At 37.3% G+C, this 126785-nt stretch overlaps 2 protein-coding genes and 1 pseudogene across 13 annotated transcripts; 2 read left to right on the top strand and 1 right to left on the bottom strand.

Moving 5' to 3' along the window:
- Positions 1-11052: 11052 nt before the first annotated feature.
- On the top strand, positions 11053-118643 carry RAD54B (RAD54 homolog B). 12 transcript variants are annotated; one of them, XM_065519449.1, is made up of 15 exons: positions 11053-11167; positions 18580-18730; positions 27731-27899; positions 71526-71720; positions 75114-75395; positions 78595-78757; positions 82690-82915; positions 83535-83742; positions 89543-89682; positions 91536-91826; positions 96103-96275; positions 102617-102878; positions 104389-104455; positions 104644-104841; positions 118377-118643. In XM_065519449.1, exons 2-15 carry the CDS (start codon positions 18596-18598, stop codon positions 118400-118402), a joined length of 2535 nt encoding a protein of 844 aa, XP_065375521.1. In that variant the 5' UTR covers positions 11053-11167; positions 18580-18595; the 3' UTR covers positions 118403-118643. The 12 variants fall into 12 exon arrangements, 10 of the variants coding, with proteins under 10 accessions (XP_065375521.1, XP_045254441.2, XP_005563768.3 ...); XM_045398506.2 differs by lacking the exon at positions 118377-118643 and adding an exon at positions 109970-110379 and having other exon boundaries at positions 96208-96275; XM_005563711.3 differs by lacking the exon at positions 118377-118643 and adding an exon at positions 109970-110379.
- FSBP (fibrinogen silencer binding protein) lies at positions 47975-57173 on the top strand. The gene is made up of 2 exons (XM_005563713.4): positions 47975-48424; positions 52249-57173. The coding sequence occupies exons 1-2, from the start codon at positions 48051-48053 to the stop codon at positions 52772-52774; spliced, it is 900 nt and encodes a 299-aa protein (XP_005563770.1). The 5' UTR covers positions 47975-48050; the 3' UTR covers positions 52775-57173.
- Positions 118644-119706: 1063 nt separating the features above from the next.
- On the bottom strand, positions 119707-120459 carry LOC102133872 (transcription initiation factor IIA subunit 2 pseudogene; annotated as a pseudogene).
- Between the last annotated feature and the right edge of the window lie 6326 nt (positions 120460-126785).

Here is a 126785-nt window from a genome sequence, read left to right as displayed (position 1 = left end):
ATGCACCTGTAATCCCAGCTACTCAGGAGGCTGAGTCAGGAGAATTGCTTGAACCCAGGAAGTGGAGGTTGCAGTGAGCAGAGATCGAGCCACTACACTCCAGCTTGGGGTACAGAGCAAGACTCTGTCTCAAAAAATGATAATAATAAATTAGCTAGGTGTGGTGGTGCATGCCTGTAGTGTCAGCTACTTGGGAGACTGAGGCAGGAGGATCACTTAAGCCCAGGAGGTCAAGGCTGCAGTGAGCCATGATTGCGCCACTGTACTCCAGTCTGAATGACAGGGTGGGAAAAAAAAAAATCAGATTGGAGCAGGGCACAGTAGTGGGGCACCTGTGATCCCAGCTACTCAGGAGGCTGAGGTGGGAGGATTGCTTAGGCCCAGGAGTTCAAGTCCATCCTGGGCAACAAGAGCAAGACCCCCATCTCTAAGAAATAATAACAAAATCAGGTTGGCTAGCTCCTAATTCCTTACCTCTCCATCTTGGAGAACAAGCTACTTTTCAGGTTAAGTGTGTTAGAGATCAAAATTAGTAATTCATCCTAAGGCAATGGAGTTTCAGAGACCCAACACTGTATTTTAGTTATTTCAGAAGTGAGCCTCAAACAAGACATTTCAGGGAAAGTGTTTGTTTGTTTGTTTGAGACAAAGTCTCACTCTGTCACCTAGGCTGGGGTGCAGTGGTGCTTTCCTGGCTCACTGCAACCTCTGCCTCCTGGGTTCACATGATTCTCCTGCCTCAGCCTCCCCAGTAGCTGGCATTACAGGCACCCACCACCATGCCCAGCTAATTTTTGTATTTTTAGTACAGACTGGGTTTCACCATGTTAGCCAGGCTGGTCTTGAACTCTTGACCTCAAGTGATCCACCTGCCTCTGCCTCCCAAAGTGCTGGGATTACAGGCATGAACCACTACATCCGGCCTATTTCAGGGAAAGTTTTGAGTGGCATTTAGAAATTAATGAAAGATGCAGAATTCCTTTGAGGACAAGTTTAATCTGTAGAAAAGGAGTTGATAGAATGATTTGTGTCTATTTCCTAAGAAGAAAAAAGAAATACTATGAAATATTGTTATCCTTTATTTAAAAAGAATGTTGCAGGTAGTATTCTGTGTGAAGGAGTAGTAGGCACAGTTAGATTAGCTTTATTGCTTTTTTAAAAAGTAATTGCAAAAACCTGCAGGATGAGAATGTAGGAACTAAAGTATGTCTCCTACGCATCTTCTGTGTTCCATATACCCTAGTACAGTGTGGGGAATATAAGGGTGACTAAGATGTATTTTTTGCCCTCAGGAAACTCACAATCTAATAAAGGAAACAATTATGTAAACATCTTTTTTTTTTTTTTTTTGAGACGGAGTCTCGCTCTCACCCAGGCTGGAGTGTAGCGGTGTGATCTCGGCTCACTGCAACCTTCACCTCCTGGGTTCAAGCGATTCTTCTGCCTCAGCCTCCTGAGTAGCTGGGACTACAGGTGGGTGCCACCGGGCCCGGCTAATTTTTTCTATTTTTAGTAGAGACGGGAGTTTCATCATGTTAGCCAGGATGGTCTCGATCTCCTGACCTTGTGATCTGCCCTCCTCAGCCTCTCAAAGTGCTGCGATTACAGGCATGAGCCACCATGCCTGGCCACATCATTTTTTAAAACAAAAGTTAATGAGATCTTAAGTGTATGCAGTGTATATGGAACAATTCATAATTCTTGAATAATCCAATCATTACATTTCCAACTGATTTTATTGTGGGTTTTTAAAAGTAACTATTTTTAAAATAGTATTTTAAGAAAAGGAAATCTTGGCATTACAATTGTATAAAATCTTTTTGGAATTGCTTTTGTATGAAGACTAGTTTTTGGGGGACTTTTTTTGTTTTGTTTTGTTTTTTTGAGATGGAATCTCACTCTGTCACCCAGGCTGGAGTGCAGTGGCCTGATCTCGGCTCACTGCAACCTCTGCCTTTCAGGTTCAAGTGATTCTTGTGCCTCAGCCTCCCAAGTAACTGGGACTATACTACAGGCACAAGCCACCATGACTGGCTAGTTTTTTGTATTTTTAGTAGAGACAAGGTTTTGCCATGTTGGCCAGGCTGGTTTCGAACTCTTGAGCTCAAGTGATCTGCCCTCCTCGGCCTCCTAAAGTGCTAGGATTTCAAGCGTGAGCCACTGTGCCTGGCCTAAAGACTAGTTAAGCAGAAAAGATTATCTATGCAATTTTAATTTTTATTATTTTAAATTCATAGGACAGTTAGGAGTTAATGAGTAGGATCTTTTAAGGGTCATATAACTTCATAATCTAGAGAAGGGGTTGCAAACTAAAGTACTAGCAATACACATTATTGTATTAACCAATCTCCAGAACTCATTTTTTTTTTTGAGACAGAGTCTTGCTCTGTTGTCCCGGCTGGAGTGCATGGGCATGATCTTGACTCACTGCAACCTCCACCTCCCGGGTTCAAGTGATTCTCCTTCCTCAGCCTCCTGAGTAGCTGCAATTACAGGAGCACGCCACCAGGCCCGGCTAAGTTTTGTATTTTTAGTAGAGATGAGTTTTCACCATGTTGACCAGGCTGGTCTCGAATTCCTGCTCAAACTCCTGACCTCAAGTGATCTACCACCTCGGCCTCCCACAGTGCTGGGATTACAGGCGTGAGCCACTGTGCCCGACCAGAACTTTTTCATCTTTCAAAACTGAAATTCTATACCCATTAAACAACTCTCACTTCCCTGTCCCCCCAGCCCCTGGCAACTGCCATTCTCCTTTTCTGTCTATAAATTTGAGTACTCTAAATACCACATGTAAGTAGAACCGTATAAATTTGTCTTTTGCGGCTGGCTTTTTTCACTCAGCATAATATCCTCAAGGTTTATTCATGTTGTAGCCTGTGTCAGAAATTTTTTAAAAGACTGAATAATATTCCATTACATGGATATGCCACATTTTGTTTATTCATCACTGGTTGATGGACATATGCGTTGCTTCCACATTTTGGCTACTGTGAATAATGCTGCTATGAACATGAGTGTACAAATATCTTTTCAAGACCCTACTTAGAATTTTGGGGGGTATATATCCAGAAGTGGAATTGCCTAATGATATGGTAATTCTGTTCTTTTTAATTTTTGAGGAACCATCATACTGCTTTCCACAGCAGCTGCACCATTTTATGTTCCCATCAGCAGTGCAAAGGGGTTCCAATTTCTCCACATCCTTGCCAATGCTTGTTATTTTCTGTTTTGTTTTGGTTTTCATAATAGCTCTCTTAATGGTTGTGCTTCTGACTTTTAGGGAGAAGCCAAAAATCTGGATTACTGTGTAATCAGTTTTCAAATATGCAATTAATTCAATTTAAAAATTAAAAACATTTTGTGAGCAAAACAAAAAATTATGCAGGACAAAATGTGCCCACAGAGTTTCAACCTGAAGAATTTGATGATAGCGTCTGTTTTAGAAATCACAATGGAATTTCTATAAAGAGTTATTTTTATTTGGGAAGGTGAAATTTACCAGGTATATTTGTGATAGGACATGATGTTGTGGAGAAGTTCTTTGTGACCAAAAAGCCTGGTTTTGAGAACCAGTTCTCTGCTCTACTAACTAGCTGTGCAACTTTCAATCACTCCTCTTATCCCAAATTTCTTTTCCTTTCTTTCTTTCTTTCTTTTTTTTTTTTTTTGAGACAGAGTATCGTTCTGTCACCCAGCCTGGAATGCATTGGCACAATCTTGGCTCACTGCAACCTCCCCCTCCTGGGTACAAATGATTCTCCTGCCTCAGCCTCCCGAGTAGCTGGGATTACAGGTGCTCACCACCATGCCCGGCTAAATTTTATATTTTTAGTAGAGACGGGGTTTCACCATGTTGGTCAGGCTGGTCTTGACCTCCTGACCTCAAGTGATCCATCCGCCTTGGCCTCCCGAAGTGCTGGGATTACAGGCATGAGCCACCGCTCCTGGCCTATCCTAAATTTCTTTATCTGCTCTCCCTACATCAGTAGGTTATGGGGATTAAATAAGATTTGTATTTGATTTTTTTTTTTACATGTAGAGCATTATTACTTTAAATTAGATCCTCCACTACCTACACAAAAATATACTTAATATGCCTTACTTGCTAAGTTATTTCTGAAGCCAGAAATTAGTGCCTGCTTGATAAATAAGTGGAAATTATGTAAGTAGAATTATACTAATGTTTAATAGCTCTACTGAACAATATTGATGTGGTTTTAGGGAGACTATTAGTTTGGGGACACTTTTACAATGGTTTTTTGGACATAGATTCTAAGTGAGGATAGTCCAGTTTCTGTCTAAGCAGAATTTCCAGGATACTCAGGGCATATGGTAATATTTTTTAAATGTAAGGAGGTGGTAATTACAGGGAACAGTGAGTAGTCTACTTTGGACAGTGTAGGAATGTAGGGACAGTGTAGAGGGGATGGAGGGGAAGGTATATTTGGAGACTGGGGTCAAATTATCAAAGGTCTTATTTGCTATGCTAAGCCTTAGGGAGTAACTGAACTTTTTAAATGTGAGTGGCATTTTCAGATTTGGTACACTTTTATGAGCTTCTATCAGTCAGTCACTATGAAAAATGTTTTCATGTAACTCCCAATCAGAAGTATTCTTTTAAAAAGGGAACTGGTAGGGGCACTGGCTGACGCCTGTAAATCCCACCACTTTGGGAGGCCGAGGCAGGAGGACCACTTGAGCCCAGGAGTCAGAGACCAGCCTGGGCAACATAGTGAGACCCCCATCTCTTCAAAAAAAAAAAGTAAAAATAGCCCAGGTGTGGTGGTGCACATCTGTAGTCCCAGCTACTCAGGAGGCTGCGGTGGGAGGGTTGCTTGGGCCTGGAAGGTCAAGGCTGCAGTAAACTGTGATTGTGCCACTCCACTCCAGCCTGGGTGACACAGCAAGACCTTGTATCAAAAACTAAATAAATAAAAATTGATAAAATACAAAGATTAAAAGATAATTACTTTGGTGCAGCAGAGAGGAAGGATTAGAGAGGGAAGAGCCTGAAGGCAGACCAATAAAGAAGTTACAGCAAAGTTCTTTATGAGCAATTCTCAAAGAGCAGTCCCTAGACCAGCAGCTCAGCATCACCTGCGGATTTGTTAGAAATGCATATTCCTCCAGCCTGGGCAACATAGCAAGATCCTGTCTTTACAAAATATATATTAAAAAATTAACCAGGTGTAGTGGCATGTGCCTGTAGTCCCAGCTACTGGAGAGGCTGAGGCAAGAGGAGTCCTTGAACTCAGTAAGCTATGATGATGTGACACTGCACTTGAACCTGGGCAACATAGGGAGACCTTGTCTCAAAAAAAAAAAAAGAGAATATTCTTAAACACGACCCCAGGTCCAAGAGGGGAGGGGCTGACAATGTGTGTGTGCTTTAACAAGTCCTGGAAACAATTCTGTTAAAGTTTGATGCACCCTAAGGTTTCAGAACCACTGATCTATATCAATGGTTTTCTTTTCTTTTTTCACTTTCTTTTTTTTTTTTTGTTGTTGTTGTTGTTGTTGAGACGGAGTCTCGCTGTGTCGCTAGGCTGGAATGCGGTGGCGTGATCTCGGCTCCCTGCAACTTCTGCCTCCCGAATTCAAGTGATTCTCCTGTCTCAGCCTCCTAAGTAGCTGGGACTACAGGCGCCTGCCAACATGCCCAGCTAATTTTTCTATTTTTAGTAGAGATGGGGTCTCACCGTGTTAGCCAGGAAGGTCTCAATCTCTTGACCTCGTGATCCGCCCGCCTCGGCCTCCCAAAGTGCTGTGATTACAAGTCAATGGTTTTAAAATTTAGGAATCATCTGGGGAGGTCTTTAAAAATGCAAGTTTTGGGGGCCTACAAATCTCTCTTTAAAAAGCTTCTCAGGAGATTCTAATAATTCTTCTAAGGAGATTCACTGTTTGGATACAGTGACCTAAATGAAAGTAATGTCCTTAGCTAGGATAGTGGTAATGGAAATGAAGGGATTACATAGAACAGATATTTGTCAGATACTGTAATACTGCTAGAATTATATTAGGCCATGATGGCATAAAACTCAATAAAGCAGTTACTGTTCTGAAAGAACTTTCTAGTGGGAGAAGAGAGGGGCAGGTGCTTGGGAGCAGAATGAGGAAAACGTAGGTAGCATTTTGGAACAGCAGAATTGAAGTTCAAACGTCTGGAGGTTTCCGGATGTGGTAAGTAGTGTCACAGGCTCCAAATGGATCACAGAGGGTGAAGATGAAGATGAAATGACAACTAGATTTGGCAGTTTGGAAGATTTTATAACCTTTGTGATGGCAACTTTATTGGAATGAGAATTTGAAGGTAAGGTAAGCAGAATCCGTAATGCTATTTGTTGGCATGACTGAGAAATGAAAGTATAGGTGATGGGTACTTTTTCAATTTGATGGCGAACTGAAGAGAGATTGCTAAAAACTATATGTATCAAAGCCATCTGCTCCTCAACTGTTTACATATAATGATTGACTTTGAATATGTGGCCTTAGACTGTATCTGCAGAGTCTAGTTATGTTTTTTGGGCTTCCACACTTTTGACTACAGACTTCTTTGAAATTCCATTTCTTATTATTGTGTTCTAAGTTCTTATGTCTAATTTCACATCTGAGATGTTCTGTCGCCAGGCTGGAGTGCAGTGGCACAACCTCGGCTCACTGCAACCTCTGCCTCCCGGGTTCAAGCGATTCTCCTGTCTCAGCCTCCTGAGTAGCTGGGATTACAGGTGCCCGCCACCATGTCTGGCTAATTTTTGTATTTTTAGTAGGGACGAAGTTTCACCATGTTGACCAGGCTGGTCTCAAACTCCTGACCTCAGATGATCCACATGCCTCGGCCTCCCAAAGTGCTGGGAGCCACTGCGCCCAGCCACATATTCTTGAGTTTAAAATGGAATAAGGTTTTGAGGTATTCATTTAAAAAAAAAAAAGCCGAATTACATGATTTTCATTTTAAAGCAATAGACAAAACAAAAATATTAGTTAAATAAAAATTCTTAAACTTTTTTTCAAGTTAATAAATCTCAACAAGTTATTTGAGTTGACAAACTGTGTAGTATTCCCCACGGAAAGTCTCTTGGTTTGCTAAGAGATACTTTGGACATATTTTGGTAAAGCTTTGGTCCTCTTTAAGTCTGCAGCTGCTTTCAGTTTCCTCTAGGAAGGATGCTTTTAGATGTTCTGGTAATCCTGGAATGGTAGAATTGCTACTTACTCTGATGAAACATTTCACCTGGCCCTTCCAGAACAAGTTAGGGTCCTCTGGAATCACTGTTCTCTTTAAGCTACATAAGGAATCAAAAATAATTCACCTGAAAGCCCAAGTCATATAAAATAAATATTATCCACAACTGCTCTATTACCATGTGAAACTTATTAATTTATTTTTTTACTGAAGCGAAGTCTCACTATGTTGCTCAGGCTGGTCCTGAACTCAAGCTATCCTACTGCCTCAGCCTGCCAAGTAGCTGGGATTACAGGCACGCACAAGCACACCCAGCTACCATGTGAAACTTTAAAAAACTGTTCAATAATTTTCCCTCCAAAACTTATTTGGATGAAAAAGTAAGAAATTAGTAACGAATAGAGCTAGGTACTAATCCTGCCTTTGCCATTCATTAACTTCTGTGTGATATGAACAAATCACTAGTGGGCATTATTTTCTCATATTCTGAAACATGAAATAGAAGTAGGAATGTGTGTAGTGGGGGAGGTGAATATGAATCAAAAGAGAAATTTACTATAGATACTTATTATAAAGTAAAAAATAACAGTCCAAAATTGATCAAGTGTAATGGCTAGGAGACAAGTGGGATCACAACTGAAAAAGAAGGGTAATCAGACTAAAAGGAGGTGTCCAAATTATTTTTCTCCTCCCCACTCCTCCCACCCCAGCTATAATGTTGATGCTGCTTAACCAATTAACTAACATTACCAATAAGTAATAACCAATTAATGTGTTAGTTCAACATTAAAAGTCTCTGTAACTAACACATTAATGTGTTATTACAACCAATAAGTAATAACCAATTAATGTGTTAGTTCAACATTAAAAGTCTCTGTAACTAACACATTAATGTGTTATTACAACCAATAAGTAATAACCAATTAATGTGTTAGTTACAGAGACTTTTACCTCCAATATTTGTTACTGTTAACCCCAAGGCACACTATAATGTCCTTATAAAAATGTTTAGGGTGATATACTTGGCATTTAATGATTGAAGAAGGAAATGAAATGAATACCAATATATTGGTGTATACCAATATATTCATTTCCAAAGATATATGTATCCACATAATTGGACAAAGACTGATTTTTTCTTTTGAGACAGGGTTTCATTCATGTTGCCCAGGCTGGTTTTGGACTCCTAGACTCAAGCATTTCTCCCCACTCGGCCTCCCAAAGTGCTAGCATTACAGGCATGAGCTGCCACACCTAGGCCTAAATTGCATTTTATTAGTTTCCTTTAGAGATAATCCAAAATCAGACTATACACTTCTGCAGAAAAGTACTTTTGAACTACACATTATGGTGTCCTTTGCATTACCAAGTACTTCATGTTTAGTATTTGTTGAATAACGGAAATCTTGTTTTTTAAACTTCTTTTTCTTTTTTTTTTTTGAGATGGAGTCTCGCTCTGTTGCCCAGGTTGGAGAGTGCAATGGCACGATCTTGCCTCACTGCAACCTCCGCCTCCTGGGTTCAAGCAATTCTTCTGCCTCAGCCTGCCCGGTATCTGGGATTACAGGCACCTACCACCATGCTCAGCTAATTTTTGTATTTTTAGTAGAGACAGGGTTTCACCATGTTCACCAGGCTAGTCTTGAACTCCTGACCTCAAGTGATCTGTCCGCCTTGGCCTCCCAAACTGCTGGGATTACAGGCGTGAGCCACCATGCCTGGTCTTTTTAAACTTTTTACTTGAACTAATGTTTGACTTGCAGAACACTTGCAAAAACAGAACAGAGAGTTCATGTGTACACTTCTTTCAGCTTTCTTTCTTTTCTTAAGAGGCAGTGTCTCACTATGTTGCCCAGGCTGGTCTTTTCTCAAACTCCTGGCCTCAAGCAATCCTCCTGCCTTGGCCTCCAAATAAATATAAACAAATATTTATTGAGTGCAGTCTGTAAGACTAGTACTGTTCTGGCTGGGCGCAGTGGCTCACGCCTGTAATCTCAGCACTTTGGGAGGCCGAGGTGGGTGGATCATGAGGTCAGGAGTTTGAGACCAGCCTGGCCAATATGGTGAAACCCCGTCTCTACCAAAAATACAAAAAAATTAGCCGGGCATGGAGGTTCATGCCTGTAGTCCCAGCTGCTTGGGAGGCTGAGGCAGAAGAATCACTTTAACCCAGGAGGCAGAGGTTGCAGTGAGTCAAGATCATGCCACTGCACTCCAGTTGGGTGACAGAGTGAGACTCCGTCTCAAAAAACAAAACAAAACAAAGCAAAAAAGACTAGTACTGTTCTAAACACATGGGTGCAGCAGAGAATAAAGCAAAGATCTTGCCCTCATGTAGCTTATATTCTGAGAGTAGTAGAAAAACAATAAACAAGTAAGTGTATGTTAGGGAATGGAAAGTGTGATGAAAATCTATAAAACAGGGTAAGGGAGATAGAAGATGAGACAAGAGAGTAACACACTGTCAGATAAGGCCCTTTGACTACTTGATATGTGAGTAATGATCTGAAGTGAACAAGCAAACCAGACGCAAATCTGCAAGAGGAATGTCCCGGCTACCTTTAGCCAATCTGTTTTAGATTTTCTGAACTTCCCAGATGATATTAAGGTAGGCTGCAGACACTACGAGAGCTAGCTTGTTTTCTGGTTACCCTTACTCTTTACGTGTCCCAGTCCAAAGACGAGGGGGATGCAGTTTACCAAGGTGCCCAACCTTGGTAGGTCCCCATTTCAAATTCTTGTAACCCTGGCTCCGGGAGCTGCCAAAAGCACAACTCAACCTATGAGGTGCTCTTTATGACTGGAAAAAGTCCCCAGGATAAAAGCTCCTTAAGGAGCACATTCTTCTTTTTTTTTGAAACAGGGTCTCTCTCTGCCACCCAGGCTGGAGTGCAGTGGCGCCATCTCAGTTCACTGCAGCCTCCACCTCCCAGGTTCAAGCGATTCTCCCGCTTTAGTCTGCTGAGTAGCTGGGACTACAGGCGCGCCCCACCAAAACCAGCTATATTTTTAGTAGAGACCGGGTTTCACCATGTTGGCCTGGCTAGTCTCGAACTCCTGACCTCAAGTGATCCGCCCCCCTCGGCCTCCCAAAATTCTGGGATTACAGGCTTGAGCCACCGCTCCCAGCCTCAAATTACTCTTTTAAATAGCTGTACCTATTTACACTCCTACCAGCAGCCCAAGAGTTCTCACTGTTTCACATCTTCATTTCACCCTTGATATTTTTTAGCTTTTACTTTTTGTCAAACTGTTGGATAAAACTCAGTAAACAACCTTTAGCCATTCTCTATCCTTTCAGATTAGCCTTTCTAATACCATTTTTCAGGGATAGCTGACTGTGTCATCGCCTAGCACTTAGAAGGTGCTAAGCAAATACTCATTGAATGATGTAACTTTCCTATTTAATATCCTTTAATGCTTTTCCAAGTCCGGGGGCGGCTTCCCTTTTCTGAGAGCCTAATAATCACGTATTCATTTCTATATTCCCAGAACCTAACAAAGTTTGAAAATTATCCTGCAGGCAACACTAGGTCAATGTTTTTTCGGATTAATTAATAACCAATAGGATATCGTATACCTCTGCGATGCACGCATTTCTATTATCGCACACACCGAATCATACCTTATTTATTACTTATCCACGCAGATGGTGAGATCTGTAGCCTCGGCATCTACACTGTGTCTGAAAGTAGGCACGAAACCGGTATTTTTTTAATTGAACCGTAAACTTGAATCAAACTTGGAAGCCTTTAAAGGGAAACGCAAAGGTACATGCGCAGTGATGCAATAGGGTCGTCCAATCAGAGTAGGGCAGGACTGGACAGTGCAGCGGCTAGGTAGTGCGCACGCGCACCGGGCTCGTCCGCGATTGGCTTCGCCGAGGCGGGAGCCTTGAGCTTCTCCGGTGGCGAGGGAACCGCTGGTTACCAGAAGTGCTTCTTTGCAGGGCCAGTGGTTTCTGTCAGATTTTCGCCGGTGCGTCCTGGAGGGGGAAGCTCGGGAGGCCGCGACAGCCTGTAGGCTCGTGCGGGACAAAGCAGGGAGTGGCGCCGGAGCAGGCCTCCGAGGGAGGAGGGAGGGAAGGAGGCAGGAGCGACCGAAGTGGCCTCCTGCGGGCCTGCAACTTTGGTCTGAAGTGCGAGGGACGCCCTGGCTGCTGGCCCCGGGGGGCTAGGAGCGAAGGGCGGGTGGTGGGGGTGTAGAGGTGTGCGTTTGTGTGCGAGGGATGGTTGTGGGCTGTGGCCCCTGGGGCCGCCCCTGCTGTCGCTTTGCTCAGGCTTCTGTGGCGTTTGGGTCTCTCCCTCACTCCTGCACTGGGAAGCCCCATCCCCAGCAACAGGGGGTGAAGGCTCCGCGAACGCCCTGGAGAGTGTCGGTACGCCTTCTTTAGGGACTTTTACCTCCTCGCTGGTCAGGTTTTTCTTGTATTTCCTTAAAGTCTTTTAATCGATTACCTTATGAAAGATTTTCTAGGTAGGTACAGATGCTTCTCGACTTACTACGGAGTTGAAAATATCCTAAGTCGAAAATGGATTTAAAACAGCTAACCTACTGAGTATTAAAGCTTGGCCTAGCCTAGTTTTGTTATCAAAAAAATTAATTTTCAGCGGTTTATTTTAGATTTGGGAGTACATGTGCAGGTTTGTTGCATCGGTATATTACGTGGTGCTGAGGTTTGGATACGATTGATCCTGTCACCCAGGTAGTGAGCATAGTACCCAATAGTTTTTGAACCCTTGCTCCTCCTTTCCTCCCCCTTCTAGTTGTCGCCACTGTCTATTATTGCCATCTTTATGTTCATGAATGCCCAGTGTTTAGCTCCCATTTATAAGTGAGAACATGCAATATTTGATTTTCTGTTTCTGCTTTAATTCGCTTTGGGTAATAGCCTCCAGCTGCACCCATGTTGCTGTAAAGGACATGATTTCATGCCTACCTTAAACAAACTCAGAACACTTACCTTAATCTACAGTTGGGCAAAATCATGACCACAGACAGTTATGTGGTTACTTGCACAGTTTCTACTAAATGCTTATGGCTTTCTTAAAAGTTGAAGAATTCTAAGTGAAACCGTCCTAAATTAGGAACCATCTGTATAGCCGGAGTCTCAAAGGAGCAACTTAAGGCATGAAGTGAGATAATTACTACTTAATGTAGTTGGAAGTCGAAAAGCAGAAACAGCAGGGAAAGACTGTTGCTGGTTCTTGGTAGAGTTGGTTTACTTACATTCTTGCATCCCAGACGTTTGATGGTTGCACATAACTCTCTTTAAAGCCCAGACGAACCCAAAGATTCTGGTCATTGTCCTGTATGTTGAACTACCCCTTTTCTATCTCCCTCACAGGACCTTCGTCATTTCTATTCTCCAATAATACTAATTATAGATAGTAATATTACAGATAACATTGAGTGCTTATGTGTCAAGTTTTGTTTTAAGTGCTTTACATATTTCATTTAATCCTCCCAACAGTCCGGTGTGTAAGTATGATTATGGTACCCCCTCTTAAAGATGAGGAAACTGAGACACATGGAGCCTAAGTAAACTGTGCAAGACCATTGGGAAGTGTCAGTATTTATATTCAGGCATTTGCTTTCAAAGTTGTGTTCTTATTTACCACAGTGTAGTGCCAAGTACTTGTGGCTATCTGGTGTATTGCAGTTGTCAGCCTGGCCTTACCATTTTACTTGGAAGGACTGAAGCTAACAGGTGTTACAGAAGTTGTAGCATCACATCAGGGCTACCAAATGGCTTTATTTCTAGGACCTGGGAAAAGGGCTCAGACAGCACTAATTAATTTATTAATTTATTATGGACAGGACAACATGAACATACAGAACTAGTTTAAAAAGCTATAAGCGGTACTCTTTTGGGGGGAAATGTACTGATCTCTGCATTTTACTTTGAAATGCATCAACAAATTAAATGTCTTGATGGGTGCCTAAGGTCATATGTAAATAGCACAGTTTGGATTCTAGCCAGGCAGCCTGGCTGGCTCCAGAGTCAGTCTGTTTTCTTAATCACTGCTCTGTGATGATGCTTGTATGCTTGCATTATCATTTTTATTAGTTTACAAAATAGGAAGGTTGAAAAATCAGAAATCATGTATTAGATGTAGAAGGGTTTAGGGTAGTAATTCTTCACATTTAGTGTTGAAAGAAATTTTAGCATCTAGTTCATTCTTTATTTTATAAATGAGAAAATTGGTGTCTAGAGAGTTAAATAGCTTCCCCAAAGTCAAGCATCCCTGAAATAGCAGAATCTGAACTACACTCTGGTTTCCTTCATTTCTACTGTTGATGTTTCTAACTACTGTATTTTTTTAAGTGTTCCTTTTGAAAAAGTGTCAGAATTTTCACAGTATTAAAGGGGAGTCTGATTAATGTAGAGAACAGAATGATGTGGACATCATATTTTTATTAATGCTATCTAGAATTTATTAGTTTAAGAAGGCTCATTATCTTATTTCAGTTGAACTATAGTCACTAAAATCTTTAGTTTTAAATTTCAGCTTCTAATGTTCTATTTCATTTGACCATTAAGTAACTGAGTCTAAATGCAAGGCCTAACATCCATGTCCTCTTGTGACAGTTGCCATTAATCAATTTCAAACTTGTGTCAATTATATATTTAGAGACCTGTAGTATTCTGCTTACCCATTATAAAAAGGAAATTAGTTTAATGAAGTTATTTTGGCATGACTTGTTTGGCCAGAATTTGTATTTACTTCTGGCATTGGCAAATACTGCTTCTAAAGCAGTCAAAAACCATCTGTTTCATAATTTGCTCTAAGATTAAAGATTATACTAATAGAGATCTATTTTGTTGTTGAATAAGAAATGGAAGAGAGTGACCTCTACTACTCATTCCTCAAACTATGTAAAGGCTGGTTATATATCAAATATTTACATGTTTCATCATTTTAACATTGATGAAATTAGGAAATGTCTAACCATCAATGATAGTGTATCATAGTTTAATTGGCTACACTTTTTTTCTTGGATACATAAAATAATGGTACATCTTACAACTAAAAAAATTTTTATTTTTAAAATATTTACTTTTAAACATTTCTTTTATATGGACTAACAACCAAGAGTATATCTTACAATTGATGGCATTTTAGATTTGATGAAATATGGTAATTTAAAAAATCTAATTCATGATACTTTTCCCTATTACAAAGGTAATATTTTCATTGTAAAAAATTTGAAATATACAGAAAATAACTCAGAATAGAATAAAAATTACTGGTTATTCTAACCAGACCTAGAAATAATTACGGTTAATATTGTGGCATGTGTTTTTCTAGTTTTTAAAAAACAATTGTATATTTTAATATATGACATATATATCTACTTTATAGCAGTATAATTTACAGTGTGCAGTTAGATGTGTACATTTTGATGTTTTGATATACAGATGTATATATACTCCTGTAACCACACTACAATCTTATATAGATTATTTCTGTCACTTCAAACAAGTTCTCTCATGCTCGTTTGCTTTCTAGTCTTTTAAATGTACATATACGCGTTATCCTTTTTCTTTTTCTTTTCTTTTTAAAAATTAGAATGAGACTGGACATGTTTTGTCACCATTTTTCCTTTGATTTATCAAAAAATATTTCTCATGTCATTAAACATTTTTTTAAAGTGTTGTTCCCTGCCCCCTCCCCGCCCCAATTAATGGTATCGTTCACATAACAAATACTGAACTCCTTCTGCGTATTTGGTACTGGCAATATAGTGATGAATTGTATGTAAGATTTCATGCCTGAGTTAATAGCTCAGGGGGAATGATAGGGCAAATTTCATTGCAGTATGAAAAGTGCTTGGGTAGTGCATATGCAGAAAGGTCCTCCAGTCCAGTCTTTGGGAGGAGATGAAGAGGGCTCATGGTTAAGACTTCTAGAGGATAAGGTAGAATTAATCAGGCAAAGAAAAGTCGGAAAAAGCATTCCCAACATTATATAAGAGAAAGTTTGTTCAAAGCCTAGAGAAAAAGAGAACATGGCTAGCTTGGGGAATAGTACTGACTCAATTTTGGTGGTATATGAAGACAGTGTGTTCTGTTGTGTGGGTGTACCATAATTTATCTTGTACTTCATTACAGACATTCTTTTTCCTTTTTCCCCCTACTGTAATTAATACTAGCAGGATTATTGTTTTTTCTTTCTTTGTTTTCTTTGAGACAGAGTCTCGCTCTGTCACCCAGGCTGGAGTACAGTGGTGCAGTCTCGGCTCACTGCAACCTCTGCCTCCCAGGTTCAAGCGATGCTCATGCTTCAGCCTTCTGAGTAGCTGAGATAACAGGCATGTACCACCACACTTGGCTAATTTTTTTTTTTAGACGAAGTTTCGCTCTAGTTGCCCAGGCTGGAGTGCAGTGGCGCTATCTCAGCTCACCACAACCTCTACCTCCTGGGTTCAAGTGATTCTCCTGCCTCAGCCTCCCGAGTAGCTGGGATTACAGGCACGCACCACCACGCCTGGCTAATTTTGTATTTTTAATAGAAACAGGGTTTCTCCATGTTGGTCAGTTGGTCTTGAACTCCTCACCTCACGTGATCTGCTCAGCTTAGCCTCCCAAAGTACTGGGATTACAGGTGTGAGCCACTGCACGCGGCCTCAAATTTTTATATTTTTAGTAGAGACGGGGTTTCGCCATGTTGGCCTGACTGGTCTCAAACTCCCGACCTCAGGTGATCCACCTGCCTTGGCCTCCTGAAGTGCTGGGATTACACTCGAGCCACTGTGTCCTGCCCAGCTGATTATTCTTATATATGGTTACTTAGTATTATCTCTGATAGTTCCTTAGGTTAAGTTGCCAGAATTGGAATTTCTGGGTGAAACAGATAACGTTGGTAGTCATGTTCATCCTTGCTGATGGCTTATGTTAAATAGTGTTTTGTGGTATTGTTTTGAATTGGAGTACTTGCTACTATCCATTGCAGAAACATGATGTATGTATGTAATGTCCTTGTTTTCTGTCTGTTCCCCTATCCAGTCCTCATAGAAATAAGATTGAGCAAAAGTTGGGAAACCTGGTTCTAGTCTCTTGATTTATATTTTTAAAAATTCCACTGTTTTCAAATGAAATAGGATAGTAAAAACAAATTGAATTATAAAAATATCTTTTAAATTATCAGATTTCATTCATTCAAAATATTTGTTAGTGATGGTAATGTATCTGTCACTGTTGCCAGACACATTATAGTGATTACTGGTGGAGAAAACAAGCATGAGATTGCTACCCTCATGTGGTTTATGGATTAGTGGAATAGAAAAAAAGCAACATGTTTGATATTTGTATGTGAATTGTATTTCCTTATATTTTGAAATTTTTATTTAAATTGCTTTAAAGAAGATACCATGATTATACTTAAATTTTTGATAAATTGACATATACTTAAATTTACACCATTTGTATTAGTCTGTTCTCACACTGCTAATAAAAACATACTTGAGACTGGGTAATTTAAGGAAAGAGGTTTAATGGACTCACAGTTCCACATGACTGGGGAGGCCTCACAATTATGGCAGAAGGCAAAGGAGAAGCAAGCCACATCTTACATGGGAGCAGGCAAGAGAGTCTGTGCAGGGGAACTCCCATTTATAAAATCATAGGATCCCGTGAGACTTACTCACTACCATGAGAATAGGCCCTGGCCTTGACGTGGGGATTATTACAGTTCAAGGTGAGATTGGGGTAGGGTTACAGCCAAACCATATCACCGTTCAATTTAAATCTTAAATTATTTTCTTTTTTTTTTTTTTTTTGAGACGGAGTCTTGCTCTGTGCCCCAGGCTGGAGTGCAGTGGCGCGATCTGGGCTCACTGCAAGCTCCGCCTCCCCGGGTTCACGCCATTCTCCTGCCTCAGCCTCCCGAGTAGCTGGGACTACAGGCGCCCACAACCGCGCCCGGCTAATTTTTTGTATTTTTAGTAGAGACGGGGTTTCACCGTGGTCTCGATCTCCTGACCTTGTGATCCGCCCGCCTCGGCCTCCCAAAGTGCTGGGATTACAGGCGTGAGCCACCGCGCCCGGCCTAAAATCTTAAATTATTTTCAATAGCCCTTGATGAAAACTAAAATCTTACTAGCTATTGAACTTGTTTTCTTTTTCTTTAGAACAAAAAAAAACAAGAGATGGGCTCTTTTGGGCTCAAGCGATCCTCCCACTTTGGCCTCCCAAGATGCTGGGATTAAGGATGTGGGCCACTTTGCCCAGCCTGAAGTTGTTTTCTCAGGCTTATTCTCTTATGTTTTATTTTTGTTTTTTTCAGTTGAAGTCTTGCCGCTATGTCGCCCAGACTGGTTTTGAACTCCTGACCTCAAGGGATCCCCTCACCTCAGCCTCCCGAGTAGCTGAGACTACAGGCATGCACCACCAAGCTCCTCTTATCTTTTTTCTTTTAATTTTTATTTTTAATAGAGACAAAGCTCCTAGGTTCAAGGGATCTTCCCGCCTCATCCTCCTGCCTCATCCTCCCAAAGTACTGGGATTACATGCATGAGACACCATGTCGGCCCCTTTTACCTTTTTACATATGTCATGGCTGTATTACCACACCAAACTTGAGTCTACCTGCCTGGCACAGCAAAGCTGTCTGCAGACATTGGGATTTGCAGCAAGAGAAAGTGAGACATTTATTGCAGGGTGCCAAGCAAGGAGAAGTGGGCAACTAATGGTTAAGACTCAAACTCTGTGATGGCTTACATGCAAGCATTTTTAAAGATGGAGAGGCAGAGGTTACAGGCAAAGTCATAAATCAGTGCATCATTGATTTGGCCTAAAAAGGCGAGACATCTTGAAGTGGGGGCTTACGAGTCATAGGTGTATTAAAAGATTCTCTGATTTGGGATTGGTTAAGGAAGTGAAGCTTTGTCTAAAAACTTGGGGTCAGCAGAAAGGAATGTTGAGCTCTGGCCTGTGGGTATGACTTCCTCCAGGCCTCTGAATAAGAAATTTAGAAAAAAGAATAGCAGAGTTCAGTCCTCTTTCCCCTAATGTGAGGTGTGTGTGTCAGTAGACACATTTGGTGGGGGTCTGGATTTCTGAAAAACAACTCAAGGACATATGTTAAGATGTTACCTTTAGTTTCTATAGGGAACCAAACATTTTGTTACTCTAACTTCCCTCACCATTATTTTAAGCTATTACCTTCTTGCTAATCATATTGCTCATATACTTCTCAGGGCTAGCTAGGTGCCTGGAATTTCCTTTGAAGGAACTGAAGATTTTCCTTTGTTTCTATGCTTGGGGGGCCAGGCATGCCCCTAAGAGGGGTTCCTGCTGCATCTCAGTTGTAGTTTTGAGCTATTTTTATATTTGGGGGTGATTGTAATTAGATTCATAGATAGTTACTGTTTTGGGTATTTTTCAGGTCACCACTGCTGAATATGAGACGATCTGCAGCGCCAAGTCAGTTGCAGGGAAATTCCTTCAAAAAACCAAAATTTATACCTCCAGGAAGAAGTAATCCAGGTCTGAATGAAGAGATTACAAAACTGAATCCAGATATAAAACTATTTGAGGTAAGACAAAACAGGGCTTATAATATAGATAATATAGAAAAGCATGTATGTTTAAGAAAATGCCATTTAAAGAGTTAACAGTATTTTCTGCCTGTTGGAATTTTCAGTATCTCTGAACACATCTTCTGAAAACCTTGGAAATGAAGATTACATAATTTTTTTTTAAAAGGAATAACAGGATGGGCACAGTGGCTCATGCCTGTAATCCCAGCACCTTGGGAGGCAGAGGCAGGAGGATCACTTGAGCTAAGGACGTCAAGACCTGCCTGGGTAACATAGTGAGACGCCGTCTCTACAAAAAATAAAAATTTAGCGGGGTGTGGTGGTGTGCACCTGGAGTATCAGCTACTCAGGAGGCTGAGGTGGAAGGATCACTTGAGCCTGGGAGGTCGAGGCTGCAGTGAGCTGTGATTGTGCCACTGCACTGCAGCCTGGGCAACACAGCAAGACCCTGTCTCATTCAATCAGTCAGTGGAATAACATGTACTTGGGTCTATAAAATAAACTTTTGGTGATGGTAAGTACCTCTCTGAGGGAAGGGGTGGAGATTCTAATCGGTGTTCTTTTTAAAGTTAGTACATAAGTAAGTGAAAACTTCTTTAAGGTGATTTAAAGAGAAAAGACACATAATGATTTGTATCACTATTCCAAACATTTGTTCTCATTTTTATCTATAAAAAGTGAATACTGGCTGGGTGCGGTGGCTCACGCCTGTAATCGCAGCACTTTGGGAGGCCAAGACAGGCAGATCATCTGAGGTCAGGAGTTTGAGACCAGCCTGGTTAACATGGTGAAACTCCGTCTCTACTAAAAATACAAAAACTAGCCGGGCATGGTGGTGCACGCCTGTAATCCCAGCTACTCCAGAGGCTGAGGCAGGAGAATTGCTGGAACCCAGGAGGTGGAGGTTACAGTGAGCTGAGATCATGCCACTGTACTCCAACCTGGGTGACAGAGCAAGATTCCATCCTCCCTTAAAAAAAAAAAAGAGTGAATACTGGAAGCAGTTTTAATGTGTCTCATTTACTATTAAGAAAAAGGATTGTTTTGGTCTTAGGTCTAAGATCAAAGGTGTTAGTATATATGAGAGGTATATAAAGTATAAAGAAGGCGTATAAAATGGAGAATTCACGCTACCTACTACTCTGCAATTCCCTGATCCTTTTATGCTATAGGGATTAAAGTCTATTAATTTTTTCCCTCTTCTTTTTTATTGTGGTTAAGCATATATAACGTAAAATTTGCTATCTTACCATTTTTAAGTGTACAATTAAGTGGCATTAATAACTTTCACACTGTTGTGTAACCATCACCACAATCTGTTTCCAAAACTTTTTCATTACCCCAAACAGAAACTCTGTACCCATTAAACATTAACTCCCTGTTCTCTCCACTCAGCTCCTGGTAGCCACTATTGTACTTTCTGTCTCTATAAATCTGACTGCCCTAGGTACCTCATGGAAGTGGAATCATACAATATTTGTCCTTTTGTGTCTGGCTTATTTCCATTAGCGTAATGTTTTTAAGGTTCATCCATGTTGTAGCGTGTATCAGAACTTAAATTTGTTTGTGTGGTTGAATAATCATTATGTGGTTTTACCACATTTTGTTTATCCATCCATTAATCTATCTGTTGCATGCTTGGGCAGTTTCTACCTTTTGGCTATGGTGAATAATGCTGCTGTGAACATTGGCATCCAAGTTTCTGTTTGTGTTCCTGTTTTAGTTCTTTTGGGTTATAACTAGAAATGAATTTGCTAGGTAATGTGGTAATTCTGTGTTTAGCTGTCTGATGTACCATCAAACAGTTTTTCATAGCTGTACCATTTTACATCTCCACCAGGAATGTGTGATGGTTGTAGTATCTACATCCCCAGGAGTACTTGTTATTTTCCATTTAAAAAATTGTTTTATTATTGGCATCTCAGTAGGTGCGAAGTGGTATTTCACTGTGGTTCTGATTTGTAATTCCTTAATTACTAGTGGTGCTGAGCATCTTTTCATGTGCTTATTGGCCATTTATATATCTTTGGAAAAATGTCTATTTAAGGCCTTTGCCTGGTTTTTAATGGTATCTTTTTTTGGTGAAAAAAACCTTCTAATTTTTGACTCTGCTTTTTTTGGTCTGTATGTGTTTGTTTCATCCTATATTTCTTTACCAAGTAGATTGTTTAGCACTTACCAATGTAAAAATTCTGGCACACTGTAAGGAGAAAACATAGGCTTTTTTTTTCTTAATAAGGTTTTTCTTTCTTTCCTTTTTAAAATACAGCTTTATTTAGGTATTGATAGAGTTTGGATATTTGTCCCTTCAGAATCTCATGTTGAAATATGACCTCCAGTGTTTGAGGTTGTCCTAATGGGAGATATTTGGGTCATACGGGATGGTTCCTTCATAAATGGCTTTGTGTTGTTTTCATGGTAATGAGTGAGTTCTCGCTGAGCTCACATGATACAAAAGAGTGTGGCATCTCCCCACTCCCTCTCTTGCTCTCCCTCTTGCCATTGAGACACAGGTTCCCCCCACTTTTTTTTTTTGAGACAGAGTCTCACGCTGTTGCCCAGGCTGGAGTGCAGTGGCCGGCCACCACGCCCGGCTAGTTTTTTGTATTTTTTAGTAGAGATGGGGTTTCACCGTGTTAGCCAGGATGGTCTCGATCTCCTGACCTCGTGATCCGCCCGTCTCGGCCTCTCAGAATGCTGGGATTACAGGCGTGAGCCACTGCGCCCGGCCTTCAGGTTCCCCCTTTACCTTCTACCCTGATTATAAGCTTCTGGAGGCCCTCATCAGAAGCAGAAGCTGGCACCATGCTTCCTGTACAGCCTGCAGAACTGTGAGCCAAAATAAACCTCTTTTCTTTATAAATTACCCAGCCTCAGATATTCCTTTATAGCAATGCAAACTGACTAATACAGATATAACTTAAATACCATACTTACTACAACTCAGTGGTTTCTAGTATATTCACAGAATTGTGCAACCATCTCCACAGTCAATTTTAGAACATTTTCATGACACCAAAAGAAACTTTTTATCAGTAATTTATTTCTTATTGCCGAAATATCAGTTTTCTCTTACCACTGAAACAAATTACCACAAATCTAATGGCTTAAAACAACACAAATGAATTATCTTATAGTTCTGTAGGTCAAAAGTTCAACACAGATCTAAGATCAAGGTGATGGCAAGGGGCCTACATTCATTTCTGGAGATTTTAGAGGAAATCTGTTCCCTAGCCTTTTCCAGCTTCTGCAGATCACCACATTCCTTGGCTCGTGGCGCCCTTCTTCCTTTTTCACAGTCAGGGAAGCATGTTTGAGTTCTCATGTTTTCTTCTCTTTGGTTTTCTGCAGCTGGAACTCATTTGATTAGGTTAGGCCCAACTGCGTAATCCAGGATCATCTCTCCATTTCAAGGTCCTGGTCCTTAATCACATCTGCAAAGTCCTTTTTACCACATAACAATACATTCACAGATTCTGGGGATTAGGGCGTGGACATCTTTGGGAGCCATTATTCTGCCTACCACACTGAATAATCTTGTTTTAATATACCACATTTTATTCATTCTTTAGTTAATGGTCATTTGGGTTGTTACCACTTTTTAGCAATTATGAATAATGCTCATGAACGTTTGTGTATAAATTTTTGTGTGGATATGTGTTTTCATTTCTCCCTCCTTTCCCCCTTCCCCCCTTCCCCCCTTCCTTCCTTCCTTCCTTCCTTCCTTCCTTCCTTCCTTCCTTCCTTCCTTCCTTCCTTCCCTCCTCTTCCTCTCCTCTCCCTCTCCTCTCCCTGTCCTTTCCCTGTCCTTTCCCTCTCCTCTCCCTGTCCTCTCCCCTCCTTTCTATAGGGTCTTGCCCTGTTGCCTAGGCTGGGGTGCGGTGGCACCATCATGGCTCACTGCAGCCTCCACCTACTAGGCTCAAGTGATCCTCCCACTTCTGTCTCCCTTAGTAGCTGGGACCATAGGCATGTGCCATCATACCTGGCTAATTTTCAATTTTTTTATAGAGATGGGTTCTGCCTTTGTTGCCCAGGCTGGTCTCTAAGTCCTGAACTCAAGCAGTCCTCTCCTCAGCCTCCCAAAGTGTTGGGATTACAGACGTGAGCCACCATACTTGGCCATGTTTTCATTTCTCTTGAGTGTACTCCTAGGAGTAGAATTGCTGGATCATATGATAATTCTATGTTTAACCTCTTAATGAATTGACAGACTCTTTTCCAAGCTGACTGCACCATTCATTCTTACCATCAGTATATGAAGGTTTTAATTTTTCCAAATCCCTACCAACACTTACTATCTTTTTGATGACGGCCATACTAGTGAGTGAAGTAGTACCTCACTGTGGTTTTGCTTTGCATTTCTCTGATAGCTGATATGGAGCACTTTTATGTGTGCTTATTACCCATTTGTGTATCTCTTTGGAGAACTCTCTTTTTTTTTTTTTTTAAGGCGAAGTCTCGCTCTCTCGCCCACACTAGAGCCCAGCCAATATTTATTTATTTATTCATTTATTATTTTTGAGATGGAGTCTTGCTCTGTCACTCAGGCTGGAGTGCAGTGGCACGATCCTGGCTCACTGCAACCTCTGCCTCCTGGGTTCAAGCGGTTCTCCTGTTTCGGCCTCTGGAGTAGCTGGGACTAAAGGCGCCCGCTGCCACACCTGTATCTACTGAAAATACAAAAATTGCCACACAATTTTTGTATTTTCAGTAGAGTTGGGGTTTCACTATGTTGGCCAGGCTGGTCATGAACTCCTGATCTCAGGTTATCCGCCTACCTTGGTGTCCCAAAGTGTTGGAATTCCAGGCGTGAGCCACCATGCCCAGCCAAGATTTGTTTTTTGATGTAGCGTCTGAGGACTAATTCCAGACAAAAACTCTGATTTACTATTTTTTCTTTTAATTCTATAAATAAATTAAACATTTTAATTTTTAAAACTGAAGTGGGCATTTTTGAAGTTATACAGCAATTTTAAGCAAGGTAACATGAGAAGCCTAAAAGTATTAGGCTTAGCAGTCAACTCTGCCATCTTTTTACTTTGTCTGTTACATTCTTAACTTTTTGTACTTAAATTATTTCTAATCTTAGATTGAATTAACCTATAGTGAGAAAGTATTGCTTTGGTGACTTCAGTGGTTTTTACTTGATTGGTCTGATAAATACAAAATCTGGGACAAATTGAACATCAAAGAAATATACTAATGGATTATAACCCATTGAATAATATAGGAGTTGGAATCCATACTAATATATGAAAATAAATGAATAAATAAATAAATGAAGAGTAAGCTCCTCCTTATAGTGGAATGCTGAAGCATAGAAATGGAAGTAATGATGGTGTTAGAGAGTCTCAGTGGATGCTGAAACTAGTGGGTAAATGTTCAATGAGGAAATAGGATATTTGAATATACTCAAGTATCTCCTCACAACATACTTTAAAAAATGACAAAGGGAAAAATACTTTGGCGGACACCACCTTAATCAGCGATCAAAGTTAATACCTCTAGTAATGGAACAAACTGATATTATGTGCCTCCTAATATGATGAACTATTGTATTCTTGCCCCAAATTCACCATCTGAAACTAATCATAGGGAAACATCAGAGAAATCCAGATTGAGGGATATTCAGCAAAATAACTGGCCTGTAATTTTGAAATTTCAAGACCAGAAACGATAAATAAAGTTAGAGATTAAAGGAAACTAAAGGAACGTAGTGACTAGATGTAATGTGTGATCTAGGATTGGATCCTGATTTGGGGAAAAATCTATAACAGACATTATTGGGATAAGTGACCAAATTTGAACATAGACTGCGGATTAGATACTAGTATTATACCAGTATTAAATGATCAATTTTGGTAATTTTTCTGTGATTATGGAAGAGAGTCTTTGGAAACACACCTTGAAGTATTTAGAGGCAAGGGAGCATAGTGTCTGCAGTTTACTCTCACGTGTGTGTGTACACATATACACAGAAAGAGCGAAGGGGGAGAGAGGGAAATGGAAGAAAATGTAAACAAGTGGTTAATGTGGGTAAAGGTGTATGGGAATACTATTTTTGGAATGTTTCCATGAATTTGAGATTATGTCAAAATAAAATGTTGCAAAAAAGAAAATTCATGACCTTCATTAGTTGACTTACTTTAAAATCTGATCAGATATAAAAAATAAAAAAAAGATTTTATCAGATAGGTTTTTTTTGGAATGTGTGTTTACTAGCCATGAAGTTTATTAAGATGAGTATTTATAATAACATGACAACTTTGCCTGTTGTGAGTTTCTATTATTTTTAAAAAATTCTGTCTACTGTGGTAGACAGAAAAAATGGCCCTTTAAACATGTTCATGTCCTAATCATTGGAATCTGTGTTACCTTACATGGCAAAAGAGACTTTGCTGATGTGATTAATGTTAAGGACCTTGAGATGGGGAGGTTACCCTGGATGATCTGAGTGGGCCCAATATAATCATAAGGGTCCTTGGAAGTGGAAGAGGGAGAGGGAAGAGGATCAGAGAAAGAGATGGTGATTAGGGAAGCAGGGGCAGAGAGATGTAACATAGCTGACTTTGAATATGGAGGAAGAGGGCTAAGTCAAAGAATTTGGGTGGCTTCTAGAATTTTAAAAGACAAGGAAATATATTCTCTTCTGGAGCCTCCAGAAAGGAATGCAGCCTTGGTGATAACTTTGATTTTAATGCAGTAAGACCTAAGCCTGAGTTCTAACTTACGAAACTATAAAATGATAAATTTGTGTTGTTCTGTGCCACCAAATTTTTGGTAATTTGAGACAGCAGCAATAGAAAACCCATACATATACAAAAAAAGAGAAAATAGCATATAATGAACTTCCTTGTCCATATTACCTGACTTCAACAATTGAAAATGCATGACTGATCTTTTTTTTTATTTTTATTTTTTGAGACAGGGTCTGGCTCTATTGCCCAGGCTAAAGTACAGTAGTGTGATCTCAGCTCGCTGCAACCTTGGCCTCCTGGCCTCAAGCCATCCTCCCACCTCAGCTTTCAAAGTAGCTGGGACTACAGGAACACCTCACCGTGCCTGGCTAATTGTTGTATTTTTTGTAGAGACTGAGTTTCACTATGTTGCCTAGGCTGGTCTCAAACTCCTGTGCTCAAGGAATCTGCTTGCCTTGGCCTCCCAAAGTGCTGGGATTACAGGTGTGAGCCACCACACTTGGCCGTGACTGATCTTGTTTCATCTTTTTTTTTTTTGTTGAGACAGAGTCTCGCTCTGTCGCCCAGACTGGAGTGCAGTGGCATGATCTCGGCTCACTGCAGGCTCCGCCTCCCGGGTTCACGCCATTCTCCTGCCTCAGCCTCTAGAGTAGCTGGGACTACAGGCACCCGCCATCACGCCCAGCTAATTTTTTGTATTTGTAGTAGAGATGGGGTTTCACCGTGTTAGCCAGGTTGGTCTCGATCTCCTGACCTCGTGATCCACCTGCCTCGGCCTCCCAAAGTGCTGGGATTACAGGCGTGAGCCACTGCGCCCGGCCTAATTTTTTATTTTTTTGAGACAGGGTCTTGTTCTGTCACCCAGGCTGGAGTACACTGGTGCATTCTTGGCTCACTGAAATCTCTGTCTCCTGGGTTCAAGTGATTCTCCTGCCTCAGCCTCCTGAGCAGCTGGGATTATAGGCGTGCACCACTGTGTCTGGCTAATTTTTGTATTTTTAGTAGAGATGGGGTTTCACCATGTTGGCCGGGCTGGTCTTGAACTCCCGACCTTAAGTGATCCGCCCACCTCGGCCTCCCAAAGTGTTGGGATTACAGGCGTGAGCCCCTGCGCCCGCCCGGCCTCTTGTTTCATCTTTATTTTTCCACTCCAGCTCGAGTCCCTCCCTACTTATTTTGATGCAAATTCCAGGAATATGTTTTCATTTGTAAATTTTTAGAATATGTCTCTAAAATATAAGAGCTTTTTAAGGCCGGCTGCAGTGTCTCACCCCTGTAATCTTAGCACTTTGGGAAGCCTAGGCAGGAAGATCGCTTAAGGCCAGGAGTTCAAGGCCAGCCTGGGCAACATAGTGAGACCCCATCTCTACAAAAAGTAAAAAACATTAGCTGGGTATGGTGGCACATGCTTGTAGTTCCGGCTACTAGGGAGGCTGAGGTGGAAGGGTCCCTTGGGCCCAGGAGTTGAGAAGGCTGCAATGATCTATGGTTGTGCCACTGCACTCTTCAGCCTGGGTACCAGACTGAGACCCCATCTCTTAAAAAAAGGGGTAGGGGCTCGTTAACAAAACCCAACATAGTGACATTACCATTATCTCACCTAAAAATATTTGAGTATTGATTTTAGTATTGAGAAATTTAACAAGAAAAAGAGTATTTTACTATGAGAATGGCATGTTACGATTTAGAAACATCTGATATGTTGTTTAAAATACACTATAAGCATAATTTTTCATTCTGTCATATCTTTCAGTTTTTAGTAGCGTAATTTAAAATAGTTCTAAAAACAAGCAATAAAAATTAGACTTTATAATTAATTAATTATTATTTTTTTTGAGATGGAGTCTTGCTCTGTCTCCCAGGCTAGAATGCAGTGGTACAATCTTGGCTCATTGCAACCTCCGCCTCCTGAGTTCAAGTGATTCTCCTGCCTCAATTTCCCGAGTAGCTGGGATAACAGGCACTTGCTATGACGCCAGGCTAATTTTTATGTTTTTAGTAGACAGTGTTTCACCATGTTGGCCAGGCTGATCTCAAACTCCTGACCTCAAGTGATTCACCCGCCTCGGCTTCCCAAAGTGCTGGGATTACAGGCGTGACCCACCATGTCCGGCAGATATTAATTTATTTTTAAATATCTAGTTCTAATTTTTTTAATATATATATATGTATGTATATATATGTATGTATGTAACTGGTAGCTCGTATTTTAAATTAGAATCTTTTATGTAAAAATACAGAAAATACAGAAAATTAGGTTTGATTTCTGATTTAAATATATATTTGTTTCTTTTAGGGTGCTGCAAATAATAACACCTTTCTCCCATCACAAAGGGATCCTAGAATATGCAGTTTAAATCTGCCTAATGAAGAAAGTACTAGAGAAATTAATTACACAGATAATTGCAGTGGAAAATACTGTTTTGAAGCACCTACACTGGCAACATTAGATCCACCTCATACAGGTAAGACTGCTTTTTATTGATAAGGTTTATGCTTAACCAATAGTATTATAGTATTCTTTAAATGATGATTTAAGAATGAATATGTTATATTAGAAAATTGTTGATGTCATACCACTAGATTGTTGGTAGTTCAGGTTTTTTGTTTTCATAATTTATCTTTAGTGATTGGATTAATAACTGTGTGATTGAAGTGGACTTTATAGTAGATGTATGCTTAAGACTGTTTATTATAAGCTTGGTCAAATGTGATCTTTTCCTCAGGCACCAAGATTGTGTTTAAAGATAGTATTAAAAAATTTTTTTTCTAAAAAACACGTTAATAGGACTAAAATTGGAGAGTTGAACTTGAAATTAGTTAATTGTTAACTCATTAGAGTCTGGAGTACTTCAAATAAGAGTTGAATTATTAACACACATACTTGCATGAAAAGCAAGCATTTAACAAATGCTCCATCCCTATATTGCTGAACTGAGTTAAAATAATGATTATGGTTCTTTTTGTATCTGTGAGAGATCACTATTTGTTAGATAACTAAAAAAAATAATAAAGATGGTTCATAGATGTTTATTTGGTCTTGTGAAAGCCATCATTGGACTGTGTTTTTCCAAATTACATTTTATTCATATTTTGGTTGAATGAACAGATTCAGCCAGCTGGCCCCATCTGTTGGGCTACAGAATAGTAACTGCCATCCTTTTGGTACCAGTGCAAATCAACAAAGTGCCCTAAGCACTTAACCATTTTGAAGGAAGTTCTTGGACTTTCTGATGATTAATGAATTTTACCGTGAATGAGTTTGTATCTTGTTGGGACAGAAAGGAATTCTGTATTTACCTAACTGACCACTATATTGGTGCCATTTATGTGCTCTTCATAACTTTTCAAAAGCTGTAACTAGTGTCAGAACAAGGTCGAGAAAGACTTAAGTTAAGAAATAGGGTCGAGAAAGCTGCTCCTAGGAAGATCCCTAGGAACAGCTCTGGGCATGGCAGTTTAGCTGCTGCTTTGTGTTACTGACTTGCTCTCCCTTCTTTCCTCCCTGTTTTCCCCACTTATTCTTTCCTTGCTTCTATCCTTGTTAGGTGGCTATTCTGTTTTCCCAGGTTTTCTTTTCTACTTTAAGCCCGAGGTAGATAATGATCCATGTATGCCCAGTTCTTTTCTAATTTCTTCATCAGAAAATGACATTTAGACTCTGGAATATAATACCTTTTATATTACTAATCTTGGGCTTTATTTGTGTTCTACTGTAGTTTCTCATTCTCTTCCCTGCTAAATTTGAGAAGGGAGTTAAGAGTTAAGATAAAATAAAGAGGGAGTTAATTTACTCGACTCCTAATCCCTTAATCCTTTCTCTGATTAGTACATTTAGTGAACTGGGGAACCTGTGCCAACTTCCTGATACCCTCCTGTTTCTTGTTCAGAGAGAGGTTAAATTGGGGAAAAGACATTGTTTGAAATGTTTTGTTCTCTATGGTGGATTGTTGGAGAGGGATGTAGTATATAGAAAAGCATAGAGATGAGAGACCTGTTTAGTATCTACTCACCCTTTCACATCTTTTTCATTCTAGATCTAATCCACCTTGAAATGAACTACAAATCTGTATGTCCCAGTTCAATAAAATGTCTTTTTCCCCATCACCTTTTTATTTTGAAATATGCCTACATACTCTCAAGTTGAAAGAATGATCCAATTAACATCCTAAACTCACCAGTTACTGACATTTTTCCTCATTTGTGTGCTTTCTTTCTCTCTGTGTAGATGCACTCCCCTCAACCTTTTGAAAATAAGTTGCATATATCATGCCACTTAACCTCTAGCCACTTAAGCATGTATTTCTTGAAATAAATGTTTTCTCCTGCATAACCACACATTGTTATTATACCAAACAGGATTAATAGTAATTCATAATATTTAGTTCATTGTTAATATCATTTTTGCTTAAGCTAGTTTGAGTTTGGTTTCTCTTTCAACTGAAAGAGCCCTGATAAATACATTTTCACTTTCTTGAATTCACTGGACACTTTGAGTCTCTTCATAATGCTATGTGTTTGCAGATAATATTCTTTGTGTGAAAATGAAGATGTAGGTCTACCACTAATGACTGCCCCCAAAGCTTAGGGAATGTGATTTCTTTGGGGTTTGTGGTAGAATGGCCATAGGGCCCACTTCTATCTTTTTTGATCCAAGCTCCACAGGTCTTTCTTTTCATGAACAATCTAGTTTTTGAGCCTGGGCTTTCAAAAACCAAATTCTGGGAGAGGGGAAATGTAGTGGCTTGAATTGTGTCTCCTAAAGATATATGTTAAAGTCCTAAGCCTTGGCACCTATGAATGTGACCTTTTTTGGAAATAGGGTCTTTGCAGATATAATCAGGATAAAGTCATACTGGGTTAAGGTAGATCCTAAATTTAATGACTGGTGTCCTCATGAAGAAAGAGATAGAAACACGGAGGGAAAAAGGCCATGTGATGATGGAGGCAGAGATTGGAATAACCACCCCTGATTGCTGGCAACCACCAGAGGCTAGAAAGAAGCAAAGAAATATTCTCTCTTAGAACTTTCAGAGAGAGCATGGCCCTGCTGACACCTTGATTTTGGACTTCTGGTTTCCAGACTGTGAGAAAATAAATTCTGTTGTTTAAAACCACCCAGTTTGTTACAGGAGTCTCTGAAATGAATACAGGAAGCCCCAGATCTCTTGGATATTCAGAGCTATATAGTTTCTTTAGAAGAAGAGAAAGTTTTTTTATTCTTTCTGATTCTTTCTCATTCTGAAGAACTATGAGAGGAGACTATGCCATCTTCTGTTACCTGTTTACCTGAATCTCCTTCACAAAACTGTGACATACAAAGGCAGGAATGTTCTTTTGTTAAGGTTTTAAATCAAACTGCATGGATTCAAAAACATTTTGTGACTGAATGAAGAGATCCTGAGAAACTTATAGTTTTCTGTAGTTGAGTCCCTTGGCTGTCTTTGGCTTCACAGTGCTTCAGGGAAGTCAAGTAGCCACAAAGAGGCTATTGGAACATTATAGTTTAATGTTCCAATACAATAAATAACATTTATGTTGTTTTATAACATAAAATTCACCATTTTAATCATTTTAAAGTATACAATTAAGTGGCATTTAGCATATTTACAGTGTTGTACAACTGTCAGTTCTATCTAGTTCCAGAACATTTTTCTCTAAAAAGAAACCCCAGATCAATTAAACAGTCACTCTCCTTTATTTGCTTTCTGTCTCTATGGATATACCTATTCTGGATATACTATGTAAAGAGAATCATACAAGGTGTAATCCATTGTGACTTTTTTTTTTTTAAAAAAGGTAATGCATGCACATGGTAAAAAAACTTAGAAGGCATTAAGAATATAGTAAAAAGTCAGCCGGGTGTGGTGGCTCACACCTGTAATCCCGGCACTTTGGGAGGCTGAGGCAGGAGGATGACCTGAGGTCAGGAGTTTGAGACCAGCCTGGCCAACATGGTGAAACCATACAAAATTAGCTAGGTGTGGTGGTGCAGGCCTGTAATCCCAGCTACTTGGGAGGCTGAGGCCGGAGAATTACTTGAACCCAGGAGACAGAGGTTGCAGTGAGCCGAGATTGCACCATTGCACTCCAGCCTGGGCAAAAAAGAGCAACACTCCATCTCAGACAAACAAACAAAAAAAGAATATAGTAAAAAGTCTCCCTTCTCTGTTACCTAGCTATCTACTTCCCTTCCCCAGAGGTAACCAGTTACTAGTTTTTTCTATGTCTTTTTTGAAGTATTCTACATATTTGGAAACATTGTGTATATATATATTTTTTTCTCCTCCTAAATAATTGTTCACTAGCTTCCTTGCTCTATACATTGTGTTTTTACTGCAACAGTATATCACTGAAATCTTTTTGTCAATACATTTAGAACTACCTTATTTATTTATTTGGGATGGAGTCTTGTTCTGTCACCCAGGCTGGAGTGCAGTGGCATGATCTCGGCTCACTGCAACCTCCACCTCCGGGTTCAAGTGATTCTTCTGCCTCGACCTCCTGAGTAGCTGGGATTACAGGTATCTGCCACCATACTTGGCTAATTTTTTTGTACTTTTAGTAGAGACAGGGGTTCACCATGTTGGCCAGGCTGGTTTTGAACTCCTGACCTCAAGTGATCTGCCCACCTCAGCCTCCCAAAATGCTAGGATTACAGGCGTGAGCCACTGCACCCGGCCAGAACTATCTTATTTTTAAAACTAATTCCATTGTGTGGATGTGCCAAATGTACTTAACCGATGTCTTAATAATGGATATTTAGTTTGTTTGGGATCTTTTGTTATTACGAACAAAGCTACAATAAATATCTATATAATATATACATATAGGAGACTATATTCATAAATACCTTGGAGTAGGATACTCATCACAAGGTATGTGCCTTTACCTTTTTGATGGATAATGATAAATTGCCTTCTACAGAGGTTAGTACAGGTTTATACTCTCATCAGCAATGCATGAGGAATGCATTTATTATGTATTGTGATGCTCAATCTATATGTAAGTATGTATTTATATTTTTGATATTTGACAATCTAAGTTAAACAATCTTATTTTGATGTGCTTTCAATTTAAACTTTTTGATGTTAAAGATTATTTAAAAATTACAGAAAAAATTAAGGTTAGTAGGCCGGGTGTCGTGGCTCACACCTGTAATCCCAGCATTTTGGGAGACCGAAGCGAGTGGATCATGAGGTCAGGTGTTTGAGACCATCCTGGCTAACATGGTGAAACCCCATCTCTACTAAAAATGCAAAAAATTAGCTGGGCATGGTGGCAGGTGCCTGTAGTCCCAACCACTCAGGAGGCTGAGGCAGGAGAATGGTGTGAACTCAGGAGGCAGAACTTGTGGTGAGCCGAGATCGTGCCATTGCACTCCAGCGTGGGTGACAGAGCGAGACTCAAAAAAAAAAAAAAAAAAAAAATACATAGCAAAAATTAAGGATAGTATAAAAAACTTCCACAAATTTAACATTTTTGTGTGTATTGTATGTATATGTATAATGTTTCAGAACTAGTTAAGAATAAGATGCTGTCATGATGCCCCATCACCTGAAATTTTTCAGTATGTATTTCCTAAACAAGGACAGGCTACTGTATAATAAAGTATAGAAGTACAACAGTCAAAATCAGGATATTAACACTGATACAATACTATGGTCTGAATGTTTCTGTTTCCCCAAAATTCGTATGTAGAAACCTAAGCACTAATGCGATGGTATTAATATTAGGAGGTGAGGGCTTTGGGAGGTGACAGGGCCAGGAGGGTGAAGCCCTCATGAATGAGATTAATTCCTCTGTGAAACAGGCCCCAGAGAGTTGCCTTTCCTCTTTCACCATGTGAGGATACAGGAGACAGTGCCATCTATGAACTAGAAAGGAGGCCCTTACCAAACACTGAATCTGCCAGGACCTTAATCTTGGACTTCCCAGCCTTTAGATCTGTGAGAAATACATTTCTATTGTTTATAAGCTACCCAGTTTATGGTATTTTGTTTTAGCGGCCTGAATGGACTAAGACAATATCCTTTATGGCAGAAACGAATTTAAAAATGAATAAACTTTTTTTTTCCTGCTAGACCAGGATATGTGTTGTATTCAGTCATCATGTCTTTTAGTTGCCTTCGATCTGGAACATTTTCTTAGTCTTTGCTTATATTTTGTGACTTTTTAAATTAAGGAGTTCAGGCCAGTCATTTGTTGAATGCTTATCAGTTTGGGTTTGTTTGATATTTCCTTTTAATTAGATTTAGTTTACACATTTTTGGCAGAAATATCACAGAAATAGTTCTTAGTATATCATCAGAAGGCACATGATGTCAGTTTATCTCATTACTGGTGATAATAAGTTTGATTATTTGGATAAATTGGTGGCAGCAGGGTTTCTTCACTGTAAAATTATTTTTACCTTTGAAATTAGTAAGTATCTATGGAGAGTTACTTTGAAACTGCTGATTCTTACCTGAAATTTAGTACTATAATTGTTGCCAAATGTTAGTTTTCTCATTCCATCTATATTTATTAGTTGGCATTCTGTTGCAAGGAAGAGCTTTCCCTTCTTCTCCATTTATTTGTTAATTAATTTTTATGGATTCATAGATGTCTGTTTTATTCAGGGGGTTATAATCTGTTATTTATTATGATGCTCAGATTGTCTCAGATTTGGCCAATGGAGTCCCTTTACCAGGGCTCCTGTGTCCTTTTGAGAATCCCCATCAATTTTTGAGCGTTTTTGTGCTTCTGGCACAATAAGATCTTTCCTGTCCCAGGTCTAGAAATCATTCAAGAGCCCTAGTTCTTTTTTGGTGGAGAAGTGTATTTAAAAACCAGGAACTGACCACTAGGTGTATTCACTGATACTGCAGTGTTGTTGCTTTTATCTCTTCTAGCAGTCAAAACTAGGAAATCTATATATGATTACATCTATATTTATCTATAAATATTAAAAACCACCAGCTCATACCAATACCTCCAATTCTGATATAGTACCACAGGATTCATTTTAGTTTGCAGCCCCTTCTTTCATAGTGAAAAATTTGGTTATTGTTATCTTAAATATATTTACCTATTAATTTCATTTCTGTTTAACCAGTCTTTCAAAAAGGGACCACATTTAATAGTAAATTTTTTTTTTTTTTTTTTTTGAGACAGTCTTATTCTGGATTCAAGCAATTCTTGTTCCTCAAGCTCCCATGTAGCTGAGACTACAGGCGTGCACCACTACACTCGGCTAATTTTTGTATTTTTACTAGAGATGGGGTTTCACCATGTTGACCAGGTTGGTCTCGAACTCCTGACTTCAAGTGATTTGCCCACCTTGGCCTCCGAAAGTGCTGGGATTATAGGCACGAGCCTGGCTGAGATTTTATATCCTTATTAAAAGTGCTTATTTGAATAAAAGTTATACTTTTTCTCACAGAAACTATGACATGATAAAACTTCTTTTGTTTATATCTGACTTCTTTAGCACCATCATAAATAGGGTTTTTGCAAAATATTTGTGGATTGCTTAACTTTTCCTAAGGACCTAAAATTCTTTGATATTCAAGTCAGTCTCTTTCCAAGTACCTATCATGTCAGCCTTTTGCAAAATTTGCTATTTCATTTTGTAGTTGATTGTCATGCAGTCTCAAAGAGACTTTGATATTATGGTTGAGGTTTAAGGGACATTTGAATAGAAACTGATTTTTAAAAACTTGTGACCAGTTGATTGGTGAATATGTTTTCTTTTCTAGTGACTCTTACTTCCTTATATAACAACCTAGACATAACTGCAAGGAATCAGATATTGAATATTCAGAGCCACTGTATCTTTTTCCCCACAGAAAATTTTCCACAGACAATTGAGTATTGAGAAGATCATCCTTTGTCCTTTAGGGCTCTTTTATGATGATTTGAGTTAGGGAATAAATAGGTTTTATGGCTTTTGAGTGTATGAGCATTGTTTCTGATCCACACTATTGGACAGTCAGTTAGCAGTCCAGTCTTCTGAAGAGGGGGAAACATGATAGGTGTATCTTTTTCCCTTTCAAAAATACACCATTGAAGATAATTCTCCCCTAACTAATTTGCCTTCTAGTTCTTATCCTAGTTGTCAGGATGAAGAAGGGCTTTTGAGGAAACCTATACACTGGGACTGTTCTTTTGAATTCCTGCCTTGGATGGAAGTGAATAAGAATCAGGCTACTAAAAAAAGGTCCTGGTCACTTGAATATTGATTCTCTCATATACATCCTTCCAAATTATCCTGAAGGATGTTTGAAACTATTGAGGTGTTACCAGGGCTATTTCTAGGAGGTTGGATTATCAAATTCTCTCCAGCGTATAGAGCGTTTCCTTTTTTTTTTGGAGACAGAGTCTCACTCTGTCACCTAGGCTGGAGTGAGTGATGCGATCCTGGCTCACTGCAACGTCTACCTCCTGGGTTCAAGCAATTCTCCTGCCTCAGGCTCCTGAGTAGCTGGGATTACAGGTGCCCGCCACCACGCCTGGCTAATTTTTGTGTTTTTTTTAGTAGAAACAGGGTTTCACCGTGTTGGCCAGTTGGTCTTGAACTCCCGAACTCAGGTGGTCCGCCCGTCTCTGCCTCCCAAAGTGCCGGGATTACAGGTGTGAGCCACTGCGCCTGGCCGCCAGAATATAGAGCATTTATTTTTTAGATGGATCACTCAAGGGAAGAGGCAACAACCTGATGATATGGATATTGAGCAGTAGTTAATCAACATGGGTTCTAGAGGGTTGTCTGTGTGGGGGGGGAGCGGGGGGGAAGGGTGTGGTATAAGACCTAATATTAAAGCTCAATTTAAAACATTTTAAAAATAAATTTTATTCTGCATAACTGAGGTTTACAACATGATGTTATGGGAGATATATATATATATGTGTCTGTGTGTGTATATGCATGTGCACACACATACATATATATAGAGACAGTAAAATGGTAATTGTAGTGAGGCAAATTAGTAGCCATCACATATACTGTTTTTTGTGTGTGACCAGAGTACCTAAAATCTACTTAACAAAATGCCTAATACAATTTTATTAACTATAGCCTTCATGTTGTACATTAGATCCCTAGACTTGTTCATCCTACATATCCACTACTTTGTATCCTCTGATGCATATCTCCCAATTTCCTCTCCCTCTTCCCCCACCACCCCACCTCTCTGTTCTGGTAACCACTGTTTTATTTTTTATCTCTATATGTTTGGCCTTTTTTTTTTTTTTTTTTTTAAATAACATTCCACATATAAGGTGAGATGCAGTATTTTTCTTTCTGTGTCTGGCTTAATTCATTTAGCATAATGTCATCCACATCCTTCCATGTTGTGGCAAATGACAGGGTCTCCTTTTTTAAGGCTGAATGATATTCTATTTTGTGTATGTGTACGTGTGTGTATATATATACACACACACACCATCTCACATTTTTTATTCCATTTATCTGCCAATGGATGCATTTATCTGGAGTGGACACTCCCATGATGCAGTGAACACAGGAGTGCAGATTTTTGAGATGGTGATTTCATCTCCTTTGGGTGTGTGCCCAGAAGAAGGATTGCTGGGTCATATGGTAGTTCTATTTTTAATTTCTTTAAGAACCTCCATAATGACTGCACCAATCTTCATTCCCACTAACAGTGTACAGGGTTCCCTGTTCTCCACACCCTTGCCAACATTTGTTATCTCCTGTTTCTTTTGGTGGGCGAGTGGGGCGGAGGAGACAGGATCTTGCTCTGTTACCCAGGCTGGAGTGCAGTGGTACAATCATAGCTCAATGGAAAGACAAAAAAAATAACCAAAACTGTAGAATAGTTGAAATAATAATGACATTCAGCCTCTACTTTTTGGAGAATAAACTGTCTTCCTATCTTGTCTTTCATTTGAATCCTCATTTAAAAACAAAATGTCAGAGAAGTGGTAATTTGAGCAAGGTAACATAGGCAAAGAAGAAAACACAAGGGAAAGAAAGAAAAAATAACCAAAAAGAATATATTTTTTTATATCAGCTAATATGCTTTTGGTTCAAGTATCAATAAAAATACTAGCTTATATAATTGAAGGTTTTTATTGGCATGTATAACTGGAAATTCCAGGCTTCAGGGCTGACTGGTCTAGCAGTTTAAAGGATATCATCATGAACCCAATTTCTTTCCATTTATTCCATCTGTCATCTGTAGGACTGGTTGCATTCTTAGACTGGCTCCACTCATGTTAAATGATGGATCCCAGCAACTACTGTGGCCACACACATTTTCTTTCTCATCCATCTGATGACAGGCAGATGGTTCCTACTCAGAATCACTACATAAGATTTCCTAACTTTGTGCTGTTACTGACCACTTTCCTGTGACCAGGGTTTTTTTCTAATCCCAGTCTTGGTTTGCCATCTTGAAGAGGAATCCTTACTAGTTTCTGAGAATCCTCAGTGTACCAAACAGTCACATACTTTTCATGTCCTTCCCTAGAAGTGAGAGTTGTTTCACCCAAATTTTCTGGCTGCTACACAATGAGTGAGCAGTGTAGTGAATATTGTGAGATGCCACCAGCAAACATAATGTTAACTATACTGATAAAATGATTAAGTGAAAGAATGGCTAAAATAAATAAGAGTAGCTTAGCAATGTTTTCAGTATACAAAATTCATCTAAAGGGCAGGCCAGCTTCTGAGACAGGGAGGCTCCTTTAGCTCAACATATTTTTACACCAAGGACAAGACTTGGCCAAACAGAGATCCTTAATAGACAGCTGGGAGCTATTTTGTGAAGATATATGTAAATTTAGATTATATAGAGTAGTTCTGTGATTCATATAGCATGGGTGGAGTAAATTTTATAATTTGACTCCTTTGGTTTTGTGAGGGTTTTCAAGGTTCTTAAATCCCAGGTTTTGATTGTCTTGACTGCTTAACATCACAGAATATCACCACCAAAGCACAGTGATGAAGTGTGAGATATTTAAATGCTGTAACTGAGAATAACTCTTAGGGGTTGGATTTACCCTAGTTTTTGCCCTATTTTTATGTGGCAGATTTTTTTTTTTTTGTCTTATCTTCCTCTCACGTTGCATTGTGATTATATCAAACATAATCTTATATGCCTCTTCAGAGTCCCTTGGCACCATCTGCCTCATAGAATTTTCTGCTGCCACTGGAGGCTAGCCAGTTGCTTCATCTGAGGAATGAGGGCCCTATGCCTTGGGGGCCACCATCTAGCTAAGTTTATGAACCATACGCTGGGAGGGTCTGGCTCCTGCCACTTCCAATCTTGGGTATAACACCACACCACATCCTTGTAGGTAGCACCCTAAGCATCTGTGAAGGCCAGATGACACAAAATGGAAGTGCAGTGTACTTCAGGGTGGACTTTGACCAGTGGGAAATAGGAGACAGGAGGGAACCTGCCAGACAAATTTCTTTTTCCACATGGACTACTCTGAGGTATGGTTTCTTTTTGTAGTCTGTCAGCAGACATTCCACAAAGAGTACTCCAAGTGGATGCATTTGTTAAGTGACCTACTATATATTTTTATAGCTTGTTGTAAAATGGTAGCCAGCACTTTCCCTTGCTTTATATATTTTCTTGCCTTAGTTTACCTTCTCTTCACCCTTGATGCCCTGTGTATGCACGTCTCAAGTGAAACATCAGCATTTTAATCAGGCTCTGTTTGCCAGAGAACTGGACGAAGACAAAGATTAATAAGGCATCTAATTCTTATCTGGACTTTTTTGGACCACCTCCCAAAATATAGAAAAAATTTTCTGTAATCACTGTACTTTTTGTGCCTTGAAAAAAGTTTGTGGAAAAACTACCCCACAATTATTCTTTACTATTACATCTAATTATCTAAGTTTTATTTTATAAATTTAACTTTGTTCAAACTTTGCACATTTTTGATGGCTAGAGTTTAAAATATACTACTTGCTGTGTTTTTAATGATAATTTTTGAACATTTTATTATGATACTTTAAAAAATCTTATATAGAAGTTGAAAGAATTTTTTATTGAACACCCATAAACCTACCATCTCAAGTCTACAATTAAAATTTTACTATATGTGCTTTATTATATATTTATCCATCAGTCTATATTAATTTTAAAAAAGGATTCTCAAGTTTCAGATATCAGTACGTTTTCCTCAAAATAATTCATGCAGTTCATTAAGATTAATGTACTGTGTGTACATTAAGATTAATGCCTATGTGTGGTGGCTCATGCCTGTGATCCCAGAGCTTTGGGAGGCTGAGGTGGGAGGATCGCTTGAGGCCAGGAGTTCAAGACCAGCCTGGGCAACATAATGAGGCCCTATCTCTTAAAAAAAAAAAATTAATGTACCTAAATACATTCTCTTCAGAAAAATATCTAAAATACTGCACATACAACTCAGCTGTTATTGTGGGTGCAATGCTTCAAATAAATGGTGTTATTCAGTATATACCTACAGCTTTATCTTTGACACTCGTGAATAAAAAAATCAAGACACATTAAAGTGGTAAAAACAAAATTTATTCAGTAACTACTGGCAATAGGGGAAAGAGCTGAGCTCCATGATTTGTGCAGTCGTGACTGGGCCTTTTAAAGGGAGAATGAGCGAGTATGGAAAGTGGAGCAACTGAGGGCTCAAGTAGAGTCAGGAAAGTGAAAATTACAAAGGGTTGGTGCTGTGGTTTGAATGTTTGTGTTTCCCCCACATTTATATGTTGAAATCCTAACCCCAAAGGTGGTGATATTAGGAGGTAGGGCCTTTTGGGAGGTAATTAGGTCATGAGAGTGGAGCCCTGATGAATGCGATTAGTACCCTTTAAAATAGGCCCAAGAGATCTCATTTGCTTCTTTTACCTTGTGATGACATACTGAGATGGCACCATCTGAGAACCAGGAAATGGGCCCTTACCAGACACCAAATCTGCTGGTGTTTTTATCTTGGGCTTCCTAGCTTCCAGAACCATGAGAAATAAACTTGTGTTGTTTATAAGCCACTCAGTTTATGATACTTTGTTATAGCAGCTCCAGGCTAAGATATTGGTCACTGTAAATGTGAGTGGGTCAGGTGTGCCTGCTACCTGACAGTTATTAAAATTAGGATTCTGTCCTCCCACAGAGAATGAGACACAGAGATCCAAACCTTCCTGATGATTACATTTCAAAGGAGTGGCTTTCTGGTTCTTGAGAAAGACACTGCTGAGTTGTAGGAGATTCATACACATCTCAAAGGGACAGAGGAAGAATTCCCAATTATAAACTCTTCTTAGTTAGTGCTCTAAGAAAGGAAAGTCAGGGGCCTATAGTCAGGTGTTGGCTAGAATAAACAGTAAACTTCTTTTGATAGCCCTGAACTTCTCCAGCTCAAAAGAAGACTGGAGCTCAAAAGAAGGCTGGGTATTCCAGGGCTGAGTGGAGGTGGGCTAGGCTACTAGAAGCCATGCTAGAGTTGGTCAAGGCTCTTAGAGCAAGAATTTGGATGGAGTTGTTGTTTGCCAAGAATTATTTACAGTTCTCATTAGTTTGCCTTGGATGTTTTTTGTTTTCATTTTAGAACCTTATTCTTTTTAATTGCTGCAAAGTATACAATGGTATGAATACATCATAGTTAATTTAGGTTGTTTTTAGTGTTCTTTTGACTATTAAAACCTCTGCAGTGAACGTCCTTGTGCATGTGGTCTTGTGAACATATGCATGTATTTCTCAGGAGTTGTCAGATCATAATGTGTTTGCATTACACTTTAATATGGTCTGCCAAGTTGCCTTCCAAAATGATTGCCATCATTAGTGTATGAGAGAATTTATTTTCCCAACTTCTTCAACCCATGTTACTAAACTTTTTTAACTTTTGCCAATTGAGTGAGGAAAACCTACTGTTATCTTTTAATTTGTGTTTCCCTGTTTACTTGTGAAGTTGAGTTCTTTGTATGTTGGACATTTATGTTTTATTCATTAAGTATTCTACATCCATTTTTCTATGGTATTTCATAAGCATAAAATTTATTTAATATACATTTTATATGATACAGGAGCCTTCATAAGTAAATGAAGACCCAAAAAATGGGTAAACTTTTTTTTTATTTTTATAGTTTATTTTTATTATTTATTAATGCATAATAGTTGTACATATTTTGGGGGTGCATGTGATATTTTGATATATGCATACAATGTGTAATGATCAAATCAGTGTGTATTAACCAAAAATGTGACTCAATCAGTAGAGGTTTATTAAGCCAAAGTTTAAGGATGCACCTGGGAAAAACACAAGTCACAGGAGCGTCTGTTAACCTGTGCTTTCCAAAAGAGGGTTTCTGGAACTCAGTATTGAAGAATAAAGAGCAAGCAGAAGGGACAAAGGAAGGTAAGAGAGGCAGTGAGACAAATGGTTACATTTTTGTGAGGCTCTCATTAGTGCTCAGTAAATCTGTGTTTTACACAAGGTAAGGTAAACATTTGAAAAGATGGAGTAAAGAGTCAGTTATGCATCCATCTCGGGGGAGCCAAAGGAGTGAATTTTTTTTTTTTAAATAATTTCATTTTATTCCCTTGGGTTATTACTATTATTATTTTTCTTAAACTTTTATTTCAAGTTCAGGGGTACACGTGCGGGATATGCAGGTTTGTTAACATAGGTAAACGTGTGCTCTGGTGGTTTGCTGCAGAGATCATCCCATCACCTAGGTATTAAGCCAACATCCATTAGTTATTCTTCCTGATGCTCTCCCGACCATCCCTATAGGCCCCAGTGTGTGTTGTTCCCCACAACGTGTCCATGCATTCTCATCATTCAGCTCCCACTTATTAGTGAGAACATGCGATATTTGGTCTTCTGTTCCTGAATTAGTTTGCTGAGGATAATGGCTTCCAACTCCATCCTTGTCCCTGCAAAAGACATGATCGAAGGAGTGATTTTTTGTCTTGTCTCTGTTCTGTACCTAAGAAGGTAAGCTTTTAATTGACATTGTCAGTGTGAGATTTAACAGAACTCAGTTTTACGAGTTAAACTTAGGTTGCACACCCAAGGTTACAATTGGCATGTGCTGGTTTTATAGGTGGATATGTACCCTGAAAGGTTTAGTGACTAGGAAGGGATTTTCTTGTGAGAAATTTGTGAGGGAGGTATATGTCCTTTTCCCGTTGTGGGACCCTGACTTAACATGTAATGCTGTGACACAGGGTTGTGAAATTATAGCTCTGGGGGGAAGAGGAGGAAGGAAACGCATTGCATGACTAATTTTCTAGGTTTAACTTTCTCTTTAGTATAATGAGTTTAGGGTCTTAAGATTTTGATTTTCTTTTACAAAAGTAGTTAGGACAGCCATCACCTCAAACATTTTTTATGTTAGGAACATCCCAATTCTTCTATTTTGAACTATACAGTAAATTGTTGTTAACTGTAGTCACCGTATTATATTATTGAACACTAGATCTTATTCTTTCTATTTAACTGTACTTTTTTTTTTTTGATACAGAGTCTTGCTCTGTTGCCCAGGCTGGAGTGTGGTGGTGCGATCTCGGCTCACTGCAAGCTCTGCCTCCCTGGTTCACACCATTCTCCTGCCTCAGCCTCCTGAGTAGTTGGGACTACAGGCGCCTGCCACCACGCCTGGCTAATTTTTTGTATTTTTAGTAGTAGAGACGGGGTTTCACCATGTTAGCCAGGATAGTCTTGATCTCCTGACCTCGTGATCTGCCCACCTTGGCCTCCCAAAGTGCTGGGATTACAGGCGTGAGCCACTGCGCCTGGCTTAACTGTACTCTTGTACCCATTAACCAACCTCTCTTAATCCCCACCTCTCCTTCTCAGCCTCTGGCCACCACTAATCAAGTCTCTACTTCATGAGATTCACCCTTTTAGCTCCCACATGTGAAAGAGAACATACGGTATTTGTCTTTCTGTGCTTGGCTTATTTCACTTAACATAATGTCCTCCAGTTCCATCCATGTTGCTGTAAATGACAGGATTTCATTTTTTATAACTAAATAATATTCCATTGTGTATATGCGTTGATGGACACTTAGGCTGATTTTTTTTTGCCTTTGTTTATTGACTGTTTTGTAAGCATTTTGTTTCACAAAAATCACCAACTGAAGTTAATAATATGTGATATTGTGGAATATATATTTGGCCTTTGACTCCATTTCCCTGGTATACAACTCCTAAAATCCTTAGGACCGCCAAAGTAATGTCTGTTTGTGTGCTAGTGATTGATTGATGGCTGACAGCCCCTAGGTAGTTTCAGGATGTGAGTTGGTTACCTGAAAGACCAAGGCACCATTAGAGAGGTGGAATGTTCAGCCTCATCCCTATCTCTGGGGAGAGGAGAGATACTGAGCGTTAAATTGATCACCAGTGGCCAATGATTTAACCACTCATGCCTATGTAATGAAGCTTTCATAAAAAGCCCAAAAGCCCTGTGTTTGTAGAGCTTCGAGATAGCTGAACAAGCGGAGGTTTCTGGGGGTTGTGCCTGGGGTGGGCATGGAAACTTTGTGTCCCTTCCACCATAACTCGCCCTGTGCATCTCTTATATCTGGCTGTTCATTTGTATCCTTTGTAATATCCTTTATATAAACTGGTAAGCATGTTTCTGGAGTTCTGTGACCACTCTAGCAAACTAATAGAACCCAGAGGGGATTGTGGGAACCCCAACTTGAAGCTTTTCGGTGAGATGTTCTGGAGGCCCAGACTTGTGACTGGTGGGGCCGTGGGGTTTGTGGTACTGAGCTCTTAATCTTTGAGATTTAACACTATCTCCTGGTAGATAGTGTTGGAGTTGAATTAGAGGACACCTGGCTACTCTCCACTGCAGAACTTATTTCTTGCTTGGTATGTGGGGAGAAACTCCCATACATTTGGTCACACAAGTCTTCCATGTTGATTGTTGTGGTGTAAGAGCAGAGGATAAACAGCTTGAGTTTTTTACTCTTAGCACAATGATTCTTTATAAAACTCTATGACTACACCAATGAGCATTGGCAAAGAACAAAGAAATTATTCAGTTTCTTTCACCAGTTCCATAAACTGGCAGTGATTCATAGCATTTACACACATATTCGTAATGTTTTTAACAACTATATCCATGTCACCTTTTCATAGTCTGCTTTAGAAAGTCCTGCACAGTATTTTCCACTCAATTCTGCATCAGTAGTATAGCTTCTTTTTAAATTAAAAACTTGTCCATTCTATTTTCAAACTGGAAGATAATTTTATTGTAATATGATCAAAACAGTAATAAATATTTCAGATTAATCATCAATTACAGTTTACATAGGTTATCACTAATTTGTGCTGTCTGCATTGAGGACTAAGCTCTGATTTTTTTTTTTTTTAAATCTTGCCCAAATTCCTATCTAAGGGGTCTGAGGAATCATGCTCTATAAACCATACATTCTCATCAGATGGGTTTTATTTAACCCTGTATATCATGACTTACTTTCCAGTCTGACTCTGGCGTAACATGGAAGAAAATAAAAATATTTTACCCCAAAACATGTTTCTCTGCCGTATCTTGAAATGGTCCTGCAAAGCCATACTTTGTGGGAAAAATCCACATTCTATAGATAATCTACTTTCCCCTTGTTTTCCTTCCTTCCTTTCTAGATCCAGGAGATAATCAGCTAAGAGCCAGGCACCCTTTTAGGTCTGATAATAAACAGTATAAAACCTGCTCTCTCTGAAGTCTGCTATCTGAGAGCGTCCTCTGCACAATAAAACTTGGTGCCTACAATCCTTTATCTTAACCTGAACATACATTTCCTTTCTATTGATCCCAGGTCTTCAGATAAACCAGAAAACGTTTGTAGCCTGGAACCCTACCCCACCCCCACCCCGCCTTGAGTTGTCCCGCTTTTCTGAACCAAACCAATGTATTTCTTAAATGTATTTGGTTGATGTCTCATGCCTCCCTAAAATATGTAAAACTAAGCTGTATCCCGACCACCTTGGCACATGTTCTCAGGGCCACCTGAGGGCTGTATCTTGGGCCATGGTCACTCATATTTGGCTCAGAATAAATCTCTAAACATATTTTATACAGAGTTTGACTCTTTTCGTTAATAGCATGATATATTCAAATACACTATGATCTGCTTCTTTCATTTTAATGCTGCCTGGAGTAGACCATGATATGGATGTATTGTATGCTTTTAACTCCAACTGATGTGCTTTTAGATTGCTTCCACTCTATGTAACTACATAGAATGCTTCATTGCTCTCGTGTGCATTTTGAGTATTTTTCTAAGGTAGATTCTGAGACATAAAATTACCACAATTTTAGAAGATTTCCTACTCATGTAAAATATTAGTAGATACTCCCAGATCACTATCCAAAATGTCATTTTACACTCCCTTCAGCGGTACAGAAGAGTACTCTTTCCCTTCTATCCTTATCCACTCCTGGAGTTTCCTTTTTTTATTTTTTTGAGGCAGGGTCTCGCTCTGTCACCCAGGCTAGAGTGCAGTGGCATGATCATGGCTTACTGCAGCCTTAACCTCTTGGGCTCAAGTGATCCTTCCGCCTCAGGTTCCCAAATAGCTGGAACTACAGGCACATGCCACCACACCTGGATGATTTTTGTATTTTTTGTAGTCACAGGGTTTCTCCATGTTGCCCAGTCTGGTCTTGAACTCCTGTGCTCAAGCGATCCTTGGCCTCTCAAAACTGTGGGATTACCCATGTGCCACTGAGCCCGGCCTCACTCTTGGCATTTTAAGTCTTAAAAAATGTTGCCAATCTATGAATGAAAATCATTTTTAGTATATATTTCCCTGATAACTAGTGAGATTGAACATTTTCTCATATTTTAGTAGTATTTTATTCTTAACATAATACCTGTATTTCTTCTGAAAATAACAAAAATAATTATCTGAAGTATATACCCTGTGTTCTGTAATACCTGTATTTCTTCTGAAAATAACAAAATAATTATCTAAATAAAGTATATACCCTGTGTTCTTTCTTTGGTTCTCTTTTAATATTCTAAAAGCTCAGAAAAGGCTAGAATGATTTTGAGTACCTGTGGTCCAGTCGTTGTTGGGGCAGGTCGATTTTCTTTTTGCATCTCTATGGACAAGAATCATTTGCATTACTGATTTCTACAATTTACAGAGCTGTAAAACTGCTCAAAGACAGTGAAAGGGTAGAACTATTATGGAATCAAATTACTCAGTAGGGTATACCAGACAACACCTAGCATTCCATAGAACATCCAGCAATCTTTCACTGTTTTCTGAAAGATAATACATTTAAAGCTTTTAACACATTGGCTCGCAACGAGAGCTCAGGAAATTTAATTTGCTTCTCCGTTGTTAAAAGAATGAAAAACAAGATAATTGAGAATTTATAGCATTTCTGTGGAAATACAGTTCCCTGGGTAGGTGCTATATTTAGATTCACTTTTGATTTCATTGGGTCTTGCACAGTGCCTGGGAGCATTTATATATGTGGTCAGTAATTAAAAAAAAATTATTTTTCCCACCTCTTAATACTTTGCAGTTGTTCAGTAATAGTTTGATTGGATAGAACTATGTTCAAGTATGTTCTGATTTATTCCCCTACCTGGAAAAACATGTATATTGTGAGAAAATAGGTTTGTCTTGCTTACATTATTATGTATCATATATTTTCATACTGGGGTTAACAAATATATTCTAAGTACTGAAACTGGTGGCCTTGAAAATGGCTATACTAGCTGTTTCCTTTCATAGTCCAAACTGTGTGAATATAGCTAAATAAAAAATCTGGCTGTATTATAATAGCAAATGCGATTTCGTGTGTGGAGTCTTAAGGCGTGATTATACTGTTTCTCACCATGAATAGTGATTTTTTACACATGATAAGGCAGGCTAGCATATTCACATACATTACGGCTAGAATAATCCATTGCTCTAAAAACATGATTTTTAGATTGAGTGTTCTATAAAAATTTTTTCTTAACTGAAAAAAATATGCAGAGGCTAATGTAGACTGTAAAATGAAGGAGAAGCTTAGCTTTACCGTGGAGTCTGGGTCTGGGTGTAACCTAACTAGCTAGGGGATATGCAATTCCTGATTGACAGCAGGTCCAGCATTATGCAGATTTTGTAAGGGAGAACACTCAGCTCAGAAACAGTGATGAGAGGCTCTGTTAGGAATTACTGCATTCACCACTCATATCTTTTAGTTTTCTGTCTACTGGATTTGCAAACAAATAGCACAAAACAGTTCCTCTTTTGTTTTTATTAAAGTGATACTGCAATGCAGTTCAGTCTGTCAGCTAGGCATACGTGTGAAATTTGATATTCTCACTAAATTAGCTAATTTTTAGCTGTGTTCCATGCTTATCTCTAGACCTTTGTGTATTAAATCCTGTCTCGAGCTGTTCCTTTTATACACAAGTGTGTTTTGCTTGTGCCTTCCTGTCTTCTTCAGTGAGAAGCTTTATGTAGGTCAGGCTTGGCTTAAGCAGATTTCCTGAACCTGCGTCAGCTTAAGCTGGAGGAATTTTAATAAACCCTCCCCTGTAGGCGTGGGCCTAAATGAGGCTAGCCTAGTTAAGCCTGATCTTTTTCTGTTTGTGAAAAGAGCTGAGCAGAGCTGAAGGCTGCATGGTGGTTTCAGAAACTGCCTACTTAATTTGAAAAGAACAATGGTAGGAAAGGCTAGATCTTCCAATTTTACCTTATCCGAAAAGCTTGATTTGCTAAAGCTTGTGAAGCCATATGTGAAAATTCTCGAAGAACACACTAATAAACATTCAGTAATAGTGGAAAAGAATAGATGTTGGGATATCATAGCAGTTAACTATAATGCAATTGGAGTAGACCGCCCTCCTCGAACAGCACAGGGCCTACGCACCCTTTACAAAAGGCTCAAAGAATATGCCAAACAGGAGCTATTGCAGCAAAAAGATACCCAATCAGATTTTAAAAGCAATATTTCTGAGCCAACCAAGAAAGTTATGGAGATGATTCCCCAGATTTCCAGTTTTTGCCTGGTAAGAGACAGGAACCACATACAAAGGTAAGCTTTATTTTGTTTTGTTATGGAAAATTATGGCGCCTCCTATCTATTGGGCTTTGGCTTAGTCGTGATAGAGATATGCATAGTAAGCATCCCCACAACGGGAGCAATGAATAGTGTCTTTGTTTTGCATTTTTTAAAAAGAGAAAAGTGAGGCTATGAGGAATTTTTCTGTTGCATTTAAGCTACTTTTTACTGTCTTCCCCTCCCCCTTCCCTCCTGTAGTTTCTAAAAGTAAAGGTTAGGGAGGAATAAGTGGGATGAAATTTGTGACATAACTTCATAAACTTTTGAAGCTTTAAAATTAAATTATTTTGTTTGCTTCTGAGAGATACTTTTTTTCTCTTTTAGTATTACATTTCACTGGAATTTTCAATTTTATATAAAATTTATATAAAGTTAGCAGTTTCTAGAGAAATGGAACCTTTGTTTTTTATGAATTGTCATTGTCTACACTTACTGAATATGTGTTAACTAACAAATATAACTTAAATCAATAAGTAAACTTGTTAATGGCATGATTGTGTATATGAAGACAGTTTAAATTATTTTTCTAACACATTTAAAATAAAGATGAACGCAACTAAAGGGAGTTAATGCCTAATTAGGGATTCAGTTTACTTAATACAATTAAAAGTTTTTTTTTTGTTTTTATTCCTTAATGGTCTAGTTTCACTTTGATCTTGGATCATATAGGAAAGAGTAAACTTTCTCTTACTGCTTTGCAAGGATATCAAATTATGAATTTTAAAATACCCCTAAGAGCAACTGGGTTATTTTAGAGTTAGAAGCAATTTTTTGGTTAAACTTGTGTTCTATGTAACTGTTTGCCTTGGAATTTTCAAAAGTATTATCTTGCCACTAATTCAGATTGTAACCTCTGGCAAAATATAAAGATGGCAGCTACATTCTTATTCTGAACCATTTAGATTAATTTAAACAAATTGTAAACTCCTTGTTAGTTTGAGGAGCCTTTCACACAAAGCTTTACACAATGTGCTTTTCTATTGGTGGAAGAGGCATTATATAAGCAAATTATTGATTACTGTGAAATCCCTTTGAAATTAGAAGAGAAACAGAAAAAAACCACTTTGTAGCCAAGTGCATATGTTATTTTGGTAATTTACTAGGAAAGTATTTTTGAGCCTAGCTTCTTACCAGATATTGCTTATTTCTACTTGATAGCACAGTAAAAAAATACCACCAGTGGGAATCCAGGACGTGAATGCACAGTGGATTAATTCTTGGGGCCACTGGTTAAAATGTTCACTGTGATGACAAAAGATGAAATCCCAATAGCTGGATATCCAGAAAACTACACAGTAAAATTGTTTTATACTATGCTACTTATGCAGAATTTTGTCCCCCTTGAACCCTGGAGAAAAATGCTTTTTGCATTGCAGGTATAAAACTGTACCCTGTGGTTAGTAGGTATAGGTTTTTATAATTTGAAAACTACATGTAGAAACTGTGATTTTAATTAGTTGCATATTTTAAAGATACAGTGAGTATAGAAGAGAAACAATATATAAATATACAAGTATCTGGTTATATTTTGACCATTTGTGTGTGTATGTTTACAATATTCACACACAAAAAAATCTTTTGGGATATCAACATTTCTCTGATAAAAATGAGTTGATTTGTGCGTTTCTATACCTATGACTTAAATAATATCAATTTGTTAGGTTTTAAAGGGAAGAATGTGAGAAACATCCCTCTTAAATTCTTGTGTTACTGTGTCTGCATTGACATTTTCTCTGTGTTAGCTTATTTCTTTAATCTATATATTTAATGTGCTTATATTTATTTGATTGACATCATCCTTGAATCTTAATAATCTCAGAAGTTTATAATTATTCTATAATCTTAACTATACTTCTACATAAATATGCCTGTTAATCTTACCAAACTCTTCCTTTTTAATAAGGAAAATACAAGTGTTTGCGTTGTTTAAAATACTTAAAAATATATACCTGTTTTGTAAGGCTATTTATTTCAGTAACTCACATTGACTTATGTCTTTATTTTTACCTCTTCCTAATATCAGTTTTTATTTTGTGTTTTTGTAAACTGATCTTCAAAGTTCTGATTCTCAAGTCCTTCTCTGTCATTTTTGTGACCTGCTCTAAAGCTTTTTTTCTCCCTTTTTACATTGTTATGCCTTAGTTGTAATGTTTTAGCTAAAATGGAATGGAATGTTCCAGATATAAGGCATATTTTTAATTTACTTGGGAGTATAATGTCTATGTTTATACTCTTATTTTACCTACTAATTTGAAATAGTAATTATGTGATTTTAAAAACTTAATTTTCATATGCAATTTTAACCTTTTCCCATTCCAGGTTTTAGCAGAGCTATTAATAGAAGCAGAGCTTGCACTTTGAATTAGATTTATAATTAATTGTTTTGTTTTTGGAAATCATAAAATGACACAAACAGAGACAAGAACAAAAATGAATTTATATAATCTACAAATAGTTTTTTTATTATATACTATGTATATGTTTCATTTTGTCTCTTAGATAAATATCTGATATTTCTGGCAATTTAGTGCCATTAATAAGTAATGTATGAGTAGTTTTAATCTTTTTCTATGCATTCTACTTGAACTTGTTCCAGCATTTTAATCATCCATGTAGAATGTATTCCTTTAATTATGTTTCTTATATGTAAAATCTTCTCTAAATAATATTAAATAAAGTATTTCCATTAATGTTCAATAATCTAATTTCCCTTTATAACTTTTATTTTTAAATTAGGCAGAAGCATAAATTAAAAAAAAAAACCTCAAGGAGCAGATATTCTTAATTCACAGCTTCACGTTATACATAAAATTATGTTTATAAAACATAATTTTAAGGTTTATTGCCTTAATAGTATCATAACTTGTCATATTAAAGTTTAAATTATGCTAAAGCTGTAGTTGTCTCCATTAGGAATGCATAGTTGGTGGAAATTATGTGTAAATTTAATAAACCTTTAATATATCTGTATAGGCCATTAAAAATGTTTCATTAAAAAATCATTTAGTTTGTTCTTTTCAGTCATTCAACACATAATGAGCACCTCCTAGGTTCTAATACAGTACCTACTAGGTACTGAGTATGCAGTTGTGGATTAAAACCGTTGCTCTTGTGAACTTTACCTGACCAGTGATTGAAAGACTTAAAGAGCAACTGAGTCATGCGGTTCAGGATAGGTAAAAGGGAAGTTTTTCCTATCAAATAAAAGCATCTGAAATAAGAAAGGATAACCTCCAGTAGTTGAGCATATCCCAAAGCCATATACAATCTTTATGTTTTATTTTTTGGGCAAATGCAGAAATAGTACCTCCCATAGTTGGCCTGTCACTGTCCTCTTAGAAGTTATGGGCCTTGGTGGTTTTAAGATCAGTCCAGGAGAGCAGAAGCAGGAAGTCTAGGGCTAAGGTATGGGGATAGTAAGACTGAGAATGCATTAAATGGCTCTTTACACCATTTGAAAACCTTAGGGTTGTGGGAAAGATTGTTGTCTGTTTGACAACATTAAAACTGACTTTTCTTTGTTATTTTCTTCATTGGCCTTCTATAATATTTGTAATTTCCTGCCCCTTAAAAGTACAATTTTAAAGTTAAGGATGGGGGAGATCTTTAAGTATATATTATTGAAATCCCAATCTTAGTCACTTTAATGTATTTCAAGTGTTAAGATTTTTTTTGTTTTGTAACTTTATAGTTTTAAAGCTTCATAATTTAATGTATATTAAATATAAAATTATGCTATAAATATACTCTTTTTTTCATTTGATTTACATATTATAATGCTTTTTTGTGTGCTATAGTGCAAACTTGGATGAGGAGGCACAGGCTGGTACCAGTTCACTACAGGTAATGTTGGATCACCATCCTGTTGCTATTACAGTGGAGGTGAAGCAAGAAGAAGACATTAAACCACCTCCTCCACTGGTTTTAAATTCTCAACAGAGTGATACTTTAGAGCAAAGAGAAGAACATGAATTAGTACATGTTATGGAAAGATCCTTGTCGCCTTCACTTTCCTCTGTTGATATGAGAATGACATCGTCTCCATCTTCTATTCCAAGGAGAGATGATTTTTTTCGGCATGAGAGTGGTGAACACTTTAGGTCACTATTAGGGTATGATCCTCAGATCCTGCAAATGTTGAAAGAGGAGCATCAGATAATTTTAGAAAATCAAAAAAATTTTGGATTGTATGTTCAGGAGAAGAGGGATGGATTGAAAAGAAGGCAGCAGCTAGAGGAAGAGCTACTAAGAGCAAAAATTGAAGTGGAGAAGCTGAAAGCAATTCGCTTACGGCATGATCTACCTGAATATAACAGTCTCTAAGTTTTTTTTTCAATCTTGCAATTTGATAATTTTGATTTTGGCCAAATTACTTTAATTTGGGAATATCCTGAAACAAAATACACGTTCTTGAAAAATGTTAATCTCTATTATGGAAAAACTTTTTTGATATAATTTTCTAATTATTTTCTTTTGAGATATTAAAATTTACTGGTTGGTTGGCATGGTTATAGTTTTTATTGTCTTCTTTTTTTTTTCCTGTAAGTTTAATTGTTGACCTTACAAAAGATGTTTTATTCTGATCACTAATATATACACAAATATATAAACAAACACATATTCTTTCAAAGTTCTGAGTCTTTTTTTTTTTTTTTTTTAACATTTTTAGTTAGAACTTTGAAAGCGGTAATTAGAGATTTTTAAGTCAGTCTAATTTAGGAGCTATACTAACCTAATACCAAGAAGCTTGTCTGTATGACATTGGTTTTTATGCTTTTATCTTTTGAAGGAGTAAATCCTAGGATTTTAGAGATGGAAGATATTTGGAGAACACTTTTTTCCATCTCTGCAGTTTAGGGGTAATGAAACAGGTCCAGGGAGAACTCAATGACTTACTTAGGGTAACAAAGCTATTTATGGCAGAGCAGAGACCAGCACTCAGTTTTTCTTTGTGTAATTTCCCTCCCTCTATTTGATAGAAGTAAATATCCACCAAAATATTCTCTAGATTTAAATATTAGAAGCATTTGTTTCATAAAATTGCCTTTAAAGATTGTTAGGTTGTGAAATCAGAATAATTATATAAATTACCCCATTCTCTCTCTCTTTTTGTTCCAGCAAAATAGATAAGGTATTCCATTGAAGCTATTATATATTTTGGCTGTGTGATTTAAAGACATCTCTTAATTCATTTTAAATGTCCTGTTCTGGAAAAAATTTCTTTCACAGTAAAAATCAGAATGAACAAAATTAAAATTTTATGTTTTTTATGAGTATTATTTTAGTATTCGTGGAAATAAAACCTCAATTCTTAAAGCATACATATTGAATTTATATTAAATCTCTAATATGTATGTTACTTAAGAATTTCTATTTTTGCTGGGGCTTTGTTGAGAAATGATTTTTAAGCCAAGGTTTAGAATGGAGTGGGTGGAATTTCAGCAGTGAAGGGGACCATGGATGTTTGAAGCCAGAGTGAGAAGCTGGAAAAAAGAGGGATGGGAAAAAGTGGATTGAATGTATAAACACAAATGCAGTGGTGAGCCAGTAATTTTAAGTGAATGTAGAGAGAGTCAGTTTGGGCTGTGGTATCCTGGACTAGGAAGGACATCTCCCTGGACTAGGTAGGGCAGCTGCTGTTTAGCTCCAGCAGAATTTTCACATGCGGGAATAAACCAGAAATCTGCATTTTTAATGCAGAATTTTCCAATTTAAAAATGTTTGCAAATAACACAAAATGCTTTTAAAACATTATACAGACAACATGTGAGTGGGCCTCATTGAGCCATTGGGCTTCCAGTTTGTGGCCTTTGGAGTAGAGCAATGGTTTTCCAAGTATGGGTCCTGACCTGCTGCATCAGCATCACTTGAGAGCTTGTTAGAAATGTAAATCCAATTTCAACTGAATTAGAAACCCTGGGGATGGGGTCAGCAATCTCTTTTAATAAACCCTCTAGAGATTCTGATGCATGCTAAAGTTTGAGAACCAGTGAAACAGAGTATTTTGGAACCTCGCTTGGTGCCCAAATCATGCTAGTCTCAAAATTTTTGTTAAAGAGTAGTTTAAAGTAAACTGAGGGATATAAATTTGGGTGATAGTTGGTACCAGATTATGAATTACATTAAATATAATTTTTTTTTTTTTTTTTTTTGAGATAGAGTCTTGCTTTGTCGCCTAGGTTGGAGTGCAGTGGCACGATCTTGGCTCACTGCAATCTCCGTCTCCCAGGTTCAAGCGATTCTCCTCCCTCAGCTTCCCAAGTAGCTGGGACTACAGGTGCCCCACTATGCCTGGCTAATTTTTTTGTGTTTTTAGTAGAGACAGGGTTTCACTGTGTCAGCCAGGATGTTCTGGATCTCCTGACCTCGTGATCTGCCCGCCTCCCAAAGTGCTGGGATTACAGGCGTGAGCCACCATGCCCAGCCTAAATACTATTTTTAATGAGTCAGACTTAATGTACAATGGGAAGCCATTGAATGCTTTGAATTAAGGGGGTAATTTCATTATAGTTGTGATTTAGGAGGAGTGGCATTTAGGGACAGGCATTGTATTGAGAAGAACTTAAATCAGAAATTTAAGTTATGGCTATAGAAATAGAAAAAAATGAACTCTTTAAGGTACTATTTTAGTATGTTGACTGCTTAATTTCATTGGTTGGATTAAAAAGAGTGTTTTATAGCTGGTAGAGTTAACTTTTTTAATTATAAAGATGCCCTGAATATATAATATATTATATCCTTTTGACAATGTTACCTTTTCTCTTTAATCTGTGCTATGACTTTTCTTTGAGTCTAATCAATCCTGTAATTCTTAATTTGAGGTAATGTTTCCCAGTATAATTCTACTAAATACATCTTGGCAGTAGTAAGCTTTATTTTTTAAAATTATTGAAAGCGCATATATGAGATGTAATTCACTTTACAGTTTCAGCATGCTACTAAGAATTGATAATGAATGTTCAATTTGAATGTTGGCTTTTACAGCAAATCAGAGTTTTCCCAAGTGTGTTCTGTGGAACGTTAATTCTGTGAGATGTTTCTAGAAAAGAGATCTGTGTTCAAAAAAGATTTTTTTTTGGTGGTTAGGTTCTAAAATAATTGTGGAAGGAAAAAATTATGTATATACAAGGTAGCCCTTGAAAATTCCTTTGCTGCCCATAAAATAGCATAAACATAGTCTGCTACAGTCGTATTTTTCTCCAGCATTGTTTAAGATTGCTTTTTCTTTAGTGTGTTAGGTGACACAATTCATTAGCATTTAGGGGCTGTATACAATAAGAAACTTATTTTAAGGTATTTTTAAACACCAGAATCACACTCTGAGTTTACTGCAGCAACTTTTCCAAGTCAATCTTGTTTTTCTCCAAGTCAATCTTGCTTTTAATTTGCAGAAGTTTAAATGCATATAATTCTGCTCATTGTCTACCTCCTCTTGTACAACCATGATTAACATAGTATAGTTTATGAGAATTCCTGAATAAAGAAAATTATTTATTTGACCATAGAATCCTTTTTGGAGGCTGTTTATTATCTTACAGAGTATCTTAGGGTAATTTGGAACCAAACCTTTTTTTTCTTCTTTTTTATATTGAGAGTTTTTTGAGTTTGGGGACTGCTTACCAACTAACATTAGCAGTTTTTGTTGAGGACAAGTTTCATTAAGGAGAATATATAGGGGCAGGTTTGCTAGTACAATGGAATATACACTTGGCTCCCTATCTGCAGGTTTCACATCTGCACATTGAACCACTGTGGATTGAAAATATTAGGCAAAAAAATAAATAACAATACAACAATAAAAGTAATACGAAATTTAAAAATACAGTATAACTGAGGTAGGAGTTGGGCTAAGCCCCAGTTTTGGGGCTCACTTGTCCTATATCCTAACAACTATTTACATAGTAGTTACATTTGTTTTAGGCATTGTAAGTAATCTAGAGATGATTTAAAGTATATGGAAGGATGTGTGTAAATTGTATGTGAATACAAACATTTTATATAAGGGACTTGAGTATCTGTGGATCTTGATGGGGTAGGGGGTGTCCTGAAACCATTCCCCCTTGGATACTGAGGGATGACTATACACTTAAGCCACCAAACATCCTGCATACCATAGACAATTGTTTGGGGGCCATGAGTTTTCATTACAAAATGTAATGCTGGGAGAACATAGAGAAGAGTGATTTTGTTTTTTAAATGTAGACTTGATTCTGTAGAAATATACTACATTTGAGAAATATACTAAGTAAATAGATTATTTCATCTAATACATTAGTAATTTAGATAGTGGATAGCCACTTTCCTATCTTTCTCTTATCCATATGAATGTAAATGGATATGTTGTTACAACTTATGATTTTCTAAACTAGCTGTGATTTATAATGACATCCTGAGAAAAGTCAATGAAACTCATTTCCAATGAATACCAGATTTCTTAAAATAGTCAAATATTTTTCTTTTTTGTATGATGAGATATCAACTTGGTGTTATTTCATTTTTTTTTTAAGGAGTCACTCTACCCTGTTCTATGTTTACTTATGTGAAAATGTTTAAAATACGAGTTTTTTTTTAATGTGCCTTCTTTTAGAGTAATGTCAACTTTTAAATACACATGTTTAAATAACTTAGAGTGTAATAAATTGTGTTTAATATATACTGTAGATAATGATGGTTAAATGCTTTGTTAACACATGTTCTTTTAAATACAAGATAATGCTTTGTACTGATTTGTGTACTTTTTTTGTGTGCCGTTAAGACAAATAATTCGGTACTGTAGAGGTAAAATTTTTCGATGAGGTATAATTGAAATACATTATTTAGATGATTATGTTGTAATAGATGGCCAATGTACCATATCTAAATACCACATTTCATTTTTTTTTCAAATGTTAAGAGCCACAACTTCTCAAAATCACATATTTGACAGTGAATTTGATTGTTAACACTTAAAAATAATTAGATGAAATATGGTTGCCTACTTAAACAAGAGTAAGTTCTTAGAATATGCTACCTAATTAAACATTAACAGTCAAGCAAAATCTTTGTATACGATTTTGAGAAATTGTTCAATATATTTTTATATATCTTTTATATTGATTAAAGCTAGTAGTTATAATTTGAACATATTATTTATTTTTAGTTTCCATTTGCTTTGTAATAGTGGAAAGCAAAATAAATGAGTAAATAAAAATAAAAATAAAAATATCGCTCATATCAGTCCAGACAACTTAAACTAAAAGGATATATCATTATAATTCCACTTTGCTAGCAGGTCTTTTTTGTTTTAAAATTTATGTGTGAATTCACCTCTGTTACAAATTTTTTTTTCCCCTAATATTTTATTAAGAAACCCTTTAGACATACAGAAAAATTTAAAAGATAGTTACAATAAGTATCCATATACCTACCACATAGATTCTGCAATGAATGTTTTGCTATACTTGCTTCATCACATATTTATCCATCAGTTCTTTTTTTTCTTTTTTTTTTTGAGACGGAGTCTCGCTCTGTCGCCCAGGCTGGAGTGCAGTGGGCGGATCTCAGCTCACTGCAAGCTCCGCCTCCCGGGTTTACGCCATTCTCCTGCCTCAGCCTCCTGAGTAGCTGGGACTACAGGCGCCCGCCACCTCGCCCGGCTAGTTTTTTGTATTTTTAGTAGAGATGGGGTTTCACCATGTTAGCCAGGATGGTCTCGATCTCCTGACCTTGTGATCCGCCCGTCTCGGCCTCCCAAAGTGCTGGGATTACAGGCTTAAGCCACTGCGCCCGGCCCATCAGTTCTTTTTTTTAAAGGAAAAATATGACTTCAAAACAAGTTGTAGAATTAGAATAATTTACCCTTAAGTACTTCAGCATGAGTATTACTAGAGTTCATTATTTATTTGGGCATGTGTGTTTTTTAGGTAAGATTTGCATACAGTGAAATGCACAAATTTAAAATACACCATTTGGTGAGTTTTGATCCACAACTGTGTAGCTCAAACCTCTGTCAAGATTTAGAACATTATCACCTCTGAAAGTTCTCTCTTGCCTGCTTCTAATCAGTCTTCTTGCACGTCAGGCAACCGTTGTCCTAATTTTAAAAAAATTATAGATTAAGTTTTGCCCATTCTAGAACTTCATATAATTAGAATCGTACAATATGCATACTTTGTTTCTGTTTTTTTCATCTATCTTAGTGTTTTTAATATTCATTCATGTTTATCCATCCTCCTATTTGTAGCGCATTGCTTTCTGTTGCTGAGCAGTATTCCATTATATACATATACCACACTTTGTTTATCTATTATCTTTTGATGGACTTCTTGGCAATTTCCATGTTTTTTGGCTATTATGTATAAAGATTCTATGAATATTCTTGTGCAAGTTTTTCATGGGCATAATACTAGATTAGGGAACCATACAGATTTAAGCTTTAAGAAATTGCCAGACATTTTCTAAAGTGATTATATCATTTTACACTTCCATCAACAGGGTATGAGGTTTTTTTTTTTTTTTTTTTTTTTTTTTTTTTGTAATCTTTGCAAAAGGCTAGGCATAGTGGCTCACACCTGTCATCCCAGCAATTTGGGAGGCTCCAGTAGGTGGATCGCTTGAGGTCAGGAGTTCGAAACCAGCCTGGCCACCATGGTGAAACCCTGTCTCTACTAAAAATACAAAAATCAGCTGGGTGTGGTGACAGGCGCCTGGAATCCCAGCTACTCAGGAGGCTGAGGCAGGAGAATTGCTTGAATCTGGGAGGCAGAGGTTGCAGTGAGCCCTGATCACACCACTGTACTCCAGCCTGGGCAACAGAGTAAGACCCTGTCTCAAAAACCAAACAAACAAAAAAAAACCCTTTGCATGTTCAGTGATTGGAATGTCAGAATTGAAATTGACAAATAATTTTTGTAATATTTAAGTGTATTCAAAATGCTGGGCAGGTAATTTAGATACCTGGGAATATTGTAGTTTATTGGTTTTTTGTTTTTTCATTTTAGTACTAGTTGCATATATGCTTTGACATGAGGTATTGAAGAAATACGAAATGTGTAGTCTCTGCTATGCTTATAAAACAATTCTGAAAATGATCTTTAATGCAAAGAAATATCTTCTAGGTTTACTTTATACTTAATTGATACTTACATTTAGTTACATTCAATCTCTTATTAGATAAAGAAAACTGAGTATCAGTTTGAAGGGATTTGTATATTAATGTTTGTATGCTTTTTAGTGTAATAAAAACTTTCAATCTTAAATTTATATTGAAGTTATATGTTAATGCATATTAAACATTGTGGTAGGTTTTGGTAATTTTAAAACTCAAAACATGAGCTGCAAGAGTATTTACATTCTTTATTGAATTTGATTATATGAGACATTTTAAATTTCATTTGTGCCATTGAAAACAATGTATTTAGAATTGTTAAACAAAAGAGTATTAGGCTGGATGCGGTGGCTCATGTCTGTATTTCTAACACTTTGTGAGGCTGAGGCAGGAGGATTGCTTGAGTCCAGGAGTTCGAGAGCAACCTGAAGACCTCATTTCAATTAAAAAAAAACAAAAAGAATATTAAAGGCTTAGGTTTATGAGATGTACAATTAAGTCATTCAACTCTAGAGTGGCTAAGCTTAGGAACTGTTCATTAAGATGATAATGCCCACTATTAATATTAAATGACATTATTTCCCTTGATCAAAACATGGTTTTAAGCATCCTGCCCTTATGATTTTTTTTTTTTTTTTTGAGATGGTGTCTCGCTGTGCCACCCAGGCTGGAGTACAGTAGCACAGTCACAGCTCACAGGAGCCTCAGCCTCCTGGGCTCAAGCAATCTACCTGCCTCAACTTCCTGAGTAGCTGGAACCACAGGTGTGCACCACCATGCCCAGCTAATTTTTGTATTTTTTATAGAGACAGAGTTTCGCCATGTTGTCCAGACTGGTCTTGAGCTCCTGGGCTTGAGTGATTCTCTCACCTTGGCCTCCCAAAGTGCTGGGATTATAGGTGTGAGCCACTGTGCCCAGCCGCCTTATGAATCTTGCAGATAGGCCTTCAAGTCTCTTGTTTATGCTGACCACTTTTTGGTATTGATTTGGCAAGCACATTACAGGGTCAAGGGGAAAATGGATCAGAACCCAGTTTACAGTTAAGAAATTACAGAGTGGGATTGTTAGGGGTGGTTATTCTGGGACATAGCAAATTAGTCAGTATTTTCTGTAATACAAGTTGTCTAGATATAGGAGGTTATGTTCTACTATTCCATGTTCCCAACCATCTCGTTTTTACCTTTTGGAATTATTCACCCTCTCTATTCCCTGCTGTATGGCCTACATAGTTTTAAAAATGGGAGTAATTGGGAAAGGGACAAGGGCAAACGTCGATGGTGTAAACATTAAGGGAGCACTTACTCTGTGGCAAATACTGTTGTAAGTGTTTTACATGTATTCACTAATCCTTGCTCACAGTAGGTTTGTGAGGTGTTAGTATTATATTCATTTGATAGATTTATAAACTGGCACAAAGGGGTTAAGTAACTTATCCAGGGTCACAGAGCTAGTAAGAGGCAGACTTAAGACTCTAACCCAGCCAGTCTGTGTCCATAGTTCATGCCCTTCTACTGTTCTGCAAAAGAAAAGTGTATATCTGAGAATCTTATGGTATTTCAAAGTTACTTGTAAGTAATTTCTGAATTATCAGAATTTAGTTATCTCATTCATCATTTTTTCTGGGAGCTGGTGGGATAGTGGCAGGGAGGGTCTTAGACATAACAGCTATTCTCTTAGACCCTGGGAATACAATACAGTATTTTACTCCAGGATGTTTTTCCCAGCCTTTTGATGAAGACATTCTTTTTACCCGCTCTTTAGGGCAAAAGGGGAAGTATGTTTTTCTCTTAGATAACCTAATTAAAAAACAGAGAAATTTTAACTGTGCAGAAATATTTTGTCAGTTTTTAATTCAATGCACAGTGACTGCTCCTGGTAGAAATAATGCAAAAAGAGAAGTAATTAAAATTGACTAAAATTGCACACAGCAAAATTTTTTAGAGTTCAAAAACTAATGGAAGCATTCTGTCTTTTGTTAATGCTAAAAACCTCAAAACTGTATCTGGGAAGATTGGGCTTGGTAAAACAACAAAGATTAACCCATGAAAGCTACAAATTTATCTAAAAACTGGTAAGTTTTCTTGACTAAAACTTGTTGGATTAATACGATCCTGATAATATTTAGCTGTGCAAAATTTGACTCAGTAAAACTGCATTTGGTAGAAATTATGGTTATAAAAGAACATGTTCATAAAAGTTTTCACTGATCAATGAAATAATATGGTACATAAACAAGTGACTGAAACTTTGTTATAAATTTACTTCAAAAATGATCCTGATGGTAACAAGTTTTTTTTTTTTTTGAGATGGAATCTGACTCTGTTGCCCAGTCTGGAGTGCAGTGGCACCATCTTGGCACACTGCAACTCTGCCTTCCGGGTTCAAGCAATTCTCCTGCCTCAGCCTCCTGAGTAGCTGGGACTACAGGCGCCCACCACCACGCCTGGCTAATTTTTTGTATTTTTAGTACAGATGGCGTTTCACCATGTTAGCCAGAATGGTCTTGATCTCCTGACCTCGTGATTAGCCCGCCTCAGCCTCTCAAAGTGTTGGGATTACAGGGGTGAGCCACTGTACCTGGCCGGTAATAAGTCTTTGTCAATGAAAATGAAAAATTAGGTAATAATGGAAATGAGGACAGAGTTACATTCTAACGCAACTCTTAATGAAAATGAATTTTAAGATAAATACATATATATGTATATTGATACATATTCTTTTTCCCAATTAGTCCCATTTTTAAAATTATGTAGGCCATAAAGCAGGGAATGGAGAGGGTGAATAACTCCAAAAGGTAAAAACAAGATCATTGGCAACATAGGATAGTGGAACATAGCCTCCTATATCTAGACTACTTGTATTATGAAAATATTGACTAATTTGCTATGTCCCAGAATAACCACCCCTAACAATTATATATATAAATTTTTTGTGTATGAGGGGGCTTTCTAGAAAATTCTGAAACTGGATTTAGAATTGGCGAAAACTGGAAAATTCTAAAAGAGCTATAACACTAAAAGATAATTATATACATATATATGTGTGTGTGTATATATATATGTATTTTTCTTTTTTTTTTTGAGACGAAGTCTCGCTCTGTTGCCCAGGCTGGAGTGCCAGTGGAACGTTCTTGGCTCACTGCAACCTCCGCCTCCCGGATTCAAGTGATTCTCGTGTCTCAGCTACCCAAGTAGCTGGCACTACAGGCATGTACCACCATGCCTGGCTAATTTTTGTATTTTTAGTAGAGACGGAGTTTCGCCACTTTGGCCAGGCTGGTCTCAAACTCCTGACCTCAGGTAATCCGCCTGCCTCAGCCTCCCAAAGTGCTGGGATTACAGGCGTGAACCAGTGCGCCCAGTTGATAATTGTATTTTAATTAGATGTTTTTATAAACATTTAGTCAAAATGTACCTAGAGTCAAAATAGCAGTTTTTGAAAAGTATCTTGTTCTGTGAGTATGGTGATGAACAAATCGAAACAGACTCTCAGGACTTTATAAATTACTGGGGAAGGCTGACATTAAATAATTTGTTACATAACTAATTATTGAGATAATGTTGAGGTAATAGGGTGGCTAGGTCTAATTTGGCAATTGGAAATTTAAGTTGTACAGAGAGTGGAAGTTAATTTAGATAAGGGCATTAGAAGAAGACAGGAAAAAGTCTCTATAGCTGGAAATAGCATACTTCCTTCAAGATTACTAAGACTCATAGATTTTAAGCAAGAGGGATACATTATCAGATTTACATTTAAAAATAGATAACTACAATTTGGAAAACGTCTTTAGAGAATAGAGGTGGCAAAAGAAGCTCTCAGTAGACTTGTTGGGAAGCCCCTGCCGTAATACCGAAATTCAGATCAGAGATGAGTTGAAAAAAGTGAAGGCAATGGAGAAGGATACAATACATAACTCTGAAAACCTGGTGGGGGGCAGAAATATCTGAATTTTGTGGTTGATTGTCTGTGGGACTGAAAAAGTAGAGAGTGTCAAGGATGATTTCCAGTTTTCTGGCTTGAATAAGGACGAGACATGGGGAAACCAAAGGAGGAACAATTTTTGGAGAAAAGATACGTGGACATGATGAGTTTGAGATGTTTATGAGATGTGTGGACATGTCTGGGAGGCAACTGGATATGCAGATCAAGAGTTGTAATCTGGGCTGGAGAAAAAAAAGGTTGTTAGTACCTAGGCGGCATTGAAGCCACTGAAGTGGATGGGCTACTTAAAGAGAAGAGGTGCACAGTGAGAGAACATGGCCTAGAAGCCAGTTCTGAAGAACTCCAATAAATAAAAGGTAGATGAAGTACGAACTGGCAAAGATGTCTAAGAAGAAGCAAGCAAAGAGGTAAGAGGAAAATTTGAAGGATGTTAGAGAAGCTACAAAAGTATAGTTCAGTATTTCTAGGAGGAAGTAGTCAATATTGTCTAATGCTTTTGAGAACTTTGATTAGGACTAAAAACAACCTGTGGGTTTATAGACGAAGAGCTGCTAGTAACCTTTAACAGGGCAGTTTCAGGGGAATGACGACTGGAAGCCAGATTGGAGCAGTTGAGGAATGATTGGGAATTTGAAGAAGCAGAGGCGGTGTGGGGGTGGGAGTGTTTGGATACTTGAAGTTGAAACAATGGGGTAGACAGCTTCTTATGGTATGAAAACATCTCTTGTTTTTTTGAGACCATGTCTCGCTTTATTGCCGAGGCTGGAGTGCAGTGGTGTGATCTCGGCTTACTGCAACCTCCGCCTCCAGGGTTCAGGTGATAGCTGGGATTACAGACACCCACTACCACGTCTGGCTAATTTTTGTATTTTTAGTAGAGGCGGGGTTTCATCATGTTGGCCAAGCTCGTCTCGAACTCCTGACCTCAGGTGATCTGCCCGCCTTAGCCTCCCAAAGTACTGGGATTACAGGCCTGAGCCACCGCGCACGGCCAAAAACTTCTCTTTTTATGTATGTGTTTCTTCCTGCAATACATGTTTCTCCCTGAAATATATCACATAATAATCTTGACCTTATTTTTCCATGCTATGTTTTTTTCCCATGATTTACTGTGGAGAAAGGAGTTTTATTAAGTAGGAAGTCAAAGAGTGACCCTGTTAAGAGCTCTTTGGGAGGCTGAGGCAGACCAGTCGCTAAGCTCATGAGTTTGACACCAGCCTGGGCAAAATGGTGAAACCCCGTCTCTACTGAAAATACGAAAAAAAAAACACAAACAAACAAACAAACAAACAAACAAACAAAAAACTAGCCGGGCTTGGTGGTGCACGCCTGTAGTCCCAGCTACTCAGGATGCTGAGGTGGGAGGATCGCTTGAGCCTGGGAAGTGGAAGTTGCTGTGAACCAAGATCACACCACTGCACTCCAACCCGGGTGACAGAGTAAAACTCTGTCTTTAAAAAAAAAAAAAAAAAATCAAGTTGTCTTTGGCCCTTTTACTACAGCATGTTGATATATTGATGTAGAGTACAGTCATCTTGCTTAATGACAGGGATATGTTCTGAGAAATGCATTGCTAGGTGATTTCGTTGTGCGAACATCGTGGAGTGTACTTCCTCAAACCTAGATGGTATAGCCTGCTACACACCTAGGCTATGTGGTATATAGCCTATGGTTCCTAGACTGTAAACCTGTACTGCATGTTGCTGTACTGAATACTGTAGACAATTGTAACACAGTGGTATTTGTATATCTAAACATATCTAGAAATAGAAAATATACAGTAAAAATATGGTATTAAAATCTTACAGGACCACCAACATATATGTGGTCTGTGGTTGATCAAAACCTTGTGTGGTACATGACTGTATAGTAAAGTGTTTAATAGTTTCTAGTAAGTGAGTGGGCTTATTTCAACCTCTTTTATTTCACTCTGTTAAATTGTTCATGTTGCTGTTGTTTTTTGTTTTTTGTTTTGGTGGGGGCCAGGCTGAGAGAGAAGAGGGAGGAGTTTTTAAATGAGGTGGGTTTATTTAAAATATTGTAACAGCCCCGTAATTTAGTCAATACCTCCTATTAAAGAAAATATTAAATGGATTCTTAATTCTTCCAGCACAGTCAACACTTATGTTCCATGTATTTTATTAGCATTTTACATATTAAAATTCAGTAGATTTATTTTTTGCTTTAATTTTATTTTTATTTATTTATTTTTTTGAGACGGAGTTTCGCTCTTGTTGCCCAGGCTAGAGTGCAGTGGCACGATCTTGGCTCACTGCAACCTCCGCCTTCCGGTTTTAAGCAATTCTCCTGCCTCAGCCTTCCGAGTAGCTGGTATTGCAGGCGCCTGCCACCACACCCGGCTAATGTTTATATTTTTAGTAGAGACAGGGTTTCACCATGTTGGTCAGGCTGGTCTCGAACTGCTGACCTTGTGATCTACCCGCCTTGGCCTCCGAAAGTGCTGGGATTACAGGCGTGAGCCACCATGCCCGACCTTTTTGCTTTAACAGTTCTTACTAATTGAAATTCTTTTATGCCTATTTTTTACTTAAATATTTTAATTAAAATTCAGGGTTTAGATTCTACATATTGGCAATATGTTGACTGAATGTTGAGGGTTTTCTGGTCAGATTAAAACTTTAAAGAGATGAGAATCTTTTCTTTTTTTCTCAGGTACCTTCTTTACGTGTAATGTGAAATTAGGAGCGTCTTGCAAAGAGGAAATGAAGATACATTTAAAAATGTCCTATCACTAATCAAATTCAAATTGCAGCATTAAGGAGATACCATTTCTACCAACTAAATTGATAAAGATGAATTCACAGAAAAAGTTCAAAGAAGCTTTATGATAGTCAAAGCTATCAAAATTAAGCTGAAAACTCAACTGTCTGTCACTATCCTATATAATAATAAGGAACAAATTGTTGATACAGGCAACAATTTGGGATGAATCCTAAAGATATGCTGAATGGGAGAAATCATTTTTGAAACGGTTGTATACTGTATGATTCCATTTATTTGACATTGTCAAAAAGAAAACAATATTCATGGAAAACATGTCAGTAATTGCAGGGGTTTTGGGTAGGGAGAGGGTGTGAGTATAAAAGAATAGCATGAGGAAGTCTTTTGGGATGATGGAACAATTCTATATCCTGATTGTGGTCATGGTGGTTCTGTGAATCTATACATGTGTTAAAATTTGTAGAGCTGTACACCAAAAGTCTATTTTACTGTATGAAAATTTAAAAAATAAAATAGTTAAAAATGGATAAAGGTGAAGTTTTGTGCTAACGCAGGTGTAATGAAGTGGACACCCTTGCTTGGTGGGAATATCACTGATACAACCTTTCATGGAGAAAAATTTGTCAGTCTAAATCAGGAATTGAAAATCTTTAAATTCATTGGACTGGTAATTTCATTTCTTGGACTTTGTCTTCTACAAATAACCAGAGATGCGCAGATTGAGTATAATAGAGCTTAAAAAAAAAAAAGCCCAGTAATAAGGGACTAATAATATGTAGAAATATATCCACAATAACATATGAAAAGAGGAGAGTAAAAACCTATCCACTACATTTTCTGGAACATTAGAAGCACATTTCCCCCAAAAAAGTATCTGAAAAATGACCTGTTACCCATACACCCTCATTAGGGAAGGAAAGTCAGAAAACTGGAGGAGCTGCACTTAAGTCTTTTGTCTTCTTGGTTCCTGCTCAGGGTTCTAGCAGTCTGAATCCTTTCAGGAACTGATCAGAGTTCATTGGGTCATGCCAGACAGAGATGACTCAAACTGGCTGTGAATCATTTGTTTTCTCAGAAAAAAACTTTGTTGGTTCTGAGTATAATTTACTGGTTGAAGATAGCCAAGATTCACTTTGTAAATCCATGAATGCCAGTAATGAAGGTACCATTTATCTGAATTCTAGTAGTGATAGATTTTTCAGGCTTTTGGCGGGTTGATTTACCTGGCTTGGAGATGTACAAATTTTTTTTTTCCAAGACATATGTCCTCTTTTTTCTTCTTCTTTCTTCTTCTTTTTTTTTTTTCTTTTTTTTTTTTTTGGTGAATACTCAGCAGTGTAAATGGCTGGTTATAGTAGGTGTATGTTTAACTTTTAAAGAGTCTGCCAAACCGTTTTCCAAACTGGTTGTACTGTTTGACATTCCTTCCAGCAGGATATGATATTTTCAGTTGCTCTATATCTTTACTAGCACTTACTGTGGTCAGTTTTTTTTTTTTTTTAAATTTTAGTCAATCTAATCAATGTGTGGTGTTACTTCATTGTGTGTGTATATTTTAAACAACTTTATTGAGATACAGCTAACATACCATATGATTCAGTCATGTAAAGTGTACAATTCATTGTTTTTTAATATAGTCCCATGTGCAACCATCAGAACAGCCAATTGCAGAATATTTTCAATACCTGAGAAAGAAACTTTGTACCTTTAGCTACCACCCTCTTGCTTCCTAACCCCATCCTTACCCTCCAGCCTAAGCAACCATTAATCTATTTTCTGTCTCTGTAAGATTTTGCTGTTCTATACATTTTATATGAATGGAATCCTAAAATATATAGCCTTTGTGACTGGCTTCTTTCACTTAGCATAAGTGTTTTCAGGGTTCATCCGTGTTTTAGCATGTATTAGTACTTTATTCTGTGATGGAATTATATTCCATTGTATGCATATGCCATATTTTGTTTAATCATTTGTCAGTTGCATGCACATTTGGTTTGTTTCTACCTGTCGGCTATTATTAATAATCCTAGCTATAAACATTCATATGCAAGTTTTTTTGTGGACATATGTTATTATTCTTTTGGGCATATACTTAGGAGTATAATTGCTGTGTCATTTGGTAACTTGTTTAATTGTTTGAGCAGCTGTCATGCTGGTTTCCAAAGTGCTGCACCATTTTATACTCCTGCCAGCAGAGTATGAGGGTTTTGATTTATCCACATCCTCATCACACTTGTTTATTATCTGACTTTGTGATCCCAGCCATCCTAATGGTTGTGAAGTGGTGTTTCAGGTTTTCAATATGTATTTTCTGGGTAACTAATGATGTTAAATATTGTTTTATGTGCTTATTGGTTGTTTGTATATATCATTTTCTGAATTGTCTAAGACTTTTGCCTATTTTCTGTTGATTTATTTGTTGTCTTATTTTGAAACTATAAGAATTACTAGGCCGGGCGCAGTGGCTCACGCCTGTAATCCCAGCACTTTGGGAGGCTGAGGTGGGTGGATCACTTGAGGTCAGGAATTCAAGACCCACCTGGCCAACCTGGTGAAACCCCATCTCTACTAAAAATACAAAAAGTAGCTGAGCGTGGTAGTGGGCACCTGTAATCCCAGCTACGCGGGACGCTGAGGCAGGAGAATAGCTTGAACCCAGGAGGCAGAGGTTGCAGTGAGCCGAGATCACACCACTGCATTGCAGCCTGGGCTACAGAACAAAACTCTGTCTCAAAAAAAAAGAAAAAAAAAATAATAATTATTCCAGACATAAGACTTTTGTCTTATTCATATGTTGTGAATATTGTACCCCAGCCATTGGCTTCCCTTTTGTTTTTTTAATGGCATCTTTCAAAAAGGAAAAGTTTTAAATTCTGATAAAAGTTGATTTATAATTTTTGATTTTTATATTTTTTGCTTTTGTATTCTAAGAAAGCTTTGTATATCCCGAGGTTACAAATATTTTATCCTGTGTTTTCTATTAGAGATTTTTTGTTTTAGGTTTTACATTTAGGTCTGTCATTCATTTTGAGTTGAATTTTGTATATGGGGTGACTTAATGGTTGATATTTATCTTTTCCAAATGTATATCCAGTCGGTTTAGCAATGTTTGTTGAAAATACTTTCTTTTCCTCATTGAATTTGCTTCCCCACCTTTGTTGAAAATAATTTCACTGTATATGTGTGAGCGGGTCTATTTCTTGCTACTCTTCCAATGCATTGGAATGTCTATATGTCTTTTTTGGAGAGCAGGGGCAGTACCAAACTATCTTGATTATTGTAGCATTATTGTAAACATCCAACTTTGTTCTTTTCAAAAATTGCTTTGGTTACTCTATGTTATTTTTCTTTTCATATGAATTTTTAAATCAGCTTGCCAATTTTACTAGAAGTGTCTTGGGATTTTGATTGGTATTGTGTTAAATATATTGATCATTTTGGGGAAAATTGCTGTCTTAACAAAATTGAATGTTCCAATACATGAAATAGGAGCTGTACTTATTTATAAGAGCTTTGTTAATTTTTTTTCAACAAAGCTTTTAAATTTTAATGTAGAGATCTGGGTTATCTTTTGTTAGATATTTTCCCAAGTATTTCATATGTCTGTTTTTTGGAGCTACTGTGAATGGAATTTAAAAAATTTTATTTTTGATTATTTCTTGCTAGTCTATAAGAATGCAGTTGATTTTTGCATATGAACCTTGATCTTGTGACTTTGCTAAATTTATTCTTCTTTATTTTTAGATTCTCTGGGGATTTCTATGTAAATAGTTACAACAACTGTAAATGCTCCCGTTTTCTTTCTTTCTTTCTGATCTTTATACTTTGTATGCTTTTACTGCCTTATTCCTATTTAAGTAAATAGGAAAACAGTAAAAAGGAAAAAAATTGCTTCGTTTTGTTTTTTGAATTTTATTGTTTTGACAGTTTCCATGGTTAAAGTGTATATGAGATAAAAGACATAGGGAAGAGCTCTTCAGTAATGGGGGGAATGAGATTTTGCTGTCTTCAGCTAAACCACCTTTTATCCAACCACTGAAAATCTAGTGTGTACAAGTTAGGTGTAAGAAGCAGGAGACAATAATTTTAATAATATTTATTCTCATTTCTACTTTGTTGTTTTGTACTTGTTCTTATTTGAAAAAGTAACATATCATATGATCCAACACTTTCACTTCTGGGTATATAGACAAAAAGAATCAAATTGGTATGTCAAAGAGCTATCTGCATTCCCATGTTCCTTGGAGTATTTTTCACAATAGCCAAGATGTGAAGTCAGCCTAAGTGTCCATCAATGGATGAATGGATTAAAAACTTCTTGGTATAGATACACAGTGGAACACTACTCAGCCTTAAAAAACGGCAATCCTGTCACTTGTGACAACATGGATAAACCTGGAGGACCTTATGCTGAGTGAAATAAGCCAGACACAGAAAGACAATTATTTTGTGATCTCACTTATATGTGGAATTCAAAAAAGTTAAACTCTTAGAACAGAAAGTAGAATGATGGTTACCTAGAGTTGGATAGAGGTGGAGCACTGGGGAGATGTTGGTCAAAGGATCCGAAATTTCAGTTAAGGAGGAGTAAGTTCAAGAAATCTATTGTATAACATGGTGACTATAGTTAATAACAATATATACTTGAAAAATGCTAAGAAAGTAGCATTTTAAAAAATGTTCTCACCACAGAAAATATGTGAGGTAATGGATAATATTAATTAGTTTGATTTAGCCATCCCACAGTGTATACATATATCAAAACAGAATGTTGTGCACCTACATATATATAATTTTTATTTATCAATTAAAATAAAAATTTCAGGTTTTACTTTCAGAGAACTCTGTAATCTTTGCCTTTCCTCAGCTTGTCATGTCAGTTAATTAAATCAGTTTTGTCAAAATTTGATTTTTAGATATTTTTCCATGCTATAGACATTGAAACAATATCTTAATTTTTAGAGTTTTAAAATGTTTACAGTGATTATTATGTTATTCTACTTCAATTGAGTTTATTTCATTTTGGAACAGTAAGATATTTACAGTCATTGTACTTGTGGTAATATTAACACCTGATATTTGGATTTCTTAGTTTATAAAATGCTAACATGAGTATGATTGAGTATTATCATACTATAGTATGATACATATACTATATATATAGTATATATTATACTATAGTATGAAGTAGTATGATTCATACTATTTCTTAATATAATCTAATTTTCTTGTGCTTTTTGTGTTTGAATGACCTTACTACTTAGACATTAAAGTCATTTTTAATAATTTTTTTTTAATTGTAGTTCATTTGACTCCTAAAGAAGTAGCAGTGTCCAAGGAACAAGAAGAGACATCTGATAGCCTAGTTAAATATTTCAGTGTTGTTTGGTGTAAGCCTTCAAAGAAAAAACATAAAAAATGGGAAGGTGATGCTGTTCTTATTGTAAAAGGAAAGTCATTTATACTAAAGAATTTGGAAGGCAAAGACATTGGAAGAGGTATTGTGATACTACCTAATGTTTACAATTTGGACCGAAATTAGTATGTATCTCTGGTTACCTAAATGAAATATAATTAGGTTTTATAAAGAGATGATGAGGTATTCTTTAATGGATGTTCATGCTTCAACTGTGTATAATACATAAAATAATCTCATAATGATTAGTGAGCCTGCTAATCTTATGGCATATGCTAGCTCAGTGAAGCATATCCTATCCTATGGTTTCATTTTCTCCAAAAATGGCCAGCCAGCTATATACAGTTATTTTAGTACTTTTCTGAGCTTAAACACTAAATTTGACTTGGTATACTTTCTCTCTCTCCCTCTTTTTTTTTTTTTTTTGAAGAATGCTAAGTGGTTAAAATTGAAAAATATGTTGATATTGAGTTGAATGATACGTAATTTCAGCACTACTCAATAATGTTTTGAAAAACAGAGCAAGGAGATAATGGTTAAGCCTGACCTAGATTAACATATGGAAATTGGAGGTTGCCATTGTTTCTGTTACAAAGTGTTGCCAGCATAATTTGTAGTAATACAAGTTAGGCTACAAATTAAGAATGGCTAACACCAACTACAGTGTCTTTGCATTGTCTGAGTTCAATTTTAAGTGTGACCTGTAACTATAAAATCTGTTCTATATGTTTATTTACTTAAAAATATATAGTTTTTAATAACTGTTATGTGCCAGGCAGTATGCTAGGAATACCAAAGATGATTATAATTTATAATTTAGTGGGAACAAAGCAAAGTAATTGATGATTAGGAAGCAATAATACAGTTGTTTCAATGAGAATTTTTACTAAATGCAGTGGGAGCATTAAAAAACCATTTAATCTGCCCAGGAGGCTAGGGGTAAGCTTGATAGGAGTTACCGTTTAAGGTACTATTTGAAGGATGAATAGTTTTGGAGGTTATAGGTAAGGGCCATGTGCAAGAGAGAATAGCACATATAAAGGCACAAAAGCAGGAGGGAATTCAAACTAGTTCAGTGTTTCAGGAATGTAGTGTATGAAAGGCTGTGACAGTGTTAAGAGTTGAAACAAACTAAATTATCTACAATAGAATGTTTTATTTATTATGAAAGTATGGAACAACTGTGTATAGTGATTAGAGGAAGTAAAAAGAAAAACATAGTACACATTCTATGTTGGTTAAGGTAGATTGGGGCTAGATTTTTGGAGAATTTGTTCATGCATTGGTATTGCTCTTTAGTGAAATTCTAAAGTCAATGAGAGACAAAAAATTATCACAATTACTTTGGAATATCTTTTACCCCTAAGGTATAGTATGCATGGTTTTGTATATGTGTAGTTTATAATAAAATGATCTTTCAGTTGCAAGTAACAAAAAATGAAAATTAGGCTTAAAACAGTGGGTTTTTACCCTGACTATGCCAGTAGAATCACCTGAGTTGCTTTTAAGGGTGTAGTGGCTTACGCCTGTAATCTCAGCACTTTGGGAGGCTGAGGGGGAAGGATTGCTTGAGGCTAAAAGTTCGAGACCAACCCGGGCAACTTAGCAAGACCTTGTCTATACAAAAAAATAAATTAACCAGGTGTGGTGGCATGCATCTGTAATTCTAACTACTTGGGAGACTGAGGTAGGAAGATTGCTTGAACCCAGGAGATCAAGGCTGCAGTGAGCCTTGATCATGCCACTGCACTCCAGCCTGGGCTGGAGAGACCCTGTCTCTTAAAAAAAAAAAAAAGAAAAAGAAAAAGAAAAAGAAATGCCGATGCCCAGACTCTGACCTTTCTTTGAGACTCTGATTTATTTGACCTGTATGGTAGGGAGAGGGACTGAAGATAGGTATATTTTAGTGTTTTCAAAATGAAAATATCCAAACATAGGACTTGGTTGCTTAATTATAACATTAATAAACGTATGAACCTGAAGTTAATTTTGCAAGTTACTGTCTATAAGCAGTTTTTCTTTTAAATAACTGGGATATACAATATGTAAATTTGTTAATGTAAAGATAGAGGTGCTAAGAAAACTGAAAGCTGGAATGCTAAAATTGCTAATAGTTTGTGATAATGCATCAGGCTCAGTTGGCCATCGTTGCATAATACCTAAAAACAAACAAACAAAAAAAAACCAGTATGAGAAGCAAAGTTTAAGAGTAAAGGAAAATCTTCTAGCGACTGAGATGTTTGAAAGAGTCATCTTTGGATCAAGATCATCTATGGATCTAAATGAAATGAGAGATCTTGGAATTAGAGCTACTTTAAAGGTACCTCAAAGTTAAAAGGTTATTCTTGTCTTCCATTTCCATGTAAAACTGAGATTAACAGTAATTGGATTTTATGTGAAGATAAGACTATAATCTTCATTAATTTGGAGAAGTGAAGACCAATACTGAATTGGGATGGAGTGATGGGTCTTTGACATTGAGCTAAGTAATTTCTTCCTATATCAGAGCATTAAAATTAAAAAGTATTCCACCATAAATAATTTAAGACTATATATTAAATACAGATTAGCACAGATTATAAATTTTAGGCCAGTTTCAGTAGAGAAAATTTAGTAATTTTCAACTACTTGAAAAGGGTCATCGTATTTTCTAAATTGCGACAGTCTTTTATTATTGTTTTTAGAGACTTAAAACTTTCTGGTATGCACAGCTCCTGCGCTTGGTAATGGCACAGTAACTACACATTTAATAGTTTAATGCATTTAATAGACCAGCATGGAAGTCTAAAATTCCATCTATGTGGTTAATGAACTCATTTTAAGCAGCCTATGACTGACTTATTCATACTTATATTTCATCAGCACCTTTATATAGCAACACTAAATAAATGTTCATCAAATTAATAATTCAAACAAGCTTAATATTACAAAATATTCCATGTTTTATTAAAGAGTTAGAGCATGGAATATCTATGACCTCTTGCCACAACTGTATTTTAACTTTGCTATCTCATGTGGAACAGTCAGTACTAGTTGTGGTAACAGATGCTTTTATTGCTAGTTCTTCACATTTCTAGCTATTTCTGAGTGAAAATAGAGGTGAAAATAGAGAAAAAAACCCATGGTGTTTCTGTACAAGAAAGGAGGATACATATAGCCTGTCAAACTACTTTCTTGGCTTAATTTTTCCAGACAAGACATGGCAAAACTATAGGGTACAATAATCTATATTTTCAATAGTAAAAATATTCTTGCTTTCTCTAAAGCATGGCGAATTTTATAGCTGTATTATTTCTTTTGATTTTTAGTGTTTTTTTTTTTTTTTAACCAAAGTGTTAAATTATGCTTCCATTTTGGCTAATGCATTATACAAGACTATTTACATTCAAAGTGCAGTTTTTCTGTACAGTTATGGGAAGGTGACCATGGTATCATCTTAGAGTGTCAATTAATTTTTTTCTTTCTTAACTTAAAGGCATTGGTTATAAATTCAAAGAGCTTGAAAAGATTGAAGAGGGCCAAACACTGATGATTTGTGGAAAAGAAATAGAAGTCATGGGTGTCATCTCTCCAGATGACTTCAGCAGTGGCAGGTGTTTTCAGCTTGGAGGAGGAAGTACTGCTGTCTCGCGTTCTTCTCAGGCTGCCAGGAAATGTTTCTCTAACCCTTTCAAAAGTGTTTGTAAACCAAGTTCAAAGGAAAATAGACAGAATGATTTCCAAAATTGCAAACCACGCCATGACCCATATACGCCAAGTAAGATTTTAAAAATAATTTGAATTTTCTGTTTTTACTGTCAAAATGTTTTTTGTGTGTGAATTTGAAGTTTAAATTTTGTTTTAAAAGTTTTAGGTGAAAGTATACATTATTCTTGAGATATGTAATCTGACATAAGGGATAATGTTGAAGTCAAATAACAATATAGTTTGGGAATTATTTCATATGTAAATGAATAATCCCAAGAATATGGTAATAAAAATACTGTACCTGTGTATATACATACATGTATATGTATTACACATACATGTGTATAATTTTGAATAAAATCTGACTTTTTAGTAAGGAGAGAAATTAGTAAATGTATGAATCTGGACTACGATTATACTTCTAGTTTGAGGACTGTATGCCTTGATACAAGCATTAGTGTATAAAAATTTTGAATGGTAAGATTTCATGCAAAGTCCAAATTTTGCTGGTGAAAGTTCCATTCAATCAGTTAATTTTCACACTGCTGAATCCAATTTTAAAAATCGCATTTTAAAAAAAAGAAACCTAGCTTGTATCTGATTGTTCTTTTATTTGACTGTTCACTCAGCAGGTATTTCTTGATTGCCTTTTATGGGTTGGGCCTAAAGATAAAACTGTCATCACAGAGCTTCTTATTTGGTGAGGGGAAGGACAAGTAATCTGACCGAAAGTGTAGTGTAGTAGATGTGAAAGTTGAGAGATAGAGGTGACTTCTTTCCTAACAACAGCAAGTATATAAAGTAATGATTATTTTTCCCCATTGCAAGTATTATGGAAACATAAATTTCGAAGAGGCCTTTGAGATCATTTCGATTAGTCTTTTCACTTTGCATTGGAGGAAACTGAGGCCTAGGAAGATGAACCGACTTACCTAAATACAGATAATCAACGGCATTGTTGGAACAAAACCCCATAATTAAAAATTCCTAGTTCTATATTAGCTTATCACAAAGACTTAGTTGAAATATAGGGAGTGGAAGCTGATGCAGCTGAATTTTCTCTTTTTGTCCAAATATTTTGTCTGTCCCACTAGCTCTTTTAACAATCCCTCTCCTCTTTATTCTCCTTTCTCTTTGTACTTTTACTATTACACAATACAGGGCTGTGGGGAACTGAAAAGAATACTGTGCTTATTCAAAGATCTGAGTTAGAATCATGGTTTTGCCACTGAACTAACTGGTTCTTTGACCTCTTGGGGGTAGTCACTGACCTTCCTAATGTTTTGCCTACTCATGTGTAAAACGTGGGTCCTAATAACCACTATAGAGATTTAGAGTGTCTAGTATATACTCTTTCCAGGAAATACTTGTTGAGTGAGTGAATGAAACATTTTATTGTGGCATTTCTGTGTTGTGTGTATGTGATGTAAATGTATATATTATATATATGTAAATGTAAATTTATTGTGGCATTTATGTGTTGTATGTGATGTAAATGAATTATATTTGTGTGTGTGTGTATAAAAGCACTTCGGGTAAATAGTAAATGGTTAATTATTCTCATGTATTTATCTTATGCAAAGGATAGAATTAGGTTGTAGACTTTAATGCCTGAGACATGTTGTTAATGTTAAATGATCATCTTTATCGTTGTGAAGATAAAGAAGCATCTTAAAATTTGAACTAGTGTTCTATTATTTTGACTGTTTAGGGTTCTCTTTCTTGAAGATGGGCCTTTTATTAGGTGATTTATAATCCTATAGTCCTTTTTGCTTGGGCAGTATGTGATTTTTCGCCTCTATCTTCTCTTTTTCTTTGTTGTCCTTTGTAAAAGATAGAAAAATAATGGGGCCATTTCTTGATTGGAAATCCACAAGGAGTACACTCTTTGCTACAGTGATATAGAGGAAAGCCAAGGACTAAATTTCCCGTTTTTACTTCCTAGTCCCCTACCTAACAGGAATTGACCTTAAAGATGAAAGTTCCTTTCAGTTACTCAGAACCCTAGGAAAATCCACAGAAAACTTATTCTCTAGGTATTTGTTGATGGTAAACATGACCAAGCTCTTATTCCTGTGACAATATAGTTCCACACTGATGAATATTTACATAGTCGACTGGAATCTATTTCTTTTTATCTCCTCTTCTCCTCATTCTTCTTTCTTTTTTTATCTAATTCAATTTTTATAACCATGATGTAGGCATGCAAATATATCCCCAAAATAATTTTGGTGGGTTTATTATCTAATTTCAGATTTATCAGTTGAGACCTGCCTTCTAGTTATATTTGATTTTGCCTTTTTGGGTGGTATTTTAGTAAATCTTTTAAATTGTGTAGCACAGTTTTGAAGAATTACATTGTTATTCTATGATGACTTCGTGCTGCTTTAAAGAGGTTCATGAGGCCGGATGCAGTGGCTCATGTCTTTAATCCCAGCACTTTGGGAGGTTGAAGTGGGAAGATCACTTGAGGTTAGGAGTTCGTGACCAGCCTGGCTAACATGGTGAAACACAAAAATTAGCCAGGTTTGGTGGCACGAACCTGTAATCCCAGCTACTCAGGAGGCTGAGGCACGAGAATTGCTTGAACCTGGGAGGTAGAGGTTGCAGTGAGCTGAGATCACACCACTGCACTGCACCCTGGGCAACAGAGTGAGACTCTGTCTCAAACAAACAAACAAAAAAAGATTTATGAACTTGATATTCATGAATGTAGTAATTAACTTCAAGCAAATAATGGTGCATAGTCAATGGAAAATTTATCATTTTTTGTCAGTTCCAATTAATAGGAGTAATGATCATTGTTAGTGTGTTTAGGACTGAAAAGATAGAAACCCTGTATGTTAAATTTGGGGAGCCTTTTCAGAATGAGAAGCTGTGAACATTGGCAAATGCATCTTGGCAAAATTCCAGCCTGTGCTTTCAGCTGGAAATAGTTCTCTTTGCTCTGAATACTGAACTATTTGAATGTTATGGCTTACTGAATTCCTTACTAGACAATAGTGAATTTCAGTGCTTTTGAAGCACTTTTGGGTATGTGAAGTTTGGAAGGCTCTTCATAATTCTTTGCATGAAATCGTATATCAGTAAGGCATGAGATTTTCTTTTTAAATTTTGTGCCCTTGGGTAACATTACTGTGACTAAATTTTGGACTTGTTTTTGGCCACAAATAGTGGCAAACAGTTCTATCTTAGGGTAATGAACACAAGATAATGTTGGTTGCTGAAAAAGTGAAATTACAATACTTGTACTTTTACCATTTTTTAAGATTCCCTCGTTATGCCACGACCAGATAAGAATCACCAGTGGGTATTCAATAAGAACTGTTTCCCTCTTGTGGATGTAGTGATTGATCCTTACCTTGTATATCATCTTCGACCACATCAGAAAGAAGGAATCATATTCCTTTATGAATGTGTAATGGGAATGAGGTAGGAAAATAAATCATTTGTTTAATCTAATCTTAATTTTGATTTAACCTGTAACACAATAATGGTTTTCTAAGAAGATCCTGATAAAACGAGTCCTGAGGGTATACTATGAATTTCAATTGGTAGGAAAGGTGAATAGTGCTTAATGTGTGCATTTATTTCAAAAGTAGTTCTTGATAGATGCCATGTGCCAAACATACTGCTAGGAGGTGGGCATACAGGAATCAGGACCACGGTCCTTACTTTTAAGGGACTTTTAAAGTATTTGAGTAAACAGATAAATGCAATTGGCCTTAATGTGGTATAATAAAAGCTCACTACTGTTATGGTAAAGGGTCATGAGAACAAGTGAAAGAGGCTTTTAATTCTGGTTCTGAGAATTTTTTTTTTTTTTTTTTTTTTGGGAGATGGAGACTTGCCGTATTGCCCAGACTGGAGTGCAGTGGCATAATCTTGGCTCACTGCAACCTCCATCTCTCAAATTCAAGTGATTCTTGCATCTCAGCCTCCTGAGTAGCTAGGATTACAAGTGTGCTTCACCATGCCTGGCTAATGTTTTTATTTTTAGTAGAGATGGGGTTTCACCATGTTGGCCAGGCTGGTCTTGAACTCCTGATCTCAAGTGATCCACCCACCTCAGCCTCCCAAAGTGCTGGGATTACAAGCATGAGCCACTGCACCTGGCTTGGTTATGATAATTTTGGAAAAAGATTTTCTTCTATCTCTACATCTGAAAATAGAAGAAAGTTTCTTCTTCCTTTTTGCATTTTCTGATTAAAGAATAGTAGTATCATCTTTTAAAGATATTCTAGAGGACACAAAAAAAACAGGAGAAAAAAGAATCAAAGGCCCCTGCTAACATTTCTTCCAGTCTTTTTTGTTTGTTTTGGTTTTGTTTTGCCTTGTTTTTAAATGCCAAGCCCCTTGATTTTAAAATTTGTCATTTAAAGGCAGTTGGAAATGAAATTCTCCCCAACTCTAAGAACTCTTTGCCTGATGACAAGTTAAGGGAATACTGTCTTCCAGAAACTATTAACTAGACTCACATTTTCTCCCAAATCTGCTTTTTCTTTCGAAGGTCTTATCCCAATTGGTCTCAGAATCATCTTTGATTTCTTTTCTCTCACATTCTGAATCTAGTCAAACCTGAACTTTTAATTATTTTAACCTACTAAATATTGTTTCCTAATCTTTTCTGTCTTCCACTGCAGCATCTCTAGTAACTGATGTCATAAAAATATCATATTTTATCTAGACTATTGCAATGGCTTCTAACTTATATATTTGCTTCTGATGCTTCTCAGATGTATTCTACTTAAAGCCACCATCTTCAGTTTTCTCTGAAAAACAGTTTTGAACATGGCATTCCCTTATTTATTTATTTATTTATTTATTTATTTATTTATTTGAGACGGAGTCTCGCTCTGTCGCTCGGCTCACTGCAAGCTCCGCCTCCTGGGTTTACGCCATTCTCCTGCCTCAGCCTCCTGAGTAGCTGGGACTACAGGCGCCCGCCACCGCGCCCGGCTAATTTTTTGTATTTTTAGTAGAGACGGGGTTTCACCGTGGTCTCGATCTCCTGACCTTGTGATCCGCCCGCCTCGGCCTCCTAAAGTGCTGGGATTACAGGCGTGAGCCACCGCGCCCGGCCTTTGGCATTCCCTTATTTAAAATCATTCAGAGACTCTCAGAAGTTAGAACAGGGTTTCCCAAACTGTGATCCCTACTCCACTGGCAGTATATGGGACTATTTTGGGGTGGCAAGTGGACAAGCCTTTTAAAAAAATTTGAATAGTAGCATATTTAGTTAATTATTAGAAAAATAGGCTGGGCATGGTGACTCACACCTGTAATCCCAGCACTTTCAGAGGCCAAGGCAGGTGGATCACTTGAGGTCAGGAGTTCAAGACTAGCCTGGCCAACATGGTGAAATCCCTTCTCTACTAAAAATACAAAAATTAGCTGGGCGTGGTGGTGGACACCTATATCCCAGCTACTCAGTATGCTGAGACAGGAGAATCACTTGAATTCAGGGGGCGGAGTTTGCAGTGAGCCAAGATCACGCCACTGCACTCCAGCCTGGGTAACAGAACAAGACTCTGTCTCGAGAAAAAAAAAAAAAAAAAGAAAAATAGCATATTAAACTTTTGGTTTCACAGATAAATTATGCTTAGAATGAGTTTTCTTTTCAAATTTAAGTTAAAAATGAGTTGATTTGAAGAAAAATAATAACATATAGTATCACAGATATGGCAACAAATCATGATAGTAGTCATGAAATCCTAGTGTTTGGGAGATGCTGATCTATAAGATACAGTCTAAACTCTCAAGGATAAGTATACTCATCTTTTGTCTTCTACCTACCATGGTAGCTTCATATTTTTCAGTTCAAGCTCCAACTATATTCAACTGCCTCATTAGTGTAGCAATTATTTACCCTTTACAATTTTGCTCAAGATACATCTTCTCCATAAAGGCTTCCTATTTGCTCCCTTCTCTTTACCATGAAAAGATGAATCTGTATTTTCTCTTTGCTATTCACTGTATCTCATTTGGCTGACATTTGGTCCTTTGTTACCAAATTATTGATCTAAAACAGCTACCTAAATAGTAGCTGTAATTTATGTTGGTAATATTTTTCTCTATACCTTGAAATGGAACACAAATACAAAATTACATATTGGTTCTTAATTTCTACTAAGAAGAAATACAATTAGCTAACAAACTATAGCTGACTCTTGAACAACTCAGGAATTAGGGGTGCTGACCCACTGTGTAGTAAAAAATCTGCATATAACTTTGGGAGAAACTTAACTAATAAACTACTGTTGACTGGAAGCCTTACTGATAACATAAACACTCATTTTACACATAATTTCATATACTATATGTATTATATACTGTATTTTTACAGTAAAGTAAGCCAGTAAAAAGAATGCATGATGGAAACCATAAGGAAGAGAAAATGTATTTACTATTCATTAATAGGAAATGGATCATCACAAAGGTCTTCATCCTTATCATGTTGAGTAGACTGAGTAAGAGGAGGAAGAGGAAGGGTTGGTTTGGTTGTCTCAGGAGTGGCAGAGGTGGCGGAAGAGGTGGAGGAGATAGAAGGGAGGCAAGAGAGGTAGGCACACTCACTTATAACATTTATTGAAAAAAACCCATATATAAGTGGACTTTCACAGTTCAAACTCTTCTTGTTCAGTGGTCAACTGTATACTTATGCATTTTTGTAATATCCTTAATTCCCTTGGACTTTCTTAACTTTAAAAATATAAAACATACACTGCTAAGGTCTTTAGGAATATAAAGTGGCATAAAAATACATGATCTTACTAATAATATCCCTAATAACATTTAATTTTAAATTATATAACATAGTAGGTCTGTAGGATAACAACTTTTACTAAATTATGTGTATTATATCAAGTGTTTAGTGTTTAATTTTTTTATGATGCAGGGAGCTATTTTTGTTGAGGACTTCATTTACTGACAGAATCATAAAATACAGCTCAGTAGGTCTTGCTGATTAAATATAATACAACAATATATTTTAAACTGTTTTGATATCTGAAACCAATAAAAATCACTCAACTCTTAGCGATGAGAAACACAGTTATAGTTAAATTATCCATATGCAGATATAAAATTGGAATTCATTTCTAGCCTCTAAATATGTACATGTAATAGTAGCAGATGATTTAGATTCAACTCTCTAATTTCAGATTTATGTTTTGGTAATTTAGTTGACAATATGTAATGGATATAATTATCAAAGATGCAAAAGATGTGTTGTAAATCAGCTAATAAAGTACTAAAAGAGTCTTCAGTGTCATTAAAAAATACCAGTTTCTGGTTCTTGATGATTTTAAGGGCATAAAATATTTTTCTATTGTGATTAAAGGAAGTAAAATTATTTCTAACAGAATGAATGGCAGATGTGGAGCTATTCTTGCTGATGAAATGGGTTTAGGGAAAACATTGCAATGTATTTCGCTCATCTGGACCCTGCAGTGTCAGGGACCCTATGGAGGCAAGCCAGTAATAAAGAAGACACTAATTGTCACACCTGGAAGCTTGGTGAATAATTGGAAGAAAGAATTTCAAAAGTGGCTAGGAAGTGAAAGGATCAAGATATTTACTGTTGATCAGGTAAGAAACTTGAAAATTTAGCCTTAGTCATTTAAAAAAAAAATCTAGTTTTTCAAATCAGTAATTCAGTTTTTACTTGTTAACTCCCTAACCCTTTTGCACAAAAATGGAGTCTTAGCTTACATTTTGGTTTTGAGTTGTTATGAACTGAATGTTTGTGTCCCCCAGATTCATATGTTGAAACTCTAACTTTCAGTATAACAGTATTAGGAGGTGGGCTTGGGAGGTAATTAGGTTTAGATGAGGTGGTGAGGGTAGAGCCATGTGATGAGATTAGTGCCTCTGTAACAAGAGCAAGAGACACCAGAACTTCCTTTCTCTACCACGTGAGGATACAGTAAGAAAGCATTCTTCTGCAAGCCAGGAAGAGGGCTCTCACCAGAACCCAACCATGCTAGCACCCTGATCTTAGACTTTCCACCAGAACTGTGAGAAATAAGTGTCTGTTGTTTAATCCACCCAATCTATGGTATTTTGTTTATAGCAGCCTCAGTTGACTAAGACAGAAAGAGTTAACATATTCCAGTTCTTAATAAGTGACTGTCAGGAATAGGCTGCTTAAATTTGATTTCATATCATTTCTCTTCCTGATTTTTAAAATACTATCTTTTTTCCTCAGGACCACAAAGTTGAAGAATTCATCAAGTCTATATTTTATTCTGTTCTTATTATCAGTTATGAAATGTTACTTCGTTCCCTGGATCAAATTAAGAATATAAAATTTGATCTTCTAATCTGTGATGAGGGGCATCGTTTGAAGAACAGTGCCATTAAGACAACTGCAGCCCTCATTAGCCTTTCTTGTGAGAAAAGAATAATTCTAACTGGTCAGTATTCAGTTTGGGGAAGATATTTTGGAATTTTTGCCTAGTGAACATACAGCCTTGTACTATGATGCTTAACATTCAAATAACTGGTGGTATTGGATGGAATTTATACTAATAAACCTGTGTTAATTGACTCTTAGTAGGATTCTGAATCTTCAAATCCATGTGTAATTTTTTGTAGCCCAGACTTGGGGGTTTTTTAGGAATAAACACAATGATATCATGATAAGGAATTTAGGAGATCAGACTGGATTGCTTGTGCTTGGTTCCCGAGTCTGACATAGCTGTAACAACTTGGAAGCAAATTATATAGTGTCTCTGTGCCTCAGTTTTTTAAAATCTCTAAAATAGGGATGATAATACCATCTAACTTAAGTTCTCATGAGGGTCAGAGGAGTTAATCCATGTAAAGTTCTTGGAAAACCACCTGACAGGTGGTGAGTGTTTAATATAAATATCAGTTGTTTTTATATGTATGTGCTACATATGCATGGTTGATTGTTGGCCAAAGCTTCTGGACCCAACTGTCTGGAAAGGTGGGATGGATGGTAAATACAAGAATCCTCTTCTACCTTGTTATTTAAGGCCTAGACTAGCGCAATGTAGCTTTTCTCCCATATCTCATCTTGGTTTTGTATGGCCCTTCCAATCTGCCATTGTGTCAGCAGAAGAAAGAAGAGAATTGTAGTCATTACTAATATTTAAAATTCCCCTATTTTCTACTCGGGGCTTCATTTTCCCTACCATCTTCAACCCTTTTGGAAGGAATGGTCAGGATATAATTATTCTTACTGTGTCATCATCATTTTTTCCTTCATGTGTTGTTTATGCATGTCACAGCTCTCCTCTGAAGTTAAATGAGGAGAGAGAAGGAGTGTGACCAACAACTTGTACCTCTTTCCTATACAGATAGGTGGAAATATGTCCCAAAACAACAGAGAGGAGAAAACTCCTCCTCTTCTGTTCTTACTGTGTTGGGGTGGGGAAGATTATCCACCTTTAAGAAATTCCTCTTCATTTGACTTCCAATTTGTACAGGAGGATTGTATTAACCATTATCAAAAGTGATTTTTAAAATGATCTATACTTTAAAAAAATGATTTTGGGAAATGCTAAATGACCTTTTTTTTTTTTTTTTTGAGTTTAATCACGATGATAAAGACAAAAGAACTAGGGTCAAATCTCATAGTTATACTCCCAGGATTTACTAGATGCTCAACAAATGTTTGTCAATAATAGTGAAGTGGAAACCAAAGAATAGGAAAACTGGTGTTGAATATTTACAAAATGCCATTTTTAAAGGAAAAAATGAGTCAGGGAAATAGGAACCATAATCTGAATGATTTTCATATCTTTGGCTGTTTGAGAAGCTGAGTGGATTCTTTATACTTGATTTCCAATGTGCAGTTCAGATTTCATTACTGGCCTTCGATCTTGAGATCCTTGGAGCCAGAAAAGTAATGGAAAAAAAAATGAGTTAGCTGAATTTAGTAACACTGAGTTAGAAGAGAAAAAGACTGTTTCTTCTTACTGCTTAAGATGGGGGTCAGTATTACTTACTTAAATAATAGTTGCAGATATAAAGTAAAAATGGTTAGCACTAGAAGGGAGGAGAAAAAGAAAGAAAAAAGAAGAGTGAGAAATAAAATTTACTGAAAAGTACTGAAAAAATAAAAGTAGTTTCCTTCCTCACTTGAAAATCAGATAATTTTCTGTAGCAAAAATATATAATTTTATTGATATTCTCAATGATAAGCAAATACTAATTTAACTAACATTCCAAATTAAATTTAATCTGCAGTAGAAAATTGATCTAGGATTTCATTCAACAAGAATGTCTCGAAAGCGACCAGTGAGATAGTTTCATTTGAGACATTAGTATTGTCCTCTGTATCCTTTGTCAATCTTAGCTTGTTTCTGTTTTGCTGTCCATATCACTCTTGCCCCCTGAACTATGAATTTAGGTAAAAACTAGCCCTAACTAACCTTTTTAATTTAGAAATACTCATAGTTGGTTTCTATCTTCTTAGAATTGCCTGAATGAAGTCTTTGCTTTTATGCGTGGGATATTTTACCCCAAGATGATTTGTTCCTTATTATGAAAGTACATGTTTGTATAGGAGTTATGTACAGTGACATATAATTGATAGGTGCTCAATAACTAAGAATCAAATGAAAATGATTTTGATTTTGTTTCCTTGTATTATCTAGCCCAGTGCTTTGGAGTTAATGTTTACTGGAAAATGGTTAGGATTCAGTTTGATTGATAGAGGGGCATTAGTCTTCTAGCACTGCCATAGCAAAAGACCACAGACTAAACAACAGACATTTATTTTCTCGCAGTTCTGGAGACTGGAAGTCCAATATCAAGATGTTGGCTGTTTCTATTGAGGTCTCCATACTTGGCTTGCAGACAGCTTCCTTCCTCCTATGTCCTCATGTACTCTATCCTTTGTGCAAATGTATTCGTGGAGTATCTCCCTCTCTTCTTATAAGGACACCAGTCATATTGGATTAAGGCCCCACTCTTATGACCTCATTTAACCTTAATTACCTTCTTAAAGGTCCTGTCTCCAAAAACCGTCACATTGGGGGTTAGAGCTTCAACATAGGAATTTTAGGGAGACACAGTTCAGCCCACAATAGGAGCTGAATGATTATTATAAGATCTTAGATGCCCTTTCATTATATCATAGAAAAGATAAATCTGAGATTTGAAGCAAAATTCTTTTTACAGACTGAAAATTTAAAAACACACATACTGCTATCGAATGTTTAGAAACTGGAGAACAGAAATCATCCTCCAACCTCACCTCCTTAATTGTTAACACCTGAGATATTTTATTATTCGTACATACACACAGAGAGCATACATGCAAATTATAAAATTCTTTATACGTACATACAAAACACATCTTTTTGCACATACACGTGCACATCAAAATATCTTTCATGTAAACATTTTTCTATAATGCATAATCTTGAGAACTATTCTTACAGTTTAACATTAGGTTGTTTTTAATTCTTTACTGTTATAAATAATGTGGTGATGAATATCTACAAGCATATACTCTTTCTGTATAGATTTGTATAAGTGGGCTTATAGGATTAAAAGAAAAATATAAATGTGTATAAAAAGCTCTCAGAACTTTCTGTGGAGGTTACAGGAGGATATAGGCGTAGGTTATTGACAGTGTTGGGTTGGGTGGTAGATTTCTTTCTTTTTTTTAAAAAAAAAAAACAACCAAAAAACAGAGAAAAAGCTTTTTTTTTTTTTTTTTTTTTTTTTTTTTTGGTAGGGATAGGGTAGAGGTAGGGAAGATAAAGAATCCTTTCATTTTCTCAGAAGTTTCTTTTCCATACTCTTGAACATAGTCTTAGTAAGTACACCAACTTGACTTGAAAAATCTTTAGTTTTTTCTATTTTTCTTCTACAGGTTTTACCTAGTCTAGAATTAGAGCACTGAAATAGCAAATGGGGATCTAAATTATCACTAGAAAGCAATGTGACAGACTCTTATAATGATGCTATACTATACTATTGGTTCTGTCTTGTAGCCATATTTCCCTTCTCATCTTTTTTGCCCCCTTCCTTATTCTTTTCTCTTCTTCTTTTCTGCCCTAAATCCTTTTTCCTGTTCCCTTCTTGTGTTCTGCTTTTCTTCTTTTGTCCAGTTTTGCTTTTGCCTCTTCCCCTCATATATCAGTTGGGATGATTTCAGATGCTGGTAACAGATGATCTGAATCAGATGTGCTTATTCCCCCGTATAACTGGAAGTCTAAAGGTAGGGCAGGCTACAGCAACCCAACATTGTCATCAAGGATTCTGGTTCTTTATATCTTCTGCTCTGCCATATTTGGTGTTGGCTTCATCCTCAGGCTGGTAGCAAGTGACTGCAGCCGTTCCAGACATCACAGCTAGATGTGATGATATCCAAAGGAGAACAGGACTGGCTCTTCTTGTGTCTCTATGTTTAAGAGTGTTTCTCTATGTTTAAAAGCCCCTCTGTGATGACTTCTCATGTCTCATTGGCCAGGACGGGTCACATGCTACTGATGAAACCTCTTGGTGCCCTTTCTAGCTCTCCTTTTCTGGGCTGTTGTATCTATTCTTTAGCTGCTGGTACTATTGATTAAACAAATGAGAGGAGCCCCTTCCCTTTCTGGAGAATTATCTTTGATTGAATGAGAGCTGTATTCTCTATAGTTTGCTATCAATGATTGACTGATTTAGGGGTAAGCAGCAAATGGCAGCTCCCTTGCCTTAGAGTAATTTCAGGACCAACGTTATGGTGCAGTTTATGCTCTAGAGCTCCCTGTAATTTAGCTGAAGCTGAGGCCATTCTTGCTTAGTTTCTTCCCCTACCATTTTCTGATTCCATTATTCCCTTTCTCCTGAGAGCTCTCCCTCTGTAAATCACATGCAAACAAATCACTGTCTTAGGCTCTGCTTCCAGTGAACCCAGTATGAGACAAGAACCCTTGTGTATGTCAGTCATTTGCAAAGGAGGGGACAGAATTACTATGATTGACTTAATCATTTGGGGTTTGATGAATATCTGAAAGCCAACCACAGTGATCCTTCTACCGTTCTTTCTCTTCTTTCCTATACTCCCCAATCTTTGTTTATCATCATCATGCATATTCTTTTAGAGGCTTAACTGAATATATACCAACATAAATGTATTTTTCCCAACTCTTTCAACGATGTGTCTAAAAATTTAAAACTGACTAGATGTGTTAAATTTTAAAAAATTAGCAATTGCTGGTCCAACCTGGGGGTACGGGACCCATTAAGCTTTAGGGAAGTGATTATTAAATTCCTTGACATTAAAAAATTTATGTCATCCATCTTAGTGAAATAAATGCATTTTTATTTACTTTTCACATTATTTATATTTTTGGACAACATTTTCTAATCTGTTATTTGAAAGCCAGCTGAAATTACATTGTTTGTGCTGATTTATATGTTCTTTTGGCACTATTATAATTATTGAAACATGCTAATGTTTCTTTGAAAATTAGCCAAAAGCTATTGCATACTATATGTAATATATAGAGGGTATATTAATCCATTATAGTCTGTATTAACCCTTTGGGCAGTGAAGATCTTAATTTGATCTGATAACTTTGAAAGGTAGTAATAATAGGTGCCATTCAATGAGTGTCTCCTGAGTGTCAGGCATTTTGCTGGGTACTTCATATCCATTGTCTCTACTTTTCATTATAATTATTCTGGGAATTTATTATCTTCATACTTTTATAAATGAAAAAAACCCCTGAGTTTAAAGGACTTAGGCAGTTTGTCCAAAGTCACATAGCTATAATAACAGTAACAATTACTAAAGTTATAGAACATTTATTGTGCTCTAGGCACCATTCAAAGTATATTATATGGATTGACTACTTTGATCCTCACAACCCTAGAAAGACTATTATTATCTGCATTTTACAGATAATAAATTGGTGTAAATAACTTTCGCAGGGTCACTCAGGGAGTAAATGGTGCAGTTAGGATTTGAACCTAAGTCAGACTCCAGTGAGCCTGCACTCAATCATTATGCTATACTATTATGTAAGAATTTAGTATGCAACTAAAACTAGAGTTAAAAATTTATGTGGTGATTAATATTTTTTTAACTTGCTTTGACTGCTCTTTCTTAGTTTTAGGCCATTTGCTTGTATTTATTCCTTTTAGGGAATAAATTTCTCCAAACTTCCATTGTGGTTTTGTTATAAACCTGAGATCGTGATTGTAAAACACAAACTTGACCTTTTCCTCATTTTTGTCTCTCTTTAGGTACTCCAGTTCAGAATGATCTGCAAGAATTTTTTGCATTAATTGATTTTGTAAATCCAGGAATATTAGGCTCTTTGTCATCTTATAGGAAAATATATGAAGAACCCATCATTTTATCGAGAGAACCTTCTGCTTCTGAGGTATAATTTACTCTAATAAATAAGTTTTTAAAAAGCCATATGTCTGAGGAAATTATCCATAACTTCATATTATTTTGATTTAGAAAAATCAGTAGTGTGAACTCTTTCTTTTTCTCCACAATCCTTCATTTCCTGCATTCCTTATTTTAGAATATGACATCACTTGTCTAAAATTCATGAATAGAAACTTCACAAAGAATTATGACAATAAACATATAAAAATGTTCATCCTTACTAGTTTTGAAAAAAGTAGAACAAAATAACCAAAGTGATTTTGTAATTTTCTATTGGTGTGTGTTTGTTTATTTAGAGATGGTGTCACTCTGTGTTGCCCAGGCTGGCCTTGAACTCCTGGAGTTCAAGTGATCCTTTTGCCTCTGCCTCCCGAGTAGCTGGAACTGCAGGGGTACACCACCTCCCCAACTTGGATTTACTAGTAGTAGCAATTGTAGACAAGAGTCTCCTATTTGGAATGTAAATAGTTGGTTGGAATGTACATTGGCACAACATGGGGAAAGTTTGGCAATGTATATCAAAAGCATTAAAATTGTCTATATCTTGTGGCCTGACAATACTCCTTTTAGGAATTTATTATAAAGAAATAATGGTAGGTTTATTTAAAAACTTAGCTGGCCGGGTGTGTTGGCTCATTCCTGTAAACCCAGCACTTTGGGAGGCTGAGGTGGATCGCGAGGTCAAGAGATCGAGACCATCCTGGCCAACATGGTGAAAACCCTGTCTCTACTGAAAATACAAAAATTAGCTGGGCATGGTGGCGGGCGCCTGTAGTCCCAGCTACTCAGGAGAATCACTTGAACCTGGGCGGCAGAGGTTGCAATGAGCTGAGATCATGCCACTGTACCCTAGCCTGGCGACAAAGTGAAACTCCATCTCAAAAAACAAATAAACAAAAAACCAAAAACTAAAAACTTAGCTATAAGGTATAGGGTGACCTTATGTCTACAGAAAAAAAAAAAAAAAGCCAGATGTGGTGGCATGTACCTGTGGTCCCAGCTACTGGGGAGGCTGAGGTGGGTGGATTGCTTGAGTCTGGGAGGTGGAGATTGTAGTAAGCTGAGATCACATCACTGCACCCCAGCCCTGGGTGACAGAGTGAGACTCTGTTTCAAAAAAAAAAAAAAAAAAATGAAATAAAAACTTAGCTGTAAGGATAAAATATTAGAAACCGGCTGGGCACAGTGGCTCATGCCTATAGTCCTAGCACTTTGAGAGGCCAAGGCAGGTGGATCACTTGATGTCAGGAGTTCAAGATCAGCCTGGCCAACATCATGAAACACTGTCTTTACTAAAAATATAAAAATTAGCCAGATGTGGTGGTGTGCACTGTAATCCCAGCTACTGAGGAGGCTGAGGCAGGAGGTTCCCTTGAACCCGGGAGGTGGAGGTTGCAGTGAGCCGAGATTGTGCCACTGCACTCCAGCCTGGGTGATAGAGTGGGACTCTGTCTCAAAAAAAAAAAAAAAAAAAAAAGAAGAAGCAAACTAAGGGAAACACAAATGGGAAACAAACATTTTTAAAGGTAGGACAATGGTTAAATTATGGTTTACATGTTGTATACAGACTATATTTCATTGAATCTAAGATTCTACCAATTATATATCATTATTTTATGTTATTTAGGAGACTGTGACTTCACTTAATTAAATGGTTATGCTAAACATATAAATAGATCATGGTTGGTTTTTCTGTCCCTATACTCATATTTTATTTCTTCTTTTAAAATTTGTTGGGAAGCAATTAGTAAATGGTTTATCATTATGAAATCTTTAATGTTCATTTTAAGTGTATTTTTGTCTATAACACTTTCATTTAAGTCTGCTATTTTTCCACAGGAAGAAAAGGAGTTAGGAGAAAGAAGAGCAACTGAACTTGCTTGCCTCACTGGACTCTTTATCCTTAGAAGAACCCAAGAAATTATAAATAAATATCTCCCACCTAAAATAGAGAATGTTATCTTTTGCCGACCAGGAGCACTACAGATTGAGCTTTATCGAAAGCTGTTAAATTCTCAGGTTGTCAGGTTCTGTCTTCAAGGGTTGTTGGAAAATAGTCCCCATCTAATATGTATAGGAGCTCTTAAAAAACTGTGCAATCACCCCTGCCTTTTGTTCAACTCTATAAAGGTAAGTGCGTAGTGTCTGAAACTATGTCAGGAATATGGTTCTATAGTATATGAATCTAAGAGGGCAGATAGGGCTAATTTCTGAGGTTGCATTTGTGGGTTTTCAAAAAGCTCTGCAGGCTATCTAGCATGGTTCTGCTGTAGGCTTATCCAGCCTTTCACTTGTTCTTCAGAGCATGTCTACTTTCGTAGAGCTGAAGTAGGGTTTGAGGTACCACCTTCTACAGTTTGTGGCCAATCCCCTTTGGTACCTTATCTAATGCTTGGCCATGGTCTCCCTTCCTATTTTATGTTAATATAGTCTGTCAGTTTTGTTTGTTTGGTGCTAACAAATGCAAAATTTGCCATTAAAAATAATTTTTTTCCCTTATTTTGAAAGTGATACATGATTGTTGCATAAAATTTAGAAAATTCGGAAAATCACAAAGAAAATAAAAATCATCTTAAGCTCAAACCATGGAAAAATCACATTTTGGTATTAATAATATTAGTTAACAGTTATTAAGCACTCATTATACACAGGTTGAGCATTCCTAATCTGGAAATTAGAAACTCAAAGTGCTCCAAAATTCAAAACTTTTTGAGTGCCAACATGACATCACAGGTGGGCAATTCCATACCTGATATCTTTGCTTTCTGATGTTAAGTGTGCACAGACTTTGTTTCATGTACAAAGTTATTAAAAATACTGTATAAAATTACCTTCAGAGTATGTGTATAAGGTATATATGAAATATAAATGAATTTCATGTTTAGACTTGTGTCCCATGCCCTATATATATATATATATATATATATGCAAATATTCCAAGATCTGAAAAAATCTGAAATCTGAACCACTTCTGTTCCCACGTATTTTGGATAAAGGAGGGTCAGCCTGTACCAATCACTAAGTACTTTATTAGTGTTATTTTATTTATTATTTACAAAACTCTATGGAATAAGTAATATTATTACCATCCCCATTTTTTTGGTGGGGAAATAGAGGCTCAGAGATAGATATGTATAATCTTATTCTAGAGAAACTTGATGCTATTTATTTATTTATTTATCGAGATGAAGTCTTGTTCTTGTCCCCCAGGCTAGAGTGCAATGGCACGATCTCAGCTCACTGCAACCTCCACCTCCCGCATTCAAGCGATTCTCCTGCCTCAACCTCCCAAGCAGCTGGGATTACTGGCGCCTGCCACCACGCCTGGCTAATTTTTGTATTTTTGGTAGAGACGGGGTTTCACCATGTTGGCCAGGCTGGTCTCGAACTCCTGACCTCAGATGATCCGCCTACCTCGGCCTCCCAAAGTGCTGGGATTACAGGTGTGAGCCACTGCGCCCAGCCACCACTTTAAAAAAAACTAATTCTATATACAGTGATAAAAATTAAACGATTTGGGCATGAAGCCCAGTAAAAATAGCCAAAAATTTCTTCATTAAAAGGAAGACCTTATAATGGCTCAGAATATACCAGTTAATTTAGAATATGTTTGTACATTCTTGAAGAAAGCAGCAGGGGGCTCTGAGTGTTTCTCCATTGTTGCCATGCAGTCACTAATAATAGGCATAGGATACTTCAAATAGGGTACATAATTTATAGTCTGACATTTATTCAGAAAAGCCTTTTCTCTAACTTCATAGCAAATAAGAATTGATATAAAAGGGCAGAAATGAGCCTTCTACATGTATAAGTAACCTTTAAGCAATGGCTTGTAAGTGTTTCTATTGAAACTAGATTGTTTCCCTAGTTCAATTAAGATGTTAGGTCTTTCTTTAGGAAATGTGAGTGGAGCATAACCAGTAACAATATCATAACTCATAACCGAAGTGTATTGGGTTACATGGAGTCAGAAGAGACAGTGTCCTGATTAGCTTGATATGAGAAGTTGAACTGGTAAATCTCTATGATGGAGATGCTGCATCAGGCTGTCACAGTATAAAGATATTATCTATTAGTCAATTATTAGTTAGTAGTACATATTATAATATCCTGGGAAGCTCTTAAATTACATTAGTCCAGGCCTCAACACATATGGATTAATTCAGTTTTGTTTGAGAGTAGGACCCAGGCATGAGCATTTAAAAAAAAGCCTTCTCAAGTCATTCTAATACGTGTTCTTTGTTAAGAACTTGTGCATTAAGATCGCCCATCTTGGCCAGGGCAGTGGCTCACGCCTGTAATCCCAGCACTTTGAGAGGCTGAGGCGGAAGGATGCACTTGAGGCCGAGAGTTCGAGACCAGTCTGGGCAACACTGTGAGGCCCTGTCTCTTTAAAAAAAAAAAAGATCACCCATCTTCCTGTACTCTGATTTAATATTCACCAGGCACCTTCTGTTAGCGATTTGACTTTCCCTGGGGACATTCTTTCATAGGACAGAATGCATGTGCATAGACTAATTGGTCTAAATAGGCAGGTCTCATAGGTCAATAAATTTTCTTTCTGACTTATTCAGTCTCTTAATTTGGTTAATATGAATAATTTCCCTACAGTTTAACCATATTCAAGTTTCTGAAGATGAAAAACTGTGTACTAGACCCTGGGCCTGTGGTCCTTTGATGATCTTTCCAAGTTGTAGGCAGAGCTAACCTAAAGCAACCAGCAACTACTTCTTTCTCCTCATATGTCCCAGTGATAGAAATATTTTAAAGTTCCTAGTATTTTTAATCAAATGACTACACCTAAATATTGCTGTATTTTGACAGTAAGCCAAATTAAAATTAGTACTCTGTGCCCAGCATTTTTATACATTTCACATAGGATTCACTGCCTTTAAGGTGTTTCTAGTATTACTAAAGAGGGGTTGCAACACACAGGAAAACATTTGTGAAGTATAAAAAAGTCATTTGATCTTGAACAACCCTGGGATTAGGGGTGCTGACCCCTGTGTGCACTGTTGAAAATCCCTTTATAACTTGTATGACTTTTGACTCCCCCAAAACTGAACTACGAATAGCCTACTGTTGACCAGAAGCCTTACCAGTAACATAAAGTCAGTTCACACATATTTTGTATATTATATACTGTATTTTTACACTAAAGTAAGCTATAAAAAGAAAATGTTATTAAGAAAATCATGAAGAAGAGACAATATATTATTCAATGAATGGAAGTAGATCCTCACAAAGCTCTTCACATTGAGTAGGCTAAGAGGAGAGGAGGTAGAAGAGGGGTTGGCCTTGCTGTCTCAGGGGTGGTAGCAGAGATGGGAGAAAATCTGCATATAAGTAGACTTGCGTAGTTCAAACCCATGTGTTCAAGGGTCAACTGCATATCATTAACTGCTCAATTAGATAAGGTCAAAGCTGAAGTGTACTGTGTAACCTTAAAGGTTAAAACTCAGTGCAAACAAAGGCTATGAATAATCAGGTAGAATTTGCACTGGGTCTTTATTTAGGATTTATAGGATTGGGATAATTGAGCAGCAATTTATAGGATTGGAATAATTGAGCAGCAAAATGAAAAGTATTCCAGACAAGGGGTATAGGTTGAACAAAGTTTCAGAAACAGTGATAAATCTGGTAAATATGGGAGAGAGTTAAGAGACCTGCCAATCCTAGGAATTTAACCGAAAAAGTGATTTAATCATTAATATCTCTGATCTCTAGTTATATGATCACATATCAGCTAGGCAGTTTTGGAGGGGGAATTTCAGAGGTGCTGATAATCACCTTGGAATAAATTTATTCTACAACTACTGGTGAAATAAACAAAAAGTATTGTTATAAGTAAGAATAAATTTCTCTGTTAATTTATTGGTGAACTTCTTCCTTCTTACAGAAGAAACTGGTAAGGTTAAGTAAACAATCATGCTTGTTTTTGGATATAAAGGTGTTGTATGAAGCCCACGATTCAGGAGAGAATACTAATAAGGAGGGAAGGAGAGAGAGGAAAAGAGGAAAAGAGAAAAAGATTTATCAAAGATGCAAAATGTTAGCGTTTGGAGAGAATGGATTTTGTATCACCATTTGCCCTTTATTTCCCTCTCCTTTCTTTGTCTGCTCCTACTTCCTGTAGTTACATGTGGGAAATATTAATACTACACTTGCAGGGTGAAGGTAGCAGGCATCATGAGATTGCGTTAGAACTGCTCTGTAACTAACTCAGTAGAATGCATGTTACTTTTTTCAAAAATGATCAAATCATGACCTATAAAGATTTCCTAATAGTTTCTTGGACTTTTCAGATAGCTGTTCTTCACCTTTTTCCCTCTATAATTTTAGCGTTTTCCCCTCCTAATTAAAAAAACAAACATGAGCCAGCATTAATAATCGTCATTTTGAATAGGAAAAAGAATGCTCAACTTGTGATAAAAATGAAGAAAAGAGTCTATACAAAGGCTTGCTAAGTGTGTTTCCTGCTGACTATAACCCTCTCCTGTTTACTGAAAAGGAGTCAGGAAAACTACAGGTGCTGTCCAAGCTCTTAGCGGTTATCCACGAACTTCGACCTACTGAAAAGTAAGATCAATTTAACAAACTTATAAGTGCTCATAGAGTTTTAGTTTGCACTATGTCTTTACTTCCTACTTCCCTTTTAAAATAAGAAAACATAAAAAATAAGTTGTTTTCTTCTTTGGGAATATGGTTAGCTTCTAGTATTTCGTAAACTTGTAATTAACAATGTGTCTATAAGTTTTAAGAAAAACTAAACATATGTAGTTTAAAAACCTAGTGATATTTTCCGATATGTAATGCTTGTTTCTCAATTTTCTTCAGAATCCTTTCTTCTTTTACTGTTTCTTAAATATTGATACACCTTAGGATTTTCTCTTTAACTTTCTCACTCTTAACCTATTTCCTGAGTGCTCTACTCCCTGTACTTTCAACTATTGCACACACACATACACACGACTATCCCATGTGGTCCTCTGTGTGTGTGTGTGTGTGTATTTTTTTTAGAATGACTATATATTTTATATCTTCTTGTATACCAAATGCATATAATATTGAAGGAAATTTATATCACTTCAGTCCTCTCTTCTAATTTCTACATCTTTATTTTTAAGTGTTGAATGGACATCTAAATCTATCTTGATGTCCTATAGTACTTCACACTTCCCATGTCCAAACCATGTGACAAAACCATCATTATTGCAAGCCTGATCTTGTCCCATTATTCCTTGGTACCATAATGCAAACAAAAACCCTGGAAATTATTATAAACTCACTTTTCTTCTTCATTTATCCCACAATGTCAGTCACTAAATTCTGTTGATTTTATTTTTTTAATTTAAAGAATCCATCCTCATTTTTCTGGTACCAAGATTTTTGTTTTGATTCTTAAAATTACTGATTTGGGTTACGATAGTCTCTTATAAGCTACTTCCTGTTACTCTCAGCCCCCTGACATACTCAACATTGCCCTGAATTGTATTTCTAAAATATAAATATAAACATGTCACTCCTTTTCTTAAAAGATCATTTGAAGACTCCCACTTGTCTTCCAGAAATTTCTAAATTCTTTACCACATTAGGCAAGACTCTTCATGATATGGTTAATGCCTCCTTTTCCAGCCTCATCTCTCATCACTCCTTCACACGTACCATGTGGTCCAGTCATACCAAACACCCTGCAGAACCTGTGAGTTTGCCCACTTCTGCTCTGCTCTTACATGTTGCAGGTTTCTGTGTCTAGCTTACCTCTGCTTCTCATTCTTCTGGCCAACTTTTTCTCCTTCTTAAGACTCAGTTCAACAGACCAAGTGCGATTGCTTATACCTATAATCCCAGCACTTTGGGAGGCTAACGTGGGAGGATTGCTCGAGGCCAGGCATTGGAGGCCTGCCTGGGTGACAGAGTGAGACCCCTTTTCTACAAAACAATAACAACAACAACAACAACAACAACAACAAGACTCAGCTCACATGCTTTCTCCTGTCTCAGATTTAGATTCCCCTCCTCTGTACTCTCATAGCATGCTGTACCTACCTCTAATGGAGCTCTTCTCACATGTTTTATTAGATAATATTTGATATGTGCAAAAGGACATGTGAGATGTATATATGCAGATTGTGACCCAGTTTAAGAGTGCAAACTTTCACTTCAGCTTCTATTTATATCTTTTTATTATCTTATTATTATTTTTTTAACTGGATTTTTTTTTTCTCTTCTCTGAAGGGTGGGCGGGATAGTTGGTTGTTATTGGACAAAGGATAATGAGTGAAAAGAGTTTTAGAGGAAATGAGAAGAGATACAGTTTGAATATAGGTGTGAGAATGTATCTTTGAAGATGTCATAGGGGAAAGTTCCCTCTTGTGGCAAGAAGGAAGAAAGGAATAAAGAAAAATATAATGATTAAGAAAAATAAAAATAATATTCAGGGATTGAAGTTGGGGTGGTATTTTCTCTTTATCTTGAGACAGGGTCTCACTCTGGGGCACAGGCTGGAGTGCAGTGGTGCGATCTTGGCCCACTGCAGCCTTGACCTCCCAGGCCCAAGCGATCCTCCCACCTCAGCTTCCCAAATAGCTGGGATTACAGGAATGTGCTATCACTCCCTGCTAATTTTTGTATTTTTGTAGAGATGGGGTCACCATGTTGCCCAGGCTGGTCTCTTAACTCCTGAGCTCAAGCAATCTGCCTACCTCGGCCTCCCAAAGTGTTGGGATTATAGGTGTGATGGTCATTTTGACTCCTTGTGGGTCCCTAAGAAACTTAAATCCTACCATGTTTCATTGGAGGAGAAGCTACACTTTCATAAGTGGCATAGGCTGGATCTTTGTTCTGTTGCTTCACGTTATCTGAAGAGATGGCCCTTTCTTTAAAAAAAATTGTGGTAAAAGAGACTTAACATAGACTTACCATCTTAACCATTTTTGTATGTATAATTCTGTAGTGTTAAGTACATTCACATTCTGGTGCAACCAATGTTCAGAACTCTTTGCATCTTGCAAACAAAACTGAAATGCTGTATCTGTTAAATACCAACTCCTTACTTTCCCCTCCCTTAACACCTGAACTACCCTTCTACTCTCTGACTCTGACTGTTCTAGATACCTCATGTAAGTGGATTCATATAGTTTTTTTTCTTTATGTTACTGACCAATTTCACTTAATATAATGTCCTCCAGGTGTATCCATGTTGTAGCATGTGTCAGAATTTCCTTTTTAAGGCTAAACAATGTCCCATTGTGTGTATATACCACGTTTTGTTTATCCATTCATCTATTGATGAACACTTGGGTTGTTTCCACTTTTTGGTTGTTGTGAATAATGTTGCTGTGAACATGGGTGTACAAATAACTTTTCAAAACCCCATTTTAAATTCTTTTAGGTATAAATCCAGAAGTGGAATTGTTGGGTCATATGGTAATTCTATTTTTAATATTTGGAAGTACTGCCATACTGTTTTTCATAGTGGACTGCACCATTTTCATTTCCACTAACAGTGCACAGGGTTCAAATTTCTCTATCTCCTTACCATCTTTGCTACTTTCTATTTTTTTGATAATAGTCATCCTAGTGGGTGGGAGGTGGTATATCATTGTTGTTTTGATTTGCGTTTCTCTAATGATTAGTGATATTGAGCGTCTTTTAATGTGCTTTTTGGCCATCTTATCCTTGGGAATCCCCATCTTATCCTCGGGAATACATTCCAAGACCCGGAAGGCATACCTGAAACCACAGATACTACCAAGCCCTATATGGATTGTTTTTTCATGTACATACATACCAGTGATAAAGTTATAAATTAGGCACAGTAAGAGATTAACAACAATAATAATAAAATAGAACAATCATAACAGTATACTGCAGTGAAAGTTATGTGAATGTGCATTCTCTCTTTCTCTCAAAATACCTTACTGTGTGTAATATTTTTGAACCAAGGTTGACTGCAGTTAACTGAAACAGTGGAAAGCAGATCTGCAGATAACAGGGTACCACTGTGGTCTCTAGGTGCCTCTGTATTTTCTTTGTCTTTCCTCTGTGAGTCCTCTGTCTTCCTGCTACAATTTGAACTGATCTCTAATATTGCTACACAGCTGTCATCCTGGACTTATTTATTTATTTGAGATGGAGTCTTGCTCTGTTGCCCAGGCTGTAGTGCAGTGGCGCAATGTCAGCTCACTGCAAGCTCCGCCTTCGGGTTCATGCCATTCTCCTGCCTCAGCCTCCTGAGTAGCTGGGACTACAGGCACCCGCCACCACACCCGGCTAATTTTTTGTATTTTTAGTTGAGACAGGATTTCACCATGTTAGCCAGGATGGTCTCCTGACCTTGGAGTGCAGTGGCGTGATCTCGGCTTACTCCAACCTCTGCTTCCTGGGTTCAAGTGATTCTCGTGCTTCGGCCTCCCGAGTAGTTGGGATTACAGGCAGATGCCACCACACCTGGCTAATTTTTTTTATTTTTAGTAGAGATGGGGTTTCACCATGTTGCCCAGGCTGGTCTCAAACTCCTGACCTCAGGTGATCCACCCACCTCAGCCTCCCAAAGTGCTGGGATTACAGGCGTGAGCCACCACGCCCGGCATCCTGGGACTTTTAAAAAGCCATCACCTATGCATTAGTCCGTTTTCACACTGCTATAAAGAAATACCTGAGACTGGGTAATTTATAAAGGAAAGAGGTTTAATTGACTCACAGTTCCATATGGCTGGGGAGGCCTCACGAAACTTAATAATCATGGCAGAAGGCAAAGAGAAAGCAAAGACCTTCGTCACAGACTGGCAGGAAAGAGAGAGCTAGCAAGAGCAGGGAAAACTGCCTTATAAAACCATCAGCTCTGGTGAGAACTCACTCGCTATCACGAGAACAGCATGGGGGAAACTGCCCCCATGATTTAGTCACCTCCCACCTGGTCCCTCGCTGAACTCATGGGGATTACGGAGATTATAATTCAAGATGAGATTTGGGTGGAGACACAGAGCCAAATCATATTAACTTATAAATTCACTTTTTTCCTCTTCTGTGTTGGTTTTCTATTTTCTGAATTTCACATTTTGCTGGAGCACATCTCACAGTAGTTTCCTAAGAAAGAAAGATGGAAGATTAATCTTTTTGACTTCTTGCACATCTGAAACTGTCTTTATTCTACCCTAGCACTTGACTGACAACTTCCCTTGTCATAAACTTCTAGATCAAAATAGTATTCCCTTAGAATTTTGAAGACATTGCTATACATGTTGTCTTCTAGTTTTTAGAGTTGCTTTTGAGAATTCTGATGATTTTCAAATTTCGATTCTTTTACATATGACCTATTTTTCTTCATCAAACATTGAGCAACTTTTATTCATTCTTCATACTTTGAGTTATAATCTTGATATGCCTTAATATGAGTCTTCATTTTATTAATTGAGCTGGGAACTTTTTAGTAGGTCCTTTTTATCTGAAGGCTCCATGTCTAGGAAGTATCCTTTCTCTCTCTTAAAAGAATTTCGTGTTTTCTTTGGAATTCCTGTCAGTCAGATATTGAACCTCATGAGTTGATTCTCTAATTCTTTTTTTCTCTCCTACTGGTCATCACTTTTTCTTCTTAATGTATTTCCTGGCAAACTCTCATATTATTATCTTAAAGCTCTCGTGTTAAAACTTTATTTTGTCTATCATTTTACATTTCTAAGATATTTTTCTAATTCTTGATTGTTCCTTTTGAAAAATTGCATCCTCTTCCATTGAACGATAGATAGCTCTTGTTTGAGGACATTAATTATTTTCAGAGAGTTATCTTCTGTTTTTTTCATTGTTCTGTTTAATTCAGGTGTCTTGTTTATTTTGATTTTTCCTTTTCATGTTGAAGCTCACTTCAAATAGCTGATGTTCCTTGGTGTCCACAGTTAACAGTGAAGCAGTAAAACATTAATTGAACACTGTGTGGATAGGCAGGGCTCGTTGACTAATAACCATCATTGGGTAATCAGGCAGCAAGCTGGCTTTTTAATTTGGGGACTCCCTATCTGTGGATCTTTTCTGTGGAATCATTTAAGTATTTCCATAGATGAATCCTTTAGTAATGTCTTCCTTGGACTGGCATGTGGGGTGCCTGGCTGTTGGTATTCTGAGAGTCGACAGGAAAAGGGTAGAGGGATCTTATTCAGTATCTAGTCTTTCATTAACACATTTTGTTGTTGTTGTTGTTGTTGTTGTTAAAGACAGGGTCTTGCTCTATTGTCCAGGCTGGACTGAAACTCTTGGATTCAAGTGATCTTCCTGTTTTAGCCTCCTGAGCAGCAGGGGCTACGGGCATAAGCCACTACATTGGCTCTCCTGCCTTCTACAGTCAGTTCCCTGGTCTAAGTTTCTTTGGTTTATTTTCTCCAGATAATAAATACTTTATTTGAGAAAGAAAAGTCAACTGATCACATAGGAGCAGGGCCTGGGTTCTATGTACCAATGTTTTAATAGTTCAGTCTAAACTCCTTCCTTCTAAGGTACCTTGGCAAGATTCTGTGGTGCAAATGAACTTTCATTTGTTTCTTATTGGAATCTCCCTCTTTGGGCATGTAGGCATCACCTGTATACTCCTAAGCAGGTGACTGCTTCATTATGCTTTTTGTTTTCAAATATCTTCAGAGTTAGTTTCTGTTCATTTTTGTATTTTACTCATTCTCTTGCAGTTTTTAGAGTGAACCTCAGAGAGATGAAGAAGGCAGAAAGGTCTTTGCCACACTATCTTAAAACTGGAAGTTTAGATATTGACTTTAAATGGAATATGCAGGAGTACCTGTGTTTTAATTGTACTAGGTCATTGTTGCATGTTCTCTCAATGTCAGTGATAATATTGTGGTATTTTCTTTCAACTAAGAATATCTAATGCTGCCTTTAAATTTATCTAAAGAATTTTTCTTTTTGATTGACAGGGTGGTGTTGGTATCCAACTATACACAAACCTTGAATATTTTACAAGAAGTATGTAAGCGTCATGGATATGCTTATACAAGACTTGATGGACAAACACCAATCTCTCAAAGGCAGCAGATTGTTGATGGCTTTAATAGTCAACACTCTTCTGTTTTTATTTTTTTGTTAAGTTCAAAAGCTGGTGGTGTAGGACTTAACCTTATTGGAGGATCTCACTTAATTCTCTATGACATTGATTGGAATCCAGCCACTGATATTCAGGTAGGAATATTTATGCATTAAATAGATATTATTGAATGCCTGAGGATACAATGCCTATTGAGGATACAAAGATGATGATGATATATAATAACCACTATATAAAGAGCCCTTATTTTGTATGAGGCACTCTGCTAAGTGCTTTCCATCTATTTAATCTTCCTAACAAGCCTACAAGGATGGATATTAGTAGTCCCATTTTACAGATGAAGATATGGAAGCTTATTCTAGATCCCACAGCTTGTAAGATGCAGAGCCAGGATTCAGACCTAAACCTGTATGCCTCCAGGTTCTAGTTTACTGCAGAGTTGGGCCTTTAGGATGTTCGTGACCATCAGGTGAAGACAATAAATGTTATGGATGCTATGATTAGTGTTTATGCAGGCTACAGTGAGGGTATAAAAGTGACGTATTTAGGAAAATATTTGAGAAGCCTTTGGTTTTCTTTAGAGTACAGACCATCTTTTTGTACCTTGAGTTTTCTACCTGTAGGTTTGCACCTCAGTCGATATGTGCATTAGGGGATCCCAAGACAACCCTCAGGTTTAATGATTCACTAGAAGGACTCAACTGAGAAAAGCAGCTATACTCACAGTTATGTTACGTTATAGTAAGCGATACTCAAATCGGTAAGGAAAAGATACTGAGTCCAGGGCAGAGTCCAAGAGAGACCAGGCACAAGCTTCCAGTTGTTTTCTCCCAGTGGAGTTTTATGGACAACACTTAATTCTGTCAGCATGGGTGAGTGTCAGTGCATATAGAATATTGTCAACCAGGGAAGTTCACCCAAGTCTTGGTGTCCAGAATTTTGTTTGGGATTAGTCCTGTAGACATGGAACACCTGCATGACTGACCTTAGTTAATCAGTCTTTAGCCTCCAGAAATCGAACTACATGGCCTAAGGCCCAACCATATCACATTGCTAGCATAAACTATCTAGTGTGGCCCAAGGCTTCCGGTAAACAGACACTCATATCAGACAGGACATTCCAAAGGCCTAGAGATGATCTCTTAGAAGTTGGTTGAAGGCCAGATTTTTATTTGAAATGTGCAGAGTTTGAACATCAACACTTTATTGCACAGTATCATTGATAAATCTTTAAACCACAGGAATCCACCTAGAGCCTTAGCTGATTACTTGTATCCTAGGTACTTTTCAGGGGCAAATCTTTAGCTATTTGGACTGAGAATGAACCACCAAGCCCATGCTACACTTGGTTCTTTCCATTCTTGCTGTCCATACTCACTGTCCCATTGATGAAGATATATTCTCTCACTGTTGCATGATACCCCTGTAGTTATTTTACAGTATCATAGTAAGTGTTCACTCATCCCTTTCTTTCTGCTAAGAAAAAGCTATGAAGTAGGGCATACTTGGCACACCTGGGATGTTTTTTGAAGCTATATGTAAAATACAGAATTCCTTATTTAAAACATATTTCTGCAAATTGCATATGTGGAAAGGGCCATCAGTTTCTACTGTACTCTCAGAATTCTCACCTATTTTCTATAGGCAATGTCTAGAGTATGGAGAGACGGTCAGAAATATCCTGTACATATTTACAGACTCCTCACCACAGGTAACAACCCTTCAGTGTGACAAAAAATGTATACCCTTTGAATAATTAAAATTATTTTTTGTTAGCCTGTGCTTCAGTGTCAGGAATATATTCTTATTTTGTTAACTAGTATGTTAATAAACATTTTACCCAACAAAAACAATGAACATAAAGATCTGAAGGAAATCTGATGAATGTTTTCTCTTTAGGTACAATAGAAGAAAAGATCTATCAAAGGCAGATCAGTAAGCAAGGTCTTTGTGGGGCAGTTGTCGACCTCACCAAGACATCTGAACATATTCAGTTTTCAGTAGAAGAACTTAAAAATTTGTTCACATTACATGAAAGTTCAGATTGTGTTACTCATGACCTGCTTGACTGTGAGTGTACAGGAGAAGTTCATACAGGTTAGTTATATTTTAATTCTGTAACTATGTAGTAAAGTTAATTTATTTCTCATTAGCAGTTGAAAATATTTAAAGAATAACTTTATAATATTTACCATTTGCATATGTTAGTTTTATTTTTTTCTCAGCTCATAGGGCAGCTGCCAGATAGAGATATTTGTGAAAATATTCAGTAGAACCTTAGTCTCTCAATTTTAGCTTTTTTATTTCTGACTCACTTGTGAAAAATTGAACTTATTTAGGAAAATCTTTCAAATCCTGATGTAATGGCTTTGGAGTTAGAATTTTTTTTTTTTTCGAGACAAGGTCTGGCTCTGTTGCTCTGTCACCCAGGCTGGAGTACTGTGGCGCAATCATGGCTCACTGCAACGTCCGCCTCCTGGGTTCAAGCAATCTTCCAGCTTCAGTCTCCTGAGTAGCTGGGACTACAAGTGTACACCACCACACGTGGCTAATTTTTGTATTTTTTGTAGAGACAAGATTTCTTCATGTTGCTCACACTAGTCTCGAACTCCTGGGCTCCAGCAATCTGCCCACCTCAGCCTCTCAAAGTGCTGGGATTACAGGTGTGAGCCACCGCTTCCAGCCAGAAAAATGGTTTTAATCCCTAATTCTCTTCCACAAAAAAAAATACACTTGACAGAATAATCTTGTTGTTTATGTTGTACAGAATTTATTCATAATGGGGTCATATTTTCTGAGGCACTCAGAAGCATGGGCCACTGTACTTCTCAGTACTTCATGTAACTGCTAGTGCTGCTTAAGTAAAGCTGAAAATTTACCCTCCAGAATAGACACCATTCAAAAAGAAACTAAATCAGGAGTAGGACTTGAGCAATCAATGTCTAGTAGTTGAAAGTTACTTGATAAATTATATTAAGATAGGTTGAAGAAGTTAGACTATATAAGACTAAGATGGAAGAATTTAGATTTTATGTAAACATAAAATATATTTTATATAGATGTTTCTTTTTTATGTAAATGTTTCTTTATATAAATGTTTCTCTTTAGGTATAATAGAAGCTTATTAGTTTATTAGTTATTTGTCATATAAATTATATATGATTATATTTATTAGTTATGTGTCATATTTATATATAAATATATAACTAATAACTAAATATAATAAATATAATCATGCACAGTATATAATTATAACAATATACAATATTTATAGTAGCTAAAATATGTATATATTTTTATTTTTTAGTGGGTAGAATTTAAACTTCAGAGAAATGTTTTCAGATTTTCTCTTTCTTCATAACCATTTTGGTAATTAAAAGTATTAACACTTTATCCTCCCTATTAAATTTTTTCCTGTTTTAATAATTTCTCTTTTCCTTTTTCCTTGTATTTACTCTAATGTTCTTTTTCTAATAATTAAGGTTAATACTTAGCTTAATGATTTTTCAGTCTTCTCTTCAAAGAAGTGGATATTTAAGACTATACATTTTTCTCTAAGCTGCCCATAATTTTGATATACAGTCTTTCATTATTCATTTCTAAATATTTTGTTTTTTCATTATGATTTCTTCTTTGACTTATGAGTTATTTAAAAGTATGCTTTAAAATGTATTTTAGTTTTTGTTACCAAATTCTTGCTAATGCTCTGTAGTCAGAAATAGAATCCATGATACGGATTCTTTGGTAATTATAGAGACTTGGGGTATGGTCTAGTATGTGGTCATTTTTTGTAAATATTTCTTTTGTGCAGGGAAATCATGTATATCCTCTCAATTGCCTAGTGCAGAATTCTGTCATATTAGCCAGATTTTGTTATATAATCCATTTTTTCTTTTATAGATTTCAAAAATGACTAATTTAACTTTTGAATTGGTAATACATTTACATGACTCAATTATTTAAAAATATAAAATGTACATGGTGAAAACTCTTCCTACCACTCTACCCTTATCTCCCTAATTTTTAGCCTTCTACATCAAAAGAAACCACCACTATTAGTTTTTTTGTGTATCCTTCCAGATATATATGTATGCATATATAAGCCACTCTACATATATATTCTTGCCCAGTTTTCCTCCCAATAAATTATAGCATGTTATACGTATATTTCTGTACCTTTTTTCACTCAATAGCGTATCTTGAGATCTTTCCGTATTGTTACAGAGTTTCCTCATTCTTTTTTTTCCTCAGCTATATAATCTTCCAGTGTATAGATATATCATAATTTATCTATCCCCCACTATATTAGTCTGTTTTCACACTGCTGATAAAGACATGCCTGAGACTGGGCAGTTTACAAAAAAAAAGAGGTTTAATTGGACTCACAGTTCCACATAGCTGGGGAGGCCTCACAATCATGGCAGAAGGCAAGGAGGAGCAAGTCACATCTTACATGGATGGTGGCAGGCAAAAAGAGAGCTTGTGCAGGGCAACTCCCATTTTTAAAACCTTCAGATCTTATGAGACCCATTCATTATCACAAGAACAGCACAGGAAAGACCTGCCCCCATGATTCAATCATCTCCCACTGGGTCCCTCCCACAACACGTGGGAGTTATGGGAGCTACAAGATGAGATTTGGGTGGGGACACAGAGCCAAACCATATCATCCACAGATGTACAATTAGGTTATTTCCCATAGGTGTGTATTTTATTCATGTATCATTTTGAATATCTTCAAGTATACCTATAAGGTAAATTTTTAGTATTGCTGAGTCAGAGAATATGTACATTTGTAATTTTGATAGACACTGCCAAAATGCCCTTTGTTGGATGTTGTGTCAATTTACACACCCCCAGAAATACACTAGAATGTCTATTTTCCCATAGCCTTGCCAGGTTAGTGGATTATCAAATGCTTGTATTTTTGCCAATCTGATAGTAAGAAAATAATATATTGGTATAGTTTTAATATGCTATTCTCTTATTATGAATGAAGCTGAGCTTTTCCTAAGTTTAAGAACCATACTTCCTTTATGTGAACCATCTCTTTATATTGTTTGCCCATTTAAAACATTAACAACCTAATTTTTTGTTAGGTATATCTATTATTCAAATAAATATATTAAAATATGAAACTATGATGGTGGATTAGACAAAACTATTGTTATTTTTATAATTTTCTGCTTCATATATTTTATATCTTCCTTGTGAAATTTGTTTTTCATTATGGTTTCTCTATTTTATTGTTATGTAGTGATTGCCTTATCCCTAATGCCTTTTGTTTCATTTTGTCTTAACATATGAAACTAGCTTTCTTATCGTTGGGATTTGTCTGGTCTATTTTTTCCCATCTGTTTACCTTAAATCTGTCTATGTTCTTATATTTTAGGTATCTATTGTCAACAGCATAAAGCTGGATTTTATTTTTTGTCCAGTCTGATATTTTGTTTTAGTGAGAATATTTAGTTTGTTTGCATTTATAATTATTAAGGTATTTTTATTTATTTCTACTGTCTTTTCATTTTTTATTTTTAACAAGGGCCTAATACTGGCTCTTAGTTAGCCAGAGGTTTTTTTGGTCAGTACTTTGCAGGTGTTATTCTATTATCTTCTAATTTTTGAAGCAATCTTGTCGTCTCTTTTCTTAAAACCTCAATGATTATGAATACTGACAAGGATTTGATGATATTAAGGAATGACTTGAGGCTTTTCTTTTAGGTGTGATAAAATTTCAAAGAAGTGTTTATCTTTTAGAAATGTAGAATGAAATGTTTATTAGTGAAATGATACATGCTATATATATATTATATTTATTTGAAATTTCCCATAATTAAAAGGTTAAAAAAATAAAACCTCCAATAGCTTCCTGTTGCTCTTAGGATAGATACTAAGTTAGGGCAGTCTAAATGCTGTAACAAACTAAAAAAGCACAATGGTCTAACACAATAGAAATATGTTTCTCATTTGTGTAACAGGTCATTGTGGGCATTTAGTGGACAGCCTTTCATAAAGTAATTTTGTGATCCAGGGTTCTTCCACTTGGAGCTCTTCCATCCCTTTGGACCTTAGAGTCCTCTGCTGGGTTCCCCTGCATCTGCCAGCCAGCAATGAGAGAAGAGATAAAGTAGAAAATTGTTCAGTTTGAAGTATATTTATAGTTCAGATCTGGAAGTGACATAGCTGCATTCCATAGGCCAGACACAGTGGCAGTTTCTAACTGTAAGGGAGGCTGGGAAAGGTGACTAAGTGCCCTGGAGGAAAGAGAAATGGATTTGGTGAATAACGGCTGGCCTCTGCCATTCATGTTTTGCATAATCCAGCCCTTGAATACTTGCATCACCTTGCATTACTTAACTTCTCTTGCATTATTCTTTGCTTTTACTCTATAGGCTCTAATTGCATAGGCTCCTATCAATTGCTTGATTATGCCAATGCCCCTTCCTTTTCATAGCTTTTTAATGTGCTTATCGTGGAATGCTTTATCTTTCTTCTCCATCTAGTTCTTTCCTCCTCATCTTTCAGATCTTAATAGAACATTTCCTCAGGGTGCCCTTCACTTACCTTCCAGACCAAGTCAACTTCTCTTGTCATATGTAAGGTAGTTCCCTGTATCTTTCCTTCATACCCTTACCTCTGTTTGTAATTCAGCTCCACAGTCCCTTATCTTCAATTCTGAAATCTAGAAAGCTCAAAAGATTTTTTTTTCTTCATAAATTTGTGACAAAATTATTTGTGGCAAAACCTTACCTAAATTGATGTGAGTTTATCGATAGTTTTTATTTAACTCATTTTGTAAGACTGTGACTTGCTACAGAATGTTGATGAGTTTCATTATGGAATGCTGACCCAGACTGTTCGAATTATATTCTGAATTTGGAAACATATCTGGCCCCACAGGTTTTAGGCAAGGGATTTTGAACTTGTAATACATTTTTTTGGATGATTATTTATTTAATATATATCTCTCCCACTAGACTGTAAGGTCCTTTAAGTCAGAGACCATGCCTGTGTTTCTTCATCATTTTACCTTTACTGTTTAACTCAGTACATAGTAAATAATTTATAAATGTTTGTAAAAAGAATGAATGAATTTGTCTTAACTTGAACCATGGTGATCAAATGTAATAAATCACATAAACGAAGTATCATGAAACAAAAAAGTATTGTATTTAGTAGGATATTGGCTTGCCTAAGGATTTTCTCATTGTTTTACTTATTGCAGGTGATTCGTTGGAAAAATTCATTGTCTCTAGAGATTGTCAACTTGGTCCACATCACCAGAAATCTAACTCCCTGAAACCTCTTTCTATGTCCCAGCTGAAGCAATGGAAACATTTTTCTGGAGATCATTTAAAAATTACAGATCCTTTTCTTGAAAGAATAACAGAAAATGTGTCATTCATTTTTCAGAATATAACCACTCAAGCTACTGGCACATAATGAAAGATTACTTCATGACATTCCATTGCTCTTCTTTTGAAAATTAGTATGGTAATTAAATGTACTATTTGAAAATTAATAGAATTATTTAAATTACAATATGTGTTGCAAAATATATTACTTTTGATACAACAGTCAAAATTGAGTGGTTTAAGTTTTTGTAAATATTAAACATTTAAATGAAAAATTAAAGATGTGCTTTTATCATTGTATAATTGTTAATAATTCCTTGATTAATATGCTTTCATTAAGTATTTACTGAGAAATTGTTATGAGGAATATAAAAAGGTAAAAATACTTAGTCTCTGTCTTTGGGAAAACTAATCTGATTAGAAATATTAGATGTTTGAAACAACTGAAAAACTTGGTAAGTTTAAAATGTAGCTCAAAGGAGGAAGAGAATGAGAGGCTAGGATTGCAAATGCTAAAGATGTTGGATGTAATAGTTGCTGCAGGGCAGTTTGAGCAAGAAAAGTCAGTAGGTTAGTGCAGGAGATGAAGGGTTTGAGAACACTTTAGAGCACTAGTTCCTAGTTTGGGACCTCAGACTTAGGCAGTTTATAAAGCCATGTCCACCAAATATTGCTTATGCACTGCATAAACGTTCAAATACCATCATTTAAGGGTTATCTGGAGTAATTTTTGACATTGAAAAGAGTGTTTTTTAGCTGTGCACAGTGACTCCAGTTTGTAATCCTAGTTACTTAGTAGGTAGAGGCAGGAGGATTGCTTGGGACCAATAGTTTGAGACTAGCCTGAGCAACATAGTGAGGCTCTGTCTCTAAAAAATAAACTTAGCCAGGTATGGTGGCACATGCCTGTAGTTCCAGCTACTTGGGAGGCTGAGGCAGGAGGATTGCTTGAGCCTAGGAGTTTGAGTTTGCAGTAAACTATGATTGGATATGATCCAATATCCATCGGGTGACAGAGTGAGACCCCATCTTAAAAGAAAAAAAAAAGGGGTTTAATGTACAAAGCAAGCTTTAGAAGACTGAAGCTTGCAAAGAGAAAGGAGTTACTAATTTAATTTCCAAGTGGGGCTTCTGTAATTAGCTTTTGTTTCCATTTAGGAAAATTTCCTTTAGATGGAAAATACAGGTATACCCTGGAGATATTGCAGGTTTGGCTACAGACCACTGCAATAAAATGAATATCACAATAAAGCGAGTAACACATTTTTTTGGTTTTCCAGTGCATATGAAAGTTATGTTTATGCTATAGTCTACTAAGTATGCAACAGTATCATGTCTGAAAAATGATGTATTTTCCTTAATTTAAAAATAATTTGCTAGAAAATGCTAACGGTCATCTGAGACTTTAGTGAGTTGATGTCTTTTTTTTTGTTTTTTGAGACGGAGTCTTGCTCTGTCACCCAGGCTGGAGTGCAGTGGCACGATCTTGGCTCATTGCAACCTCTGCCTCCTGGGTTCAAGCAATTCTTCCTGCCTCAGCCTCCCAAGTAGATGGGATTACAGACATCCGCCACTATGCCCAGCTAATTTTTGTATTTTTAGTGGAGACAGGGTTTCACCCTGTTGGTTAGGCTGGTCTTGGACTCCTGACTTCAGGTGATCCACCTGCTTTGGCCTCCCAAAGTGCTGGGATTACAGGCATGAGCCACCATGCCCGGCCTGATATCTTTTTGCTGGTAGAGGGTCTTACACTGATGTCAATGACTGCTGACTGATCAGGAACCTGGTGAAGGTTGCTGAAGGCTGGGGCGGCTGTGACAATTTCTGAAAACAAGACAGCAACGTTTGCCACATCAATTGACTCTTCCTTTCACAAAAGCTTTCTCTGTAGCATGCGATGCTATTTGATAGTATTTTTCCCACAGTAAAAACTTTCAAAATTGGAGCCAGTCCTCTTGAAACCTGCCACTGCTTTATCAACTAAGTTTATGAATATTCTAAATCCTTTGTGGTAGTTTCAACAATGTTCACAGCACCTTCACCAGGAGTAGATTCCATCTGAAGAAACTACTTTCTTTGCTCCCCTATAAGAAGTAACTCCTCATCTGCTCAAGTTTGGTCATGAGATTATAGCAATTCAGTCAAATCTTCAGACTCCACTTTTAATTCTAGTTCTCTTCCTGATTCCACCACATCTTCAGTTACTTCCTCCACTGCAATCTTGAACTCCTCAAAGTCAGTTATGAGGATTGGAATTAAGTTCTTCCAAACTCCTGTTAATGTTGTTATATTGATATCCTACCATGAATTGCAAATGGTGTTTCTTTTCCAGAAGGTTTTCCGTTGATTTTGCTCAGATCCATCAGAGGAATCACTGTCTATATGGTCATAGCTAGCTTTACACAATGCAATCCTTACATAGTATGACTTGAAAGTTGAAATTACTGCTTAACCCATGTACTGCAAAATGGATGGTGTGTTCACAGGCATGAAAACAACATTGATCTCCTTGTACATCTCCATCAGCACCATTGGATTACCAGGTGCCTTGCCAATGAATAGTAATATTTTAAAAGAAATATTTCATTCTGAGCAGTAGGTTGCAACTGTGGGCTTAAAATATTTAGTAACCCAGACTTTAAACAGATGTGCTGTCACCCAGGCTTTGTTGTTTCATTTCTAGAGTAGAGGGAGAGTAGATTTAGCATAATTCTTAAGAGCCCTGGGATTTTTGGAAGGTGGCTTCAGCTTAAAGTTACTAGCTGCTTTAGTCCCAAACAGAGTCAGCCTGTCCTTTAAAGCTTTGATGTCAGACATTGACTTATGTTCTCCAGCTATGAAAGTCCTAGCTGGCATCATCTTTCAATAGCAGGCTGTTTCTTCTACATTGAAAATCTGTTGTTTAGTGTAGCCACCTTCATCAATGATCTTAGCTAGATCATTGATGGATAACTTCTGGATAACTTGCTGCAGCTTATCCATCAGCACTTGCTGTTCACCTTACACTTACATGATGTGGAGACAGCTTCTTTCCTTAAATATTACACTAGCTTCAAACTCTTCTGCAGCTTCCTCACCTCTCTTAGCCTTCATGGAACTGAAGAGATTGAGGTCCTTGCTCTGGATTAGGCTTTGGGAATATTGTGGCTGGTTTGAACTTCTTTCCAGGCCATTAACACTTTCTCCATATCAGCAATAAAGCTGCTTCACTTATCATTTGTGTGTTCACTTGCAGTTTCCTTTAAGAGCTTTTTCTTTGCATTCAGAACTTGGCTAACTGATGCAAGAGTCCTAGCTTCTAGCCTGTCTTGGCTTTCAACATGCTTTCCTCACTAAGCTTAATTCTGTGTAGCTTTTGACTTAAGGTGAAAAATATATGACCTTTCCTTTCACTTGCACACTTAGTGGCCATTTCAGGATTATTAATTAGCTGAATTTCAATATCGTTATGTCTCAGGGAATAGGGAGGCCCAAGGAGAGGGAGAGAGATGGGGTAACCAACAGTTGGTGGAGCAGTCAGAACACACACAACATTTCTTGATTAAGATTGCTATCTTACATGGGCATAAGTTATGGTGCATCAAAACAATTACAACAGTAATATCAGAGATCACTGATCACAGATAACCCTAACAGATATAATAATAATGTCAAAATTTGAAATATTGCAAGAATTACTAAAATGTGACAAAGACATGAAATGAGCACGTTTTGGGGAAAAGTGTCACTCATTTGCTTGATGCAGGGTTGTCAGAAACCTTCAATTTAAAAAAATCCTGGGAACCACAATAAAATGGGTTATACCTGTGTTGTCTTGAGGTGTGAAATACTCAATTATGTATAATCAAGGATGAATTCTTTTAATTTGTAGTGCCATACCTGGGTAGCTAGCTGTACATCTAGGATTCATGAACAGGCAGTTTGGGACCAAATTTGTCAGTGAGGAAGTAGCCAACTAATAATAAGTAAAAATGGTGTTTCTTGGCCCCATGTGTAGAATTCATGTATACGCTTTACATATAACTTTTTTTTTTTTTTTTTTTTTTAAGAGAGAGGGTTTCACTATGTTGCTGGACTGAACTAAACTTTCAATATCTATCTTGCATCATATTCTTTTCAGGCATAAAGTACTTAAAAAACATTGATAAAGGACAGGTAATTCTGCTTATCTTTTTTTTTTTTTTTTAACTTTATTTATTTATTTTATTATTATTTTTTTTTTTGAGACGGAGTCTCGCTCTGTAGCCCAGGCTGGAGTGCAGTGGCCGGATCTCAGCTCACTGCAAGCTCCGCCTCCTGGGTTCACGCCATTCTCCGGCCTCAGCCTCCCGAGTAGCTGGGACTACAGGCGCCCGCCACCTCGCCCGGCTAGTTTTTTGTATTTCTTAGTAGAGACGGGGTTTCACCGTGTTATCCAGGATGGTCTCGATCTCCTGACCTCGTGATCCACCCGTCTCGGCCTCCCAAAGTGCTGGGATTACAGGCTTGAGCCACCGCGCCCGGCCTATTTATTTATTTATTTATTTATTTAATTCACATAGTTCCAGCCACTCTGCAACTGCTGCCTGTCTTAACTGTGGTGGATGCAAGGGTGTGCTGCCCAGATTGCCCCTTTCAGAACCAAGGAGCGTGTTTCCCCAGCTGCCAGAAGAAGCATCACCTGTGGACCACCTATAACCAAAATCTTCCCCAAGAATAGCCCTCAGCTGAGAGGATCTGCCTCACCCAAGATTATGCTCCTCCCCTGGTTGGCTGACATTTGGTGACTGGTGGATGCTGGGTAGAAAGACCCAGCACCCTTATCTCAATTGAAGACAAATCTGTCAAAGGACCATTTCAGCTCCTTAGGTAAGGGTGCTGGGCCCTATTTTTATAGTAGATAGCTGTTGTTCTCCATAAAGTTGTTTGCCAAGTAATGTGGGAAGTAACCTTCCATCCATCTCTCTGCCTTACTCTGAAATCTTCCAGTATCCTGCATGAGAGTGATTTTGCAGTAGAAATTTCAGAAGAGGCTGAATTTCATGGGAGAACCCATGTCACATGGAATAAAGGTAGCATATGTGGCATGGGATCTCAGAGGCTGAGAAGTATAGAAGACAGCCCTCTGGGAATTGAGGAAGACTTTGGACTTCGACAAGCCAGGGATTTGTGGGGGTTTAGACTCATTTTATCCACATGTTAAAGGACCTTAACACCTGGTTGCACATATAAAGCAACTTTTCTGTGAGAGGTGCTGTTCATAAGAATTTTCCCTTTTTCCCTTTCTCTATGCTCCCAGTCCATACACTCATGCGCTCGCACGCTCTCCCTCTCTCTCTCGGTGGAATCCTTTGAGGATGGGGATTTAATCTTATCCTAATATTTTCAGGACCTTGTATGGGACCTGGCATCCTTGCTCATAGATCTCAGTTTCAAGGTATTTATTCAGGCCAACTGCTGAGCATGGAGCTGTGCTCAACACTGAAGAAAGCAGAGCCAGCAGTTTTTTCTTGCATCTGACAGCATCCAGACTTCCCTTTTTGCTTCTGCGATCTGTCAATCTGCTGCATGAGCTGACAGAAACTGTCACTGCAATGGGTAATAATGTAAGTCACATACATAATTCATTTCTAATTACACAAATACACCTTTCACACAGCTTTATGTCATAATGTTCTGGCTCTAAACGACAATGTAAATACATTTCAATCACATTCTCATTAGGATTGAATTACTAAAGGTGAATTTAAACATGAGCAGCTCTGATCTGCAGAATTAAACTTCTAGACAGTCTATCCATCCATTTAAAATGGTGTATGACAAAGGAGCAAGTGAAAAAAATCTGGCTGGCATTTCATTTGAGTGGCTCAATTATGGCCTACAGTCACATTGCCTGAGCAACTGTGTCTTAATATTATGTTGGCAAGATTAAAATTTTGACTGTGACTCACAGCAAACAACATGTATAATTAGCATATGGCTTTGTTTTTCTGACTTGTTCCCAAATTAATATATTGTATCCTAGAGGGATTTGTACATATGCTATTTTGGTATTCAAGGAAGGCTTCAACATGACTTGGTAGAAAGGGATATTATTTTGTCTTACCTTGTATGATATAAATGTTTTTGGTTTAGACCAGTTTCCTATGGCACTTTTCTATAGCTAACCTGTGATCTTTGTTTCAAACCATTACAAACTTCTATCCCTAAGATATTCTGTTGTTCACAAAACCATTACTAATTCAGAATATAGCTTTTATGATGTAAAAATTGTAAAAAAAAGAAAAAAAAAGTGCCTTGACAGACAATAGTTTGTTGGAGTTTGTTACACTTACTTGAAAACCTGAAGTGTTTGGTGTAATTTAATCTTTACAATTTTTTTAAGATTTATTAAAAAATTATTTTTTTGAGTAAGAAGGTAATAAAATTCCAAAGCAGACCAAAATTAACAATTCCTTTATTTTTGTTTTTTGAGGAAATGTAAACAAAATACTGAAGACTTTTTTTTGAGTAGTTAAAAAAAATATAACATCATAGATATCTACAGCATAAAAATTCCGGCCGGGCATGGTAGCTCACACCTGTAATCCCAGCACTTTGGGAGGCCAAGGTGGGCAGATCACAAGGTCAAGAGATCAAGACCATCCTGGCCAACATGGTGAAACCCCATCTCTACTAAGAATACAAAAATAAGCTGGACATGGTGGTATGTGCCTGTAATCCCAGCAACTTGGGAGGCTGAGGCAGGAGAATTGCTTGACCCAGGAGGCAGAGGTTGCAGTGAGCCGAGATCATGCCACTGCACTCCGGCCTGGGCTACAGAGCAAGACTCTGTCTGAAAAATAAATAAACAAATAAAAAATAAATCCTTTGTACCTGCAACATATTTATTTTCACGTATTCCTTTGTTTTTCTTTTGAAGTAGAGATAGGATCATGCTATGTTGTCCAGATTGGTTTCAAACTCCTGGCCTCAAGCAGTCTTCCTGCCTCTGTCTCCCAAAATATTGGGATTACAGGTGTGAGCCACTGTACCCATTCCCTGTTTTATTATTAAAAATTTCATCTCTGGGGGTATGCATAGTTTATGTAGTAATTATAGATGAAGTTAGAATTTGAAATTGGGAGTCAAAATCCTTCCTGAGTATTTCTGGATGTGTCTGCGAGAGTGTTTCCAGGAGAGATTAGCCTTTACCTCTAGAAGAGATTTGCTTTACCAGCGATGTTTGTATCATCCAATCTTTTGAGGACCTGAATAGAATGAAAAGGCAGGGAGGGTAAAAGCACTTTCTGTTTGAGCTGGAACATCCATCTTCTCCTATCCTCTGACATCAGAGCTCCTAGTTCTCGGGCCTTTGGACTCAGACTGGGACTTAAACTATCACCCATGTCTTTGTTCATTTGAGGTGCTACAGCAAAATACCATAAACTGGATAGCTCATAAACAACAGAAATTTGTTTCTTACAGTTCTGAAGGGTGGGGAGTCCACGAACAAGGCACCAGCAGAGCCAGTGTCTGGTGAGGGCCTGCTCTCTGTTTCATAGATAGCACCGTGTAGCTGTGACCTCACATGGTGGAAGGGACAAGGAGTCTCTCTTGGGCCACTTTTATAAAGGATTAATTCTGTTCATGAGACTCTGCCCTCATGACCTGATCACCTCCCCAGGACCCCACCTCCTAATATCACATTGGTAATGTGGTTTCAACATATGAATTTGGGAATGACACAAACATTCAGACTATAGCAACCCCTTACCCCCTTTTCAGGCCTTCAGACTCAGGCTGAGACAGCAGATTTTTGGGACTTCCTGCCTTCTATAATTATGTGAGTTGATTCCCAGAATAACTCTCTCTCTATATATCTATATATCTCTTTCTATTTATCTTCTATTGGTTCTGTTTCTCTGGACAATTCTGACCAATACAGATGTATACTGCTGTTTAGCATCTGAGTGGAACAAAATTACAACTGCTACATTTGTTTAAAGAAAACCTATAGGAATGTCAATCTAATGCTTCCATCTCTTACATAAATATAATGGTGCTAAGTAAAAGTTTAGTATTTATAAACCTCTGTTTATTATGTATGTAGTATAGCCATTATGGACTAATATAAATAAATGAGATAAGATAGGATCAAAGGTTTTTTGAAACAGACCAAAATGAACGTGTGAAAATCAGGTGCTTGAAACATGTGATAACCTACATTTATTTATCTCTTTAAAGTTAAGTGGTTTGCTCCTCACAACAATGCTGAGAGTTGAACAGAGCAAATACTCTATTATCTCTGTTTTACAGATTTAAGGCTTACAGAGATTAAATAATTATTCAAGATCATTCAGTGACAGAGCTGAAATTTGAACACCAGCCTCTCTTTTACCTCAAAATCTGAAGCTCTTTCCAGTGCACTGTCCTGCCTTTTCTGTGATTTCACCATGCCAGGTTCCTGAGACAGATTGTAAATGCAAGAAAAAAATGAACTAATGTGAGTGTTTCATATCATGTTCTCTTTTCAAGTGAATTAATTAAAGAATTGGGTTTTGGATTAAAGTGTGTGAATTTCATGAGATCTGAATCTTATGTTTATCCTTTCACAGAACAATAGACATGGTATTTTAACATTGAAGCAGTTGATTTGATTGACTACCCTTTCTGCTCAGATTGCTCAAACCGACAACTCACAAGACAAAAACACAAGGTCACAAGACACTGTGGGCTGCATCCAGCTTTAGGTTTACTCATCTTTAAGAAAGCATACACACCAAGCAACGAGAAAGCAAGGATTGCAAAAGCAGAGTGGAAGTCTTACGAGTCCAGGCTAGGCTTCCAAATATCTCAGTCTCTCCGTACCAAGGATACATGTGGTCATGTGAGACAAGACTGAATGTGTGTGGAAAACCACCATTAGTGGGAGCTATCAGCTCTGGGATTCTTTCAGCTTTCATACTTTGTTAAGGTGGGAAACAAAAAGTATACATGGAGGTCAAAATATCCCTTTCATTTTTTATAATAGCTTACTTGATTGACTTGACTTTACATCTGTTACCCAAGTGGGTTGTTAATACTGAGCTCTGTCCTACCCACGAGGAAATGCTTCCCAGGTAAGCTTCAGGGTTTGGAGGCACAGAAGAAGCTTGTGTTTTTTGTTTTCTTGTTGTTGCTGTTTTTGAGATAGGATCTTGCTCTGTTGCCCCAGCTGGAGTTCAGTGGCACTATCATAGCTCACTGCAGCCTCAAACTTCTGGGCTCAAGGTGACTTCCTACCTTAGTCTACCTAGTAGCTGGGACTATAGGCATGTGCCACCATGCCTGACTAATTTTATTTTACTTTTTGTAGAGATAGGCTCTCGCTATGTTTCCAGGGCTGGTCTTGAACTCCTAGCCTCAAGCAGTCCAGCCACCTTGGTGTCCCAGAATGCTGGGATTACAGGCAAGAATCACTGCACCCTGCCTTGAGAGCTTGTGTTTTCTACAAGCAAACTCATTTCCAGGAGGAAGAAGGTGGAGATATTTCCCTTTTTTTAAAAATTTTTTTATCTTGCAGTTTTTTAAAATTGAGGTAAAATTCACATATTATAAATAATAATTACAAATTTATTGAAGTGAAGTTTATGTAGCATAAAATTGATTTTTTTTTTCAGAGTTTTAAAATGAATTTATTAAAGAAGGTTCTTAGGAAGGCAACAACTTTTGTCATTAAAAAAAGTTATTTTTTTCATGCTGTATAATAAAGGTAATGTAAGAGGCTAAGAGTTACAAGTTTCTTTCTACTGGAATTCTCTGGTATAGCACAGTGTAGTCATTTCTGCAGTTCTAGAATAAATAAAAAGTCTCTTCTATGCTTCTCTTCAAAAGCAATGAATAACAGAAGATGGCATAAAAAAGCCATATTTTTTCTATTCATTCTGTAGTATTGGAGCCAGTATTTTTACCATCACAGGCTACAATTTTCACTTTATCCACTTTAGTAAGTTCTGTCATCTCTGAATTCAACATCATTCAATACAAAAGTCCACACATTATGGCAGAATCTGTATGTATTTAGAGAGCCCCTGAAATTGACTCTGTTCCTGACCCTCTGAGCCAATGCAGAATTTATAGCCTTATCAAACTGAAGTAGAACTTGAAGGGCAAGTTGGGGAGTGATCTGTTGAGACTGTATGAGCTCATCTAGGCTCTCCTGAAGACTGTTTCTCAAAGTGGTATTTCTGTATAACTGATATGCCATGGCTTAGGAGGAAGAATTTGTTTTTCTTATTCAAGCTTGCATTGATGTTCTGTGGGGAAGGCGCTTCCCGCCGCGGAGCGAAAAGAAGCCGCCATGAGCCTGGCAGGAGGTTCCTACTTCCCCGACCACCTCTCCAGCCACCGCAGAAAACCCTAAAATTGATTATTTTAAAGTGAACAATTCAGTAGAATTTAGTACATTCACAGTGTTGTTTAGCCAACACCACTGTCTTATTCCAGAACATTTTCATCACCCCCAAAAGAAACCCCATACCTGTAAGCATTTACTGCTAGTTCTGGGATGAACTGTGACCATCGTGGTCCCTTTCATCTTCTGCTCTAAAACGGCAGCAAGGGAAGGAGGGTGACTGAACTTTTGAGGTTCTGTAGAGGTTGTTCCTCAGGGCCATGAAAGTAGGGTTGGGACGGGAAGTGACGGTGCACTGAGCAAGGTTCTAGTGGGTCCTTTATCCCACCTGCTGGTTGTCAACAAAGAGTTCCAGTGACTTCTACAGCAGGCCTGTTTTCACTTTCCGTTTGTATTAGTCAGAGTTCTTCAGAGAAACAGAAACAATATGAGATCTCTCTCTATATATCTATATCTATATCTCTATATCTATCTATATACTTAGGAATTTATTTGTTTTAAGAAATTGGCTAAAGGAACTGTAGGGGCTGGCAAATTGAAAATCTGTAGGGTAAGCCAGCAGGCTGGAAACTCAGGCAGAATTTCCATGTTGCAGTTTTGAGGAATTCCTTCTTTTGGGAACCTCAGTCTTTGCTTTTATTACTTTCAGCTGGTTGAATGAGGGCTACTCACATTATAGAGGGTAATCTGCTTTACTTAAAGACAACTTAGTGTAAATGTTAACCACATCCACAAATACCTGCATGGCAACCTCTAGACTAGTGTTTGACCAAACAACTGGGCACCATAGTCTAGCTAGGTTGACATAAAATTAACCATCACATCATTTACTCTTACTTATTTTATTTTAAATTAATAGCAGCTGTGTAATACTCATTGCGTGCCAGGGACTCTTCTAAGTGCTTTATGAATATTCATTTAATATATATATATGCTTATTAACAAGGACCCATTATATGTACTTGAATACAAATCTTAGGGTATAAATACAAGTTCATGACTTGTTAGTATGGTTCACCAAATACTTGTTTTTTCCTCTTATTTATATACCTTTTGTTCATGCTTAATCTCAGTCACTAAACTTTTTATTTGGACTTATTTCCCTGGGTATCCTCTAATGACTTTTTCCTGGGCTGTTCCCTTTCCCCTAGCATTCTTGGACTCCCTGCTCCTATTTTGTGGCTGTAATTGTCAGAAAACCTGTAATACGGGGGCTTAAGTGAGGTAGAAGTTTATTTCTCAGGTGAAAGTCTGGGACGGCAGTCTGGGCTGGTGTGGTAATTTCAGTCGCTGGGGACCCCAGCTCCTAGCTTGTTGTGGCTCCCCAGTCCCTATTATGCAGCTTCCACCTTGTGTTATGCACTGGCTCCAGCAATCACATTTGCATTTCAGCCAACAAAAAAGAGAAGGAGAAGACTTCCTCTTAAGGGCTTATTCTCAAAATTGCATACCACACTTTCATTTACATCCCATTGATCAAATTAACCACATGGCAAGGTGGAGATATTCTTGATAAATTTACCAGTCAGAGAAATCACTATCTCCCAAGGGCAAGGGTGAAACAGGTTGCAAAGGGAGGCCAGGAGTTAAATAAACTGAGCTCCCTTCACCAGAAAGGTGAAGAAGCACTTCCCTCTGACAATGGACAGTCAGCACAATTTTAATGACACCAATGGATGTAAAGCCATTCACTAGATACTGGGTATGGTGGGGAGTGTGGTACCTAATAAGCTTTGAAAAAGTAGTTTATAAGAGCTTTGCAAAGAACATTGGTGTACCTATAGGCTATGGTTTTGGTTTTTGTTTTTGGCATTGTCGAATTTGTTATCAAGTTTTGGACTGAGTGATTATTTATATGATTGTTATTTAATCTGTCATAATGAGAGCAGCAGTAGTGCTGATAGCCTGTGGCTTATATCAGCGCTTTAGAAATGTTAACAAGTAATGACTATTTTCTACTGTTAGCAATAACCGTAGCAATAGTGTGTCACATTAACCTTTATCCTCTGAATCCTATTCATATTTTAAATTTCAATCACTAGCAAAGCATACGCTGCTAGCTTTATTATCTGAAACCAGCTCCTCTAATCTTTCTTCCTTTATTCAAACCTCTACCTTAGGAGGCAACCATCAAGGAGAAGCCTTGTGTTTTCATCATGAGGCCTCATTAAACACGATAAGGTTGGAATGTAGCCAGATTCCCCCCGAATGGTTGGCCTTGGAAATCAGTTTCTAATTCAGGGGGCATCAAACAAAGTGGCTCTAAGGCAGCTGTGAGTGATGCTTTTTTTTTTTTTTCCTTCCTGGCCTTCATGTTCTCTTCTACTCAGTGGCTAAACTAACTTAAGCTGGCTCACGCATTACACCAGAGTCCAGAGGCAGTTAGGAGGGGCCACAGCTCTGGCCAAGTCAAGGGCATGCCAGCTGGAATAAGGGACTTGGTTTATCACACAGAGCAGCCACTATCCTGCTCAGTCTAGTGATTAAGGAGAAGTTCCTGGGGCAGAGATTAGGGAAATTAGGAGTGGGCAAGTGTAAGAAAGCAAGAGGAAGGTGAATGGGGTGGCCAAAGCCCCTGTTCAGACCCCAGTTCATGGGCTGATTTATGAAACCAGGTTATGGGCCTCTCTGAACTTCTGGCTCAATCCTGAGGTGCCTGGGTGTGTGTGTGGAAGGCCCTCTGGCAATGCCTAGGGTGATGGAAACATGGTACCTAATACTAGAGTATCTACTTCTGATTATTTGGTAATTTTGCTCTTAATTACCAAAGGAAAAAATTATTTATTACCTTTTCCCTTCAGTCTTCTCTCGCTCAGAGTCTAAGTTAAAAATTTCACAGTGGCCTCCAGGCCTAACATGATCTGGCTCTATTATCTTTCTGACCTCATCTCCCCTTTGCTAACAACACTTCATTCCCACTGTCCCCCTTGCTATACCTTAAATGCTGAGTGTGCTCCTGCCTCAGTTTTTCCCATGGTGTCCTAGAGCCTGACCCATGGTGAGTACCTGCTTAGCAAGTTGTTGAGGGCTTGAAGAATGATCTGTGGTGTCCAACCTTTCTATGGAAACAAAGGGAAATGTGGGACAGGGAAAGACCATTGGATGAGTACAAACACTTTCTCTGTAGTGGAGGCACTAAAAAGTGGCTTTGAGATCAGTTAGTTATATTGTCATATTGTCTTTGGCGATAAGATTCTTAGAAGTGGTTACGCCCTTAAAAGATGGGAAAGAGCTACATGATTCAGAGGGTTGACCAAATGCCAAAGAGCATTGCTGTCCATTTGTTTCCCATACACTGTGAACCACCATTGACTATGCAGAACTAGAGCCTTAAAAAATATAATAGGCAATAAAGAAGGCTCTGGTGCCTGTGTATTGAGATGGAATTGAGATCAATAAATTTTTCTATCACTTGTTAACAATCCATACCCTTTATAAAACTTTCTAGTCCCTTTAATAAAGCTAATTTGGGATGCAAACACTGTAAATTCCCCCTTTAATCTTGGAACTCAGTAACCTCCAGTATTTAGTTTCAATGCAATAAGTTAACCTCCAAAGGGTGGAAAAATTTTTAGAAATCCTTGTTTAGAAAGCATTGCAGACATAGGAATAATTAATATATACTTTAACATTTGATGAGACAGCAAGTCCAGAATGATTACTCATTCAAGTTGAAAGGGAGATATAAGAATCTATAGGACAATATTTTAAAGGTACCTATGCGAGACTTACCATTGAGACATGGTCACTTCACTTATTTTCTCTGTAGCAAAGTAGACCTTTGGCATTTCTGGTCTTCCCCAGCTCCTGATCCACAAAACTTAGCCACAGGCTAGACGGGAATTCACACTGCCTTGTCTGATGCTGCATGGCAGCTTTCTCAGTAAGACATCAAAGGAACCTGACTTTGGTTACCACTTTCAAGTAGACTAGAAATTATTTCCACTAACTGCTGGAGAGCGCCCCTCATGACTGTGCTCCACCATGAACATATTGAATAGCATTGCCAGACAGAAACACATAATAGAGAGCTGCTTTATTTATGAGAAGCTCTGCAAAAGAAAAATTTCAGAGCTTAGAGAGGAATCTTGTGTACTTGCTTCTTATGAGAATATTACCATAAAAATACCACTTCTGTCATCCAAGGGGGAAAAAGCTGTTTTCAGATGTAGGAGAGGTGTCCAGTGGAACCTAATGGTTTGTATAATTCTGGGCTTAAAAAGGACTTCATATTTGAAAAGTGATGTTTGCAGCAATTTTGGCCTATCCCAAAAGAACCACAGTCTTCATCTTAATTAGATAAATAGAAAGTCAGCATCATTGCAATACGATGTTCAAAGCCCGTGGCTTGGAATCAGCAGATTTGGAGGTTCTAGTCAGAACTCTGCCATTGATTTGGCTTCTGATTATACGGAATTCTTAATTTTTACACTTTAATAATGGTAATAATGAGTCATTCATTGATGGCTTACTATGTGCCATTTTGCTAAATGCTTTATATGCATTATTTCATTTATTCCTCTTGTCAATCCTAAGACATGGGTATTATTTATTATCCTCATTTTACAGGGAGGATAGTAATGCTTAGAAAGGTTAAATGCTTCCCAAGAGCACAATGCTAAGAGCTGGATCTGATCCCGGGTTGATGTGGCTATAGAACTTGTTTGTATGCACCAGGCTTAAATTCACAAGCTAAATGAAAATTTAAGGAATATCTTTTTTTTTTTTTTTTTTTTTTTTTTTTTTTTTGAGACAGAGTCTCACTCTGTCGCCCAGGCTGGAGTGCAGTGGCCGGATCTCGACTCACTGCAAGCTCCGCCTCCCGGGTTCACGCCATTCTCCTGCCTCAGCCTCCCAAGTAGCTGGGACTACAGGTACCCGCCGCCTCGCCCAGCTAGTTTTTTGTATTTTTTAGTAGAGACGGGTTTCACCGTGTTAGCCAGGATGGTCTCGATCTCCTGACCTCGTGATCCGCCCGTCTCGGCCTCCCAAAGTGCTGGGATTACAGGCTTGAGCCACCGCGCCCGGCAGAATATCTTATAGCAGTCATCAGTGTGAGGAACTGTGGGCTTCTACCTTTTATGCCAGGATCACTTGTTCTCATATTAAGATATATTTACCAGGAACCTGATTTAGAAAATGCAAGGATTTAGGAGCTTTTGAAAAAAAAAAAAAGAATAAAAGATAAGCAGAAAGATTAGGCCTGTTTGTTAAAAAAGGTTATATATGGTAGATTTTAAAGAAGTGATTGTTACTGAGGATACCCATGAAAAAGATTTGTTATTTTATCTAATTATCCTGATTAAAGAATGTGGTGGTCAAGAAATATCGGTATATAAGTTGGAAACAAAACAAAAAGCAAAGGGGAAAATACCATTTTGTGAGAATGGCCTGCTGGTGGCAGCAACAGATCACAACAATTGTCTCCCATCACATCAGGAATTCTAGGCATGTCTTTAAGTACACAGCTTCCTGTTTTTATAAGATTTCAAATCACAGGCTGCTGTTATGATGGCTATAAAAACTGGCAAATCATTCTAGCTATCAATATGACTGACAGGATTATTTTCTACAGCATTTTATATTGTCAGAGCTTTACACTTATTTTCTCCCCATGGGTTGTGTTGGTAGAGGGGGGTGGGTATTAAATTATTAATTAAATGAAAAATGAGCAAACTTTAAAGTTTGATGGAAATAGTCTGTTGAAATCAGTGACACCTTAGTTATTAACTTCTGATTTTGTTGTAAGATGAATATAGGTTTAATAAACAGACTTTTGCACAGAATTATTTGTTTTTTCACTGTGAATTTTTTTACGAGAGCTCAGGTAACAATTTTTCAGTTCTCCATAAACATTATTAAAGGATTTTTTTTGACTTACATAGCTTTGAAAACACAAAACATTAATGTTTATTCCATAAGTAGTAGAAAATGAAAACGTATGTTTTAGTTGCATTATGTATGCCTGAGGAAATACCCATGAAGAGAAATTCTCAACTGCTGCAGTGCCTGAGCCTTTGATGAAGGCCAGACTCTGGTCACTAGGTGGAGCTGTTGACTCCTAGCAGTGCCTTGGGAACCCAAGTGTAGAAGGGTCATGTGGTCAGACAGTGATGCTTTGACCTGGATGTTGCTTTCTGTCTGGGTAGCCTAGTACTGGAGGCTTCCATACATCTCAGCCTGGTTTCTGATCCTAGGGTGGGAAGAGTTTGTGCTGCTAAGGAAGATGAGTTAGAAGACCCACTCTTTTTGTTAGTACTGTGTCAGCAAACCACATCTGGGTTCCTCTAATGGATGGAACAATACTGAGGCTTCCAGAATGCTAAGTACCT

This window comes from Macaca fascicularis, chromosome 8 (genome assembly GCF_037993035.2).
Source record: "Macaca fascicularis isolate 582-1 chromosome 8, T2T-MFA8v1.1".
Taxonomy (NCBI): domain Eukaryota; kingdom Metazoa; phylum Chordata; class Mammalia; order Primates; family Cercopithecidae; genus Macaca; species Macaca fascicularis.
The sequence above is the reverse complement of the archived record's forward strand: the minus strand, read 5'-3'. Positions and strand labels throughout refer to the sequence as shown.

Bases quoted from the DNA above. Each gene is read 5' to 3' on its own strand.
- FSBP (XM_005563713.4), top strand. From the start codon at position 48,051: ATGGTAGGAAAGGCTAGATCTTCCAATTTTACCTTATCCGAAAAGCTT. The intron at 48,425-52,248 runs GTAAGCTTTATT...TGTGTGCTATAG, and splicing joins GACAGGAACCACATACAAAG to TGCAAACTTGGATGAGGAGG.
- RAD54B (XM_005563711.3), top strand. From the start codon at position 18,596: ATGAGACGATCTGCAGCGCCAAGTCAGTTGCAGGGAAATTCCTTCAAA. The intron at 75,396-78,594 runs GTAAGATTTTAA...CCATTTTTTAAG, and splicing joins CCATGACCCATATACGCCAA to ATTCCCTCGTTATGCCACGA. The intron at 83,743-89,542 runs GTCAGTATTCAG...GTCTCTCTTTAG, and splicing joins GAAAAGAATAATTCTAACTG to GTACTCCAGTTCAGAATGAT.